Raw genomic sequence first — 144179 nt, 5'->3', positions numbered from 1 at the left:
GAAACAGAAACAGAGAGGAAAAGAACAAGAACAAGAAAAAGAACAAGAACAAGAGAAAGATACAGAAAAAAGAGAAAGAGGAAGAGGAAAAGCATGAAGATGAAGAAGAAATTCAGCTAAAGGGTGGAAGATGCCAATGATAAATTTTGAGTTAATATTTTGACCTTCTTCATGGTACGCTACGAGTTTATTATTTGAAGCAATTTTTGATTTGAACTTCACTGATTTAAGCAGAAGTGAAGATTATAAAATGTTCATAAATAGCCGTAGTGTACAGAGTTTGAAATTCTACGTAAATAGAAATGTAAACATGTTTTGAATTAATTACTTGCAAACTGCCACAAGTAACCATGCAATGCTTGCATTGACTGCATGTTAAATAGTTCTTAACTAATAGCAACTAAGAATGCAGACACGGTCTCAAAATACTTGCAAACTTTTTATCTTTACTTAGCAAGTCTTAAATATTGTTTTTATTGCTAAATTGTAAGTGTTCATTTTGCAATTACAGAGTATGACCTGTGTACGCGTACCCAATTATTGCTATAACAAGTTATTTTATAAATTGAAATGAAAAGGCTATGCATATTTATGAACACTTCATTTTTCATCACTTCTGCGTAGTGATGAATAAGACATGGTTTCTTATCGAATGGTTCAATGAAGTGAAGTGAGAGGGCGACGTAATCAGAAAGTTGAAAGTGAACACTATTATAGATTGACTAATTGTTGGGTGTCGTCAGAAGCGCATGCATTGGCGGCATAATAAATATTTTCTAACAAATATCGATGCAGACAGTCACAAAATAGTTTGAATCATCCGTAGCGAAGTACAACGTTGCCGTAATGCTTGACCAAAATGGAAGAAGCAAAAGTCTTTCGCCCTGAGAAATTGAATGTGCCGTCCCAATCATGAACAATGGTTGTTCGTGTGACGATATGAGAAGTCTTGTTGGTCCATTTCCTTTGACAACAATTATAACACGTTTACGAACAGGGAGTTACAAGTCTAAGTAATAAAAGAAAGTCAATAATTATGATTTTACCTCGGTGGATTTCGGTGGATTTCAATAAGGATAAGAAATATCTATTTGCAGGATCTACGGCGAACTATTATATCAGTCGCTTTTCAGGACGCTACAACACATTATCAAGTTATAAACGGTCACGGTGCGAGTACAATGAGCTAAACCTATCAAAATAACAATATTTTTGATACATTATGCGTTCAGATTGAGACTGAATACGTTGAGTAGTTGATAGTTACTTTATTGACATTAAGATTGTGGTTTACTCTTAAAGTGAATAAGGAGAATAAGGTGTACTGTTGAAGTTGCAGCTATCAATAATCAATCAAAAGACGATTTGAGAGATTTGACATAACACACATTATTAGCAACACGTTGCGTGGTCAACGGTTAACTCTTATGTCAGATTGTGGTTGCACTTTCAAGTTTAACCGCACATTAAGCCACTTCGCTTCTGCTACAATAGAATCTGCAAACGAGGTAAAAACTTTTTCATCATCCATCATCAGTTATTTTATTATAAGAAACCCCTCGTTGAATACGTGGTCAATAATATAAAACTAAATTAGCTTCTTTGTCACGATTTTTTAATATAATCATTTGCATGATTTGCCCGCCATTAGTGAACACATCATTGTGTATTAGATGACACCAAAACACATCAAAATGGTCTGCTCTTCACCTGCAATACATGTCCATCCAGAGGTTACTTCGTGTCGCGAGTCGTATGACATTCACTGTACATTCCTTAAATTGCTGTAACCTCTTATCGTTAATGAGAAAATGACTAACGATTGGTTCATTCCCCTTTGCTTCATAAAATGTAATAACCTTTATGACAAAAGTGTAAATTAATGACATCAGATTGCACCAGAACATTTTAGTACCTTGGTGATGAGGTTATTCCAGCTTGACAGTTTATTAGTTTGACTCGTGTGGCGCGCTCTCTCTTTAAACTTCGGTGCCTGTTGACTCAGAGTGTTTTCAAGTTATTTGGTTATTACTTTTTAAGTTAGTTGACACTGCTGGTGAAATGTTTTACTAAAGAACACGTTGAGTAAACCTAGCTCTTGATGTGATTGTAATGTGTGAATAATGGTGAGCATAGCATGAAGTCACACCGAGTCACATATCGATTGTGGTCTTTTGCAGGATTCATAGCTAGAAATGTAACAGTGTGTGCTATTATGTCTCACAAGATTTTACCTGACCTGGTCCTCCTTTTGTCAACTCACGTATTCACGCAGATTGTAGTCAAGCTCAGTTCTTTATGTAACAAATGTACATTTATTTTTGAGAACTGCACAGTTGGTACGTAACAACGTTAATTAGTAGCCAATGGTAATTATGGCTTTTGTTTATTGCATAAATTTGCTTTATCATATACATACATTGAAGCTCATTGAGTTGCTCTTTACACTTCGCCTCAAAGCGTTGTGTGTGAAATAAGCAATATTTAAACATTTTGAATAACAATATGTTCTATAGATAACTACATCACTGCTCTTCTCCATCTGACTCATTAGCTCAGTTGGTAGAGCATCGGTCCGGTGATCCTCGAAGGTTTCAGATTCAAATCCTGGGTGGTCAGTGAAATTTTTTCACTGGCTGTCATTTATGTATGTGGAGACTTGTGTTAAAAACCTTTCTCAAATATGTTCTGTCTCTTGTCTCTTGTACTTGTAAGCTCATTCGTATGATTTAATATCTTATTCACTTGATATTGCATTAGCGTTTGTACATTGATATCCTCATCATCTTTTTCACCTTTACATACGGCCCATGCTGACAGTGCACAGTGCTCTCTGCGTATTAAAGGTATCAAAATGTGTGACGCAATATGTTGCTTTGCATATTGATTATTTGTTTGCTTGTAGTTAGCGTTTAACAGTTTGGGTCAATCAAGTCGTAACCCAAACTATGCCCGTATGTCCATACATCAAGTGAATCAATTAATCGGATGGATAGGCAATATAACATTACAATCAGTTGATCAATCTAACAACTAATTCCTACCAACTAATTGAGTCGACAATTTCAGGTCACATTGAGCCCTACATATCTTGTTGACAGACTTGTTAAAGGTAAAATAGTAAATAAACACGTTCATAGTGAAAATTAGTATTAACCGCAAAAACACAAAATATTAAAACATCCCTATCACAAGACAATGTTCCTGACCAGTAACTATGGTGTTGAATTAAGAAATAAAGGGTAATGCATGATCCTTTACACGAAAATAATGTGTCCGAGGCAGTAAAAACGTAAATAATGGGTGAGGCGCAGCCGAACCCATTATTTAAACGTATTTACTGCCGAGGACACATTATTTGCGTGTAAAGGATAATGCTGCACCCTTTATTTCTATTCTATTACCACAAAATAGTGTGATTTAAAGAGAAAATATCAAATTTTTTGCTTATATTTTTCAAGTTGTTTACCTCAAGGTGGAGCGCATACGCGTAGCTAAAGCGTATGCACATTCCAATAACACAACCTAACATTCCATTCTCCCCTATAAGCAGGTATGCACATACAATAACACACCCCTGACATTCCATTCTCCCCTACATAAGCAGGTGTGCTGTGCGCTCTGCTGTGAGCTGTGATGATAGAAGAACATAAAGTTCGTTGCCCTTGACACTTTATCGCTAATTAATGGTCTGTCACGTGACGCGTTTCAACAAATCACAGTGCGCGATTTTGAATAATGGGTCGTGGGGGGTAATAGAATAGCTAATACATGTCCGCCAAAAGCACTCTATTGACCTTCGTTTATATTTTTATTTTGAATCACATTACATTTGCCCCATTATTATTAGACCTTTCACCTTTTTTTATTGAAATTCCGTTCTATGATCTCTGGCTGCAAAAGTACTGAATAGTTTTAATGGATTTTATAATGTGGAGAATGAGACGACCTTCACCTTAGCATGGCGTAAGCCAATGCGAGACAAAAATACTGAATATTTTAGTGGATTTTAAAACGCAAAGAATGATACAGCCTTCACCTTAGCAAGGCGTCAGCAAATGCGAGACAAATAATATTTACGAGGATCGGAAATAAACAATGCAATCTCCAAAAATTATGATTTAAATCTTGCACTTGCAAGCCCAAGAAATAATGATTTTTAGTGAGGGTTTTCAAATGACTGAAAAGGTTGGACGTTTAACACCTATATGCCTGAACCTTTACCTAAAATCGCCTTCGCTATGGATTGTATAATAAAACCCAATGACAATATTTTTTGTACAGAGGAAATGGGCAAAATTTGTAGTCATCTAGAAAAGCTCAGATGCGATATCTGTCAATGCACTTTTCCTATTGTTTTTTTGCATTTGGTGACGACAATGATGATTCATTTTAAGCATTGTTTTACTATTATGTATTGTTTATTATACTTCCCCCGCACGTATGCGACCACTTGTTTTTGTAGTCGCATTTGGCAGTTTGGCCAATTCATTGTATACTCCCCTTATTAAGTAGAGAAATTGCTGCATTGTATTCATCATTGTATTTCAATTATGGAGAATCATACCCCGGCGTAACTTAAAACCTTAAACGGTCTCCAATCAAAGTCAGTGATTTGAATAATAGCATTGTTTTAACATTCAAGCAGCCTCTTCATTGAAATGAACATGATAAATAACAATGTGGCCAGTTGAAGTTGAACCAATGCCACACTGGATGCAATGCATTGGAGTCAATGTCTCCTGATCAGCATCTCCGACTGGAATATTTTCCAATTGATGCCAATGTACGCTCTCTGTTACCCTTTATAAGTAGGATAATTACCTTCTAGGTAAAGCATGAGTAGGATTTACATTCTCACCCATCACGATTAGTTCATTTCAGGCGGGTGGAATGGCAGGATTCGTATTTTTTTTCTGGATAAGCCATTTAACTAAAACAACAGCAGTGTACTTATTAATATAATAATTTCATCTCACAGGAAATGAGTCAAGGAAGCCAATAATCACATTTATATGCGGCTCTTGGGTTAAGGCCAATAATATATTACAACGAAAGTTTTGGAAGTTTTACCTCTCTCGAGAATAATCATGCACATGAGGTGGAAATAACACCCCTTATCATGCTTATATCAATTGTAATAGCATCTCATTTACAGAACCCATGCTATTCTTCTTGTGTGTCAGCATTAGTTATCTCAAAATTTGGGTGCAAACATCGATAGGTCATGTTCCCCCATGTCCCACCTTAAGCATTTGTAATACAACCGTGTCAATGAGTAGCAAATGTTTTCGATCATGATGTTTTCAATCATCTTGTTTTTAATGTGCCGGAGAGGAATAAATCTTCTGTCGTTCCTGTAAATGACACCGCGATACACTTGTGAAAATAAAATATAATCTTCCGTGAATGAAGCTTCTTAATTCATCTATGTTTTACATGACATCGTAAATCATTACAGAATATGACAAAAATATATGTCTTTATTAGTGTTGAGTGGAGATATGTCACATGGGTGGATTTCATTTCGGTCGCTGAACTGTTTTGTGAACCAGATTACAAAAGCATAATAACCTTGAACAAAATTGTTATATTACAATCCATCTGGTTCTTAACTAATGCCAATATGAATGCATTTTAAATATACACCGTCACAAAATACTTGCAAACGTTTTATTTTTGGTTAGCAAGTGTTAAATACTTTAAAGTATGTATTTGAAATAAGAGAGGATGACCTTCTATAAGTTTACACAATTATTGTTACAACAGGTTTCTTATCAATTGAAATGAAAAAGATATGGCTAGTTATGAACACTTCATGATTCGTTTTTTCAGCATAGCGACGAATAAGAAATAGTCCCCTAATGAATTGGTCAAAGGAGTGAAGTGACATAGGGTGACGTAATCAGTAATTTTAAAGTGAACACTATTATAGATTGCGGTATTATTGACTAATTGATGGGTGTCGTCAGACCCTGGATCAGAGTGGCGAAAGATTTGAAGCGGAATTTGAAGATTATCTGAGAGGTTTGACGAAACACACATTATCAACCGACAGTTAACTCTTTACCACACAATTTTCATTATCCATGTTTCATTGTGGTTATTAGAAGAAATCCCTAATGGAAGACATGGTCAGTAACCATGGTAGTATTTATAGACACATTGCATTATTTGCCATGTCGTTTTAATATAATCATTTGCATGATTTGCCCGCGCATAGAGAATATATTATTGCGTATTGGATGACAGAAAATACATTGAAAGGCTATTCGCTTTGTGTTTTCTGAATTTGCCACATGAGCGTATACTTATTTGTTATATTGTGATACATAGGAGTGACTTTCTCACTTGCGAAAGAAACGTTTACGGTACCTATGACTAGATTGTTGGCTAATCAGAAGTGAACCACACAACCCCTTCTTTTTGACTAAACCTTTGTCTGGGTGGTTGATCTTCAGAATGTAGATTTTGCGGAAAGTCCTTCTAAGGGTTTTATTGAAATGTGACATCAATAGAAAAGAGATGACGCATGAAGTACGTTTGAGGTTTAGAAACTTTCCTACTTCCAAATATTCTAAATCTATGAGAAAGTTTGCCTATGAGGAACTTAACACCATGGAACTTTAAAAAGTTCATGAAATATGTCAAGCAACAATGTCAGAATGAGTGTTATCGGTATGCAAACGTTGCAAACGTTGATTTGCCATCTAAAGCATAACTATATACATGTATTTATGTGGACATTAACGTTATTGCTAAACGGACCAAAGAGAAAATATGCACATTGCAATATTGGTTCAATTTCTGCGAATTTTTACTTTCTTCGCTTGAAGGGGCGCAGAATCTCATAAAGGTGACTTTGAAATGGTCGGTTCGAAAAAAAAGAACGGCACCCACGGTAAGTGCCCTCCCTTCCCCTTTTTATGTCTGACCTATGGGGTCGAGGTATTCAACGAGACTTGATGAAATCTGATCCTCCTCCTTTAATTCCGCTGCCGAAACATATAATCAATTATACATTCTGCGTTCCATAACATCTCGTACATACCAAAACCATGTTGTGATGAATTCAAGCTGTTCTTCTCATATGTTACCAAATCCGATCTTTTAATATACATGGTGTCCCACAATGATCTATACCGTGTTTGAAAAAAATCTTTAAAATATATAGTCAACAGTGTATCTAATTTTGATGAGTGCAATACAATAACACACATGTCGTCTACTTATTCTGTGATTTTCATGGAAATAGCTTGATGCGTTTTGGCGTGACATTGATATTACTGAAAATGGACGAAAACTACAGTTGTGTGATTTACAGTGCAAAGGCATCATGACACATGGATGCTTTCTCACCACCGTTGTAGAAATCCTACATTCCTTCAAATTTGGCACAGATGTAGAGCGTACAACGCTGAACAATTCTCGATATGGAATTAAGTGAAACATTTCAATATGACTTCAGATATTTAGGTTAAAAAACGTACTTTTTATGTAATTTTTACCACAATTTTTACCCAAAAATGTCATTATTACAGAGAATATAACTTCCGCAAGGATCCCTACAGTCAATTTTAATCTTCCCCATTACGTAGCTGTCGGTTTGCCAATTAACTGTGGATATAAATAAATTCTACGACACTAAGGACAAACATTCTCCATACTTTCATGACAAATCCGTGTTCGCCGGCATTTAAAATGATAAAACTCAGACACTGCATTAATTATCTTCAAAACTGCCAAAGGTCGTACACGTAACAAATCCTTTATTTCATACAAGGATTACTTTGTAACATCATAAATAATAAATAATTCAGGCAATTTAGGACAAAAGTACCTGTATAACATTTTACAATTACATTTTGCTGAACAGTTAGTAATTTTACAGATTTTCAAAATAGGTTGTTTTGTGAAAACCCTAAATTCACCATTTTTACGCAATGTCCTGTAACTTCTATGAGAAACATCCAATTTTAAAAATCTAAAATTTCTAAGAAAGCTAAATATTTGTAAATTTTAGAATGTAAAACAATACTACCATTAATAATGCCCTTCATACCTAGAAAAATTCAACTTTCCCGGTATAGATCATTCTGGGACACCAGTGATCAGTCAACCACATTTTATTACCCGCTTATATAAATAGGAATCAAAAATAAAACGCTTAAGGGCACAGCCTATAGGAATAAAGACCAATCGAACATATTCTTGTTTATGCCATAATATTGTAGTATTTCAACCCTTTCATAACTTCAGCTGTGTAACTTACGAAAATTCCCGCTAAAAAGTGGTTCTTTTAATTTTTGAAAATCTGGATTTTTCGTACTGATCATACTATAATGATCACCAGACAATAATGTTCTAATCACACTATAGACTGTGTTGACATGAGACGTCAATTGCTAGGCAATTTCGGTCATATGCCCACGGATATGTTATGTTCAGTACGGTGTACCATGAGGAACATGCTAACTTAAAATAATTTTTGCAAACTTTGATAATTTTTACAAACTCAAATTATTTTTTCAAACTCGAATAATTATTACAAACTTTAATTTTTGTTGTTGCAAACTTTAATATAATGTATTGTGCATGTAGAGGCCCATTTATTGTCGGATTTCTGTATTTAGATCACGCAGGGGACGCACCATTAGATTCTCAGGGGTGCATGGGAGTTTGGGTCAGGCAGAATTTTTTTTGTATTTTTTTATCGCCTCCAAAGGGAGGATTTATTTTCACCGCCTTTTTTTTTTTTTTTATTTATTTTTCAATTATAATGTATACCTTTATACAAAGTTGGGTGGGAGAAATTTGTTTTACTCACCAGTGAGGCAAACAAAATTTCATCTCACTAGTGGGCGAAGTTGTTTTTTCGTCTCACTAGTGGGCGAAGTTTTTTCAAAAACTCCCATGCCCCTTGAAATCAAATGGTGCGCCTCTTAACGCGGCTGTGTACTCTAGACATTGTGAAATTCGATGAAAGTGCAAAATGTGACCACTTTAAACTTCAACGGCCATTATTTCAATGTTCATTTTCTCGGTAAAATGACGATTTAGGTACACGATAACTCAATAAATACAGCATCTAGGTAAGCAAATATGATCATCGTAAAAAGCACGATTGACTCAAGAAACGATTTTCTCATTTTTTTATATTTTGGTCTATTTCCGATTTTAGGCATCATTTTGTGCAAATAGGCGTTTGTGAATTTTAAAAGTTCAATTTGATGTCTTATATGGTCAATATCTCAAAATATAAGGCCAATTGATATAAAAAAAATATTTAACAAAAAACCGTTTTTGGAATGGAGCCTCAAGTTTGAGCTAAAAACAAAATAAAATATTTTGGAAAGAGTGTTTTTTGTTATGATGTACCTAACAAATATTGCCAAAACTCACCTTTTGTGATTTTCTTCAGAATTGTTGTTTTTACCCCAAATCTGTATTTATATTAAGATTTATTGATGTCTTGCCTTCATAAAAATGTATACTTTTATATGTCTTGTGCGAATAATTACAAAGTTATTGCACTTTTACTACATGCATGTCTGAGAGTACACAGCCGCCTTAACAACAATTGGGCGCTATTAATACACATTAATGTTTTTAAGCAAATAAAATTCCAAAATATGGTACGTTTTCTGCCTTTGCTTGCCACGTGGTAAGCCTATGTTGAGGTTGCGATTATATGTAAAAAAAAATTCAAGATGGATACCAACAAGTCGTGTGGCCGAGCGGTCTAAGACCCTTCTTTAAAAAAAAAATCATATCGCATCGCGCATAGACTCAATCTCGATAGCCTGAGTCTCGCTGGGAGTCTTGCTCTCTCGTGAAAGTCGAAAGTTTGCAAAAAATATTTCAAGAAAAAAAAAATTATTTGAGTTTGTAGAAAGTTATTTGAGATTGTAAAAATTATTAGAGTTTGTAAAAAAATATTTGAGTTTGTAGAAAATCATTTCAGTTTGCAAAAAAATATTTGAGTTTGTGAAAAATTATTTTAAGTTTGCATGACCCTCATGGTACACCGTAGTTCAGGGACCGTGCTTTTAAAAACCCGACCAGATCGCAATCAGGCCATTGACCTGTGTAGTGGTCATACGTTGCTCGCTCAACCATAACATCATGACTGTCCCTAATAGCTACTCATTAATAATGCGTTGCGTCAGGTCATGGACTCTATTCAATAATTTTAATCCTTTCTTTAAGGTCAATAGATGAAAGGGAGACCTTGAAAAACAGATGCATGTTTCTAGATAATATTTTATCATCCAAGCTGGTGATCTAGGATATTTCTAGGAGGCGACACTTATTAATTCATACCGCTCACATCTTTCTTCATCCAATGGACTTTCGGGAACTTCTGAGATAATAAGTGGATGTTACAATCTAATCGGCTACAATCGGCATAGTTGATGATATCTGATTCTAATAATTCACTAGTAGCAGCGAAATTACAGCGCTTTGTATCCTCTGGTGCACTATATAAATCTTATATGGATTCATGTTATTTATTTATTTTATAAATATTTCTTGTAAACACAATCTAATGTGGTGCTCACTACATGTAGAAGGCCTAGTCTGCAAATGTTCAGTGCATAAATCTAGTAAAGATAAAGCTTCATATGTTTAGTGTAATCAAATGAAATACCAAAGCTGGATATTATACAATCGTGATGCATTCATTCTTGTTATGGACGACAAGTATTAACTTTGATATTATTATGGCAATATCCATTCCCTTCTCAATTGATTATGCTTTCTTTTCGAAAAATAAACCATGAGGCCTAGAGGCCATGATATAAACCTATATTCGGTATGCGGAAACCTTCCACGGTTAGGGCGGCGCTTGCACTCGCATATTCGCTAAACTGCCGCCTCCTTCATTTGCCAACCTTTATCGAGGGGCGTGTTTGAGGTTTTATAGTCATACATGTAGGCCTACCATTTTTCACCCTGATGTGGCAGTCAACGTCAACGCGTTGAAGCAGCTGTTTCGCTCGCGCATCTATGTGGCGTATTAAGCGTGTGCATGTGTACACCAGCGCTTTGACCGAACGCTAGTAATTATTTGGCTGTGCCCAATTAAATGCTCACTGTACTGACATCACTGTACTACCACATCAGGATGAAAAATCGCATATCGCAAACCAGCCAAATTTGTCATAGGTTTGAATTGTAATAGGAAAACCGTGAATATATGGTCTCAAACTCTGAAACATCTGAGCAGAAACGTGTCCTTTTACGGTTTAAAGTGAGTCTGTACCTGTCGCCATCTTTGGAATATAATACAACATTCTCTGGCCAAACATCGGGTTAAATGTAAGTAAATAGTTCAAATCGTCTAAATTCAATAATATCAAACAGTCACGGACATTAAGTCAAGGCTACATGAGAAGTTTGGGGTAGGTCACGCATTTCCTTGGTATAAAAAACAGCCAAAAGGATGTCAAAAATTCCCTCTTTTTATCACAACGCGATTTATTACGAAACAGCATTTTCATAGGGCATACGCTGGTTCTTTCAATTCTAATTTAAAATCTGTTCGTCACATGCAGTCTGATTTGGTATCTATGTTTTCATCAAAGTCTTGGGAACTAATGTGGACAGTAGTTTTGAAAAAAAAACGGATACTGTTTAAAATATCAGTATTTACGCGAGCGACATTTTGAGTGTGTAAAATGCATTGAAAATTGTCGGCTAAAGAATGCATAAATTAAAATCGCGAACAGTAATAGCAACAATAACTATCTACATTCCAAGCGGAAACGCTTTTCATAAGCATACCACCTATTTTTGGGCAATCGCTGCAACCGAAATATGAAATTCCAGGCCATCTGTAAAAAAGAGCGTGAGCATATTTTACTATGAACTTGGGACATCAAAACACATGTTTTAATTGGTGTCAGACCTATTTTAATGATACGATAATTATGCCCCCAATAATGGCTTTCATTTGAACTATTATTTGTTAAACTGCTATTTTTTTACTTTTTGAGAAATTCATGAATTTATCGAAAAACTCGACGGAGAGTGTCACCGTAACAGCTACATGCCTTAAGTTTTGTTTTGTTTTTGTATGGTAACACTACAGCGGCTGTATGTTCCCTAGGAAATTATCACTAAATTGAAAATAACAACATAATAAACAAATAAATGCAATTGATATTGAATCACGACATGATTTTATTATCACTAAATTGAAAATAACAACATGAATCACAAAATGACAGCATTATATTGGCAGCATTATATTAATAGTAAGTACTGACTTACAAATGGTGTTTTATTTCATTTTGTAGAAAGCGGAAATCTCGAGGTTTTTGATTTAGCTAATGGTATAGCTTCTCATGTTCTCGTCCAAGTTGTCATTCATACTTTAAAGCATCCGTGTTTAATGTTTTCTCAATGTGACATACACCCAAACAAAGTATGTCATGATTAATGAAATTTACTAAATGAATTATACTCACCCAGCGTTTATTTTGTTTGAAGTAATAAACACTGCGTGATTTCTTTCCAATTTATAAACCTCTTTATGGAGAACGAAAGTAGGTCAATAATGAACACCAGTATTATTAACTGCAAACATTGCCTAAGTTTTCTAGGGCGGTGCATATTATTCTGCTAATATTTATTAATATTTATATATAAAACGTCAGAAAATGTGTCTACATAGCAATAAATCATCATTCATACTATTAGTTACTCTATTATTTTTCTCAATTTTGTGGTTCCGTGTGAAAAGCAACCATGTACTCAATCTGCGTTTTAAATACGAATGTTTTGATATAGATAGCGTACATACTTATCTTAGAATGACTGATCTTGATTTGTTCGTCTTTCCGCAGATTATCAATCAACTAATATAATCGAAGAATCCAAGATACATTGGCGGTATAGGGACAAGAACATTCTCGAACTATATATGGTAATGTTTTTTATGCGTGAGAGCAAGAGAAAAGTGCCGAAATGCGTGAAACTTAGCCCTAAGTGTTTCAGGTTTTGAATGTGGTTCACGTAGTAATAGACAAGTCAAATAATGAATAACATTACCTGTACGACCCATTATTTAAACTCGCCCACTGTGATTTGTCAAAACGCGTCTCGTGAGATCCCGCTATTTGAAATAGTGTGTCCTGGACCCGGGTCCTGGATGCGTCTGGAACGCAGCAAAGCGTGATCTTTACACTCAAATAATGTGTCTTCGGCAATAAAAAAACATTTAAATCATTCATGCATCATCCATTATTTAGGTGTTTGGATGTAAAGAATACCATTTATTTAAGAAATAAAGTGTTACGCAGTTTCTTTCAAGTAACACATGGTGACATTTGTTTGTTTGCTTTATTTCTTCTTTATTAACCTGGAACAATCAATCATCTGTTCTGCCCAGGGACATACATTGTTACAGTTTTGTCAGACTGTCAACCTTGCTTCTTCTTTCCAGAAGTTGCTGCCGTTGGCGGCGCTAGAAGCTGGTCGAAAATATTCGGTAAGAAATAGTTGCCTCATCTCATGGTGTTTTCCCCTCGTTGTCTTTCCCCTGGCCAGCTTCTACATTTTTAGAAAGTTGATAGATTCTAGAGTTGTAGAATTGCCACCGATGAGCAATTCAAGAATTTCAAGGTCAAAAGTTTATACAAGGATAAAAAATATACTAGGTTGAGCTAATTGTGTCTAGTTTGGAGTAATTGTGTCTAGTTTGAGCTAATTGTGTCTAGTTTGTGGTAATTGTGTCTAGTTTGAGCTGATTGTGTCTAGTTTGGAGTGATTGTGTTTAGTTGGAGCTAATTCTGTCCAGTTTGGAGTAATTGTGTCTACCATATCGTTGTTGTTACCAAAAGCCTGATCCTATAGTCTATATACTAGGTGCGTGTACAATGTACACTGTACATACTTTTATGCGCGCAATCAACGTGTCACAAATGTACACGCAAGAAACCACGCTAAGTAAACGCAGCACAAGCTGAACTTCAAAGCTAGTGCCGGTGACTGGAGGTAGATATATTGACAATAGTTCATGTAGTTTCGAGTTGGTACCAAACATTCCCGACCTTTGCCAATTTCCAACTTAAACTTTTCTGACACGACCGTGTCATTGTTCAGCACAACAACAACTTGCTGTCATTGTTCAGCAAAACAACAACTGTTTTTAATCATTCTATTTTTCTACGCCGATATATTCTAATAATCATTTCCTGTACAAGACACCGATATGCACCTGTAAAAACAAGCAATAACAAGTATCATCTTCGTGAAGAATGAGGTTTTTAATACGTCTAAGATTTTATATGACATTATTGGAATCATACCAAAATATATGTCTTTAATGACATCTCGTTGAGTGGAGATCATTGACAAGGGTATAGATTCCATTTCGGTCGATGCACTGTCTATTATACCAGATGTTTATTGTAGAGGAGGAGCAAGAACTGGAACTGAGCAACGGTGATGCGTTGCTACATTGAGCCCCTCCCATTTCAATTTCATCTCATCTTAAGTAATGTATGTGGATTTTTCGTCAGTCTATAAATAACACAATTCTCAGTCCCCTTACATCATTTCAATGATTGACACCAGGATTTCAACCAATACCAATGGAGAATTGTTGGTAATAAAAACTAAATGGTGTATATGCTATATACTAGTATGTGATTCACCTTCAAGTAACTATGTAATGGTATACAAATCTGGAATGTTTATAGTACAATGGTAAGAATATTTCCATTCGATGAATATGGACTGTTGAATGAAACAGCTCATATTTCCCCAAATATTCTTTTCATTAAATGATTAAAAACATTTTGTTTCATATAACTCATATATATATAAATTCCTTTTCTTCTCCTTAATTTTATAAATCACCAGGAAAAAAGTTATATTTATTTCAGAAGCGACACCCATACCTATAATTGGCGAGTCGAGGTGGTTACCGCGTGCGCTATACGCACACGATGTCATTTTTGTCATGTTAGCTACGAGAATATTTGTATGAGTTATAATAACTGGAGTGTGTTACACCATGATATTGAAATTTGGTAATTTTCCATTTCTCCCACACACCAAAGATATTGCCTTTTAATGTTGACAATGTTTGGATGATGTGTTTTGGTGCAAAGCAGAAGGGGCAATAAATTGAATTGCAAGACACGGTTTTTGCTCTCAGAAGAATTTCCCCTATTGAGAACAATCCTATTTTTTTAAAGTTCATCACATATGGTAAAACATCTTAGGTTGTAAAACATCTCATGGTGAGGATTCTATGATGTGGGCTGAAGCCCACATCAACCATTAAATTACATCCCAGATTTACATGACATTCAAAACTAAGAACTACAGAAATTACTAAGATAAATTTGCATCTTACATCACTGACATACAATATATATCAATGATGTAAGATTTCAATAAATTTTTATTGTTAATTATACATGTATAATCCACCGAAAGTCTCAAAACACAGCAGAATATGGTTTCGAATTTAAATGAATATCCGGTCTTGAAGCAGCTCATAAAGAAAAAATCAATTCCTACAACTGTCCGCATTTTTTCTTTCCACTTTGAATTGTAATATTCAAATTTCATATTTCCAAAAATGTCATCTTCGTTTTAGAACGTAAAACAATTTCTACACCCAATTAAAAGCAATACATTATGCATTACACGTTTTATGCATTACACTTTTAACTTAATTGTGGGAAGTATGGAAGATATGCTCTTCATATCTAATCTCCTTGAAGAAGAATAATACAATATAAAAATTGGGCTAAGCTTCTTATAAGACGTGAACCCAAGCGTAAACATGCCATGAACATGACAAGCCTGACACAAATATTCAGGCTAAGAAAGTATCATTATCATGAATATCAAGTGATCAAGCAGGTGTATCCTAATAAGACATGACATACTGTTCTAACAATTGTCTAGTCTCATTACTCACACTCGATTTCCCTTTAAACTGATTTATTGCCTCTTTACATTAAGTCTGTCAGTTTGTATTTCATCCGATGTAGTTAGCTTCAATTGTAAAGACGAGATTTTTGTAATTAAAAAGCAAAAATAATTAATCGTCTCTTAAATCGAATATGAATGCATATAACAAAAGAAGAAGAAGAAAACGAAGGAGAAGAAGAAGAAGAAGAAGAAAGAGGAGGAGGAGGAGGAGGAAGAGGAGGAGGAGGAGAAAAAGAAGAAAAGGAAGAAGAAGAGGAAGTAGTAGTAGAAGAAGAAGATGAAGAAGAAGAAGAAAGAGGAGGAGGAGAAGAAGAACCAGATTACAAGAAGAAGAAAAAGAAGACGAAGAAGAAGAAGGCTAAGAAGAAGAAGAAGAAGAAGAAGAAGAAGAAGGCTAAAAAGAAGAAGAAGAAGAAGGCTAAAAAGAAGAACTAGAAGAAGAAAAAACAAGAAGAAGCAGAAGAAAAAGAAGGAGAAGAAGAAGAAGAAAGAGGAGGAGGAGGAGGAGGAAGAAGAAGAAGAAGATGAAGAAGAAGATGAAGAAGAAGAATAAGAAGAAAAAGAAACAGAAAAAGAAAAAGAAGAAGAAGAAGAAGAAGACGATGTACAGAAGAAGAAAACGAGAAAGAGGGAGAAAAAGAAAACGAGAAACAGAAAGAAAAGAACAAGAACAAGAGAAAGAGAAAAAGGAAAAGCATGAGGATGAGAGAGAAATTGAGGTAAAGGGTGGAAGACGCCAGTGATAAATTTTGAGTGTTGAATGTTTTGACCTTCTTCATAGATAAGTCGTACGCTATGGATTTTATTATTTGAAGCAAGTTGAATTTTGATATGAGCTTCACTGATCTAAGCAGAAGTGAAGATTATAAAATGTTCATAAATAGCCGTAGTGTACAGAGTTTGCAATTCTACGTGAATAGAAATGTAAACATGATATGAATTAATTACTTGCAAACTGCTACAAGTAACCATGCAATGCGTGCATTGGCTGCATGGCAAATAGTTATCAAAATGTGTAACGGAATGCGTTGCTTTGCATATTAATTATTTGTTTGTTTGTAGTTAGCGTTTGACAGTAAAGTAAAGTAGAAGAAAGGGAGAAAGAGAAAGAAAAAGAGAAACAGAAAGAAAAAGAACAAGAACAAGAGAAAGATACAGAGAAAGAGAGGAAAAGAATGAAGATGAAAAAGAAATTCGAGTAAAGGGTGGAAGACGACAATGATAAATTTTGAGTTAATGTTTTGGCCTTCTCCATGGATAAGTCGTACGCTACGAGTTTATTATTGATCTAAGCAGAAGTGAAGATTATGAAATGTTCATATATAGCCGTAGTGTACAGAGTTTGAAATTCTACGTGAACAGAAATTTAAACATGATTTTAATTAATTACTTGCAAACTGCCACAAGTAACCATGCAATGCGTGCATTGGCTGCATGTTAAATAGTTCTTAACTATAACAATTAATAATGCAGACATAGTAACGAAGTACTTGCAAACTTTTTATCTTTACTTAGCAAGTCTTAAATATTGTTTTTATTGCTAAATTGTGAGTGTTCATTTTGCAATTACAGAGTATGACCTGTGTACGCGTACCCAATTATTGCTATAGCAAGTTATTTTATAAATTGAAATGAAAAGGCTCTGCATATTTGTGAACACTTCATTTTTCATCACTTCTGCGTAGCGACGAATAAGAAATGGTTCCTTACAGAATGGTTCAAAAAGTGAAGTGATAGAGGGCGACGTAATCAGAAAGTTGAAAGTGAAAACTCTTGTAGATTGCAGTATTCTTGATGGGTGTCGTCAGAAGCGCGTGCATTAGCGGCATAATAAATATTTTGTACCGGCTATCGATGCAGACACAGTCACAAAATACTTACGTATTTTGTATCTTTCGTTAGCGAAATGTAACGTAGCCGTAATGCTTGACCAGAGGTCTTTCGCCTTAACAATATTAATGTGCACTTCCAGTCATAAACAATACAAAAGCTGTAACGATATGAGAAGCCGTGTTGGTCAATTTTCTTTGACAATAACATATTTATAAATAGGGAGTTACAATTCTATGTAATAAAAGAAAGTCAATAACTATGATTTTACCTCGGTGGATTTCAATAAGATAATAAATAGCTATTTGCAGGATCTGCGGCGAACTAGTCATCCCCTCTATGACTGGCGGTCGCTATACAGGACGTGACAACACAGTTAGAGGGAAACATATCAAGTTATAAACAGTCACGGTACGAGTACAATAAAGCTAAACCTATCAAAATAACAATATTTTGACACATACGTTCAGATTGAGACTGAATACGTTGAGTAGTTGACAGTTACTTATTGACATTAATATTATGGTTTACTCTTCGAGTGAATGAGGAGAATTAGGAGTACTTTTGAAGTATCAGCTATCAATAATCAATTTGAGTTACTTGACATGACATGCATTATTAGCAACACATTACGTGGCCAACGGTTAACTCTTATGTCAGAATGTGGTTGCTCTTTCAAGTTTAACCGCACATCTAACTAGTTCGCTTCGGCTATAAGAGAATCTGCAAACGAGGAAAAATAAACCTTTTTCATCATCCATCATTCATTTCTTTTATTGTAAGAAGCCCTCGTTGAATACGTGGTCAGTAACCACCGTAATATTAAATTAAATTACTTTCTTTGTCATGACGTTTTAATATAATCATTTGCATGATTTGCCCGCCATTAGTGAACACATTATTGTGTATTAGATGATACCAAAATATAATCAAAAGGGTCGGCTCTTCACCTATAATGCATGTCCATCCAGAGGTTACTTCGTGTCGCGAGTCGTATGACATTCATTGTACATTCCTTAAATTGCTGTAACCTCTTATCGTGCATCGACTGGTGCATTCCCCTTTGCTTCATAAAATGTAATAACCTTTATGACAAAAGTGTAAATTAATGACATCAGATATCACCAGAACATTTTAGTACCTTGGTGATGAGGTTATGCCAGCGTGGCAGTTTATTAGTTTGACTTGTGTGGCGCGCTCTCTTTTAACTTCGTTGTCTGTTGACTCCGAGTATTTTCAAGTTATTTGGTTACTTCTTAATAAGTTAGTTGACACTGCTGGTGAAATGTTTTACTAAAGAACACGTTGAATAAACCAAGCTCTTGATGTGATTGTAATGTGTGAATAATGGTGAGCGTAGCATGAAGTCACACCGAGTCACATATCGATTGTGGTCTTTTGCAGTATTCATAGCGAGCAATGTATTAACAGTGTGTGTGCAATTATATCTCACAAGATTTTCCCGGACCCGGTCCTCCTTTTGTCAACTCTCGTGTGCATGCGGTAGTCAAGCTCAGTTCCTTATGTAACACATGAACATGTATTTTTGAGAAATGCACAGTTGATACGTAACAATATTAAGCAAACTCAACCCAGAAAGCATCGAAACGATTATAAATGGTCAGATATATCGGGAACTGAAATATATAGCAAAAAGTTATTTAATGTACATAAAGCGCAGCTTTTTACTACGCATTTTGATACATCTTTTGTTGCTCTACGATATCATTTGGTCGAGTTATAAATGGGCGCTTGAGTGGCTTCAAGTCGGATTTTGAGAGTTGCACTTAGCTCCTATTCAAGCCAAATGCGTTCGTCGTGTATACACACACACACACCCCCACACACAAAATCAAGACAAAGGACACCGATGTGCTGTGTTTACTTAACCATGAACTTTACTTTATTTTACTCCTTCGACTTCCAACTACAATACTTGCTACCCTTTACTTATCTCTGACTTATCTCATGAACTCTTTCTGCTGACATCTCAATACTTGGTGTGCCCACCATCAAGAAATCACTGATCTTTAAACTTGTATAGGGGTGCCTACATGAATAGGAACTAAGTGCAACTTTCAAAATCCGACTTGAAGCTACTCAAGCGCCCATAACTCAACCAAATGATAGTGAGAACCAATCAGAGCCTCCGTTAGTAAATTACTAGCCGTGCATAAATGTTGTACAATTGCACGGGCGGGCACTCCGCGTAGTACGCGCAGTGCTTTCAGACGCGTTCATCTAACAATAATGTCTAGTCCCATTACTCACACTCAATGTCCCTTTAAACTGATTTATTGCCTCTTTACATTAAGTCTGTCAGTTTGTATTTCATCCGATGCAGTTAGTTTCAATTGTAAAGAGGAAGGAGAAGAAGAAGAAGAAGAAGAAGAAGAAGAAGAAGAAGAAGAAGAAGAAGAAGAAGAAGAAGAAGAAGAAGAAGAAGAAGAAGAAGAAGAAGAAGAAGAAGAAGAAGAAGAAGAAGAAGAAGAAGAAGAAGAAGAAGAAGAAGAAGAAGAAGAAGAAGAAGAAGAAGAAGAAGAAGAAGAAGAAGAAGAAGAAGAAGAGGAAGACGTAGACGAAGAAGAAGAAGAAGAAGAAGACGAAAAGTAGAAGAAAGGGAGAAAGAGAAAGAGAAAGAGAAAGAAAAAGAAAAAGAGAAACAGAAAGAAAAAGAACAAGAAAAAGAAAATGAAAAAAAAGAACAAGAACAAAAGAAAGATACAGAGAAGGAGAAAGAGGAAAAGCACGAAGATGAAGAAGAAATTCAGGTCAAGGGTGGAAGACGCCAATGATAAATTCTGAGTTAATCTTTTGGCCTTCTTCATTGACAAGTCGTACGCTACGGATTTTATTATTTGAAGCAAGTTGAATTTTGATATGAGCTTCTCTGATCTAAGCAGCAGTGAAGATTATGAAATGTTCATAAATAGCCGTAGTGTACAGAGTTTGAAATTCTACATAAATAGAAATGTAAACATGTTTTGAATTAATTACTTGCAAACTGCTACAAGTAACCATGCAATGCGTGCATTGGCTGCATGTTAAATAGTTCTTAACTAATAACAATTAAGAATGCAGACACAGTCACGAAATACTTGCAAACTTTTTATCTTTACTTAACAAGTCTTAAATATTGTTTTATTGCTAATTTGTGAGTATTCATTTTGCAATTACACGCGTACCCAATTATTGCTATAGCAAGTTATTTTATAAATTGAAATGAAAAGGCTGTGCATATTTGTGAACACTTCATTTTTCATCACTTCTGCGAAGCGACGAATAAGAAATGGGTCCTTACAGAATGGTTCAAAAAGTGAAGTGATAGAGGGCGACGTAATCAGAAAGTTGATTGCAGTATTATTGACTAATAGATGGGCGTCGTCAGAAGCGCATGCATTGTAGGCATAATAAATATTTTGTATCTTTCGTAGCGAAGTGTCAACGTGACAAAAATGCTTGACCAAAATGGAAAAAGCAAAAGTCTTTCGCCCTAACAATTTGAATGTACCGTCCCAATCATGAACAATGATTGTTCGTGTGACGATATGAGAAGCCATGTTGGTCCATTTCCTTTTACAACAATTATAACACATTTATGAATAGGGAGTTACAAGTCTACGTAATAAAAGAAAGTCAATAATTATGATTTTACCTCGGTGGATTTCAATAAGGTAACAAATAGCTATTTGCAGGATCTACGGCGAACAAGTCATCCCCATCTATGGCAGTCGCTTTACAGGACGCTACAACACAGTTATTGGAAAACATATCAAGTTATAAACGGTCACGGTGCGAGTACAATGAGCTAAACCTATCAAAATGACAATATTTTTGACACATTATACGTTCAGATTGAAACTGAATACGTTGAGTAGTTGACAGTCACTTATTATGGCTTAAACTTCGAGTGAATTAGGAGAATAAGGAGTACTGTTGAAATTGCAGCTATCAATAATCAATCAAGAGACGATTTGAGAGATTTGACATAACACACATTATTAGCAACACGTTGCGTGGTCAACGGTTAACTATTATGTCAGATTATGGTTGTTTAACCGCACATCTAACCAGTTCGCTTCGGCTACCAGAGAATCTGCAAACAAGTAAAAAATTCTAAATAAACCTTTTTCATCATCCATCATTCATCATTTTTTATTATAAGAAGCCTTCGTTGAGTACGTGGTCAATAACCACTGTAATATTAAATTAAATTACTTTCTTTATCATGACGTTTTAATATATATAATCATTTGCATGATTTGCCCGCCATTAGTGAACACAGCATTGTGTATTAGATGACACCAAAATACATCAAAATGGTCTGCTCTTCACCTATAATGCATGTCCATGCAGAGGTTACTTCGTGTCACGAGTCGTATGACATTCATTGTACATTCCTTAAATTGCTGTAACCTCTTATCGTTAATGAGAAAATGACTAACGACTGGTTCATTCCCCTTTGCTTCATAAAATGTAATAACCTTTATGACAAAAGTGTAAATTAATGACATCAGATATCACCAGAACATTTTAGTACCTTGGTGATGAGGTTATGCCATCGTTTATTAGTTTGACTTTTGTGGCGCACTCTCTTTTAACTTCGGTATCTGTTGACTCAGAGTGTTTTCAAGTTATTTGGTTACTACTTATTAAGTTAGTTGACATTGCTGGTGAAATGTTTTACTAAAAGAACACGTTGAGTAAACCAAGCTCTTGATGTGATTGTAATGTGTGAATAATGGTGAGCATAGCATGAAGTCACACCGAGTCACATATCGATTGTGGTCTTTTGCAGTCATAGCTAGCAATGTAACAGCGTGTGTGCAATTATTATATCTCACAAGATTTTCCCTGACCCGGTCCTCCTTTTGTCAACTCACGTGTGCATGCGGTAGTCAAGCTCAGCTCATTTCCTTATGTACTCGTAACAAATGTATAATGTATTTTTGAGAAATGCACAGGTGGTACGTAACAACATTAAGTAGTAGCTAATGGTCATAATGTTTTTTGAATTAATTTGCTTTATCAAATACATACATTGAGCTCATTGATTTGCTCCTTACACTTCGTCTCAAAGCGTCGTATGTGCAAATAGCAATATTTAAACATTTTGATTAACAATATGTTCTGTCTCTTATAATTAAAAATAAATAATAAATGTCGGTGTTTTATATAGAGCCTTTTCCCAGATCTCAATTTTGATGCCATAGTGAATCATCACAATCAGATCGCATCAACTAGGCTGATTGCAGCCGAACTTGGCGCAAACCTATCCGCACTTAGATTTTAACATCCACCAACTTCCATTGGGTGAAGGAAGTTTTTGATAACCAAACAACTAATCACCGATTTTTGAAAGCAGGAGAAAACCGGAGATCCCGGAGAAAACCTGCAGGAACGAGCATCCAATCGGGGATAAACCAAGTGCACACGAGTCCTTGGGCCGCGCCGGGGGATTGAACCCGAGACCTTAGTGGTACAAGGCGAGGGAATAACCGCTGCGCCAACTCACCCTCCCTTATGTATTATAGACAGATACTGGTACAGATTCATTTGTATGATTTAATTTGTTATTCACTTGATATTGCATCAACGTTTGTGCATTGATATCATCACCATCCTCATCATCTTTTTCACCTTTACATACGGACCCAGAGGATGTTTAAAGACATTCCCACAACCCAATGGGGTTTCTGACCTTGTATGTCTGGCTTTTGTACACATGTGGTACAGTTGATCATACCTTGCATTGGGATTGTGTGCAAATATCTGGTGTTTTTATCCTATTATTTAACTTAGGAATAAAATTAATGTAGTAGGACAATATGAATGTTTCCTGTAAGAAAATCAAATATCAGTCATACGTCTCAACTATTAGCTCGTTGGCTGCAGTTCTAAAATTACCATTTTATGTGTGTGGCAATGGGGACTTTGCCTTTAAAATTAGGTTATATTGATCAAATTTCCCAATCATAGTGCATTGTAGGAATGCCATTAAGCCTCCTCTGACACGGACCATGCTGACAGTGCGCAGCGCTCTCTGCGTATTAAAGGTATCAAAATGTGTAACGAGACACGCAAGGACGGAATGTGTTGTTTTGCACAATGACAATATTGCGATATCTGTCAATGCGCTTTTTTTGCATTTGGCGACGACAATGATGACTAATAAATTGTAAACATTGTTTTACTATATGTGACCCCTCGGCACAACTGAGCCCGGATGTCGCCAGTGCCACTCTTGAGATATGCTCCATCGAACTTAACAATAAACAATAGGAAACAAAGGATTTATTGACTGTTTTATTGATTTTGCACTACTTAAATGTCAAGTACTATAGACATGATATACATCATTTTAAAGCTAATTTCAAGCAGAATATTTTGGTTGAATATCTCAAAAATGATGATTGGCGACTTCAGGGCTGAGTTGTGCCGAGGGGTCACATATGTATTGTTTATTATATACTTCCCCCGCACGCATGCGACCTCTCGTTTGTGTCGTCGCACTTGACTGTTTGGCCAATTCATTGTATACTTCCCTTACTTAGTCTAAAATGGTAGATCAAGTAGAGAAATTGCTGCATTGTATTCATCATTGTATTTCAATTTTAGAGAATCCTAACCCAGCATTATTCGTAGTAGCTTATGTGATATTCTGGCGCAATTTGCTTAAAGTTCGAGCTAGATAATATTATGAACATAAAGTCATTGCCTCAAGTTTACCTCAGTTTCTCCAGTTTGGAGTTTTAACTTAAAACCTTAAACGATCTCTAAACAAAGTCCGTGATTCCAACAATAGCATTGTTTTGACATCCAAATAGCCTCTTCATCATGTTCATTGTAATAAACATGATAAATAACAATGTTGCTAGTTGAAATTAAACCAATGCCACACTGGATGCAATGAATTGGAGTCAATGTCTCCTGATCAGTATCTCCGACTGGAATATGTTCCAATTGATGCCAATGTACGCCCTCTGTTACCCTTTATAAGTAGGATAATTACCTTCTAGGGAAAGCATGAGTGGGGTTTACATTTTCACCCATCACGATTAGTTCATTTCAGACGTGTGGAATGGCAGGATTCGTATTTTTTCAGGATAAGCCATTCGACTAGAACAACAGCAGTGTACTTATTAATATAAGAATTGCATCTCACAGGAAATGAGTCAAGGAAGCCAATAATCGCATTTATATGCGGCCCTTGAGTTAAGGACAATAATATATCAAAACGAAGGTTTGGGCGTCTTTACCCTCCCGAGAATAATCATGCACATGAGGCGGAAATAACACCCCTTATTATGCTTATATCAATCTTAATTTGATCGCCTTTGTATAACCCATACTCTTGTTCTTGTGTGTCAGCATTAGTTAACTCAAAATTTGGGTCATGCTCCCCTATGACCCACCTTAAACATTACAACCGCGTCATTGAACAGCAAATGTTTTCGATCATGATGTTTTCAATCATCTTGTTTTTATGCGCCGGCGAGGTAAATCTTCTGTTATCGTACCTGTAAATGACACCGCGATACACTTGTGAAAATAAAATATAATCTTCCGTGAATGAAGTTTTTCAATTCATCTATGTTTTACATGTCATCGTAAATCATTACAGAATAAGACAAAAATATACGTCTTTATCAATGTTGAGTGGAGATGTTTCACATGGGTGGGTTTCATTTCGGTCGCTGAACTGTTTTGAGAACCAGATTACAAGAGCATAAGAAGAAGAAGAAGAAGGAGGAGGAAGAACAAGAAAAAGAAGAAGAAGAAGAAGAAGAGGGAAGAAGAAGAAGGAAGGAAAAGTAGAAGAAGAAGAAGAGGAGTATGAGGAGGAGAAGGAGGAGGAGGAGGAGGAGGAGAAGAAGAAGACGAAGAAGAAGAAGAAGAAGAAATATATATATGCTGCGGTCTAAAAGGACCATGAGGTCCAGCCGTGACCTTGCAATGACCTCTATGACCTCGAAATGACCTTGGACAGTTGTTACAAAAGTTACATACATCGTCACAAAATAGTTGCAGACTTTATCTTTGGTTAGCAAGTGTTAAATACTTTAAAGTATATATTTGAAATTAGAGCGGATGACCTTCTATAAGTTCACACAATTATTGCTACAACCGGTTTCTTATCAATTTGAAATGAAAAGGCTATAGCTAGTGATGAACACTTCATGATTCGTCACTTCAGCATAGCGACGAATGTGAAATGGTCCCCTAATGAATTAGTCAAATGAGTGATGAGTGAAGTGACATAGTAATTTTAAAGTGAATATTATTATAGATTGCGGTATTATTGACTAATTGATGGGTGTGGTCAGACCCTGGATTAGAGTGGCGAAAGATTTGAAGCGGAATTTGAAGATTATCTGAGAGGTTTGACGAAATACACAGTTAACCCTTTACCACAAAGTTTTCATTATCCATGTTTCACTTCTTTTATTGTGTTTATTAGAAGAAATCCCTAATGGAAGACATGGTCAGTAACCATGGTAGTATTTATAGACACATTACATTATTTGCTATGTCGTTTTAATATAATCATTTGCATGATTTGCCCGCCAATAGAGAATATATTATTGCGTATTGGATGACTGAAAATACATTGAAAGGGTCGGCTATTCGCTTAAAAATATTATGCCTGTCCATCCAGAGGTTACTTCGTGTCACCAGTCATATGACATTCATTATATACATTGCTGCAACCTCTTATCGTTAATGAGAAAATGACTAATGACTAGTTCATTCCCCTTGCTTCATAAAATGTATTATACTTTATGATAAAAGTGTTAATTAATGACATAAGTTATCATTGGAATATGATTTAGTACCTTGGTGATGTAGTCAGCCTGATGTAGTAATGCCAAGTGTTAAATCGCCCATAGGAAAAAAAAAATAGCCAATTGCGCGGAGATTGCGCGGAAAAAAAGTTCCGCGCAAATCACTTGTCCCTGGACATGAGCAATACATATACTAGTAGGCGTATGTGACGATACCGGAGGCAATGTTGTTCCATTTTCTTTCACAACAATATTGTAAAATATTTCCGAATAAGGAGTTACAAGTAATAAAGCAAAATCAATATGATTTGATCTCAGTGGATTTCAAAAAGGGCCAAGTACCTATTTCTATGCAGAATCCAAGACAAACTCATCATACTATCAATTTTAATCATAGCACTCACTATACAGGACGCCCCGGGTAGAATGTTATATATCAATAAACGATCACGGTGCGAGAACAAAAACCCATCAAAATAACAATATTTTTGACACATTATACGTTCAGATTCAGACTGAATACGTTGAGTAGTTGTCAGTTACTTATTGACATTAAGATTGTGGTTTACTCTTAAAGTGAATTAGGAGTACTGTTGAAGTTGCAGCTATCAATAATCAATTAGAAGACCATTTGAGAGATTTGACAAGACACATCATAGCAACACATTGCGTGGCCGACGATTAACTCTAAAAATGTCAGATTATGGTTGTTCTATAACGTCTTTCAAGTTTAAGCGCACATCAAGCAAGTTCGCTTCGGATTAAGGAGAATCTGCAAAAGTGGAATAAACTAAAAATACCCTTTTTCATCATCCATCATTCATTTCTTTTATTAAAAGGAGTCCCTAATGGAATACATGGTCAGTAACCACGGTAATATTAACCAAGTTATATTGTTTGCCTGGCGTTTTAATATAATCATTTGCCCGCCATTAGAGAACACATTATTGTGTATTAGATGACACTGGATATGATGACAGCAAATACATCGAAGTGGTCGCTTCTTCGCACCCGTCCTTGCAAAGGTTACTTCGTGTTGCGAGTTTTAACTTGCAGCTACCCCTTATCGTTAACATACTAACGATTGGTTCATTCCCCATGCAGCTCATTGCTTCATAAAATGTAATGGACTTTATGACAAAAGTGTTTATTGATGACATCAGGTGTCACCAGAACATTCTTTAGTACCTTGGTGATGAGGTTATGCCAGTATGACTAAGTTTATTAGTTTGACTTATGTGGCGCGCTCTCTTTTAACTTCATTGCCTGTTGACTCCGAGTGTTTTCAAGTTATTTGGTTACTCCTTATTAAGTTAGTTGACACTGCTGGTGAAATGTTTTACTAAAGAACACGTTGAGTAAACCAAGCTCTTGATGTGATTGTAATGTGTGAATAATTGTGAGCATAGCATGAAGTCACACCGAGTACATATCGATTGAGGTCTTTTGTAGGATTCATAGCGATCAATGTGACAGTGTGTATGTGCAATTATATCTCATAAGGTAGATTTTCCCTGGCCCAGTCCTCTTTTTGTCAACTCATGTAGTGCAAGCAGTTACTACGTATCCATGTTCAGTAATAGCTAATGGTCATATTGCTTAATGGTTTACTGAATGAATTTGCTTTAACATTAAATATATGAATACATTGAATCTCATTGATTTGCTCTGTACACTTTACCTCAAAGCGTCGTATGTACAATAAGCGTTAACTTTCAATGTTTAAACATTTTAAATGACAACAAGTTCCGTCTCTTATGTAGAATAGAGAGATACTTGTAAGTTCATTTGTACGTTATCATACACTTCATATTGCACTGACGTGTGAGCGTTATTATAATCACCATCTTTTTCACCTTTACATTAGGATGATACAAAACTCAAAAGCATTCATTTGACTGATACGCGAGTGGAAGTATAATTTTTCAAATGGTGCTGATTTTGTTTTAATGACAGGCTGACCGTGCTGACAGAGCGCAACGCTCTCTGCGTATTAAAGGTATCAAAATGTGTAACGAGAAACGCAACGACAGAATGTGTTGTTTTGCATATTGATTATTTGTTTATTTGTGGTTAATGTTTGATAGTTTGGGTTAATCAAGTCGTAACCCAAGCTATGCCCAACTACCCATATGTCCATACATCAAGTGAATCGATGAATTGGATGGATAGGTACTATAACATTACAATCAGTTTATCAATTTAACAACCAATACCTACCAATTAATTGAGTCGACAATTTCAGGTCACATTGAGCCCTACATATCATGTTGACAAAAGGTAAAATAGTAAATAAAAACATTCATAATGAAAATAAGTATGAACCGCAATCACAAAGTATTAAAACAACCCTATCCCACGAAAATGTTGAAGAACAGTAACTATGGTGTTGAATAACTAATACATGTCCGCCAACAGCACTGTATTGACCTTCCTTTATTGCAAAAAACAATAGGAAAAGCATTTTAAGCGTTTACTATTTAAATGTTTATTATACTTCCCCGCACGCATGCGACTTCTCGTTTGTGTCGTTGCATTTGACAGTTTGGTCAATTCATTGTATACTCCCCTTATAATTAGTCTAAAATGGTAAATCATTGTATTTAAATTTTGGAGAATCCTAACCCGGCATTTTTCATGTTAGAATATGTTATTTTCGTGCGCCATTTGCATATATTTCGACCTAGATAATACATGTAATCTGCGCAAAAAAAGTTTCTTTATTATTAGGAAATTTACCCACTATTAAAATCTAGCAACCAATTTTGTACGTTTGCTAAATAATCGCATGCGGGAGATTTTCCTGCGCATTTTGACACCTCAATCACTACCCTACGACACTCCTGAGAAAAGATATGAATGTTTAAGTAACACGAAGTCGAAAAATGAAAATTGCAAAGAAGCCTATTCAATGGTTTTAGAGCTGATTCACTGATCCAAGACGGTTTCATTATTCCCGCCTTTTCAATTGTAATTTAAAGCCTTTTAATTGATGCATGTTGGATAATCCTTTGCTTATTGTGCAGATGAATGATCAAAGACAAAGGTGAGTGGGTACTAAGACATTTACGTTTTGAGAGATGGATTTGGAAAAGGGATTCAAAACAGGTCATGATTACCAGCTGCATTCCTGGAAGCAGAAGGAATTGAGACACTTGAGTGGCCCTCCAGAAGCCCTGATCTTAACCCCTGGGAGAACCTTTGGGATCAGCGCAAGAGACGAGTCAACAAGAAGATAAAGGCAGATACAACAGTGGTGGGATTGCGTCGCATCGTTAGCAACGAGTGGAACTGGGTTAAGCAAGGTAACATTCGACGCCTCGTTAGGAGCATGAGACGCCGCGTGGCTGCTGTAAGGGAAGCCAACGGTGGACACACAAAGTATTGAAAGATTGGTAAAGAAAGAGATTAATCTCAAGTGAAGTTGGAAGCGGCAGTATGATGCCTGAAATGTGCTCAGCAATTAAACAAAAATGTTATCTGCATGTTTGTTGTTTTTTGTGTTTTTTATGCTGAAAACTTGAATAGGCCTTTTTGCAATTTTCATTTTTCGACCTCGTGTTACTTAACCTTACTTACCAACGTACAAAATTAATCGCTAGATTTTAATAGTGGGTAAATTTCCTAACCATAAAGAAACTTTTTTGCGTAGTGTATTATCAACATAAAGTCATTGCTTTAAGTTTACCTCAATGTTTGGAGTTTTAACTTAAAATATTAAACGGTCTCCAAACAAAGTCCGTGATTCCAATAATAGCATTGTTTTGACATCCAAATGGCCTCTTCATTGTAATACACATGATAAATAACATCAATGGCAAGTTGAAGTTGAACCAATGCCACACTGGATGCAATGAATTGGAGTCGAGTCAATGTCTCCTGATCAGTATCTCCGACTGGAATATGTTCCAATTGATGCCAATGTACGCTCTCTGTTACCCTTTATAAGTAAGATAATTACCTTCTAGGTAAAGCATCAGTTGGATTTGCATTTCCAACCATCGCGATTAGTTGATTTTAGGCGAGCGGAATGGCGGGATTCGTATTTTTTTCAGGATAAGCCATTTAAAGGAGTATTTTGTAATCCTAGCATCCTCATTTTATGAAATTTTTCAGCAGATATCCAAGAAAAAAGCTTCTTCCAAAAATGTCAGTTGATTCCGATTTTGCGTTTGCGAGTTATGCATGATTATGTATATTACACTGCTCCATAGACAATGTGTTGTAATTTCGTTCTGGTATACCAAATTTCACGATATCTTTGTGAAACGAATTAATCTGCAAGAAATTTGTTTGTACATAAACATTATGTAGTAGCCAGAGGTTTCCAGTGATATAAAAATCTCAACTTTTTTTGGATCGCCTTTATAAAACCCATGCTATTCTTATTGTGTGTCAGCATTAGTTTATCTCAAAATTTGGGTGCAATCATCGATAGGTCATGCTTGCCTTAACCATTTGTATTACAACTGTGTTATTGAGAAGAAAATGTTTTCGATCATGATGTTTTCAATCATCTTGTTTTTATGCGCCGGCGAAGTAAATTTTCTCTTATCGTTACTGTAAATGACACCGCGATACATTTGTGAAAATAAAATATAATCTTCCGTGAATGAAGTTTCTTAATTCATCTATGTTTTACATGTCATTGTAAATCATTACAGAATAAAACAAAAACACATGTCTTTAATAATGTTGAGTGGAGTAATTCACATGGATGGATTTCATTACGGTCGTTGAACTGTTTTGTGAACCAGATTACAGGAGCAGAAGAAGAAGAAGAAGAAGAAAAAGAAGAAGAAGAAGAAGAAGAAGAAGAAGAAGAAGAAGAAGAAGAAGAAGAAGAAGAAGAAGAAGAAGAAGAAGAGGAAGAAGAAGAAGAAAAGCAGAAGAAGAAGAAGAAGAAGAAAAGAAGAAGAAGAAGAAGAAGAAGAAGAAGAGTATGAATAGGAGGCGGAGGAGGAGAAGAAGAACAAGAAGAAGTAGAATAAGAACAAGAAAAGCAAAAAGAAGAACAAGAAGAAGAAGAACAAGTAAAAGAAGACGAAGAACAAGAAGAAATAGATATGCTGCGGCCTAAAAGTACCATGAAGTCCAGCCGTGACCCTGACATGACCTCTAATGACCTCAAAATGACCTAGGACAAAACTATCTTTACGTGAAGTATACATGCACTATGTTTCATTACAATCCATCTGATAACAGAATTTGATCTTTGTTTGACCTCTGGTGATCTTGAAATGAAAACGAAGAAGAAGACAATAATGAAGTATAAATAGCCATAATATTTTGCAACATGTTTTTTTACTAGAGGTCTAAATTCAACGTGAATAAAAAATGTACACATGATTGGAATTAATGACTTGCAAAATGCCAAAAGTAATCATGTAATGTATGCATTGGCTGCATGTGAAAAACTTCTTAACTAATATGAATGTATAAATTTACATACATCGTCACAAAATACTTGCAAATTTATCTTTGGTTAGCAAGTGTTAAATACTTTAAAGTATGTATTTGAAATTAGAGAGGATGACTTTCTATAAGTCCACACAATTATTGCTATAGCAGGTTTCTTATCAATTGAAATGAAAAGGCTATGGCTAGTTATTCGTCACTTCAACATAGCGACGAATGGTCCCCTAATGAATTGGTCAAAGGAGTGAAGTGACATAGGTTGACGTAATCAGTAATTTTGAAGTCAACACTATTATAGATTCCGGTATTATTGAATAATTGATGGGTGTCGTCAGACCCTGGATCAGAGTGGCGAAAGATTTGAAGCAGAATTTGAAGATTATTTGAGAGATTTGACATAACACACATTAACAGCCGACAGTGAACTCTTTCCCGCACAGTTTTCATTGTCCATGATTCACTTCTTTTATTGTGTTTATTAAAAGAAATCCCTAATGGAAGACATGGTCAATAACCATGGTAGTATTAATAGACTACGCTACATTATTTGCTATGGCGTTTTAATATAATCATTTGCATGATTTGCCCGCCAATAGAGAATACATTATTGCGTATTGGATGACAGCAAATACATCGAAAGAATCGGCTATTCACTTTATTCCAATAATATGGCTGTCCATTCAAAGGTTACTTCGTGTCGCGAGTCATGTGACAATCATTGTGTACAATGCTGCAATCTCTCATCGTTAATGATAAAATGACTAATGACTAGTTCATTCCCCTTGCTTCATAAAATGTATTATCCTTTATGACAAAAGTGTTAATTAATGGCATCAGTTATCACTGGAATATGCTTTAGTACCTTGGTGATGTGGTGAATTATTGAGTTTGACTTGTGTTAATTTCGTTGTCTGTTGACTCCGATTGTTTTCAAGTTATTTGGTTACTCCTTATTAACATTAGGATCTCAAACATGACAATTTGTAGGACACTGTTCCTTTACCCTAGTATGGATATGTTGGATGCAAGAACTAATGTTCCACAACCTGAGGTCAAATTTGTCCTTTGCTTATTTGATGGGGGTCATTGAGCTATACCATTGGGTTTGGCCATCTATGGTTTGGCTCATAGTGTAAGTTAGTTGACACTGTTGGTGAAACGTTTTAATAATGAAAACGATGAATAAAACTAGTTCTTGATTAGACTGAGTTGCTCGGCGCCGATCTCGCCGAGTCACATATGCATTGTGGTGTTTTGCAACAATGTAACCATGTGTGTGTACTCAATCTGGTCTCCAAACTAAACTGCCGTATATTGTCAGTTTACAAATGATCTTAAACTGATCATATACGGCAGTTTAAGATATCGTTAAAATAGCGCCCTCTGTTGATACCTAGAGCGGTTCCCGTTCCATAGCTATGGGGTTCAGTATTTTGGTCAATGCTACATTAAGGTTACTCTTGCTTTCTTGCCCTGCGGACCCTTATATTGGGTCTCACTTGGAGTGTTTAGTCATGGGGTCGCATGGGAGACCCGGACCTGCGGCCTTGATGGGTTTTTTGTTGATACTGGGGTCCAGCATATATTATATATTTATTTTTTTACCTTTATTCGATAATTTCCCTCATTCTTCAGTCCTTGCCCTCTATCGTCGGTTATTTTATGGTTTAAGCTGAAATAAAGAGAGCAAGTGAAAAAGGATAATAATAGCAAACAAGAAAAGCGTAGAAAAAGGAGTGCTGGTATAAGGATGGTTAGAAAAAAAAATTAAACGACATTGATCCCTGTAGGGGAAAGAGTATGATTAACTTATGTGATTTAAATATATCGGTACATGGCGGATCACACACTCAACAACACCTCCTCAACTTAGTTCGCCTCAGTGCACTGCACCTGTTATTTTCTTTCTGGTTTCTTCACTTATTATACATAATATTGTAAGTATAATATAATCTCTTTTGGTCTGTTTAAAGTAATTAGTAACCTTATTATTCATGTTATTATCATAATAATTCAATATATATATATATATATTCTATATATTTTTCCTCTATTTATTCAGGCATTTATTTAGAGAAAGTAAACGGAGAGGAAGAAAAGGAACAAAAAGGGACAGAGAGGAAGAAAAAGAGGGAGGACAACAGTGATACCGTTTGCGTTTACATTTTGTTATTAAAAAGGCCTGAGATGACCTTCTTCGTGGATTAGTTATACACTACGATTTGGTAATTTGAACTTGAAGCCCCGTCTTAAAGCAGGTAATTTTGAATTATTTGATTTATCTACGCAGAAGTGAAGACAACATTAAGTGTTTATAAATAGACATAAATAGTCATAGTGTTTTCGCAAAATAGAGTTTGACATTCATCGTGAAGAAGGATGTAGACATAATTTGAATTAATGACTTACAAAATGCCAGAGGTAGCCATGCAATGCGTATATTGGCTGCATGGCAAATAACGAATACCAATAAAAATGAATTTCATACAGACACAGTCACAAAATTGTCCAGAACATATTTTTCCTCACAAATTACACAGACATTACATATTAATCTAAGTGAATGCTTAGCTCCAGACATGAGCAATATAATACTAGTAGGCGTATGTGACGATACGGGAAGCAATGTTGCTCCATTTTCTTTGACAACAATATTATAAAATATTTCCGAATTGGGAGTTACAAGTAATAAAGGAAAATCAATATGATTTGATCTCGGTGGATTTCAAAAAAGAGCCAAATACTTATTTCTATGCAGAATCCAAGACAAACTCACCATACTATCAATTTTAATCATAGCAGTCACTACTAGGACGCCTTGGGTAGAATGTTACGACGCGAAATCATATCAATAAACGATCACGGTGCAATAACAAAAAGGTTAAACCCAACAAAAATTACAACATTTTTGACACTTTATACGTTTAGATTCAGACTGAATACGTTGAGCAGTTGACAGTTACCTTATTGACATTAAGATTGTGGTTTACTCTTCAAGTGAATAAGGAGAATTAGGAGCACTGTTGAAGTTGAAGCTATCAATAATCAATTAGAAGACCATTTGAGAGATTTGACAAGACACATCATAGCAACACATTGCGTAGCTGACGGTTATCTGTTTAAAATGTCAGATTATGGTTGCTCTATAACGTCTTTTAAGTTTAGCCGTACAGCAGACCAGTTCGCTTAGGCTAAAAGAGAATCTGGAAAAGTTATTTAATGACATTAAGATGCGGTTTACTCTTCGGGTGAATCAGAGGGATAAGGAATACTGTTGAAATTACAGGTCACATTGCATACACGTATGCAGGTGTTGTTTGTATGCGGTCAGAGGCAGCCATAGTAGCCTCTGTGGTGCCTGTGAGAATCTTGATGTCGTCAAGCCAGCCCGCTGCAGGTCTGCCTCTCTTGCGTTTTCCCTCAATCATTCCTTGTACAATTGTTTTCTGAAGGCAGTGATGTCTGGTGATGTGGCCAAAGTATGATAACTTTCTAGCAATGATATCACCTCGCAAGATCTTCTGAACTCCAAGCTCTTGAAGAACCCACTCATTTGTTTTCCTCTCAGTTCATGGGATCCTCAGGATTTATCGATAGCACCACAGCTATCAATAATCAATATTATAAGACTATTTAAGAGATTGGACATAACACATCATAGCAACACATTGCGTGGCCGACGATTAACTCTTCAAAATGTCAGATTATGGTTGCTCTGTAACCTCTTTTAAGTTGAAGGGCACATCAAACCAGTTCGGCTAAAGGAGAATCTGCAAGAGTGGAATAAACTCTAAATACCCCTTTTCATAATCCATCATTCATTTCTTTTATTAAAAGGAATCCCTAATGGAATGCATGGTCAGTAACCACGGTAGTATTAACCAAGTTATATTGTTTGCCGTGGCGTTTTAATATAATCATTTGCCCACCATTAGAGAACACATTATTGTGCATTGTATGACGCTGGATATGGTGACAGCAAATACATCGAAGTGGTCGCTTCTTCGCACCCGTCCTTACAAAGGTTACTTTGTGAGTTTTAACTTGCAGCTACCGCTTATCGTTAACATGCTAACGACTGGTTCATTTCCCATGCAGCACATTGCTTCATAAAATGTAATAGACTTTATGACAAAAGTGTTAATTACTACCATAAGGTGTCACCAGAACATTCTTTAGTACCTTGGTGATGAGGTTATGCCAGCATGACTACGTTTATTGAGTTTGACTCATGTGGTGCGCTCTCTTTTATCTTCTTTGTCAATTGACTCCGAGTGTTTTCGAATTATTATTTGGTTACTACTTATTAAGTTAGTTGACAGAGCTAATGAAGCGTTTTACTATTAGAATAAACTAGCTCTTGATGTGATTGTAATGTGTGAAGTCACACCGAGTCATCTATCGATCGTGGTCTTTTGCAGGATTCGTAGCGATCAATGTGGCAGTGTGTGTGTGTGCAATTATATCTCATAAGGTAGATTTTCCCTGACCCAGTCCTCCTTTTGTCAACCCATGTAGTGCAAACAGTTACTATGTATACATGTTCAGTAATAGCTAAAAATGGTCATATTGCGTAATGGTTTATTGAATGAATTTGCTTATCATTAAATATATGAATACATTGAATTTCATTGATTTGCTCCGTACACTTTGCCTCAAAGCGTCGTATGTACAATAAGCGTGGTTAACTTTCAATATTAAACATCTTAAATGGCAATAAGTTCCGTCTCTTATGTAGAATAGAGAGATACTTGTAAGTTCATTTGTATTTTATCATACACTTCATATTGCACTAACGTTTGAACAAAATTATAATCGCCATCTTTTTTACCTTTACATTAGGATGATACAAAACTCAAAAGCATTCATTTGACTGCTGACATGGAGCAGCGCTCTCTGCGTATTAAAGGTATCAAAATGTGTAACAAGAAACACAACGACAGAATGTATTGTTTTTCATATTGATTATTTGTTTATTTGTGGTTAACGTTTGATAGTTTGGGTCAATCAAGTCGTAACCCAAGCTTTGCCCATGTCCATAGATCAAATGAATCTATGAATCGGATGGTTAAGTACTATAACATTACAATCAGTTTATCAATCTGACAACCAATACCTACCAACTAATTGAGTCGACAATTGCAGGTCACATTGAGCCCTACATATCATGTTGACAAAAGGTAAAATAGTAAATAAAAACATTCATAATGAAAATAAGTATGAAACACAATCACAAAGTATTTAAAACAACCCTATCCCACGAAAATGTTCCAGAACAGTAACTATGGTGTTGAATAGTTAATACATGTCCGCCAAAAGCACTGTATTGCATTTCATTTATATATTTATTTTGAATCACATTACGTATGATCCATTATTATAAGTCCTTTCACCTTTTTAATTAAAATTCCATTCTATGGACTCTGGCTGCAATTATTCTGTTTTTTTAAAGTACTGAATATTCTTAATGGATTTTAAAACGTAAAGAATGAGACGGCCTTCACCTTAAAGTTAATCATACTCTTTCCCTGAAAGGGATCAATGCCCTTTAATTATTTTTGTCTCACCATCCTTTTTCTACGCTTTTCTTTTTTAGCCTCTACCCCTCGGCTTTTGCCACAGTCCATTAACCCCAGCCAGGTGTATTTCATACATCCTAGTCTTCTCTATGGGTATTATCCTTTTTCACTTGTTCTCCTTATTTCGGTTTTGATTTAGGACTCCTAGCACAGCTGAAATCCTTACCATTCTGACCCCAGAGTGGTCCAACTCCTTGGAAAGAGGCAACGAAGCGTGTCTGATTGCCCTGGATATCAAAGGACAAGATCTGGCATAAGACGAAACTCACGAAACTCATAGCAAAAGAAGTATCCGGCAAGCTGCTCACCTGGATTAGGAGCTACCTGACAGACCGTTCCATCTTATCTGGTCAATGCATCAGTTCTCCAGGAGTAGTCGAATACATAAGCATAAGAATAAGCATAAGCATAAGCATCTTATTTCATGTGTCTGATGCTTTACTGCCATGGTTTCCGCCATGGTTTTGTTTAAGTCGCCACCAAGGACCTGAAGAATGAGGGAAATTATGGGGTAATGGTAAAAAAATAATATAGTAAATATAATATATACTGACTCCCATTTGACGATCAAACACTCCAAGTGGGACCCCAATATAAGGGCCCGCGGGGCAAGAAAGGAAGAGTAACCTTAATGTAACATTGACCAACAATTGAACCCCATAGGACAGCTATGGTGCGGGAACCGCTCTAGGCATCAACAGAGGGCGCTATTTTTACAGATATCTTAAACTGCCGTATATGATCAGTTTAAGATCAGTTTAACTGACTATATACGGAAGTTTAGTTGGGATACCAGGTTGAGTGCACACACACATTTTTACATTGTTCTCTACGAATCCTGCAAAACATCACAAAGCATATATGACTCGGCGTGACTTTAAAACCATATCAAGACCTAATTTGAACCACCAGTCCTTCAACTGCTACGCACACTCATCGGGTGGCACTTGCAACTGAGAAACGATATAGCCATTTTGTTCTGCCACGTTTATAGATTCGAGATCGGCGCCGAGGGACTCAGGCTAATCAAGAGCTAGTTTTACTCATCGTTTTCATTGTTAAAACGTTTCACCAACAGTGTCAACTAACTTACACTATGATATGAGCCAAACCCAATGATATAGCTCAACCACCCCATCAAATAAGCAAAGTGAAGGAACCGTGTCCTACAGATTGTCGTGTTTGAAATCCTAATGCTAACAAGGAGTAACCAAAATTGAAAACAATCAGAGTCAACAGACAACAAAACTCAATAAACTTAGCCATGCTGGCATTACCACATCACTAAGGTACTAAAGCAGTGATAACTGATGTCATTAATTCCCGGCATTAATTAACACTTGAACTAGTCATTAGTCATTTTATCATTAACGATTGAGAGGTTGCAGCAATGTACACAATAAATCACATGACTCGCGACACGAAGTAACCTTTGAATGGACAGCCATATTATTGAAATAAAGTGAATAGCCGACTCTTTCGATGTATTTGCTGTCATCCAATACGCAATAATGTATTTTCTATTGGCGGGCGAATCATGCAAATGATTATATTAAAACGCCATAGCAAATAATGTAGCGTAGTATATAAATACTACCATGGTTATTGACCATGTCTTCCATTAGTGAAGCTAGCAGGGCGACAGGGCGTAAGCCAATGCGAGACAACAGTACTGAATATTTTTAATGGATTTTAAAACGTAAAGAATGAGACAGCCTTCACCTTAGCAAGGTGTAAACCAATGCAAGACAAATAATATTTACAAGGATCGGAAATAAACAATGCAATCTCAAGAAATTATGATTTAAGTGGCTTGCAAGCCCAAGAAATCATGATGTTTAATGAGGGTTTTCAAAAGACTGAGAAGGTTGAACGTTTAAAACTTTTTTGCCTGAACCTTACCAAAAATTGCCTTCGCTATGAATTGTATAATAAAACACAATGACAATATTTGTTTAACAAAATTGTTAATTAATGACATCAGTTATCACTGGCATAAAATACCTTGGTGATGTGGTAATGCCAGCTTGGCAAAGTTTATTGAGTTTCACTCGTGTTAACTTCGTTGTCTGTTGACTCCGATTGTTTTCAAGTTATTTGGTTATTCCTTATTAAAAAAACACACAAACATGACAATCGATAGGACACTGATCCTTCACCTGAATATGCTTCTACACTCAAAAAGTGATCTTTGGATATGTTGGGTACAAAGCCAAATGTTCCACAACCTGAGGTCAAATTTGTACTTTGAATGTATAATGGGGGTCATTGAGCTATACCATTGGGTTTGGTGAAACGTTTCAATAATGAAAACGATGAGTAAAACTAGCTCTTGATTAGCCCGAGTCGCTCGGCGCCGATCTCGAATCTATAAACGTGTCGGAACAAAAGTGGCCATATCGTTTCTCAGTTACAAGTTCCATCCAATGATCGTACGTAGCAGTTGAAGAACTGGTGGATCAAATTAGCTTGCTATTGCATTGTGATGTTTTGCAGGATTCGTAGAGAACAATGTAACAATGTGTGTGCACTCAACTGGTATCCCAACTAAACTGTCGTATATAGTCAGTTTACAAATGATCATAAACTGATCATATGTGACAGTTTAAGATATCTGTAAGAATAGCGCCCTCTGTTGATAACTAGAGCGGTTCCGGCACCATACCTGTTAGAGGGGTCAGTTGTTGGTCAAGGTTACATTAAGGTTACTCTTGCTTTCTTGCCCCGCGAGGCCCTTATATTGGGGTCCAACTTGGAGTGTTTAATCGTCGCATGGGAGTCGCCGGCCTCGGGCCTGCCGTCTCTGCGGCCTTGATGTTTTTGGTGATATTGGTGTCCAGTATATATTATATACTTCTTCTTTTTTTACCTTTACCCAATAATTTCCCTGATTCTTCAGGCCTTGCCCTCTATCGGCGGCTAGTTTATAGTTTAGGTTTTTTGGTGGCGAACTAAACCAAACCATGGCGGTAACCGAAATAAGGAGAACAGGAGAAAAAAGATAATACCCATAGAGAAGACTAGGATGTATGAAATACACCTCGGGTTAGTGGACTGTGGCAAAAGCCGAGGGGTAGAGGCTTAACAAGAAAAGCGTAGAAAAAGGAACGCTGGTATAATGATGGTTAGATAAAAAATAATTAAACGGCATTGATCCTGTAGGGGAAGAGTATGATTAACTTATGTTATTTAAACATGGCGGCACATGGCGGATTACACACTCAACAACACCCCCACAACTTAGTTCGCCTCAGTGCACTGCACCTGTTATTTTCTCTCTGGTTTCTTCACTTATTATATACATAATATTGTAAGTATAATCAAATCTCTTTTTGTCTATTTAGAGTAATTAGTAACCTTATTATTATCATAATTATTTAATACATTTTCTACCAAATTCTACCATTTACAATCTGACAGACACAGCGCCACTTGTAGAGAAAGTCAGGACTCGTCAACTGAAATTTGTATGGCATATACGCCGCTTGCCTGACGATAAGCCAGTAAAAGAGTATGCATTGTATGTCCTAACTCATGGCAAGAGGAAATCTGAATGGACGGTAACGAACCTTGTTCTAGAAATACATCCAGTGTCTTTAGGGGGATATGGACAGTATGCTGAGTCAAGGTCAACTGTCAGCAATGGCTCAAAACCGATATAGCTGGAGGAACCTTGTAGTCGCCTGCTCCGCAGCCGAAGGATGATGATGATTTTCTATGTATTTTTTCTCTGTTTATTCAGGCATTTATTTAGAGAAAGTAAACGGAGAGGAAGAAAAAGAAGAAAAAGTGAAGGAGATAACGAAAAAGAGGGATGACAACAGTGATACCGTTTGCGTTTGAGTTTTGTTATTAAAAGGCCTGAGATGACCTTCTTCGTGGTTTAGTCATACACTACGATTTGGTAATTTGAACTTGAAGCCCCGGCTTAAAGCATGTTTAATTTTGAATTATTTGATTCATCTACGCAGAAGTGAAGACAACATGAAGTGTTTATAAATAGCCATAAATAGTCATAGTGTTGTCGCAAAATGTTTTTAGTATAGAGTTTGATATTCATCGTGAAGAAGAATGTAGACATGATTTGAATTAATGACTTACAAAATGCCAGAGGTATTGGCTGCATGGCAAATAACGAATACCAATAAAAATTAATTTTATACCGACAAAGTCACAAAATTATTTCACGCGTTGCATCGTTTATTTGTAAAATTATATATTCGTAGAATCGATGACAAAATGAAATGTTTATAAATAGCCTTTAATACATTGCCATAGTGTTTTCGCAAAATGATTTTTAGCATAGAGTTTCATCATAAAGCAAAATGTAAGCATGCAATGCGTGCATTAATGTCAATTATTTCCTAACGGAAATTTCGAAACGGAAAACACTTTGCTCGACTCGTGCGAAATTGTTTAAAGATTTATTTTGGTGAAAATGGTTGTAAACTGTTCACCCACCACAATGGAAGAAGCACAGGTTCTTCACCAACAATCCTGCCCAGAACATATTTTTCCTCACAAATTCCATAGACATTTTTATATTAATTTAAGTGAATGCTTAGCTCCAGACATGAGTAATACATATACTAGTAAGTGTATGTTGGCCCATTTTCTTTGACAGCAATATTATAAAATATTTCCGAATAGGAAGTTACAAGTAATAAAGGAAAATCAATATAATGTGATCTCGGAGGATTTCAAAAAGGGGTAACTACCTATTTCTATGCAGAATCTAAGGCCAACTAGCCATCCTATTAATTTTACTCATAGCAGTCACTATACAAGACGCCCGGGTAGAATGTTACGACACAAAAGTATATCAATAAACGATCACGGTCCGAGAACAAAAAGGTTAAACCCGTCACAATAACAATATTTTGACACATCATACGTTCAGATTGAGACTGAATACGTTGAGTAGTTGACAGTTACTTATTGACATTAAGATTATGGTTTACTCTTTGAGTGAATGGGGAGAATCAGGAGTACTTTTGAAGTTGCAGCTATCAATAATCAATTAGATTTGACATAACACATCATAGCAACACATTGCGTAGCCGACGGTTAACTCTGTAAACTGTTAGATTATGGTTACTCTAGACGTCTTTCAAGTTTATAGCCGCACATCAGACCAGTTCACTTCGGCTAAAAGAGAATCTGCAAAAATGGAATACACCCAAAATACCCTTTTTCATCATACATCATTCATTTCTTTTATTAAAAGGAATCCCTAATGGAATATGGTCAGTAACCACGGTAATATTAACCAAGTTATATTGTTTGCCCGCCATTAGAGAACACATTATTGTGTATTGGATGACGCTGGATATGATGACAGCAAATACAGTGGTCGCTTCTTCGCACTCGCCCTTGCAAAGGTTACTTCATGTTGCGAGTTTTAACTTGCAGCTACCGCTTATCGTTAACATGCTAACGACTGGTTCATTCCCCATGCAGCTCATTGCTTCATAAAATGTAATAGACTTTATGATTTAAGTGTTAATTAATACCATCAGGTGCCACCAGAACATTCTTTAGTACCTTGGTGATGAGGTTATGCCAGCATCACTAAGTTTATTGAGTTTGACTCATGTGGCGCGCTCTCTTTTAACTTCTTTGTCAGTTGACTCCGAGTGTTTTTAAGTTATTTGGGTACTCCTTATTAGGTTAGTTGACACAGCTGATGAAGCGTTTTATTAAAGAAAAACTTGCCCTTGGTGTGATTCTAATGTGTGAATAATGGTGAGCATATCATAAGTCACACCGAGTCACATATCGATTGAGGTCTTTGGTAGGATTCATAGCGATCAATGTGACAGTGTGTGTGTGTGTGCAATTATATCTCATAAGGTAGATTTTCCCTGACCCGGCCCTCCTTTTGTCAACTCATGTAGTGCAAGCAGTTACTATGTATACATGTTCAGTAATAGCTAATGGTCATATTGCTTAATGGTTTATTGAATGAATTTGCTTTAACATTAAATATATACATTGAATTTCATTGATTTGCTCCGTACACTTTGCCTCAAAGCGTCGTATGTACAATAAGCGTGGTAAACTTTCAATATTTAAACATTTTAAATGGCAATAAGTTCCGTCTCTTATGTAGAATAGAGAAATACTTGTAAGTTCGTTTGTATTTTATTATACACTTCATATTGCACTAACGTTTGAGCGTTATTATAATCACCATCTTTTTCACCTTTACATTAGGATGATGCAAAACTCAAAAGCATTCATTTGACTGATACGCGAGTGGAAGTACAATTTTTCAACTGGTGCTGGATTTTTTAATGACAGGCTGACCATGCTGACAGAGCGCAGCGCTCACTGTGTATTAAAGGTATCAAAATGTGTAACAAGAAACGCAAGGACAGAATGTGTTGTTTTTCATATTGATTATTTGTTTATATGTCCATACATCAAGTGAATCGATGAAGCGGATGGATAGGTACTATAACATTGCAATCAGTTTATCAATCTAACAACTAATTCCTACCAACTAATTGAGTCGACAATTTCAGGTCACATTGAGCCCTATAATCATGTTGACAAAAGGTAAAATAATAAATAAAAATATTCATAATGAAAAGTAGTATGAAACACAATCACAGAATATTAAAACATCCCTATCACAAGAAAATGTTCCAGAACAGTAACTATGGTGTTGAATAGCTAAAACATGTCCGCCAAAAGCACTGTATTGAATTTCATTTATATATTTATTTTGAATCACATTACGTATGATCCATTATTATTAGTCCTTTCACCTTTTTAATTAAAATTCCATTCTATGGACTCCGGCTGCAATTATTCTGTTTTTAAAAGTACTGAATATTCTTAATGGATTTTAAAACGTAAAGAATGAGACGGCCTTCACCTTAAAGTGAATCATACTCTCTCCCTGAAAGGGATCAATGCCGTTTAATTATTTTTGTCTCGTCTTTTGCCACAGTCCATTAACCCCAGCCAGGTGTATTTCATACATCCTAGTCTTCTCTTTGGGTATTAACCTTTTTCACTTGTTCTCCTAATTTCGGTTTTGATTTAGGACTCCTAGCACAGCTGAAATCCTTACCATTCTGACCCCAGAGTGGTCCAACTCCTCGGAAAGAGGCAACGAAGCGCGTCTGATTGCCCTGGATATCAAAGGACAAGATCTGGCATAAGACAAAACTCACAAAACTCATAACTAAAGAAATATCCGGCAAGCTGCTCACCTAGATTAGGAGCTACCCGACAGACCGTTCCATCAAAGCTGTCTTATCTGGTCAATGCATCAGTTCCCCAGGAGTAGTCGAAGACCATAAGCATAAGAATAAACATAAGCATCTTATTTCATGTGTCTGATGCTTTACTGCCACGGTTTCCGCCATGGTTTTGTTTAGGTCGCCACCAAAAAACTTAAACTATAAATTAGCTGCCGATAGAAGGCAGGGCCTGAAGAATGAGGGAAATTATGGGGTAATGGTAAAAAAATAATATAGTAAATATAATATATACTGACTCCCATTTGATGATCAAACACTCCAAGTGGGACCCAATATAAGGGCCCGCGGGGCAAGAAAGCAAGAGTAACCTTAATGTAACATTGACCAACAATTGAACCCCATAGGACAGCTATGGTGCGGGAACCGCTCTAGGCATCAACAGAGGGCGCTATATTTAGATATCTTAAACTGCCGTATATGACCAGTTTAAGATGATTTGTAAACTGACTATATACGGAATACCAGGATACCAGGTTGAGTGCACACACATTGTTACAATGTTCTCTACGAATCCTACAAAACATCACAAAGCATATATGACTCGGCGTGACTTTAAAACCATGTCAAGACCTAATTTGAACCACCAGTCCTTCAACTGATACGCACACTCATAGGGTGGAACTTGCAACTGAGAAACGATATAGCCATTTTGTTCTGCCACGTTTATAGATTCGAGATCGGCGCCGAGGGACTCAGGCTAATCAAGAGCTAGTTTTACTCATCGTTTTCATTGTTAAAACGTTTCACCAACAGTGTCAACTAACTTACACTATGAGCCAAACCCAATGATATAGCTCAACGAACCCCATCAAATAAGCAAAGTGAAGGAACCGTGTCCTACAGATTGTCGTGTTTGAGATCCTAATGCTAACAAGGAGTAACCAAAACTTGAAAACAATCAGAGTCAACAGACAACAAAGTTAACACGAGTCAAACTCAATAATCATAGCCATGCTGGCATTACCACATCACCCAGGTACTAAAGCAGTGATAACTGATGTCATTAATTAACACTTTTGTCATCAAGTATAATACATTTTATAAAGTAAGGAGAATGAACTAGTCATTAGTCATTTTATCATTAACGATAAGAGGTTGCAGCAATGTACACAATAAATCACATGACTTGCGACACGAAGTAACCTTTGAATGGACAGCCATATTATTGGAATAAAGTGGATAGCCGACTCTTTCGATGTATCTGCTGTCATCCAATACGCAATAATGTATTTTCTATTGGCGGGCAAATTATGCAAATGATTATACAGGGTGTATCAAAATGATTGGTACCGGGCTATGTGACATTTTCAAAAATATATGAAAAATATAAAATTGCTAATTAATATAGTTTTTGTACTATAAATAGAAAGGGGCTTATGTTAACTTGTTGATCTATTAATCTGAAGTTGATAGGTTGATGCATCTGGGAGCTATTGTCATTTAAACGAAGATCGACGTAATCATGGTTTCACCACAACACAAGATGAATAGGTTCACTGCTTGAACCATTTATTGCATACATACTCTTCAATATCTCGACTCAGTATACATAACATAAAATTGCTTTACACATACTTTTAGAAAGATAGTTCCTGAAGAAACTCTGGCAGTGTGAGGTGAAGCCCCATCTTGAAAGAACTGCATTGCAAGTTATAGCATGTTTGCATGGGATACGCCTTGCTCTTAGAGAATGTCTCCTAAATCTTCTCTGCACTTCTCCATAGCTTCGTGTCGACCAGTAATTCTTAACTATGAATGCACACTGAAGTGTGGAATACTGTGGAGCCATTCCAATAACTTTTACCAGGTCTATACTAACCTACACTGTCTACAGTCTATAGTTATTCGGCCACACCATCTACTTAGTAATCTCAATAATACAATTTAAATTACCGCCCTGGATGGTGTTGATACACAAACTTCTTTCACCCCACCTAAATTATTTAAGTCAATAATATTACTCTCAAGCAATAAATATTGATTATAACATTTATATATATTATGAATGAAGAAATAGGCAAGGAAAATCTTAAACATTACCATGATTTTCAACATATCATCCTCACAAGGTATTTGCAGTAAAATAGAGCTTTGAAAATATTTAAGCAATTAACCCCAAACTGGCACCAAAAATAGTTTTAAAAAATCGGCAAAAAATGAAAAGTCTTCGGTACCAATCATTTTGATACACCCTGTATTAAAACGCCATAGCAAATAATGTAGCGTAGTCTATAAATACTACCATGGTTACTGACCATGTCTTCCATTAGGGATTTCTTTTACTAGACACAATAAAAGAAGTGAATCATGGATAATGAAAACTGTGCGGTAAAGAGTTAACTGTACGCTACTAATGTGTGTTATGTCAAATCTCTCAAATAATCTTCAAATTCCGCTTCACCAACTCGTAGTGTACCGCCACTCTGATCCAGGGTCTGACGACACCCATCAATTAGTCAATAATACCGTAATCTAAAATAGTGTTTACTTTAAAATTACTGATTACGTCGCCCTATGTCACTTCACTTCTTTGACCATATTCATTAGGGGACCATTTCGTATTCGTCGCTATGATGAAGTGACGAATCACGAAGTGTTCATAACTATATAGCCACGGCCTTTTCATTTCAATTAATAAGAAACCTGCTATAGCAATAATTTTGTACACTTATAGAAGGTCATCCTCTCTAATTTCAAATACATACTTTAAAGTATTTAACATTTGCTAACCAAAGATAAAGTTTGCAAGTATTTTGTTACGATGTATGTAAATTTATAAAATGCAGCCAATGCATGCATTACATGATTACGTCTGGCATTTTGCAAGTCATTGATTCCAATCATGTCTACATTTGTATTCACGTTGAATTGAATCTAGTAAAAACATTTTCCAAAAACACTATGGTTATTTATTAATACTTCATTATTGTCTTTTTCTTCGTTTTCATTTCAAGGTCACCAGAGGTCAAACAAAGATCAAATTCTGTTATCAGATGGATTGTAATGAAACTTAGTGCATGCATACTTCACTTAAAGACAATTCTGTCCAAGGTCATTTTGATTTCATTTCAAGGTCACGGCTGGACGTCATGGTCCTTTTACACTTCTTCTTCGTCTCTTCTTCTTCTTCTTCTTCTTCTTCTTCTTCTTCTTCTTCTTCTACTTCTTCTTCTTCTTATGCTCTTGTAATCTGGTTCATAAAACAGTTCAGCGACCGAAAAGAAATCCACCCATGTGAAATATCTCCACTCAACATTATTAAAGACATGTATTTTCGTTTTATTTGTAATGATTTACGATGACATGTAAAACATAGATGAATTAAGAAACTTCATTCACGGAAGATTATATTTTATTTTCACAAGTGTATCGCGGTGTCATTTACATGAACGATAACAGAAGATTTACCTCGCCGGCGCATAAAAACAAGATGATTGAAAACATCATGATCGAAAACATTTGCTGCTCAACGACACTGTTGTAATACAAAATGCTTAAAGGCGACCCATAGGGGAGCATGACCTATCGATGTTTGCACTCTAAGTTTGAGATAACTAATACTGACACACAAGAAGAATAGTATGGGTCTATGAAGGAGATCCAATTAAGATTGATATAAGCATGATATTAAGGGGTGCTATTTTCACCTCATGTGCATGATTATTCTCGGGTGGGTAAAGACGCCCAAAACTTTCGTTGTGATATCTTATTGGCCTTAACTCAAGAGCCGCATATAAATGCGATTATCCTTATCCTGAAAAGAATACGGATCCTGCCATTCCACCCGCCTGAAATGAACCAATCGTGATGGGTGAAAATGTAAATCCTACTCATGCTTTACCTAGAAGGTAATTATCCTACTTATAAAGGGTAACAGAGGGCGTACATTGGCATCAATTGGAACATATTCCAGTCAGAGATGCTGATCAGGAGACATTGACTCCAATTCATTGCATCCAGGGTGGCATTGGTTTAACTGTAAATGGCCACATTGTTATTTATCATGTACATTTCAATGAACATGCTGTTTGGATGTCAAAACAATGCTATTATTGAAATCACTGACTTTGTTTGGAGACCGTTTAAGTTTTTAAGTTATAACTCCAAACTTGAGGTGAACTTGAGGCAATGACTTTATGTTCATAATATGAGTTAGCTCGAACTATAAGCAAATTGTGCATGAACATCATATAATCTTCCTAAAATAATGCCGGGTGAAGATTTTCCAAAATTGAAATACAATGATGAATAGAATGCAGCAATTTTTCTACTTGATTTACCATTTTAGACTTAATAAGGGGAGTATACAATGAATTGTCCAAACTGTCAAATGCGATTACACAAACGAGAGGTCGCATGCGTGCGGGGGACGTATAATAAACAATACATTATAGCAAAACAATGCTTCAAATGAGTTATCATTGTCGTCGCCAAATGCAAAAAACAATAGGAAAAGTGCATTGACAGATATCGCATCTGAGCTTTTGTAGATGTTTTTATAATAATTTGCCCATATCCTCTGTACAAAACAAATATTGTCATTGTGTTTTATTATACAATTCATAGCGAAGGCAATTTTTGGTAAGGTTCAGGCAAAAGAGTTTTAAACGTTCAACCTTCTCAGTCTTTTGAAAACACTCATTAAACATCATGATTTCTTGGGCTGGGCTTGCAAGCCATTTAAATCATAATTTCTTGAGATTGCATTGTTTATTTCCGATCCTTGTAAATATTGTTTGTCTCGCATTGGCTTATGCCCTGCTAAGGTGAAGGCTGTCTCATTCTTTACGTTTTAAAATCCATTAAAAATATTCAGTACTTTTGTCTCGCATTGGCTTACGCCCTGTCGCCCTGCTAGCTTCACTAATGGAAGATATGGTCAGTAACCATGGTAGTATTTATAGGCTACGCTACATTATTTGCTATGGCGTTTTAATATAATCATTTGCATGATTTTCCCGCCAATAGAAAATACATTATTGCGTATTGGATGACAGCAAATACATTGAAAGTAATAACCATAATATGGTTGTCCATCCAAAGGTTACTTCGTGTCGCGAGTCATGTGACATTCATTGTGTACATTGCTGCAACCTCTTATCGTTAATGAGAAAATGACTAATGACTAGTTCATTCCCCTTGCTTCATAAAATGTATTATACTTTATGACAAAATTGTTAATTAATGGCATCAGTTATCACTGGAATATGCTTTAGTACCTTGGTGATGTGGTAATGCCAGCATGGCTATGATTATTGAGTTTGACTCGTGTTAACTTCGTTGTCTGTTGACTCTGATCTGGTGGCAGAAACATTGCAACTTAGAGGGAAACAGGCATATTTTTTTCTGATTTTACTAGGACATTTGCACGCGATTTTTTTCCTTCAATTTCAGACAATTTTAGCCCAAAATTAAGGTGAATTTTGCTATGTGAAGGACAATTTTGCAATTTTACCAAATTTTGGTCCAAAACGTGGTGTTTTTGGGCTAAAAAGGAACATGCAAAGGGCAATTTTGGGGGCCCATCTGTCCCGATGGTAAAACCGGCCCTGCTAAAAGGGCCCCGCACTGTTTCTTGTCCATTGGCCCCCGAGAATCTTCCTACCCCCTGAAACGGAGAGCAAGAAAAAGAACCAACGGACGGAGAAGAAGAAAAAGAGGGAGGACAACGATGATACCGCTTGCGTTTGAGTTTTGTTATTAAAAAGGCATGAGATGGCCTCCTTCGCGGATTAGTCATACACGACGATTTGGTAATTTGAACTTGAAGCCCCGGCTTAAAGCAGGTAATTTTGAATTATTTGATTCATCTACACAGAAGTGAAGACAACATGAAGTGTTTATAAATAGCCATAAATAGCCACAGTGTTTTCGCAAAATGTTTTAGTATAGAGTTTGAAATTCATGGTGAAGAGGAATGTAGACATGATTTGAATTAATGACTTACAAAGTGCCAGAGGTAGCCATGCAATGCGTGTATTGGCTGCACGGCAAATAACGAATACCAATAAAAATTAATTTCATATAGACACAATCACAAAATTCTTTCACGCTTTGCATCTTTTATTAGTAAGAGTGAAATTCCATAGCCGTGGAGTGGCTGCTTCCTGGCTTGATCTGCAATCGACGTTTTTAAGGACGTATACAGATGAAGCAAGTTGTTGTTTGCTGTATCAAGCCCATGTAAACATATTATAAATCCTGTTCCATCAATCTGACATTCTGCTGCACTGCCCCCGACTTGGGACGGGCGGTGGTGGGTTGAGCGCTTTGTTCCCGGGAACCCTCCCTCTCCAGTGCAGCAACTGTTGACATCAGGGAATCACATTACAGTAGTGGCTACTCCCTTCTTTCAGACCAGGAACTGTCGGTATACGGTGTTGAAACCAACGTGCCAAGCCACAACCCCTTAGTATACCAAGCAAACCCTTTGTCATGTATCTGCAGGGCAGGACTTGCACTGCTGAAATATCTTGATGTGTGCAAGTTCCATTATAGGTTAGGCTGGTCACAGGATCCTTGTCCTATGTAGGGAAATAAAGCTTGGTCATTTATTCAACTTCAGGTAGGTCGAGTGGCGGCATATACGGACGATTCACCAATTCCCAGTTTCCAAAGTGTCTGTTGTTGTGTGTAAGCCATAGGGTGTATGTTGCTCTTAATGCTGTTCTCGCCACAGTATCCAGTGCCTTTTTGGTTTCTTTGTTTGTGAGGCCAAATGACTTGAAGCAGGTTCGAAGTGTGTTGTTTATGAATCCTCTTGATCCCACTACTACTGGGAAGTATTTCAGTTCCCATCCTGCTGCTTATCCTTCCTGGATTAGATCTTCATACTTCATTTTCTTTCTGAGCTTGGCCTGTGCTAAGTTCTCCTCAGCAGGTACTGTGAGTTCAATTATGATGCCTTGCTTGTCTGATGGTGCGTAGACAGTTATATCTGGCCTTTTCGATGTTGTCACTATCTCTGGAGGGAACATAGCTGGGCGATTGTCTTCATCCCACACTACTTGCCAGTCCTCACAGCTTTGGATGATGTTGTTTTCTGGGTTCCGTGCCATGCTACATTTCTGTACTTTGTTCCAGTCTCAGTTCTGAATGAAATGCCGGTGACTTTCTGTTGATCTCCGTCGCCTACTGTCCCACATCTAGCTTTCAAAACAGCAGGAACTAGTTGGTGGATTATCTCTCGGAGTACCATGTCATGTCTCCAGTTGTAACGGCCTGTTCTAAGATAATGCTGGCAGCAGTTGAATATGTGCAGCATTGTGCAGCAGTTGTAGCCACAGAGAGTACACTGACCTAGTGGGTGTTTGTTCTTCAAGTTGGCAAGTTGGTGAGGGTAGTGTGTCTTGGATTGAGTTGAGGTAAAATTTCAGCATCTCAGGTGACCAGGAGTAGAGGAGACTATTCCATATTGTGTCCATGTGCATGGCTGTTTCCCTTCCGAGGAAGCGCCCTTGTTTTGCCATTCTATATAAGGAGACAAGTAGGTGCTCTTCAGAGACATCTTTGGTAATGGATGATAGCGTGCTCCTATGCTCTTGCTTAGACATCTGCTCTTGGCGTTTCGGACCCTTGATGAAGCCCAGGCCCTGGCGACCATGTTGCCCTCTGCATAGCTCGTTGATAAAAAGATGTATTTCTCTTTCATGCAGCTCTTTCACACCATTCCACTGTTTCTTTCCTCTCTGTCTCTGCTCTATGTGACCATACATGAACTGTGTCTCCTCGTCCACAGAGTATTTCATGATGTGGTACTTCACCAACTGCATACATTTGAAATGCATTGTTAAAGCTTTCAGTTGAAGGCCCTTGTTATCTCTCTTTCTGTAGAGAATAGAGGTGTTGGCGCTATTCGGCAGGCCTGCCCATCTCTTGAGGTAGCGTGTGGCCACAGCTTGAAGAATTTGGGCGAATGACACTGGGAAGCAGTAGATGATGAATTCCCAAGATATCCTGCTCACAATGTGGTTTTCATATATCCACATCTTAGCGATACTGTTGACTTGGTCATTGTTTACTCTCTCTAGGAGAGTCTTCAGTTTGGACTCGACACCATATCGGACTTCTTTGTCGTTCAGATCCTTGAATATCCCTTGACCGAGAAATCGCATGGATGATTGGTGGATAAACGGGATGTCCTTCCCGCTGATGTGAAGTTGTGGGTCATATGGTGCATAGGTTGTTGTCCTTCCATTTGTCCTGACAGTGTTTGACTTCTTCATGGCCAGACTTCTACATTTAGTAGGTTTAGCTTCCATCGTTCTGGTCCACTTCAGGAAGGTTTCGACCAGGGTGAGAAATTCTCTACATCCATCAACACTTCCTGCTATAATTGTCAGGTCATCTGCGTATATAGCCATAGTGTTTTCGCAAAATAAATAGCCATAAATAGCCATAGTGTTTTCGCAAAATGTTTTTAGTATAGAGTTTGACTTTCATCATGAAGCAAAATATAACCATGCAATGCGTGCATTAATGTCAAATATTTCCTAACGGAAATTTCGAAACGGAAAACACTTGGTTCGACTCATGCGAAGACATCTTGACATGCGAAGACATCAAGACATATTTTGGTGAAAATGGTTGTAAATTGTTCGCCGACCACAATGGAAGAAGCACACGTTCTTCGCCTACAATCCTGCACAGAACATATTTTTCCTCACAAATTACACAGACATTTTTATTATAATCTAAGTGAATGCTTAGCTCCAGACATGAATAATACGTTATACTAGTAAGCGTATGTGACGATACGGGAAGCAGTGTTTTCTTTGACAACAATATTATAAAATATTTCCGAAAAAGGGAGTTACAAGTAATAAAGGAAAATCAATATTAGATATGATTTGATCTCGGTGGATTTCAAAAAAGTGGTAAATACCTATTTCTATGCAGAATCCAACGCAAACTAGTCATATTGTCAATTTTACTCGTAGCAGTCACTATACCGGACGCCCCGGGTAGAATGTTACGACACAAAATCATATCAAGTTATAAACGATCACGGTGCGAGAACAAAAAGGTTAAACCCATCAAAATAACAATATTTTTGCCACATTCAGATTGAGACTGAATACGTTGAGTAGTTGACAGTCAGTTATTGACATTAAGATTGTGGTTTACTCTTCGAGTGAATTAGGAGAATAAGGAGTACTGTTGAAGTTGCAGCTATCAATAATCAATTAGAAGACCATTTGAGAGATTTGACATGACACATCATAGCAACACATTGCGTGGCCGACGGTTAACTCTTTAGAATGTCTGATTATGGTTGCTCTATAACATATTTCAAGGTAAATCACACATCAAACCAGTTCGTTGCGGCTAAAAGAGGAATACTCTCAAAACACCCTTTTGCTTCATCCATCATTCATTTCTTTTATTAAAATGAATCCCTAATGGAATGCATGGTCAGTAACCACGGTAATATTAATCAAGTTATATTGTTTGCCGTCAGTGTTTTAATATATCCATTTGTTCGCCATTAGAGAACACATTATTGTGTATTGGATGACGCTGGATATGATGACAGCAAATACATCGAAGTGGTCGCTTCTTCGCACCCGTCCTTACAAAGGTTACTCCGTGTTGCGAGTTTTTTAACTTGCAGCTACCGCTTATCATTATTATCATTAACATACTAACGACTGGTTCATTCCCCATGCAGCTCATTGCTTCATAAAATGTAATGGACTTTATGACAAAAGTGTTAACTAATGACATTAGATGTCGCCAGAACATTCTTAAGTACCTTGGCGATGAGGTTATGCCAGCATGACTAAGTTTATTGAGTTTGACTCGTGTGGCGCGCTCTCTTTTAACTTGATATCCGCTGACTCCGAGTGTTTTCAAGTTATTTGGTTACTCCTTATTAAGTTAGTTGACACTGCTGGCGAAATGTTTTACTAAAGAAAACTAAGTAAACCTACCTCTTGATGTGATTGTAATGTGTGAATAATGGTGAACATAGCATGAAGTCACACCGAGTCACATATCGATTGATTGTGGTCTTTTGTAGGATTCATTGCGAGCAATGTGACAGTGTGTGTGTACTATATATCTCATAAGGTAGATTTTCCCGACCCAGTGCTCCTTTTGTCAACTCATAATGCAAGCGGCCGGTGCAAGCGGTTACTACGTATTGCATGTGGCGTATCATCCCGTAAATATGGCGGACTACTCGAATGCATTCAACAAAAGCATGATTGCAATCTACCGTGACAGTTCGTCTCATACACATACCCCTGCACTACGATCAAATAGGTTGATGACAACATTTGATTGAATGGACTGCACTCTGCCATAACTACGGTGAAGGACACCGGCTCAAATCCTTTGTTTGGAGCCAATCGATAATTTCATGCAGGGCCTCTATACATATTCAGTGATAGCTAATGGTCATATTGCTTAATGGTTTATTGAATGAATTTGCTTAAACATGAAATGTATACAGTTAAAGTGCTTACATTCATCCTTTACTCCAGCTATGGGTTAAATAGTCATCAGCGGTCAACAGCACTGATGTATGTGTGGCGGGCGGAAGAACCAGAAAATGGTCAGCAGCAAAACACAGTGATACAAAGCTAGGTACCTGGTATCCAGGGAAATGATTTGTGTAAAGATGTGGATACTACGGTCATGTTCAGATATTGCTCACTAGTGTTGGTACGGAAGGACCAGGCCAACCACCGTATCTAAATGGCCTTGAATGTTATCATGAGAGTATAAGGCTAAGGAAAACGAAGGTATCGGATGGTGCAACCCTCAGGCCAGAAGATACGTCAACTGTTACTGAGGAAGAGAGGGAGATGCTGCTCAAAGCACAGACTTTCCAATATCTGTGCTCAAAGTAAACCTGCCAGTGATGACGGAACAAGATCAACGCATATTGCAGGAAGTTCTGTTCTTGACTGTCTCGGAAAGGAAGGGAACAATACCCATTTGTGGAAACCAATGTATGTTGCTACGTGGAATGTGCGTAGCATGGCAGAAATGAAGGTGAAAATAGTAGAGAAAGTGCTTAAGTTATTAAAATGTTTAGCAAGAAACACGATAACAGAATGCGCCTTTTTCGTATTGATTATTTGTTTGTTTGTGGTCAACGTTTGACGGTTTAGACAATTAGTTCGAAACCAAACCTATTCATCCATTCACCCACCCACTCATATGTCCAAGTAAATCGATGAATTGGATGGATATGTAAGTTCAATCATCAATCAAACAAGAAACTCCAACCAACTGCTTGACTCGACAATTTAAGGTCACATAGAGCCCTACATATCTTTTTGATAGACTTTATACAATACATATACATACACTATATGCATTAGATGAAACCAAAATTAAAGTATATGTTACGAGAAATATATAATAATAATAATACTATAATATATTCGAGCCTCGCACAGCAACTATATTGATGAGTAAATAATAATTGCGCACCAGAAACTATTATTGACTTTGCTTTAGTTGCATTTGAACTAAAAGCACATTACCACATGGGCCAATCAGTAGCTCATGCGGCCGCTCTCACAGCAGCGTAGACGACAAGAGTGAAGTACAGGGTGTCCTAAAAAAAAGAGGCCCCTCATTGCGCCCTCTTTTTCTCCTATTTCTGAAAAGTTGATCAAATATATTTTGGTATTTCAAGAAACCTTGAGTCGTTAGCTTTAATAAACCAAAAAAATTATATCAATCGGCTCACAACTTTTGAAGATATGCTCTTTTAAAGAAATGTACCCGTTTTTCACTCTGTCCACGGAGAAGGTTTGGTTACTTCAAAGATTGAAAATGAGTACACATACCATGCATGAATATCAAACATTCCTCAATGATAACTTTATAAAATAACTTTATTTATGGAATGGGCTTTACCGGTGGGTTTATGGGCAATGGATTTGTTAATAGTGTCATTAATTTGTGGGTAAAATATGGATGCCGAATGGGACTTCTTTTGCTTTACTTGCAATTACTTATTTTTTCTTGGTTATATATGCCTTTTTGTTTTATTATGTTTCTTACTTTGTTGTTTCTTGCTTTTTTTATTTTTTATTTACAACACAAGTCATTTCTCTTTTTAGGATAAAAGGTAGCCTGTTTGGTTTGTCTTTGGTTCTTCTGAAGTGAGTTTACTGTGCTGCTCTGCCCTGGACCTGGTTGCCTCCGTGGCGAATACAGGTTTCAGCCCTGGTCCTCATTGCACCAATTGCGTTGCGTACCATCCTTGTGCGCCGGATACTTGCGAATGCATTCGGTAATACGTTTGCGAAGATCTTGGATTTTGCCACAAAGGAAAAAAATTAAGTGGTGTGAGGTCTGATGATCGTGCAGGCCACTCCACAGCATGAGCCATCCCAACCACTCAGTTTGCTATCCGTGGACAGAGTGAAAAACGGGTACTTTTATTCAAAAGGGCATATCTTCAAAAGTTGTGAACCGAGTGAAATAATTGTTTTGGTTTATTAAAGCTAACGATTGAAGGTTTCATTACATACCAAAATATACAGATACATGAAATAAGATGCTTATGCTTATTCTTATGCTTATGTCTTCGACTACTCCATCTGGTAAGCTATTCCAAACGAGAACTGCAGCCAGTAACGACCTCATCGTTGTCTCTAGATGTAATCTCACAAAACAAGGCGGAATCATCTGCGTAGAGGTAGATTTGGTTTTTACACTTCATCACCCAGGTCATCAATGAAGACAGAGAACAAAAGAGGGCCCAATATTGACCCCTGTGGAACTGATGCATTGACGGTCCTGACAGGTAGCTCCTAATCCAGGTGAGCAGCTTGCCGGATACTCTTTTTGCCGTGGGTTTCGTCTTATACCAGATCTTGTCCTATGATATCCAGGGCAATCAGGCGGGATTAGTTGGACCACTCTGGGGTCAGAATGGTAAGGATTTCAGCTGTGCTGAGAAGCCTAAATAAAACTGTCTACTTAGTATCTGATTTCAGTTAAGGAGGTACTTCTGATTTAGTTTCTGTACAACAGCATCCGTGTCCTTTTTAATGATGCAGAGCAGAGAGATGGGCGATACATAGATGGGTTAGACTTCGAATCTCTCTTGTGAATGGGGGTGTCAGATGCAGTCCTCCCTTGGCATGGGAAAACTACCTCTGAGAAGCAAAGCTCAAACAGCAGACTGAGTAGTCTTGCAGTGAAATCATCAGGACCAGTAGCATTATCTGCTCGCAGATTCCTGAAAAGCTTCCTATCATCTTTGACCTTTAAGACTATCTTTTTCATTGAGCATGTTGCTGAATGCTGAACTTTAGCAGCAGATTCTTTTGCGCTGGCAAGCTGACATTTAGCGGCAACGGTCTGAGAAAATTGTTCAGCTTTGTCTTTTGATGTAGTGTATCCTTCAACACTCTTATATAAATTCTGGTGAACTTACCAGACAATGTGCTAACAGTGTTTCTTGCTAATAAGGCTACATTCTTATCCATATTGGTGTTGTTCTTTTTCAGCTTCCTGTATAGGCGGCGCTTCTTGGTTGCTGCTCGTTTGCAGTGGTCATCATACCATACCTTGTAAATAAGCTTTGCTGATATGAAAATCTCAATTGCATCACTAAATGATAGTGGTGATGTTGTTGCAAGCGTGGAGTGCAAGAGACCAGTCTGCAGATGCAAGAAAACCTCTCATCCCGCTGTAGTCTACCTTATCTAGTTAATCCGAAATTCCATCCTACGTCGTAAAGGTTTAGGGGGTTAAAAATGCTGTTAAACATTGCCTGAAGCTTTATTCAACTAAAGTAAATTCACCGTGGGTCTGATTACAGTAAATCACAAGACAAACAGTATAGAGAGGAAATGGGCAAATGATGAAGTCATCTAGAAAAGCTAAATGCGATACATAGCAATGCACTTTTCCTATTGTTTCCTGCACTTGGCGACGGCATTGGATAACTAATATTAAGCATTTTTTTTAAACGACTAAACATGGGACAACAAAATTGACAAATGGAGACGAAAATTTGGCTTTGCCCCTTCACACTAAAATGGATCCGGGAAATAGAAACTATTAACCAAAACATCAATTTATTAATAAAAAAAAGCAATAATAGTGTTGAAAAGGATTTTAAAGCGCCAAATGCCATTTATTTTGACTACCCCGGGAAACAACTGCTACCGGTTAAAAAACTGTAAAAAGGTTATACCTATTAATATTTATAAACAATATTTTTGACACTTTATGCGTTCAGATAGAGACTGGATACGTTGAGTAGTTGACAGTTATATTATTGACATTAAGATTGCGGTTTACTCTTCGAGTGAATAAGGAGAACTGTTGAAGTTACAGCTATCAATAATCAATTAGAAGACCATTTGAGAGATTTGACATAACACATGAAAAACACATTGCGTTGTCGACGGTTAACTCTTGAAATGACAGATTATGGTTGCGTTAAATGTCTTTCAAGTGGAACCGCACATCACACCAGTTCGCTTTGGCTGCAAGAGAATCTGCAAACCAGGAATAAACTGAAAACTTAAAATACCCTTTACCGTCATCCATCATTCATTTATTTTATTAAAAGGAATTCCTAATGGGATACATGGTCAGTAACCACGGTAATATTAACCAAGTCACATTGTTTGTCGTGGTGTTTTAATATAATCATTTGTCCGACATTATTGTGTATTGGATGAAGCTGGATGACAGCAAATTCTTCACGCCCGTCCATCCAGATGTTACTACGGGTTGTCAGGCTTAACTGGCTGCTACCGCTTATTATATCGTTAAGGGAGAAATGACTAACGACTAGTTCGTTCCCCATGTAGTTCCTTGCTTCATACCTTGGTGACGAGGTTAATATGTCAGCATGATTTAGTTTATTCGGTTTAACTTGTGTGACGCGTTCTTTTAACTTCAATAACTTGAAGTTATTTGGTTGCTACTAACCAGGATCTGTGTACTAACTTACTTGACACTGCTCAGAAAACGTACAGTGAAATTAGCTCTTGATGTGATTGTAATATGTGAATAATGGTGAACATAGCATAAAGTCACACCGAGTCACATATCGATTGTGTACTTTTGCAAGTTTCATAGCGAGCAATGTAACAGTGTGTGTGTGTATCTCATAAGGTAGATTTTCCCTGACCCGGTCTTCCTTTTGCCAACTCATGTAGCGCAAGCGATTACTACGTAGCCACGTGCAGTATTAGCTAATGGTCATTATGGTTTATTGAATGAATTTCCTTGAACATTAAAGGTATACATACATTTAGGGTGCCTTACTCTCAGCCAAAAGCGCTGTATGTGCAATAAACATGATTAAATTTTAATAATTTAACATTTTGTTGAATATAGTAATACGTTTAGTTCGCATAATATTTGGATAGGCTGTTTTCACTTACTATTACATTTGTATTTTTAAATTATTATTATTATTATTATTATTATTATTATTATTATTATTATTATTATTATTATTATTATTATTATTAATAATATTATTATTATCCTCATATATTCATCATAATACACCTTTTACCTTTGGATGATACCAACAAATCCAAACATCAAACAAGAACAAGTTCTTTTTTTTTTTTTTTTGAATTGGAATTGGTGCTGGTGTTTTTTTGTGTGGGGGTTTTTCTTCTTTCTTTTCATATTGATCGTTTGTTTGTGTGTGGTCAATGTTTGAATTGGATGGATAGACGTTCAATCATCAATTAAACAAGAAACTCCAGGCAACTGGTTGACTCGACAATTTAGGTCACATATTGCCCTACATATCTTCTTGATAGATTTTATACAATATTTTGTGTATTATGATGAAATACAATATGCATTAGATGAAATCAAAATTAAAGTATCTGTTACAAGAAACAACACAGCAACTGTTGATGAGTAGATAATACTCGCGCACACGAAACTCTGTATTGATTCTGTTTAAGTTGAAGTTGAATCAAATAAATATAATCCATTATTGAACCTTATATCTAGTTAATCCGAAATTCTATCCTATGTCGTAAGGGTTTAGGGGGTTTAAAAAGACTGTTAAACTTTGAACGTTTGACACGTATTTGCCCGAAGCTTTATCGAACTAAAGTTGAATTCAGCATGTGTCTGATTATAGTAAAACACAAGAAAAACAGTGTAGAGAGGAAATGGGCAAATGATGAAGTCATCTAGAAAAGCTAAATGCGATACCCAGCAATGCACTTTTCCTATTGTTTCCTGCACTTGGCGACGTCATTGGATGACTAATTTTAAGCATTTTTTATTTTACTAGTATGTATTATATACTTCCCCCACACGCATGCGACCACTCGATTGCGCGTTCTCATATACCCTAATTTAATCCAAAATGGTGAGTCAAGTAGCAACATTTCTGCATTGTATTCATCATTGTATTTCAATTTTGGAGAATCTGAACCATTATTCACGGTAGAAACTGCATCTATGGGATATTCAAGCGCCTGAAGCTGGGTGAACATATCGGGCTTTAATGGCATTGGTTCGTGTACAGGTGCAAAGATTGGTTGTAACATGACTCCAGAAAACTTGACTACCCGATGCCGTACTTAATACGTATTTTTGAAAGTTTATCGGTATGCCTACCACAGTCATACCAAAGGCAATAAATAGCTTTAAAAAGTTTGATACATACGATGTGAGCAGCACGAGCTGCTAATTTAGCATAATATGAAATTCTGTGTGTCGTCTCCATTAGTATAGCCTAGTATGTATAATCTACAGGTTGTAACAAAAAAATTATACAATTTAAAACATAGTATCAGGAAAACATATCATTTATTGAATTTTACTTGGTTGTCATGGTAATTTCTTAAGCTATTACATAAGCTTTGTTTCAATAAAATCGGTGGTCTACAAGCAATAATATGACCAATTGTAGTCCTAAAACAGATTGGGCCACTTTCGTGTCTTGTGTAGCAAAAGTGACTGAATTGAGTTGAATCATGAACCATCTGGTCAGTAATGGTCTGATGGGTAATTTTAAACAATGGGGCATTTGAAGTGGTATTTTAATTTATGATTTTGAAATAAAGTGAAAGAAAAAATGAAACACCTTTGTTTTTGTTCTGAAATCTTCGACGTTGAAGCATGAGAGTTCATTTTACGCGGTACAAACTTGATGTGCGAAATTGGCATAAAATGGCCCAACTCGGGCGATTAAGTAAAATCGTGCATAACATTTGAACCTGAACTAGGAAAATACACCAAGTAAAGTTTTTCTGTTAGCCAAGATATTACACTCTACTGCATCTCACATGTACGCCATGACCCCTGTAATTGTTTTCTGAAAAGCAAAAACGCAACGCAAGCTTGATATGCGCGAAAATGTCAAAAGTGGCCCTATTCGTTTTCTGGACGATTTATTTAATTGAGCATAGCGTTTAAGACGTCTGTCCAATCGTCTGTCTGAAGATCATATGCCTGTAGTCTGGAATCCGGTAACTGAAATAAATATTATACCTCAAGCAATCAAACAGTATTATACCACTATGAACATCTCATTATAAACGACCTATTATTGACCACACGTGCTTAGACAGCGGATACACAATGATATATTCAGGCAAAGATGAGAGGAAGCGGGAGTTCGGAGATGGTTTTATCTTGGACAGGAATACAGCTACATCCTTCCTGGCCTTGAACCCAATCAGCAACAGAATCATCTCTATCAGATTGCATCGTCACCCTTTCAACATCTCAATTGTCCTGGTTTATACACCAACATCCACTGCACCTGACGAAGTTATGCAAAGCTTTTATGGTCAAGTCCAAGATGTCATGGATAAGATCCCAAGCAAAATAATGCTTATCATCTTGGGAGACTGGAATGCAAAAGTTGCAAGTCTATCAAATCAAGGTCAATTGGAAAGCTGCATTGGGAGAAAGAAATGATCATGGAGACAGTTTGAAAGATTTTTGTCCGGTAAACGATCTGATTGTTGGAAACACCTTCTTCCTGTAAAGTGTGCTGAGGCTTGTGGATCAACGTCTAGGCGTTGTGCCTGTGCGTAGCGCACTATAAATCACTGCGCTTTTTTTTCCAGCAGCACAGCACGCTCCCAGATTGTGGACTTAGAGGAGTCCTGGCGGCAATGTGAGAAACCAGATTGACTACGGTATGTTTTGCTGAAAAGAAGATAGCGCTCTTCATTGCTCAGTATACGGAACAGACCAGTGAGATTTGATGTAGACGAAATCCCAGAGTTGTGAATTGTGGGAAGAAATGAAGGTAGCGGTGTTAAGTACAGCAGAGGAAAGCATCGCAAAGAAGAAGAAATCCCGATAAGATAAGGAAATATAAAAGAGTGCTCAACCCACCGAACCATCAGCCTGATCAGCCACGCCAGCAAGTTTCTCCTCGGGATAATCAATAATAGAATGAGACATAGGCTCGAAACTGAGATAGCAGACGAAAAGGCCGGTTTCAGAGTAAAGAGGCACCAGGGATTAAATTGTCAATATTCGAAACATCATTGAAAATACAGAGGACATTTTATTCCACTCTACCTTTGTTTCATCGATTACAACAAGGCATTTGACTGTGATACCAGGATCGGGAATCTTCAGTCAGGTCGAGTAGAAGTGACTCAGAGTGGTTCCAAATTGGCAGAGGTTTCAGACAAGGGTGCATTTTGTCTCCCCAGCTATTCAACATCTATGCTAAGAGTATCATGTGAGGTGTTCTGGAAGACTTCCGAGGAGGTGTTACCATAGGTGGTCAGCGGATCACAAATCTCAGATATGCAGACGACACAACCTTGGTTTGCAGTAGCAGAGAGGAATTGATGGATCTATCGGAAGCAATAAAATCAGCGAGTAGGCCTAAACGGGGCAACACAAAGAAGACCACGGTCCAATTAATAAAATCCAAACTATGCATTTACGAACCGCGAAAGACGGGTGATCTATCTAAATCACCATCAAACTTTGAACTATCAACCATCAACTTTGACATTTAAAACTATTTGACAATGCTTTATTTTACCTTCAGGCCACCCTCAAATTCTCAAGGAAATAAGTGTTTTATTATTTTGTTTGTTTGTTTGTTTGTTTTAGTATATGAAGCTGGGATGAAAAGCCGTCCATCATATGAAATTTTGACCTTTCATATTGAAAGTGTTAGATTGTCGTAATCCGACCGACCCTAAAATTAGGCCCGACGCGACCCTGATTTTTTTGCCCAAATTTTTTTTTAATGATAATAATAATAAAAAATTAAATGAAATTAAAAAAAAATAAGAAGAAGAAGAAAATATTTTTTATGTTACGCCAATCAAACAATATTTTTAGGCCTTATTATTATTATTTAATTATTATTATTATTATTATTATTATTTTGTTTTATCTTTCGACAGCCATAGTGTTACTGTCTATGATTTATTAACAAATAATACAATACTAAAGATGGCTGATTTTATGATATAAATTTTTTAAACATTATTATTATTATTATTATTATTATTATTATTATTATTATTATTATTATTATTATTATTATTATTATTATTATTATTATGCTTATTATTATTATTATTATTATTGTTATTATTATTATTATTATTATTATTATTAGTGTTATCATTATTATTATTATTATTATTATTATTATTATTATTATTATTATTATTATTATTATTATTATTATTATTATTATTGTTATTATTATTATTATTATTATTTATTAATTTTGTATTAATTATGAATCTGTAATTTATATACTGACAGTACATATAAGTTAACGTTAGCTACATAATCAATGGGGCTTCAACTTCAAGTTTGTCAATATTTTTTTTTTTTTTTGCCCAATTTTTTCACTTCAGAAATACCCAAAGACAATTTTAACGAATGTTATCCTTGAACAATTTAAACAGGTTTAATGTATTTATGTCATCGGATCAGTTTGTCATGCATGATTTACAAGCAAGTGCACAAAGTCTCTGCGTTCTCGTTCACATCGCCCCTATTCTCCAAAAGTATCGACGAAGTTCTTCTCTATAGTGTACTCTCTGTACTGGAGTAACGTGACTGTTGCACACTGGTATCGATATTCCACCTGCCTGATTTGAAAGATAATGAATTGACTGACGTCACCGCGTAAACAATTGACAGGATCGCCAAGCAACTTGGCAAATATGGCCGCTACACAAAATTAGTGCATGAAGTATTCGGACGATTTATATAAGTAGACGTGATTTAAATGCAAGAATAATCATGCAAACATACGGAAGAGAGTTATAAGAATTGATTCACTCGAAAGCTGGACAGGTAAGAAACACTAGATCTGAAAAATAAGCCATGTTTACCATCGATTTAGTAACAGGGGTCGAATTCTGCAGCCCTGCACTGCAGTGCCTGTGTAATATATATGCAACCATGATAGTACAGGAACATTTTTGTTCATATGGGTGGAATCAACGTATAGAAGATTTACGTTGAAGATATATATAAGTCAATGCCCTGCGCATATTGAATAGAGAGTTAACTTTTAAACACATTAATAATTGCTTGTTGAATTTGTTTGTCGTAATGTAGTGCCGTAATATTACTTCTTCTTCCAATATAGCTCGTTCACGTAGCGTTTTCGTTGTCCCACTGGCCTAATAACGTAGATTGCCTGGCGATCGGAGTGTTATCGTCAGAGCACCTCGGACTACTTCCAATAGGCCGTGTAAAATTAATAATTTGGTTCTCGCCCCTCCCTCCTCAATTTCTGGGATTTGTCAGATTTTTTTTTTTTTATAGATTTTTTTTTTAAGACTTTGGAATGATTTATGAAATCTTCATACATATAAATAAGTTTATTAGAGAACAAGCATCACTTCCAAGTCTTTTTGTGGTACTCTAGGGGTTTATCCTCAGAATCTCACATTTGAAAAAAAAAAAAAAAAAGGGCCTCATCGTTTCCTCGAGCACTGTTGGAGAAGACTGAAAACTACTGACAATGCTAATTTTACATTGAAAAAAAAAAAAAAAAAAAAAAACACCTCCCTCCCTCATCAATTCATGAAAATCCTCTGGGACGAGAACCAAAACATTAATTTTCTACGGCCATATAGTACAGTCCGCACATAGCGTATATTCGTACTTTTTGCATGGTGGGTGCAGGAAATTTACAGTGCTGACTACATCTAAGGTGCGATAAAAACTGGAAGTCGTCTAGCGGAGCTGGACGGACTGCACCTGCCCTCTGAAGCATTCCAGGGAGGTGCTGTCAACAAGCTGCTGGGGAAGTGCATTCCAGAGCCTGATTCCATCTGGGAAGAATGAATGTTGGTAAACATTTGTCCTGGCAAATGGCACATGATATTTCATTGAGTGCCCACGTAGCATCACAGTTGGAACAAGGTAGGACTGTGGAATATCAACAAGTCCGTAAGCAATGCGGTACATCATTTCCACTTTAGCCTGGGCACGCCTTTCCTGTAGGGTTGGCCATTGCAGTTGGTAAAGCATGGCTGAGACACTACTGGTAGTTCTGTAGTCGTGGAAGACGAAGCGGGCGTATCTACGTTGTACCATTTCCAGTTTCCTGATGTAAGTAGTGGAGTGCGAATCCCAGACAACACCGGCATATTCCATTACAGGGCGCAGAAGTGTCTTGTAGCAGAGGACTTTGGTCTCCCTAGGGCACTGATTGATGTTTCTTTGCAGGAATGCACGGGTAGAGTTGGCTTTTGAAGCAACTTTCTGAATGTGGGGATTCAGGTGAGATTTTGGTGGATATTGATGCCCAAGTATTTAGCAGAGTCTGCCTCTTCAAGTGTATGGCCATGAATGTTATATGGTATCTTGTAGATCTTCTTTTGTTGGTGACGTGGAGCACTTGACATTTTTGGGGATGAAACTCCATCAACCAATCTTGCTCCCACTTCTGCAGTTGATCGAGATCATGCTGAAGACCAGCTGCATCTTCCTCCTTCTGGATTCTGCGGTAGAGGATGCAGTCATCTGCAAATAACTTGACCGTGGATTGAGGTGATATAACATCAGGCAAGTCATTGATGAAGAGGAGAAAGAGCAATGGCCCAAGCACGCTGCCTTGTGGGACCCCGGAGTGGACAGGAGATGATCTAGATGTGGCTCCATCCAGGATCACTTGCTGAGAGCGATGGTTCAGGAAATCAGCAATCCAGGCATATGTGCTGTTCTCAATGCCATAAAACTTAAGTTTGTGAAGAAGTCTCAAATGTGGAACTCGATCAAATGCTTTCGAGAAATCGAGCAGGATGACGCCCACTTGGTCTCGACTCTCGATGCTCTTTGCCAGATCTTGGATGGTTTGTATAAGCTGTGTCGCACATGATCGTCTTTTGCGAAAGCCATGCTGGGCATCGTTGAGAATGTTATGCTTATCGAGGTGACACATGATACTGCTGCAGATGACATGTTCTAGAAGTTTACATGTGACAGATGTCAGCGATATGGGACGGTAGTTTTCAGCTTTGTTCCTGTCACCTTTTTTGAAAACTGGCACAACATTGGCTTTCTTCCAATCTTCTGGGATGATCCCTTGGTTGAGAGAAGCTTGGAAGAACAAAGAGATGACGGGAGTAAGCTCGTCTGCCAGCACCTTCAACAGTCTAGTAGGGATCTCGTCTGGTCCACACGCTTTATGGATTTGGAGACCAGTGAGCAGTTTATGGATACCATCAGGATGGATGATGATTGGATCCATGACTGAGTGAGGACTAGATCCTTTGTCTTTTATGGTGGTTTCATCCTCATTCATGTTAAATACAGACAAGAACTGATCATTCAAAATATTTGCCTTGGTTGTACTATCAGAGTAGCTGATACCGTTGGAAGCTTTCAATGGGGAAACTCCGGCATTGTCACATTTTTTACTGTTAATAAAGCTCCAAAAACGCTTGGGATTTGAGGAAGATTCTGGAGAGATGATATTAGTCACATAATCATTGTATGCTTTCTTACAAGCTGATCTGCATGTAGTCTTAAGAACCTTGTATCTCTCAAAATCTTTTGGTTTCTTAGAGTGCCGAGCTTTATTAAAGCTACGCTTCTTCTGCCGGGTGAGTCTTTTAACCTGCTTTGTGATCCAAGGTTGATTGTATCTTGTAGTGGCAACTTTGGAAGGTACACCTCTATCAAGGATGTTGAGAAAACATGTTTTGATGTCTGCCCACATCGGCTGGATGGGACTACTGGTAGTGTACTTGGTAGTAAACTGATTTTGAAAGACAAGGCATTCTTCTTTCATATTGTCAATATTAGCATTTTTCCACAGAAAAATCTTGTGTGGCACCGGCTTTCTTCTCTTAGGAGTAACGCTCGATTCCACTAACACTAGCTCATGATCACCCAGTGCTGGTAACGCAGTACATCTGCTAACAAGGGATGGGCGGTTGGTAGAAAATAGGTCAAGCGTATTATCTCTCCTTGTAGGAAATAAAACCATTTGTTCCAGGCCGATGTCAGAGTGCAGGTCCAAGAAACGCTGGTTTAGACTGAGGGGGTACTGATGTCCGTCGATTGTCAGAGTAGTCCAGTTGATGTCCGGGAGATTCAGATCACCACTGATCCATACAACAGCATTGCGAAATTTGGTGGCAATTTCTTCAATCTGGGAGCACATTTTTTCCAAGTACTCGAGATTGTTGTTTGGTGGGCGATATAGTGAACCCACAATGAGAGCAGTGTTTTTGTCAAGGGTGAGTTTCACAACAATTGACTCAACATCTTCAACAGTTTCTATACGGTCAAAGACATAATCTTTTCGGATGGCAAGTAAAACACCTCCATATCCATCCTTACGATCTTTACGGATGACTTCATACGATGGTGGAAATATCTCGGAACTATAGACGCTACTGTTAAGCCAGGTCTCTGTGCCAATGATGATACTTGGGTCTACAGAGTCAATTAAGTTGCCAAGTTCCTCTTTCTTATTTTTGACACTTTGAAAATTGATGTTGAGAATTTTCATTGGTGTGGATGGCTTGGGCTTGGTCTTTCCCTTATTACTGTGAACAGTAGGAGAGGATGATGACAAAGGTAAACCAGGGCTGTTAACAGAGCTAATACTACTCCGCTCACTGCTACAGGTGCTACTTGTGTCCAAACTAGAGAAAAAATTACTGGTTTCTATTATCGTAGTTGTATCAAACAGGCTCGAGGAGAAGTTAGGCATGCCACAGTTGACACAATGCCAGGACACATTTTGAAGGCATTCAAAAACTCCTGTTTCCATATGCATGCATTCCACATGATACCATTTCTCACAATCATCACATGCAACTCCACGTTGTTTCCAGGAAACAGCACGGTGACAGATTTGGCATGGATATTTCGGAGATCTAGGGCCTGGATTCAGTTCAATGTCAGATGAGTTTGCAATTAGAAGAAGACTCAGGTATAGAAGGGATTGATTTCTGGAATGTTTTTCATTCACCAGAGGTTTATACTTCATGTTTAGAATGTTTACGTGAACTCCATCACATAGATTGTCATTACGTATCTAGCTGTAAATGCAAGAAATAAATTGCCATCCTGCCTGTGAGGATATATGTATACCATAACACGGAAAATAGTGGCATGATCGACAGGAATTATTATATAAATAAAGATCATTTTTTTACCAGTTCGCCTATTATTTGCGATGGCGAACCTTTTTACCAGTTCACAGCAGCAATTTTGGCACACATTCATGGGGCGCCTTTTAAATAAAATGCTTTAAAAAGGCTCAGAAAAACAGTATGGAAACACTAAATATGCAAATTTTTGCAACATATATCGAGACCATTTAAGGTTTCCAAATTGGGACCCCCCTGGGCTCATAATTATTGCACCGCCCCTAATTAATTTATTTCCTTGAGAATTTGAGGGTGGCCAGAAGGTAAAAAAAAATTCCGCCAATACGTTTTAACTTACAGCATTTGTGTTATACTGTGGATTGCGCTATATTTTCCTTTAAAATTTCGAGAAAAGGTTTGGGAAGCCCTGATTTAGAATGAACATTATTTGAACCAAACATGTTGTCTGGCTGTACCAGAAAAAAGAAATTGCAGAAAGCCAGTAAAGAAATATTATAATTTTGCTTTATATTTATGTTATAAATTATTTAATAAAATACATACGTAGGCCTACCGTATTCCACCTAATTAGGATAATTTAGCATTCCATGTACTTAAGGTTAGCAACTATTTTAAACTGTTGCGATTTGGTAGTTTACAGCAAACTTGATCAATTCATAGGGCGCGTGTAGAAGAATTCAAATATCACAGATATACTTTTGTAGGTCCTGTGGTTCTTGACTTGAGTTATGTTGTAAAGAGAGCTGAAACAACATTACCATCCTGAAATTTGATGTATTTCCAGAGAAATCTTGAAAAAACAGGCCAATTATGGTATACCACTTTTACCACCTTCGACATTCTGGGTAGGAAAAGATGAATCCGTGAATAAGAGCCGTTTTACCTCATACCAATTTGCACAAACTGAAATAGGTCCAAATAATAGAGGGCGCTATGATGATAATACGCTTAAAACAAAAATAAAGAAATACATAAGGGGCGAAATAAATAAAAAACAAGACCTTATCTTGTCAAGGATGATATGAGGAACATGAAAAAAAAAATATAAGAAAAATGCCCCCTACTACAAAATTAAAAATTAAATTTAAAAAAAAAATCATTTTTTTCATGAAAACAAATCATAAAAGAAAAGAAAAGTGTGAAATGTACATGATGATAATACAAAAAATTAAAAGGAAATATATCAAGGTCGATTTAAAATTTAAAAAATGAAATATTTTGTCACAAAAACGATGGGCGTAGTGGTATGGCGAAGCACTCGAAGGGAGTGTTGTTTCTGGATGCCGGACCATAATGCAATTCATGCGTATCGACATATTGGGTTGCTAATTGTGCTAATTATTCACTTTTACGCTAAACATGTTCTCGTTTTCTCACATAGATGCATAAAGGGGACGATATTTGAAATTGTATGCAAGTTTGAAGACAATTCATATCCTAAACCGATAGGGTTACCCCCCCTTCAACAACAATAAATCAAGCACGTTTTCAAAGTAGATTTAAATAATGAAAATAAATTTTTTGGTTGCTTCGACCAACAATACGTTGTGTACCCTTAAGTCAGTCATTTTAGGGGGTGCCTATTAAAGTGATGATATACCCCGATAATCACAGTAAATGTTATTTTACAAATGGGACTTCTGAAGTCAGAAACATCATGTAGTCGTACACTGTATGGTTTTTAATTTCATTTAGACATTTGATGGAATTTAATTGTCTTGTGCATTGACAAGTGGGCGCTTAGATATTTCATATAATTTGTCACTAAAAATATTCTGTAGGGCACTTATTTGGGGAGGGCACATATTAAGTAGAATATGGTGTATATAAATAGCACAATATGATACATACCTCTATAGCAAAGCCTGAGGAACCACTAATCTTCAAGTGGACATGCATATACAGAGAGAGAGAGGGAGATGGTAAAAATCGCTTTCTACATGACGTGTCAAAATGATTTGCTTTTCCAGCTCTAGGGAAGTGCTTTCAGTTAATTCACACCTGTTGTTTAAATTATTTTCCATACAACCGCAGAGCAATAATCAAGGGACCATGACAGTTCTTTCAAAAATATAATTCAATCACAGAAAATACTATTGAATCTGGCTAAGATCATGTCAGAATGTCGTCAAAATGGGTTTACAATGCTCTGAACATTGTGGACCCATCATATTTGACCTAATTAACATATTTCCCCTAAATAGTGTCCCACCTGTACTTCCATCTGCTTTAGGACTCCACTTTTTTTTCAAATGTTTCATAATGGTATTTGTTAGGTGCCCCTTCAGATATTACTGATTGTATTTCATCAAATAATAACAACATACATACAAGATTAACATCCTGGATTAACAATAACATTCTTAAAAATGCAAGTTTACAATGTTATTCTATACCCAATTGCCAATTTGCCATGCTTAAGTTTGGCACTTGGCATTAACAATGTTTTATATATATGCTCTCAGCTTATCATAATTATGCGCTGTTAGAATTTCAGTTTACGTCTCATTTGTAATAACATGCCATTTATAGATCTTGCATTTTAAAAACAATTTTCTTAATTGTTGTTGTTGCTATTGTTTTTTCACTTTGTCTTTAGGTCGCAAAGTACAATGGCTACAGCACAAAAGGTAAAGGCTAAGAAAGGGAAGAAGGTGGTTCCAGCAACAGACAAAGAAATGGAAGACCTGGAGAGACCATCGTCAGTTATGTCACACAACTGTAAGAATTTCTCTGAACACATCTCAATATTATTTATATTCAAGATCTTTGAACTTTAATTTCCATAAACATATAAATACATCAACATACATCCAAAGCAAACAACAAGTAATGGAGGATATGGTGAGAATGCAAATGGCCATCCACTTTATTTCAATACAAACAAGCACCAAATGTCCACAAAGACCACAAGGAAGAAACAAGTCAGGAAAATAAATAATTCTAATCAATCATATGTAGAAATTAATTTCAACTTAATCTTTCCAATTTTTTAAAACAGTTTTAAAGGGAATTAAAAAAATTAAATTGTTCCAAAGGATAGGACTGGTTGTTCTTATACGTAGCTTTATCAGAAAACATAAGCAATATATGTGATGCGATCAAGCAAAATCAGTCGGAACTCGAAAATATTAATTTTCAGTTTCTTATAGGACAGTAAAAAAGCATTTGCAAAGCTGCATTTTGCAGAAAACCCCATTAAAATTGAACAACCAGTTCCAAAGATATGAGCTATTAAAGAGTTTCCAAAACAATAGGAAACAAAAGGAAATATTTCCTTTGCTCGGCTATATCTCAAAATCAATATTTCCGAGTTCCGACTGATTTTGCTTGATCGCATCACATATGTCTACATGGGATATTGTTTCCATAAAAACTTTACAAGTACCAATGGGAAGCAAGTAGTTGAATTCTCTTTTTACACACCTATCATGGTATCATGCATTGCAACATTGTTCTATTTTCACAGGGTTTTTGTTTGTTCTGATAGTATAGCAAGTAATCATTGATCAATTCAATTTACATACTAATGCTATGCTCTGTTTTGATGTTTGGGTTATATTAGTTCATGAACAAACACAGAGAAATAATTACAAAAAGTTCATTTAATATGCATATTGTCGGTCTTGCAAATCAGCTTTGAGTTCCCGATATTCTCAATTCATACATAAAGAAGTAGATACCAGTATCAGGCTTGTAACGTCCTTTTCCATCTAGATCAAAGGAAATCCCACGTTAAAACAAATATCATCAAATATACATTGAAAAAGAAAAATCAATTTGAACAGATTTTTTAAAACAAATATACCATATAGCCAATACCACTATTGCCACTAGCAAAGAAATCATTTTGCATTTTGGATGTTGAAAGTTCCAAGAATGATTATTACTAGTAAATTTGTTTGAGAATACTGGAATTGGTAATCAAATTTATTCATATTGTCTTGATACTTCTGATTGTTATGGTAAGCTTCAAGTTATGTTTTTGTTGTTTTATGTATGAATTTGCTTTTGTAAATTCTTTGAGTCCGAAAAGTAAAACATGATTGTTATTGTAGAATTCTAAAAGAATTCACTATCCCAAATCCTTTCTGGTTCCCGAGAAATGTATATCAAAATATGGAGAAAAATATTGTTTTGACATATTCTGTCGGTCGGACATCCGGGCTATCTCTAGTCTCGGGCCCAAACTGCATGTGGCTCACGGTTTGTTGTGAACAACAGAAACCGGCTGTGAAGGAGGCTACATAGCGATGTTGCTGGAGTGACATTCAATTTCGGAAAAACGACACTCGACCATGGAATTTAATTGAAGTTTGTCAGTATATAGACGGTAAATCAAGTAAGTTTCTTTCACTCTGAAGACTTAGAAACGGTTGTTTGATTCCACTGACTATTTGTGATCGAAATTTACATTACACCAATGACAGAAATCATCAACAAAAATAGAATCAGGGACTTGTTTTCACTCGAACATCATCAACCGGAAGTGACGTGACACGGACCGACAGAATAAGCCTTAACTCATCCATCACAAGCCCTACAGAGCTGTATGTGAGTGCAATACAGGCCTTGCTCGCCTCTGCTCTCCCAAACTCAATTTCTAGTGAGCCATTTTCCACTTGCCATAGACATAAAATATCTCTTGATGCGAATCACTCAAAATTGAATCCAATTTAGGAGCTTTCAGGTCGACATGCAAATTTCAGCAATAACAAAGTATTCGTAATATGTGACCCCTCGGCACAACTGAGCCTGGATGTCGCCAGTGCCACTATTGAGATATGCTCCATCGAACTTAACAAACAAAGGATTTATTGACTGTTTTATTGATTTTTCACTACTTAAATGTCAAGTACTATAGACATGATATACATCATTTTAAAGCTAATTTTAAGCAGAATATTTTGGTTGAATATCTCAAAAATGATGATTGGCGACTTCAGGGCTCAGTTGTGCCGAGGGGTCACATATTGTTAATAAAGTAGCCTTATTCCCTGGAAACGAAAGAGAAGGTGTCAACAGTATGTAAGTGTTTCATATTGCTATGTATGATCTTTCATACCTACATAGATGTAGATCCTGGGGGGATGGGGGATGAATCCCCCCCCCATATTTTGATAGGGGATGGTCTATACAAATATCCCCCCATTTCTTGCTTCATACGAATTTATTTCACTTCTACGCCATATTTCACCAGTGTAGCTTCAATATGCTAATCTTTGTCTCGCGCTTCGCTCACATTTGTGTCATTACTACATTATATCACCTAAAGGTGCTGCATGATTTTTAGGTACTTCAAGAAAGTTTTTCCAATACCACCCCATGCAAAATAGGAAATCTATGCCACTGCATACCTAGAGTGATTCGACCACAACATACTAGAAAGAGATTTGACCACTCACCTAGCATCATGCTAGCGAGTGATTGGCCACTCGCCTTTAAAACCTAGATGGCAAGGCCTGAAATACATTAATTAGGCTTGCGAACATGACATACGAACAAATTTCATCATCTGCCATGACAATACCTGTATCATATGTACATATGTACAAGCTGTATCAAAATGATTGGTACCCATCAGTTTTCAGTGATATGGACATAACTGCCACATCAACAATCAACATGCAACATAGGATCCACATAATTTGTTGATTAATTATGTATGAATTGAGAATATCGGGAACTCAAGCTGATTTGCAAGACCGACAATATGCATATTAAATGAACTTTTTGTAATTATTTCTAGAGTTTGTTTATTAACTAATATAACACGGGCAAGAAGCAATGAAATTGATTGAAAAACAACAACTGTTTAAGAATGATAATTACACCCTGAATAATTTGCCCGGGATAATTTGACTTTCAGCTTGGGTAGAAGATTTAGATTTAGACAAGCCTTCAGCATCAGAGGTACCAGGTACTCCATCAACACCAGCTCCTGCTGAAATCACTGCTGTTGTAGAATTACCCCGAAGCCCCTCGCCTCTTAAAGGAAGTGTGCTCTCTGTCAGAGAAGCAATAGAAGATGATAGAGTCAGTCACATATCAGAAGTAAGTGTTGCAAATACACTACTCTTACTATTTTTTAAACTTGTGAAAAGTCTAAAAATCTATTTGAGGTATGTACATGTATTTCCCTTCATAATCTTCATGTATACTCAAATTTCAGTTTATGACTCTATTTTTCTGAGTTGAAATTCTCCTTGATTACATTTTTAAACAACTCTACTAAATCCAAGACTGTATCAGTGCATATTCATTAATTTTGGACGTATAAAGCTAGTTGACATACATGCTTTGCTAGATTTGCATACATTATAATATTTTAAACTTGTTGCTGATTATATTAATTAAGCTACAGATGAGATAAGCTTTCCTTCTGATCTCAGCTTAGCATAACAAGCAGTGTCAGACCTTATTATAAGGGACCAAATGGATTTGAAAATGTTGGCATATTTCCAACACTGCCTATTGATAAGGGTAAGATATACATGTATGCTAAATTTGATTAAATTTTATTTCAGGCAAGTAAATCGATCATAGCCCATAGAATTTCAGTCCTGATTGGCCCTTTAAATTTGGACTTATTTCTAACACTGGTAACAAGTTTATATAAAGCATTATAGTGTTATCGGAAAAAAGTGTAAAACAAAACTATTATAAACTCTATTTTTCAGGATGAAAATATCATTCCTCCACCGGCGGAGGCAACAAGACCGGAGAGTCTTGCTGGTTCCAGACCGGTCACTCCTGTAAGCGTTCACAGTAGACCCCATACACCAGTCACTCCTGTAGGCATTCACAGTAGACCCCATACACCCACCACCGTCATGGAAAGAAGTCGAAATTTGTCACCAACACCTGCAGGAGCTCGTAGTCGTAGCGTATCACCCCTCGCTGCTAGACGAAGGGCAAAGGTCATGCCAACGGATGATACATTGCCACCTGAAGGGGATAATAAACCAGCTGATGTGGAGCGAATTGAAGGTATGTGAAAATTTGACTAAATACAAGGTGTTCCCATAAAAAAAAAAAAGAGCTTGTCCACAACCACATGTGTCTCATTTTTACTTGTGTGATACAATTATAATTACTTTGACAAGTTTGACATTTAATAGCAACAATGAGTTGTACCATCAACAAGCCATTATTTACCACAACAATGCAGACTATTGTTCTCATTTGAGAACCAAAGGCCTCACACAGTATTGTTACTGTGCATCCATCACAGAATTAAAAGCAGAGAACCAGGACTCGACCGCCATCTTGATACAGGCATGGGGCAAAAATTGGGGTATTCGGTTTCCATCGGAATGCGTCGAGGCATTCGTTGTCATGCAAGCGCGACATGGATGATGGGCGCGTTTAAGAGACGCACTTGATGTGACCAGCACGCGCAGTACGACAACGCTTCAGATGAGACGCAGAATTGTTTTCGTTCGTCTCCGCGCACCGTCAGGAAGGACCCGAATACCCATAATTTTCTCCCCATAGCTGACGGTGCAATTGTACGTGGCGGTATAGGGAGTCCTGGTTCTCCTTCTCTAATTCTGTGGCATCCATCCACTGTTTGCTTTGTAATGGTGCATCCAACTGAAATTACTATACCTATAGCATCACAACCCATTGCAATCACACACAGGTAAATCAGAAACATGTGTTTGTGGACTTCACATGGTTTGGAAACAAGCTATTCATTTGACAATAATATTTTGTATGCATTGGAAAAAAATTGTCATGTTTTATTACAAATGTTGTAAAACAGAGCCCAAGTATTGTTATTACAATATTTGTAACAGTGGGCATCTGTGAATTGCATTCAACACATAGTTGTGTTTGCTGAGTCTATTAATTTACTGGAACGGGAGAAGTAGTCCTTTGAGTACTTATTTTTAAAAAAAAGAATGAAAAAACTTTGTTATTATTTCTTCTTTTCAGCAGCCACAGCTAACAAGCGTGACATTTACATGTCGGTTTATGTAACTTGAGCCATATATGGTTTGAAAGAAATTGACATATTTGTTGGACCAGCTTTTTATTGTAAAGTGTTTGGAGATTTAAAGTGCACTTCAGTGGATGGTACCAGCATATTTGAACATTTAATGCCACTGCCCTTAAGATGCTACATATTGATTTTATTTCAATGAGAAGTACAGTGGCATGGTGAGAGATGGAAGAGGGATATTGCAATCCCTGAGGGCTAGGTTTAAGGTTAAGAATTCAGGTTACTAATTAGGATAGGGTTAAGAGTTTGAAATAGGATTTGGGCTGGGGGTACTCTGTGCAAATGACCATATGGGGATGTGCTGAAAATATGGGTCACAATTTTGGCCATTTGGTATATCAATGACCCCCTTTTCTAGTTCAATTTTGGTATATGGATGGGTCATATTTTTTTCAAATGTTCTCAATTTTTTCTGAAACAGCCCAATTTTGCCTAACAGTTGCCAACATTTTCTAAATTTGATAAAAAAAATTAAGAAAAGTTGTAAAACCTTTGGCAATTTGCAATAAATTTGGCTAAAAAATGTGTTTTTCAGAAAATTGGTATATGGACAGGTCCATTTTCAAATTTCCAGTAGCACACCCCTACCCAAACCAAACTTGAGTACCCCTGGACTTGGGTAAGGATAAGCAGAAGGATTAGAGTTTGAATATTTTAAGTGTGAACTAGACATTGAGATTGTCTTTAAGCTCCCATGTAGGTTGCACCTCCCTGTTGTAACTAAGTAGAGTTAGCCAATTGAAATAAATCACTTGGTCTTAAAGAAAGTACCACAGCTTTGCTGTAGCTCTCATTAAAGCTATGGCACCAATGCCCCAAGTCAAGTATCAATACCTAGAAGTGACCAGCTGAGAGAGAGCAGTTTGTTCTAACATTTTGCTAACAATGTACATTGTGATTAATAAAAACTACTTAAAACAAACATTTACGCTCGTACAACACTATAATTTTCTCTTCAGCATGGAGTGAAACATCTAGTGCAGTTGACCTTGGTGCAGTCACCACAGACAATACCAGACCCCAATCAAGATCCCACGACACATCCCGTCCTGCATCAGGCCGCACACGGTCACCAGGGGAAGGGATGCATGCTGGCAGTGCTCCCAGTATGCATTCTCTTATCAGTGTGCAAGAAGCTAAGGAAGGAAATAAGATTGATGCAACGACTACTGAAGGAGAGAAGAGTTCATCGATTGCATCTAGGAGTAAGAGTGTTGCTAGTTTGAGAAGTCAGGTCAACCAAGATGGTAAGCTACTGATGAGCATAGGCACAGATCCTGGGGGATGAGGGATAAATCCCTCCCAATATTTTGCCAGGGGGACGGTCCCTACAATCCGCCCCCCCCCCCCCAATGTTGATGCCTGTATGTAGGTTTCTGACCAAATTAACATCATATTTGGCCATTTATCCCTAAAAGTGCCAATTTTTGCGTGCATCACGCATATTTATTTCACTTTTGCACCACTAATTTCACCAGTTTAGCTTCAATATGGCAACATTTTTTGCATGTTTCACGCACATATGTACCATAAACTTAGTCTGGTGCTGGATTCACTATACTTCAAGATATTAATCCCAACCCCATCCACCCCAATGTCAAAAAGATATCTACGCCACTGTTGATGAGTACACTATATATTTATTGAAAGTTGTTCACATGGCACATTTGAGTGATTTTACTCTTTGAAAATTGAAGTGCATGAACAGAACTGATTCTTGCAAGGGAAAATTAAGTATTTTATTTGTAACTTGGATGCAAAAAGTACTATTTTCCAAGCATTCTTGTGGTCGACATGATGTCACTCATGCTAGTTCAAAAAGCCTGTACAAACAACCGGGATTTCACAAGTGCCCCCTTTGACAGAATTGTGAAATGGGTAGTGTGATATTTGGAATTACCCAATTGAGAGAATTGTGAGTAATAGCACTTTTACAGTCAGTGCATTCAAAATATTGGTGTTTTGTGGTCTCATGTTGATAGCACTATCAAGGAGCCCTAACAGCCAACACTATTATGCATAATTTTCATTTGACTTCTGGGGCAGACTGTTGAGATGATGGGGATGCTTGCTTGATGTTCTGCTGTAAATGCAATTTACCCTGCAGTCTCATGCATTAGTATATTTCCAGATCACTTTGAGGGATAGTCGTCCCATTACCCTCATAAGCAGTTTGCTGATTGGCAAAATGAATATTGTGACCAATTTTGAACCAATCAAAGAGGGTATTATTAAGATCATCTGCAAATGCAAGTTTGACCATAAATAGTTTAAAGTCATGTCATTAATTGAAATGAGCATTTCCAAAGTTATCAACCAATCAGAAATGCTGTTAGATGACCAGTAGTGTTCAGGGGGTTAATATACATATACAACAGAAGTACAAGTATGCAATGCATTGAAATATACTTTGACATTTATTTATTATAAGAAAATAATAGAAAATCATGAGATTTTGTATATATTATTTAGGAGAAATTTAAAATTCAGCACCTTTCGAGCTAATAGGACTTCGATCGATGGCACCATAGAGGAAGGTCGTGAAAAAACCCGCTCCAGCCGAGTGTAAATTCTAGTACAATGGCCCCGAAAAACAAGCAGCGAGGTCAATCAACTCGTAGTGCAGCGGAATGACCGCTGGGCAAAACTGTGAATATGTACCATCGGTTCTGCGTCGGGATCTGATGAAGATGGAGATGGCGGTTTTGAACAATTTGTTAGAAAGAAACTAATGGAAATATGTGTTGGTCAGAAGAAGCTGGAAGCAGACCTTGAAAGATCTATTGAGTTTAATAGCTCAAGAATTTTGGAGATGGAAACATTCAAAAAATCGCAAACAGACACCGTTAACAAGCTACAACAAGAAGTTGACTCCTTGAAAGAGAAAGTCAACAAACAAGAAAGATTCTCACGGAGGAACAATTTTAGGATTGTAGCAGTTGACAGCCGTGAGGGTGAGAACTGTGTTAGAATTGTTAAAGGTATGCTGACAAATAAGTTCGGATGGAAAAGTACTCCGAATGTTGAGAGAGCACACAGAGATGGACGAGAACAAGATGGCCGACCACCTCATATCTTGGTCAAAATGCTCTCTTACCAGGACAAACTACTCATAATGAAGAAGTCCAGAGAATGTCTGAAAGATTCAGCGTGGTTTATTGTTGATGATCTAACTCTGGATGATCTGCAGGAAAAACGCAAGTGGAAAGACGAGGTGAAACAACTGTACGATAGCGGTACAAAACTGAGATTTATCGCCGGAAAATGGCGGAGGAGTGTCGGCCAGATTTACAACTTTGATGCAGAACAAACCCGGGAATGAATTTTCCTAGGAACTTTTCTACGGAATATCATTGGCTTCAATGTGTTTTTGTTTCTGTGACTTTTGCCGCCGGGAGACTGAATGAAGACAGTACCGGTACTATGGAACATAAATATGGAATAATTATAACTTTTCGCGATGTGACTGTAAATTATCCACTTTCGTTATCTGTACAGCCCAGCGGACTGTACTTGATTTGACGAGAACTTTTCCTGTAAAAGAAGACCTTTTAAAATGGATTCTTAAACGGATTTATACTACTTTCTTCGTTAACAAGTCGCGGTAAGACTATGTTGTTGTGTTCCAGTTTAAATTCATATTTATGTTGTCAATGATGCGAGTAAATCTTCGGACTTTTATACCAAGAGACAGTGTTAGAAATTTTTTCTAACCTTTGCTACACTGATTATAAATTGACTTTTGATATATCATGTATTGAGAGAAATACTTTTCTAATTATAATATGTAATGTCTTGAACATATTTCTTTTGCCATTAAAATATTGGGTTGCTTGGTTTTACCATATAATGCACTGGGTGAGAATTTTTAATATGGCTGTGGTTTGCCACGGTTTTTGTTGGGTTTTTTCCCCGGTTGTCGCCAGTGCAGCGTGTTTTGGCTACACCTGCACGCACGGTCGGTATACAGTCAAGGGGTGCGGGCTGGGCCCTTGGCTTGGCCATGCCCATGTTGCTGCCATCTCACCGAGTGCAATACTTTATGGAATTTCCATACTTTATTTGATGCTTTATATTTATGCTGTTGTTTTTATTTTTTGATATGATTTGAGCGGGTTTTGTTTGTTTTTCCTTCCTCAAGTTTCAGATCGACAAGTTAAATGCCGCATTATCTGATTTTTCTAAAATACCTTTTTTATTATTATTATTTTTTTTGGTCTGCTTATTTTTGTCAATCAGGTCTATACATTTTTAGCTAATCTTTTTTACTGCTTTCGTTCTCGTAATACCATGAATCATGTATTCGCAATTTTTCACCTGTGCATGTACATTGTGCATAACTGTGATCCCTGTGTGCCCTTTCGGTATGCTTCTTCCCATGTTCAGTCTCTTTTGTTTAGAAGTGATGATCAACGTCCCTGGGGCTGCTTGGGATTCACAGTTGTGGTTTTCTTTTTGTGTGATGAGTATCATAGCCACGATAACAGGTGCGTTGTCTTCTGCATAAATTACATGAATAACAGGTGGGAGGTTGTTGATCTGGGCCGTGGTTGCGAGACTCAGTGCTTTCAGATTTACATAAACGATTTTAGCAATTATCCTTCATTATTTTTTTTAGATCCGATTGGCAAGTGTAGTGATCGATCGCATGAAATTACCAGCTTTTTTGGGTATAACCAGTCTGTTCCATCATATCTGGTTTATAGGCCAAGGCCTATTTTGAGTAACTTTGGCATATTTGCCTTTCAGAAGTATTATGGTTGCATAAATGTGTGTATAAACAATATGAATTCTTTAAATGATATCTATAAACATGGTAACACTTATAAACATGATAATGTTTCAATATTATATCAACAATATTATAATTATGTCAAATACGTGTATGTTATGCTGTACAATAGAGTTCCCTTTCATGAACCAATTATATATGCATGTATTGGTGTGGTATTCACAAGTTTGACTCTTCTGCCGGTCTGGTGAAATACAATCTTTTTCCCTTTAATGTGCACTATTCCTTCAAACGTACTTTGTGTTTTGATGTTTGCAAACAATTTTTTTTTAAAATGAGTAATCCACGTGGGGTTAGTTTTTATTCAATGAATGTTAGAGGTTTGGGGGATCGTGTCAAACGTGTTCAAGTTTTTTCTTGGCTTAAAAATAGACCTGCTGAAATATTTTTGCTTCAGGAAACTCACTCTAGTTTTAATTTTGAGCAGGAATGGAAAGATGATTGGGGTAATGCAAATGTTTTATTCTCTCATGGCACCTCCAATAGTAGAGGAGTTTGTATTCTTTTTAAAAACTCTTGCAATTTTGATTTGGTTAAAACTTACCATGATGAGGATGGTAGATTTATTATTTTGGATATTACTTTAAATAACCAAAAGATTACTGTTATTAATGTTTATGGTCCAAACAAAGATGATCCTCTTTTCTTTGAAAGTATCCATAGAAAGATGAATGACTTTGATTGTGAGTCAATTGTTTGGGGTGGGGATTTCAACTGTGTTCTTGATGTTATGATGGATAAAAAAGGGGGAAGGGCGCAAACACATTGTAATTCACATAAATATATTAATGATATTATTACTGCATATGATTTAGTTGATATTTGGAGAAGGAAAAATCCTAATGTGTATAAGTATACTTGGCACTCTAATAGTAATCCTCCTGTATATTGTCGTCTAGACTTTTTCCTTGTATCGTTTAATTTATTGTCTCAGATTGATAACTGTAGTATTTCTACTGGTTTTAAAAATGACCACTCATCAGTTGATATTAACATTGTAACATCTAATGCAGCTCGTGGACGTGGGTTCTGGAAGTTTAATACTTCACTTTTGCATGACATAAATTATGTCAATTCTGTGAAACGCTGGATTGATGACATTGTCAAAATGATGATAATAAAGATCTGAATCGAATTTGCTTTGGGATTATTTAAAATGTCATATTAGATCAATGACAATGAAATATTCTGCAAAACTTTCCAGGGAGCGCAAAACTCTCGAAGCTAGATTGGTCAATAAGATCAATAATCTTGAAGAAAAATATAGTTCTGACCCATGTGATAATCTTTTAAATACTATTAATGAGTGTAAATCTGAACTTGAAGACATGTATAAGATTAAAGCTGAGGGTTCAATTATTAGATCAAGAGCAAACTGGATTGAGCATGGCGAGAGAAATTCAAAATATTTCATTAATTTAGAAAGGAGGAATCAAAGACAGAAAACAATCTCAAAATTGTATAGCAGTGACTCCAATCAACCAATTACAGATCCCAAGGGAATTTTAGATGAAGAAAAGAAATATTATCAGAATCTCTATAGTTCATGTAACCCTCCTGATTTTAATTATGATGATCTTTTGATAATAATGATAATATTCCCAAGTTGAATGATGACATGCAAAAACAATGTGAGGGTCAGGTGACCAGAAAGGAATGTCTTGATGCTTTAAAAACAATGCCTAATAACAAAACACCTGGTACAGATGGTTTTCCCCTGAGTTTTATAAATTGTTTTTAATGATCTAGGTGACATTTTAATTAAAAGTTATAATTATTCTTTTCAGAATGGAAACCTTTCTGTTGATCAGTGCAGAGGCATTATTAATTTAATACCTAAGAAAGACAAAGACCCATCTTTTTTAAAAATTGGCGCCAATTTCTCTTTTAAACACAGACTACAAAATCATCACAAAAATTATTGCTCTTCGTTTGAAACAGGTTCTTCCCAATATCATTCATAATGATCAAACAGGTTTTCTAAAAGGACGCTATATTGGTGAAAATATTGGGCTTGCTCTTGATACAATTGAGTATCTGAATGATAATAACTTGCCAGGGCTAATGTTTTTAATTGATTTGAAAAAGCGTTCGATAAATTAGAATGGTCTTTCCTGTTTAAAACTCTTAAATTTTTTAATTTCGGTCAAGATCTTATAAGATGGGTCCAAGTTTTCTATTCAAATATTTCGTCTTGTGTAACAAATAATGGTCATGGATCCACCTTTTTTCCATTATTATGCGGTCTTCGTCAGGGATGCCCGCTTAGCCCTCTCTTATATATTATTTGTAGTGAAATCCTGAACTGTATGATCAGGAATGATAATATTGTGAAAGGTATTAAAATTGTTGATAAGGATATTCTTGTAAGTGCATATGCTGATGACACTACGATTTTTATTAGGGATGTTGATTCATTAAAACAGATTATTTGTATCCTCAAGAAATTTCAATCATTTTCAGGTCTTAAAATTAATTTTGATAAATCTGAGCTTTTGGCTCTTGGCTCTTTTCAGTAGAAACCCTCCCAATGTTAGTGATATTGATCTGTCATACACCATTCAGCCTGTTAGACTTTTAGGAGTACTTTTTGATTCTAATCTAAATAATACTTTTGAGTTAAACTTTGCGACAAAATTAAAAAAACTCAAAGAGATTCTTAGAATTTGGTCTATGAGAGATCTCACTCCAATTGGCAAAATTACCATTCTTAAATCTCTTGCTCTCTCACAGCTTATTTTCCTTTTTCGGTTCTCCCAAATCCGCCTGATGCATTTGTTAAGGAATTGAATTCTATTATTTTCAAATTTGTTTGGTCAAACAAACCTGATAAAATTAGAAGAAGTACTATTATTGGGAACTATGAGCAAGGCGGTCTTAAGATGATTCATGTTCCATCCATTATTAACGGTCTCAAAATTGCTTGGGTGAAACGTCTTCTGGATACGAATGATAGTAGTTGGAAGTATTTTTATAGACACCATTTACAGAATTTAGGTGGTAATCTCATTTGGGAGTGTAATGTAAAACCTTCTGCTAGATGTATTAATCGTATTAAAAGTAATTTTATTAAAGATGTTGTAAATGCATGGTGTTTACGACTTATGATCCTCCTGCATATAATTTTAGACATCAAATTCTCTGGAATAATTCTTCTATTATTATTAATGGTAGCACTATTTATAGGCATGTATGGTGCAGTAAAGGGATTAAGTTTTTGGAAGATATTTTAGATGATGATGGGGAATTTTAGCCTTGTCACGTTTAAAAGATAAGTTTAATTTGAAGTGTAACTTTTGGACTACTATTCACTTATTTATGCCATTCCAAATAAATGGCAAAGAAGTGTCAAGAGGGGGCAGGACAATGATAATATTAATTCATCTCAGGAGGAGATGCTAGCCAGAATTACGAAGACTGTTAAAGTGTGTAAAACCATTAGTGATATCTGTATTAGTAAGCTCTTCAAACCACCAATCGCTGAGGAGAAATGGTCGTATATCTTTGATAATATTGATTTGAATTGGTGTGATATTTATCAAATTCCATTGTCCTCCTCCCGATCGATTCAACTTAGATATTTTCAATTTAAAATTCTTCATAGGTACCTTGGTACCAATAATAATATGTTTAAATTTGGTTATGTTGATTCCAATTTGTGTTATTTTTGTAAACATGAAGTTGAGACTATACAGCATCTCTTTTGGGAATGTAATGTTGTAAGAAATTTCTGGAATGATGTTCAAAATCAAATCATAAAAAACAGGTTTACCTGGACATGAAGAGTGTTTTGTTAGGTATTCTTGACCCAGATGTGTCCAAATTCAACTTCCTTGTTCTTCATGGGAAAAAATTCATTTATGATGTGAAGTATAAACAAGGTTCTCTAAATATTTCTTATTTTATTAGAAGGCTTAAGAAGACTGCTAAGGTAGAAAAAAGCATGTCATGTACTGGCAAAAGGTTAAATGAATGGCATAAACGTTGGAACTCCATTTTGTAAAATAATTATAATTGTATACCGTATCATGTTTATTGAGTACAAATGCATTGTTGTTTATACATATCACATATCATAATGTTTTCTATGATTATATTATTCATGCTACGTTGTATGTAACCTGCTGATAAAATAAAAGCACGGTGTACCTGGTGTATACTGTGGAAAGATAAAAAAAAAACCTTTCGAGCTAAATATTAAGTTCATTTTCGATGCTATCCAAAATTCATGTTTAAACCATTACCATCTGCAAATACCACAAATCTCAAAACAAGCATCCTCGTTTATTCAATGCCATTGTTGTTACATTAAACAGAAAATAATCAATTTTGTCTCTGAAGATAGTCTGGGAAAAAAAAATATATGACATGATCAAGGGGAATGAGTCGCATGTCGACCCTGGTCCAAAATGAGTTTTACATATGTTCTCAAAGAGGACATTTAGAGCTTTCAGAAACTGAAAACCCCATGTTGATACAACTTTTCGTTGCGAAGTTACATCAATTTATCAATCACTGAAAACAATATAAAACAAAAGAATTTGAACACTTTCTTTGCCAATATCTCAAAATCAATATTAGCGACATCCGACTCATTTTCCTTGATCGTGTCACAATTATAAATCTGATAAGAAAAGTGGCTCAAAAGAGCAATAAAAAAAATTTCATGATTTTTTTGTGTGTTTAATTTCCTTACAAGACAAAAAATCTTTTAACCCATATCTCTACTCCTCAACAACATAATCTTATTATTTTCCCCCAATAGATACTAAGAGCATAGTGTCCAGGACTTCCGGCAGATTAAAACCACCTGTCATCGAGAATGAGCAGCAGGCATATGTACCATTCATGTATGCTAGGGACTGCCTAGCTAAGGTTATGGATGATATGAAGAAAATGAAAAACAATCATATCAGAATTGTTGGTCTCATTGAGGATGCATACAAGAAAATTGAAGATGAAACGCAGGTAGGTCACTTCAGGTTTCTACATGTATGTTCACAAGATTACTTTATGCTATCAGCAATACCCGTGATTTGGTAGCGCAATTTGGTTGTTTTCAACTATTGTCCTAGTTCCAGAAAATGGTCACTGCACTTTTGTGCGAATTTAGAGCTTGAGCTGTGAACCTTTTCAGCCATTTTTGTTGCAAAACCAATTGTGCTTTTTTTTTTTTTTGTGGGGAGGGGTATTGAGTCACTGGAAATTGACTAAGGGATGAAATCAAAACTTGACCGGCGGTTTAGCCTGGTTCTGTCCGATTACCACTGTTTAGAACGATAGCAACCGGATGGAACAGCCAGTCAACCACCGGTCGAGTTTTGATTTAGTCCCTAAAGTGGATGCAAAATCCCCTCTATATTGATTTCTGTCATGTTAAATTGTTGATTTGCACTACTTGTGAAGGGTGGAGCCTGTGATAACTTTTGACAACTTACGACTAACACTGCCTATTGTTTAATGCCCTACATACTGTTCTCACTTTCAACTAAACATGTCTCTTAAATCCATGGGGTTTTGAGAGTAGGGATAAACACTTTTAAGAGATTTAAATTCAATGCTTTGAATAAGTTTTTAAAAACATCCTCCATGATAAACAATTCTTGTCTGTATCAACCCAAGAGACTTTATTGTCCATTAACAGATGGGATGTATGATCTCCACACAGGATGTGTATGCAATAAATCAAAGGACACTGCCCATTATGGATTGATTGTTTAAAAAGCAATGTTGTTTATTTATATACATCAATAACATTTAGATTTCTAAAAAAACAATTGTGAATACCATCTCCGGTGCATTTCAATATATCATGTGATGCAGTTAAGGAAGGCATTAAGTCAACAGCTGGAATTTGTAATCAAGAGATGAAAGATGAATGTCTGTGGGATGCGCTCATGTGACATCAGGTGGAGCGTTGTTCAAATTGATTTCACAAGTATGAGAATTTTTTTTGTTGTCCAAATTTCCTCACTTTTAATTTCAGCCGGATTTTGGCTTTTTTTTAGCCCAGTTTCACCATTCAGGTTTTTGATGGATGCTCATTCTCATGCTTGGTTTTTGATAGGGGTTTGAACACATATAACCCATATGATTGATATAATGTGAAAAGGAAAAATGAAAAAAAAATGATTTAGCGAGGTAAAAATCACATTTTTGCTTTGTGAAGAACTGTATAGACTAATAAGTGCTTTATGAAAACTCTTTCTAACTTCTTTAAACAAATTTATTGATTATAGATACCAGTTTTTCCACTTCTGCCTGAATTCCTTATGTATGATATTCATGAGTTAGACTAGTGTAAAGACTCCATTGAGGAATTTATCAGCTTATGGAATAAACCTGTATAATAGGTTTGTGCTAGGCTAATTCCATGCTCTTAGACAAGGATATAACTTTTGTTTATTTTCAGCGTGTTTTGAGACTTTTACCCAAATATGTGCGCTATTTCAGCCTTTTTTTCCCTACACGTTTCAGACTTTTTAAGTGGTACTAAGTGGTTTCTCTAATTGATGATGTAAATAGTTGATCTAATTTCTAACCATTGTTGTTCCTCTAGGCTCAGTTTAATGTATTTGTGATAGGCATGAGAGACCAATACAAAGGCAAAGTGAAGACATTCCGGCAAGTCATCCACATCCATCAGGAAGACTTTGGCAATCACAAGACCTACTGGCAGGAAGCACTTAATGTGAGTATTGATGACAATAATCATATCCCATCATGTACTGCAGGCCTTACTGCACCAAACTTCACAAAGATATTTTACTTGCTAACAATAACATAATTTACTCTGCTTTAGCTTAATAGGATATAGTGCAAATTTGAAATTTCCATCAAAACAATATTTTACGAAACCTGGTATGTGCTCCCTCCATCAATCCGGCTTTTTTCTTTCTGTAAAACATTTTATAGTGCCTTGACACTAACACATTAACATAAAGTGTTTGGCTGCCGCTGATAGCAATTGATAGGCAAATGTGGTGCATGCTGGGAATGAAAAGGGCTCAAATTGGCCATCGCTGGTGATGAATTCTATAACTTTTCAGCCCTTTTCATTCCCAGCATGCATCATGTTTGCCTATTGATTGCTATCAGCAATATGCATTTATTGAACAGTTGTAATTCAGCTTGGAATTTCCCTTAACAGGGAGTACCCCCCCAAAAAAAAGTCTTCACTTAGTGGCATAGCCAGGGGGCCACATGTGAGAAGTCTTGTCTCCTGTGGTATGCTGGCCACCCTGATATTTAAGATTATACTTTTAGTCCATTTTGATCATTTTTGTCAGATTTTGACGGTATCCCCTCGAAACCTTCCTTGCCCCCCCCCCCCCTGATAAAGTCATGGCTATGCCTCGGGTCCAGTTGTCCAAAATATTATAGTGACAAGTCCAGAATGTTGTCTGTTCATTACACTAACCCAACAGCAAAATTATTCAGACACTTGTTTGGGCAGGTGAGGAAGCCCAGACTAAAAGCTGTAGAATTTTGTGTGCCTAAATAAACCATTATTGATTTCTTCACTCTGCATGGTACGTTATTTCATCAATAATTCAAAAAACAAGGCCAATATCCAAGATGTGAAAAATAAGTAGATTTTAGTCAAATGCAGGCAAACATGTGTTTTCTTCAACATGATGGTTTTTACTTCAACAACTCTTCCTGATTATATTTAGATTCTATGACTCTTTTCCATTTAAAAATACTTTTAAAAATATTGATTGAATAATTAAGAAGTTATTGCACTTTAATTTGATGCATTTCTAAGATTTGGCAGTCTCCTTAAGTCCCAGTTTATATTAAGTCTCAATTTGATTTTGAGTTCAAATTTGATTGAGACAGAGCAATTGTAAACCGTAAATTAATATGGTCTGTATTGGTTCTATTTTGTTTATTATGATTTTGCCTCATGCGTGATGTATTTTGTAAAGGTACTGTAACAATTATCAGGCTTTAACTTTTTCTTGCTCCTCCTCCCTCAAGTTTTATTATGCCTATTTCCTAGTCGTTTACTAGTTGATAGAATTTAAAATAAATGATCTAATCTTAATATGTTATCAGTGGGTGTGTGTGTACACTTTCAAAAGGTTGAAATAGTCTCCGGGGAAAATTGAAATTGACTTAAAATGTGTATTCAGTGAAACACTCATGAAAAACACAAATTCAATTTAACTGACTCTTTATACTCTTGCAAAAAAATACAATTGAATAGCGACTAAATCTAATTAAATTTGAATAAATGATACCATAAGCAGCATTCAATTGCAAATTTGGAAGTCGTTTATCGAATAGCGATTTTCGCTATTCTTGATAATGAATTAGTCAAAAATCAAATAGCAACCTTTTTCTAGTGTAATTTTTTTTTAAAGTAGGAATACATTAACACAAATATATCTTATTACACGGTGCTTGCATTGCAAAACTTGATGCCTATATACTGTTTGGTTAAGATAAAATTTCCAGTAATCAAGAATTAATTTGCCCATATTGTTTTCATGTAGACTAACATTGTCTCTTGTTTGAAATAAACATCTTAAATTTTCCATATCATCGTGACTCGGTGCAGCATCAGTATGCAATATCAAGAAAATACTGAACTTTGATGATCTTGTAGTTATACAACATACACATTACTTGTAACTTTGCACTGAATTAGAGGCCTAGAACAAGGCAAAGAATGTGACAGGATGTAAAAACAATGTATAACGTGATGCGATAAAACAAAAATGAGGCGTACAGAGAGTAAAATTGATTTTCATATTTTTCATAACAATTTCTTATACGTTTTTATTTCCTACAATTTGATAAGGACTCAATCAAAAATAGATTAGTGTTTTCTGTGATATGATGCTTTTAATGCATGTGAAAATGATAAAAACGCTAGACAAATCAATATGATATTTTTAGCTGTATCTCAAAATTAAGTCCCCCGCACAAATTTACTTGATCACAGTGTTCTTTGAAGTGTTTGTCGAATGACTTGAGTTTGAATAATTTTTTTCTCCATCACAATTTATGATTGAGCTATATCCGATACTATTTTGAATGATCGCTCTCAGTAATTGTTGTAGAAATTCTAGCTCGGCAAACTTGTGCAAATATTTGAAAACACGCAAGTCTGGGGATATTAACTTTTAACTTTCCTTGGTAATATAATGCTATTTGAATATGTATTCTACCGCACTTTGATTTTTTCATCATGGTATTAAAACAAAAAGATGGGGATATTTTGTTTGAAATCTTCTAATATATGATGATGATAGAAAATGGATATTATAGTGATCATAGCTTGTGAGGCATTAAAATTCATTATATCTCTTCCCGGGGATTGGAAAGTCAATATAAAGTATAAAAGCATGGATTCTGTAACTTTTCATGATCAATAAATAAGCGAGTATTTGAGAGATTGTACGAGTAAGTGCATAACACGCTGAACAACAAACAAGATTTGACACACTCTTAAAAAGATCCAGGAATAGATATGTATGGTCTTAGATATTTTAAAATCAATGGCTTTATTTTCTAGTGGTAATGAGGGTAGCCTAAAGGTACATTCAGTGGATATGCGGAATGAAATTTTGCTCAAACGCATCAAGTCAGATTTTGACAATCTCAGAAGAAAGATATGTTTAAATACCCAAATAATTGACAATCCCCAATCAAAACGTAATTACACTTTAAACTTAGAATTAATAATTAAAAGTAGAATAATTAGTATATGCATGCAAACTTTTATTCTTAATTACAATCGTGGAAAAATGGAAGATTCACATTGTGATTTTCTTGGGCTAGACAAAGTATGGTATAGGAAAGTTATTTAACCCTAACCCAACCCACGTTTTTTTTTGTTATTGGAATGGAAAGAAGAAATGAAAACGAAGAGAAGATGAACAAGGAAGTCAATTGGTACTCCCGGGATTCGAACCTCTGACCCCTGGCATGCCACGCATAAGATCATGGACCTGTAGCTACTGGGGTTATGCTGGCACAGCCAGTGATTCCCTGGGTATATATGACTTAGACTGATTGCGCATCACATGGAATGCATGCATGTGCAGTGGTTTCAATAGTGAGCTTTAGTGAGACTCGGTTGGGTTAGGGTTAAACCAATTTAAATACCATATCCAGTTTGATATGGATGACAGCTAAAACAATGATGTTTTGATACTTTGGCGTGTTAACTTTCATAGTGGCATGCCTGGACTTTTTATGGGGCAGGCAAAGAAAACATTTTGCCCAGTGAGTATTATTTCTGCCCAGTTTTATGCACACAAACAGTTTCAGTTTCATACTAAAAGTTGATACACGTTGGGTTCATATCGCGCAAAGTGCATGCAAATTGGCTATTTTACATATTTCATACCCAAATCAAGGTGCTTACTGAATGTGTGTGTATTTAAAGAGAACACAAGGAATATATCTTTTTTGTTTTTCTTTTTTTCAATTAAGATAAACAACTATTTGAGACTATTTTGCAGGAGTATTAACTGGAATATAACAGTTTCTAATAATACAGAATATCAAATTTGTTGAAAGAAAGGTATCATTGCCCCTTAAATGACAAAGCTCAATTTACAAAGTGCGCTTTTGTTGTTGAAATTTTGTGTTATAAAATTGTTAAAAGGTACCCACTTTTGCCATTTTTAGTAGGTCATTTTGATTACTTTAAATAAAAGAAAATGCCATGAATTTTGTAGCAAAGTTATCTACTCCACTATAGCAACAGAGTTTTAGTTGTGAATTCAGCTTCCTGTCTGCCAGCTCATATTTCAAGAATATAGCATTACATCAACAGTCCACTTGAGAAGAAGAGGAGGCACTCACACAAGAATGACTGTTTTTGAAATCCAAGGATATATGTCTGTAAAAAGAGACATGGTGATTTAAGCTTTCATTTTTTTTTGCTTCTGTTAATTGACATTTATTGAAGTAGCATGGAGGATTTTACTGAGAAACGTGTTCGGCAATGTAAATGACTTACAAGAGCTGTGATTTGCATACATATATGTATAAATCGCTGTGTGTTAGCTACCCATGTTACTATGAAAGAAAACCTCGGATTGATCAGTTGTCTGTTATCTTTAGTCTAACAAGTGCCCCAGGCCAGTATGAAATAGTACAACCCCATACAATCCACCACTACCACCAACCGCTGCCAGACCCCGCACCACAACCTAGTCCATGCCACAGTCATCATAATTACCACCACCACCACCACCACCACCACCACCCAACCTCCATGTCAGCAGTGCTTTTATAACTGCATTATCGCTTTGTCCTTTATCATTTCATCTGCATGCCACTTGTATATAGTTGATCGTTATCAATTAAGGTTAGAATTAGTATTTAGTTAGCCTCTCAGCCACGCGCAATTGGGAAATAGTGTTCACTTTATGTTTGAAGTCGATTCTAGACCAAAATTTTCCGAGGAACACGATCCCGGTGGGCCCTTTTTGAAAAAATGTGCCCAAAGTGCTCTTTTCCGGGGGTGCTCCCATTTTTGGGGTCAAAATTTGTTTTTAAGTATTCTCTGGCCAAATATGGTATATTTGGTGTCTATTTATATGTTTTTGAGCATGGAAAATCTATTCTGATAGTTTTCAAAATCTAAAATAGCTGCCTTATGCTCAAAAATCCAAAATGGCGCCCAAAATACCTTTTTCCGGGAGTGCTCCCATTTTGGGGGTCAAAATTTGTTTTTAAGCATACTCTGGCCAAATATGGTATATTTGGTGTCTATTTATATGTTTTCGAGCATGGAAAATCTGTTCTGATAGTTTTTAAAATAGCTGCCTTATGCTCAAAAATCCAAAATGGCGCCCAAAATGCCCTTTTCCGGTAGTGCTCCCATTTTGGGGGTCAAAATTTGTTTTTAAGCATTCTCTGGCCAAATATGGTACATTTGGTGTCTCTTTATATGTTTTCGAGCATGACAAATCTATTCTGATAGTTTTTAAAATCAAAAATAGCTGCCCTATGCTCAAAAATCCATAATGGCGCCTAAAATGCAATAATTGTCCAAATTGAAATATTTCCCCATGTAGGAACATTTTTAAAATGATTTTAGTACTTATTTGCATTGTGTGGGGTACAATCAATCTATTTTCAAAATTCAAAATGGCTGCTGCATACCCAAAACTCAAATTGGCGGCCAAAACGATGTAGTAATGTGGCCAAAAGAAAACAATGTTCCACAACTTTAGTGTCGAAATTTAAGCGTTAGTCTAAATATAATCATGTAGAAATGTGTTGGCAGCAGTTTATGAAAGCTCAAAATGGTTGCTATTGGCTTGAAATCATACTAGTAATGTCCGTCACATAGCTCATAATGACTGTTTGTACTAGTATATTATAATGTTCTTAGGTTCAATTTGCATTTTCTCCTCTTCCACCATCTGTCTCACCTCATCTTCATTTGGAAGTGCCGAACCACGGTACCAAACGGGCTTAAGAACATCATTATCATCAAGTTCCCAGCCGTAGTATAGAGGATTCTGTTGTTTGAACATACCAACCAGGCAATTAACCATACAGTTTACTACAAAGTTTGCACGTTGGATGTGGCATTTCATTGATTTACCGTCAGTGGGAAGCCTCTGAGACGGGGTTACCTTCCGCTTCTTTCCCTTTCCACACATTCTCATTGCATAGCGACTATCCCCTGCCGTCCTTTCCTTCCTTGGCCTGTTGTAAACTATGTGAAGTATGAAGTCTGTAACTTCATTAATATTGGCTGCAGTTCCTTCAAGGCTAGATAGAAGTTCTAGGCTTTCTGGATTCTGTTGCATCTTGGTAAAGGCTCTCATTTTAGACCGGCCATAGAAAGGTTGCGTGAAGTCGCTGCCTGTTACTACATGAAAAGCAGGTAGGCTCTTGCAGATATCTCTTCCAAGGTGATTTGCAAGAGACCCAATATCATGGTACGTTATGCCTGCCCTTGACAGCCTGGTCCCTTGTCTGAAATACAGATTCTTAGTAGCATTTTCTGCTACAAATAGCAACAGAATAAATACAGCTGTGTCATCAGCTACCACACAAGTATTATGTGTTGCAGTAGAATACACTGCGTGGAAAGCCAGGCGAGGGTCAGCTTCTCTTTGATAGGAGAACAGCTCTGGGATTTCTCGTATTACTGACTCTGGTTCTGACGGAAGGCAAAAATACACATGACCCTTTGTGACAAAAACATCTCTTCCTTGAGTAGATTCAACGGATAAGATGAAATCAGCTAGAAGTTGCGTTAGCTGCAGTTTATTGTATTGAAAGTCATTCCATTCACCAAGCTCTGGTAACTGTTGGTTAATGTGAGTTAATGTTCTTTCTCTTCCTTTGTCTGGACGACCCTTAGACAGATACAGTGTTGAATTATCGGGTCGACGATTGTCGTCGAACACTATATGAAGAATTCTACCTGGAAGCAACTTGAGGTGGTCGATGACTATTTTCACCCACGATCTAAAGATAAATGGCTTGAGACCATTTATTGTCATCATACTGACGATACGTATGGCATCGACGACACAACACTCGATGTTAATTAGTGCTGAGCAATTCGGCGCTGCAGGTGACAGGAGTTATAAGCTATTTCTGAACAATGACTTTGGATTTGATCTACTTTTCACCTGTATTCACCTGTATTCGCCTGTCTTCCCGGGCTCCTGGTAAGACTATAGTCTTATTTTTGCCCACCCACACTTATCACAAAAACCACACTGCATGGTCCTTACAAATTTGCCGAGGACCTATGGCCTTTTAAGATCACAAACACTCTTGGTGCCAAACTTCACTTCACTACCAAGTATCCCTTGCACTGTCAGATTGATGAAAGTATACTATTTTGCAACACAAACTTCATGGATGGCCATCATTCCCATTACTGCGTACACAACTGTTGGTTGACTACCACCACTCACATCACCGCTATGCCTGCATGTCGTCAATTCGATGATTCAACACTGTACCTGTCTAAGGATCGTCCAGACAAAGGAAGAGAAAGAAGATTAACTCACCTTGACCAACAGTTACCACAGCTTGGTGAATGGAATGACTTCCTTACAAATGAATCCAACAAACTGCATCTAACGCAACTTCTAGCTGATTTCATCTTATCTGATGAATCTACTCCAGGAAGAGATGTTTTTGTCACAAAGGGTCATGTGTGTTTTTGCCTTCCGTCAGAACCAGAGTCAGTATAAATACGAGAAATCCCAGAGCTGTTTTCCTATCAAAGAGAAGCTGACCCTCGCCTGGCTTTCCACGTAGTGTATTCTACTGCAACACATAATACTTGTGTTGAAGCTGATGACACAGATGTATTTATTCTGTTGCTATTTGTAGCAGAAAATGCTACTAAGAACCTGTATTTCAGACAAGGGACCAGGCTGCCAAGAGCAGGCATAACGTACCATGATATCAAGTCTCTTGCAAATCACCTTGGAAGAGATATTTGCAAGAGCCTACCTGCTTTTCATGTAGTAACAGGCAGCGACTTCACGCAACAACCTTTCTATGGCCGGTCTAAAATGAGAGCCTTTACCAGGATACAACAGAATCCAGAAAGCCTAGAACTTCTATCTAGCCTTGAAGGAACTGCAGCCAATGTTAATGAAGTTACAGTCTTCATACTTCACATAGTTTACAACAGGCCAAGGAGGGAAGAGACGACAGGGGATAGTCGCTATGCAATGAGAATGTGTGGAAAGGGAAAGAAGCGGAAGGTAACCCCGTCTCAGAGGCTTCCCCCTGACGGTAAATCAATGAAATGACACATCCAATGTGTAAACGTTGTAGTAAACTGTATGGTTAATTGCCTGGTTGGTATGTTCAAACAACAGAATCCTCTATACTACGGCTGGGAACTTGATGATGATGATGTTCTTAAGCCCGTTTGGTACCATGGTTCGGCACTTCCAAATGAAGATGAGGTGACGTGAGATAGATGGTGGAAGAGGAGGAAGGGGATGAACCTCCAGAAGCAGTCATGCCGACTCCAGAAATCCCAACAGAACTAAGTTGAGTGAAGAGAGTTCAGAAGGGGACTCGTAAAAATGACAAGTAATAACTATATGAAATAGGAAAATACGAAATAAACTTTATCGGCCATCTTGAATGTAACGGTAATTAAGGTAATTGGTGTTCAAAATGGCGATCAAAATGACCTGCGAACAGCAAATCACTATTAGGTGGTGTTTTAGTTCTTGCAGCTATTTTAGATTTTGAAGGGAGCTGTAATATAAGTTTAAATCAAGAAAATGCAAATTGAACCTAAGATCATTATCATATACTAGTAAAACAGTCATTATGAGCTATGTGACGGACATTACTAGTATAATTTCAAGCCAATAGCAATGAGCTTTCATAAACTGCTACCAACACATTTCTACATATATAATTATATTTAAACTAACACTTAATTTTCAACACTAAAGTTGTGGAACATTGTTTTCTTTTGGCCACATTACTACATCGTTTTGGAGGCCATTTTGAGTTTTCGGTATGCAGCAGCCATTTTGAATGTTAAAAATAGATTGATTGTGATCTTTGTACCCCACACATTATGCAAATAGGTACTAAAATCATTTTAAAATGTTCATACATGGGGAAATATTTCAATTTGGACAAATATTGCATTTTAGGCGCCATTTTGGATTTTTGAGCATAAGGCAGCTGTTTTTTATTTTAAAAACTATCAGAATAGATTTATCATGCTCGAAAACATATAAAGAGACACCAAATATACCATATTTGGTCAGAGAATACTTAAAAACAAATTTTGACCCCCAAAATGGGAGCACCCCGGAAAAAAAGGCATTTTGGGCGCCATTCTGGATTTTTGAGCATAAGGCAGCTATTTTAAAAACTATCAGAATAAATTTTCCATGCTCGAAAACATATAAATAGACACCAAATATACCTTATTTGGCCAGAGTATGCTTAAAAACAAATTTTGACCCCCAAAATGGGAGCACTACCGGAAAAGGGCATTTTGGGCGCCATTTTGGATTTTTGAGCAGAAGGCAGCTATTTTTTATTTTAAAAACTATCAGAATAGATTTTCCATGCTCGAAAACATATAAATAGACACCAAATATACCATATTTGGCCAGAGAATACTTAAAAACAAATTTTGACCCCCAAAATGGGAGCACCCCCGGAAAAGGGCACTTTGGGCACATTTTTTCAAAAAAGGCCCACTGGGATCGTGTTCCTCGGAAAATTTTGGTCTAGAATCGACTTCAAACATAAAGTGAACACCATTTCCCAATTGCGCGTGGCTGAGAGGCTAACTAATTATGATATAGATTAGGGCTACTGTACAGCAGGACATTTTTAGCAGTATTAATTTTTCAAGATTTGAAACTGTTTGCGGTTTCTTTAATTTGTGGTTTCAAGCAGAAAATGAACCACAAAAAGTACAAAAGTAACAACATTGTGAACATTTCCCACTATTGCTTACTTACTTGCTTATGTCGACTTGTCTAGTTGGATTCCGCTGATGCCTCTCCACACAACTCTGTTCTGCAGTACCTCAAATTGAGAATAATGCCATGTTGGATTTTGCCGGGGCAGATTTGAATCAAACATTGTGTTGCCCTCAACTTGAGACGAAACAAGACTATATACAATAAATGTGATCAGTGCCAAAATGTGCTAGGGGAGGATGTATGGATAAAATGATACATGGACAAAATGGGCAAAAGCAAAGTGGCTATGGACTCATTTGACATTATGATGCTGGATCTGGATGTGTGGTCAAACAGCAAATTATTCTCGCAAGCATTCATTTCATCTAATCCTGTTCACTATATTATATCTTTAATGTCTTGTTACTTGTTTTTGTTTAATATTTACAGAGTCTAAACAGCAGAAATAAAGAGTTAATGAAGGATAAGAAGAGGCTATTAGTCATTAACAAAGTAGAGATTGAACGACTAGAAAAGGAAAAGGTAAAGAAATGATCACATCACATATGTGACCATCCAGCACAACTGAGCCCTGAAGTCGCCAATCATCATTTTTGAGATATTCAACCAAAATATTCTGCTTGAAATTAGCTTTTAAATGATGTATATCATGTCTATAGTACTTGACATTTAAGTAGTGAAAAATCAATAAAACAGTTAATAAATCCTTTGCTTCCTATTGTTTATTGTTAAGTTCAATGGAGCATATCTCAATAGTGGCACTGGCGACATCCAGGCTCAGTTGTGGAGGATGGTCACATATGTTTTGTCTGTTTGTTGGTCTATTTGTTTGTTTGTTTGTTTGTTTGTTTTTCCTAAGTGCAGTCACTGACATGTTGCCATTTTTTAGATATTTCTTAGTGGTCCTGCAAAGGAGGACAAATATTAATATCTTTTTCGGAATGGCTTAAAAAAGAGTTTCCCATGTGGGGAAAAATGTTAAAAACAAGAAAACGGCAATGTTGTTGAATATGAAACTCCATTCAATTGTGTTTCACATTGACTAAAATGTGACCTTTGGGCTCAGTCTTATCATTTACAAGTTATGTTAGCACATGTATGCGTTTTAAAAAATGTAAAGGTTTTCATTTCAGTTGTGTTAGATTTTCTGATTAAGCGAATCACCGATAGTGCCTTTCTCCAATTTCAATTTTCTGTACTAATTTGCTATCCAGTGCAATATGGGTCAATAGTGACAAAAAGTATGTCAATAACCTATCGTTTTTCCTCGAATAAACGCCCCCACGTTTATTAGAGGTCATTTTTAGAATGATAATACCCATTAAAATCATTAGGTAAACTTAAAACTCACACTGAAATGAAAAACTATGAACTAGAAACACTGACTTCTGGTTCACTTCCGGGTTTCCCACAAGATTTTCGCGGATTATTGACGCTATTATCAAGCAACTTGGTAAGCTTACTACACAAGATAGCATGGAAATATCGGCATTTTTGAAACATTGTGGTTGAAAAAAGTGGTGGGGGCGTTTATTTGAGGAGGTTACTATTCAAGGAAATACAGTATGTTTGGCCAGTCTATTCTTAACATGAAAACAAAGGGAACCTGTGCAAAATATTAGGAGTATTATTTTCTGTAATGAGGTGATGCGTCATGTTGCAAAGGATTCTGGGAAGGGTAGGATATCTTCTCTGTTTGGATTCCATCTACAAAACAAACATGCAATGTTTTATAACATTATCAAAACTATAAAAACAGTTATTATACAGCTTTGTGCAATTCTTAAGACGAGAAATTGCTTCAAAACAAATACGTGCCAGTCTGGTGTTATTACCCGGTTACTATCTAGAACTATTTCCTGAGTGACAGAAGAGAAGTCCCATTGGAAACAGTGTGAGTTTGAGTTTTTCAGTAATACAAACCATGAAATGTGTCAACAACTTGGTCTGTTTCAAAACTGTAAGAAAAAAAGGTCATAAAACTTGTTTTTATACAAAGTAGTATTGATGTGCAGGCAATTGTGGATACTTGAGGGAGTTCTCCAGCCTTGTATTACCGGATACGTAGAGTCCCATGCACAAAGTAATATGTGGGAATTTGCAATAAATGCTTTATAAGATGAGAATTAATCTGTTTTTACAGACAATGTGATTTAGATAGCACGTCTTCAGGGCTTTCATTTCAGCTTGGTTTCAAACTTGAGTGACAAAGCTGGAAAACAGACGTATTAATGGTAATCTCTATAGGAACTGTAACACAATTTGTGTCAAGGTTTTAGAAATCTATTGATATTTAAAAGTTTTACGAAATTGTCTAGAAGCTGGGCTAGTGACAATTCAACATTGCTTTGATTTCATATTTATGGCAATAGTTTACATTAAAAGATTCTTAGGGCAAATTTCTCGACAGGTGGCTTAGCAATTGGCTTGTCTAGCCTCAAGGCTTAAGAGCTCGTAAGACCAGGCTTAACTGAAAACGTATTTCCCGAAGCACGGCTACCATAGCCTCGAGGCTTTGTTAGCCCGTGGGCCAGGCTTGTAGGATTAGACCCAGGCTTCAGTAAAATTTGCATTTCTCGAAATCAGTCTTCTGTGGCCGTAGCCTACGCAAGCCTGTTAGACCAGGCTTAGAGCAGCTTTTCTTGGCCCTGCCTCAGAGCAGGTCTTAGGTCGTAAGCCTTGGTCTATTTCAATTTACAAATTATTTAAATTGTAGCATAAAGTTTATCTTTCATATTTTGACGGTCTTTCAATTAACATGAGCAAGCAGTCACAGTAACTAGGGGGAGCGGGAGCTCTTTGCCCCCCATGAAAAAAGGTAAATTAGGCCTACTTCTGAGAGTTATTAATTAACCTCATTATTTGGTCATTTTAACCTTAAAAACTCAATTTTTAAGGTTAAATAAACAGCATGAACGATGCCTGCCCCTCATTTATTATGTTTGCCCCTGCTTTCCCCCACCCCACCCCAAATGAAAATGTCTAGTTACGCCACTTTGTATAAGTAATTGTTCGATTTAGTTGAACATTTCAGCATTTTATTTTAGTGTTCATTTGAGTTAGTTGAATTTTTTTAAGTAACTGTTGCTATCATCAGAAGACCTACTCATTTTGAATGATTTTATTAACAACGAATATAATTCTTTCATCATGATCATGATCATCATCATCATGATCATCATGATCATGATCATCATCATGATCATCATCATGATCATCATCATGAAGACCTATATGATACCACCTGTCCCTATCCAAGCCTTAATAAGTAGGCCTATTACAATATTATTTTGGAGTGCCTATATTATACCAGGTTGGACATCAATTTAATACAATAGAAGGACAAAATTGGTAAAGATATAGTAAATATTTGACACGAAACAATAATGCATGCAGTATTAAAACTGAATTTACGGATAAGATGCATATAATATTGCTATATCTTCTACTTATATATAATAATAATTATAAATATTGTTCCAAAAGATAACTTCATGTGAGATCTGAGAAGACTACTGATATCAGCAGTAGATGGCACGTTGGTTGCTTTCCTTTTTAGGGGAATCACAGTTTTTTGGGTGGTTGTCTGATGGCAAAGTTCTTATATGGCATTAAGTTGTGTGTCAGTCAGTATGTAGCTAGAAGGAAAAGCCGGACATCATATGAATTCGTATTGAAGATATATATTTTTTTCCCAAAACACCTTAAAATTTGAGGTCTTTTGGGGAAAAAATGTAAAATTTTACTTTGAGGACTGTTTTAACAGTCCTCACTCCTCAAAGTAAAATTTAAAAGTGTCAAAAATATCAGTTTTTAATAATTTGTCATAAATTTTGTATTACCATTCTGAATTTCAAAAAATCCCAAATTATTTGATATCAGAAGGATATACCTTGTATTCAAAATGCAGTTTGGTGTGCTCCCAGGTCCCATAAAAATACTGTGCAACAGGGACTGTCGGCTTTTTGAATTTGCAGGAAATCAAAAGCATTAAATAACTCTTCTGGAGCCTTATTTTATTTTTTAAGAGAATCCTCAATGAATGCCTATTTTGAGAATTTGCAAACCAATGACCATTTTTTAATAAATTTCTACCCAATGTTCCCCGTTGTCGACATTTACTACCAAAAGGCCTTACATCCAGATGCTGGTAGGCACATAACAGTCATGTCTGAAGTGAATGCCCTCCCCTGTGATATCACATATCATGATCAAAATGCAAGCAGAATTCAAGAACTTTGTCAGTGATTTTGTATGCCAAATGTCATTGTATCCGGTACTTACAACATTTGTGCATTTTCACGACAACATACATCTGTAAATATTGGCTTTAGTCGAGTCGTGTTGTTATAACATTATGATTCATGTATCTTCTCACACACTTGTATTGTGTACATATCAGTATTGTGAGGGGAAATCCCTGTATGGCAACTTGTTTGGAACAAGTCCCTATAGGTGTCAAAATCATACAATATCAGAAAGGGAAATCCCCCGCAACACTTCAAAAAGGGTGTTTAAGATAAGTCCCTGTTTACGTAAGTCCCTGAAGTTTGAAGAAGCGAGTGATTTAAAGAAGTTTCAAGTAATTTGGATCATGATAAATCTCATTCATGTGTACATAAGATAAAAATAGGATGTAATATGGCAAAATAAATACTAGATTGGTTCAAGATATGTTAGTTTTAGACCCCAGTTGTGTGCAGTTTGTTAACATTGGGTATGCTATTAAAAAGAGGATGTTTGTTGCTCTATAGCTGCTCTATCATTTGTGCCCTGAGGGAGGGATGCAAATTTGATGATCATTTCCTTTCGTGATTTCAATTTCAAAGGTAAATACATGCATGAATAGGTTACATATGAAGTTACTGTGAAATAGTTTTAATTGGAGAATAAGGGTATTGTTTTTTACCGTTGTCATGCATCAATGCTTGTCATTGGCTGATACCACCATGCCGCTTCTTGCTGCGGCAAGCGGCATGATGGGGGCATGATAAGATAGCTAACTTAGCTTGTACTTTTCAAGGGGTGTCACAGTTTGTGAACAGGGCTATTTCTAACCTTACTGTGTACTTGTAGAGATGTAATTTAATACCATCCCTCACATTATGGCAGGAATTTGTTTCTGTTGGGTGTGGCATCTAGCTTTGTGTTATTATCTTTGGAAAGTAGACATAACCACAACTTTTGAGATCCTGAACCCATTTTAAGTTGAAACTCAAGAGGATAAGAACCCATTGAGAAAGTCAAATAAGACCAAGATTGTTGTTACCATGGATCGTCAGCCTGCTACGCTAATTGCCTAAGTCATTTTTACATGTTTCTCATTTGCAATTTTGATTTTCTGAGTAATAAACCCATGATTAATCAAATTTCCAGCCGTATTTTTCATTAACTTATGGAATACATCTCTTTTGATATAACACTTAACCCCATGGACACTACTGGTCATCTAACAGCATTTCTGATTGGATTGATAACTTAAGGTTGGTCTGAACCCTGGAATTATGAAAACTTTTGGGCCTCATAACTGCTAAATTATTAGTCTAAAGAATATAAAAGTATACATTTTTAGAATGGAAATGACTTGATGAATTCATCTGTGAGGGCCAAGTTGGGTCAAAATGCGCATGTTTGGAGAAAATGACAAAAAACGTAATAAAAAAATTGTTTGGTCAAAAAAAATTTTTTATTAATTTTTAAAAACTAGATAAAAATATCTAGGGACCGTTTTTTTATTTTTTTGAATTTTGACCAACTTCACCAAAAATATTTGAAATTTGGGCGAAAATCAGGCTTTTTTATGATTTTTTTGAAAATTTTGCATTTTTTGACCATTTTTGGTGCAAATTTCTCATAGTTGGATGAATTCAGCAAGTCATTTCCAATCTAAAAATGTATACTTTTATATTCTTTAGACTAATAATTTAGCAGTTATGAAGCCCGAAAGTTTCCATAATTCAAGGATTAAGACCACCCTTAATTGAAATGCTCATTTCAATTGCCAATTATGACTAGGCTTTAAACTATTTATGGTCAAACTTGCATTTGCAGATGATCTTATTATATACCCTCCTTGATTGGTTCAAAATTGGACACAATATTAATTTTGACCAATCAGCAGGTAGTTCTCATGGGGTTTACACTAAGCAGCTATCGTCCTACTACTTGTCTACATTTGTACAACACAAGATATGCAGGTTTTTTATCTGAAAGATGATATCGATTTGTATATGATCAGTAACTCTGACCCACTTATTGTGCTCTATCAGTGCCGTAGCTATGAATCTACTGATCATATCTTACTTTGTTGGAAAAGTGTAGCTTAACAGTAAATATTTGTAGTGCTTGATACTATTATAGGGATGTGACTTCAGGCTGGTATGAAGGAATAATTGCACAACTCTTGATTCCGGAAAAATATAGTACTAATGTTTTTGGATTAAAAAAATATCCTGTTTTGTCAATGAAACATAGTTAAATTATTATCATTTAATTAGTTGTAACTGGTAATAAAAGTTCTATTTTAATATGTTGGCCAATTTTTGGAAATAAGGGCCAAAAACATGCATTTTTAGAGCATTTATTATATATGCTGTGACATAAGACTAAGACTAGTTTCGGGTTATGCTTTTTAAGTTTTGGAAAACACATTATTTTTTAATATCTTTTATAACCAATTATCAAAATCAACATAAATGATAAAAATATGAGCAAACTCATATATAAAGGCTTTTACAAAGCAAACTCTAAATTTTGAATGCTTAGACTTGTACCAAGTCTTTGAATTTTGTAAAATTGCATGTTTTTGGCCCATATTCCCTCAAATTGAAAAACTATTTAAATTTTACTTTTATTGCCAGTTCTTAATATAGAATTAGCTATGTTTTATTGGCAAAACATAATAATATTTTGTAATAAAAAAAATTGTTCTGCTTTTTTCTGGAATAGGGAGTAGTACTTGATACTATAGTGATGTTACTCCAGGCTGCTAAGAGGGTATAATTACACTAATCCTGTATTAGATTGTATCCTGTGTGGATCACACTAAAAAGTTAATGCATGGGAAGGTAATTTACTCTGGGGCTAATGTATAAAACAAGGGCACACGCTGTCTGGATGACAGTACACCCAAATGACCAATGCACTACATTGCTTTGTTTGTATTGAAACACATCAATAAATCAACGTGCCCTCTGATGTGATTGACACACTTCTGGGAGATGACTTCAATATTTTCCTCATGCCATTCCAGAAATATTTTGTAATCAACAACATTGGGCTATTTCAGGTGAAATCCCCTATGGTAGACATGACCTGAATCTCCAACTAGGTTGTAGATTTTAAATGGAGTCACCCATTCAGGTAATCCTTTTAAGATTCACACTCCCTGTGTGGAAGACAGAGGTCATGTCATACATAGGGGTGTATGGATTTCAACTGGAATAACCCATTGCTAGTGAACTGATCGAGTTTTCTCTACACTTCACTAGGATCCACAACATGCTCATCTATCAAGGCACAGTTCTTCAACCCCAATACATTTGTACATTCATTGAATGACCTTTGGAAATTAGGGTACAAAAACTCATACTCTGCAACTTGAGGTCAAATTGTACACTATTATTGTTTAATTTAGGTTATTGAACTATGCTAGGGATGATTGTGGTCCATAGTGCTTGGACAATATTTTTCTGACAATCATATTGCACGGAAAAAGTTCGGTTAAGAGTTGGTGGTAAAAACATGTAGGCTATACATTAACTGATGCAAATATTTAGAGATTTATAGGCAATCATAAATGAACTGCTCTTTGTATGATTGATCTAACTGTGGCTTTCAGGGGAGGGGTACTCAAATTTGGTTCGGGTAGGGGTGTGCTGCTGAAAAAAATTGAAAATGGACCCATCCTTATTCCATATACCAATTTTCAAGAAATTTGGACCCAATGCTATAACAAAAGTTTGTGGTCTTAAACATTAGAACTTAATTAGTTAGATCTTTCGATCACCCATTGATGCTTAGTCAGTCCTGATTATGATATGTAATAATATTAACCAATACAAATTTAACATTACTTCTGATTAATTAGTTGATAGTTAGGTAATTGAAGCTGATATATCCCAATATTTCAGATTCCCTAACCACATGTACTCTGATTATTTTCTTTGGTATAAATAGGAACAATTGATGACAGAGCTGAGCCAGAAGATAGATCATGAGCATCAAGAGTATTCAAAGACTAACAAACAACTTGAGGAATCATCGCAGGAAATGAAGGTACACATTTAGGGGTTTAGTTGTATGTGTGGATGTGGGGTGGGGTGTGTGAAGATTGATCATGAGCATCAAGAGTATTCTAAGACTAACAAACAACTTGAGGAGTCATCACAGGAAATGAAGGTACACATTTGGGGGTTTAGTTGTATGTGTGGGTGTGGGGTGGGGTGTGTGAAGATTGATCATGAGCATCAAGAGTATTCAAAGACTAACAAACAACTTGAGGAGTCATCGCAGGAAATGAAGGTACACATTTGGGGTTAAGTTGTATGTGTGGATGTGGGGTAGGGTGTGTGAAGATTGATCATGAGCATCAAGAGTATTCTAAGACTAACAAACAACTTGAGGAGTCATCGCAGGAAATGAAGGTATACATTTGGGGGTTTAGTTGTATGTGTGGGTGTGGGGTGGGGTGTGTGAAGATTGATCATGAGCATCAAGAGTATTCAAAGACTAACTAACAAACAACTTGAGGAGTCATCACAGGAATTGAAGGTACACATTTGGGGTTTAGTTGTATGTGTGTATGTGGGGTGGGGTGTGTGAAGATTGATCATGAGCATCAAGAGTATTCAAAGACTAACAAACAACTTGAGGAGTCATCACAGGAAATGAAGGTACACATTTGGGGGTTTAGTTGTATGTGTGGGTGTGGGGTGGGGTGTGTGAAGATTGACCATGAGCATCAAGAGTATTCAAAGACTAACAAATAACTTGAGGAGTCATCACAGGAAATGAAGGTACACATTTGGGGGTTTAGTTGTATGTGTGTATGTGGGGTGGGGTGTGTGAAGATTGATCATGAGCATCAAGAGTATTCAAAGACTAACAAACAACTTGAGGAGTCATCACAGGAAATGAAGGTACACATTTGGGGGGTTTAGTTGTATGTGGGGTGGGGTGTGTGAAGATTGATCATGAGCATCAAGAGTATTCTAAGACTAACAAACAACTTGAGGAGTCATCACAGGAAATGAAGGTACACATTTGGGGGTTTAGTTGTATGTGTGAGTGTGGGGTGGGGTGTGTGAAGATTGATCATGAGCATCAAGAGTATTCAAAGACTAACAAACAACTTGAGGAGTCATCACAGGAAATGAAGGTACACATTTGGGGGTTTAGTTGTATGTGTGGGTGTGGGGTGGGGTGTGTGAAGATTGATCATGAGCATCAAGAGTATTCTAAGACTAACAAACAACTTGAGGAGTCATCACAGGAAATGAAGGTACACATTTGGGGGTTTAGTTGTATGTGTGGATGTGGGGTGGGGTGTGTGAAGATTGATCATGAGCATCAAGAGTATTCTAAGACTAACAAACAACTTGAGGAGTCATCACAGGAAATGAAGGTACACATTTGGGGGTTTAGTTGTATGTGTGGGTGTGGGGTGGGGTGTGTGAAGATTGATCATGAGCATCAAGAGTATTCAAAGACTAACAAACAACTTGAGGAGTCATCACAGGAAATGAAGGTACACATTTAGGGGTTTAGTTGTATGTGTGGATGTGGGGTGGGGTGTGTGAAGATTGATCATGAGCATCAAGAGTATTCTAAGACTAACAAACAACTTGAGGAGTCATCACAGGAAATGAAGGTACACATTTGGGGGTTTAGTTGTATGTGGGGGTGGGGTGTGTGAAGATTGATCATGAGCATCAAGAGTATTCAAAGACTAACAAACAACTTGAGGAGTCATCACAGGAAATGAAGGTACACATTTGGGGGGTTTAGTTGTATGTGTGGATGTGGGGTAGGGTGTGTGAAGATTGATCATGAGCATCAAGAGTATTCAAAGACTAACAAACAACTTGAGGAGTCATCACAGGAAATGAAGGTACACATTTGGGGGTTTAGTTGTATGTGGGGGTGGGTGTGTGAAGATTGATCATGAGCATCAAGAGTATTCTAAGACTAACAAACAACTTGAGGAGTCATCACAGGAAATGAAGGTACACATGTGGGGGTTTAGTTGTATGTGTGGGGTGGGGTGTGTGAAGATTGATCATGAGCATCAAGAGTATTCAAAGACTAACAAACAACTTGAGGAGTCATCACAGGAAATGAAGGTACACATGTGGGGGTTTAGTTGTAGGCCTATGTGTAGGGGTGGGTGTGGGGTGGGTGTGTGAAGATTGATCATGAGCATCAAGAGTATTCTAAGACTAACAAACAACTTGAGGAGTCATCACAGGAAATGAAGGTACACATTTGGGAGTTTAGTTGTATGTGTGGATGTGGGGTGGGGTGGGGTGTGTAATGTGTATATGTTTGAGAGGGTATGAGTGTATATCATTATGAATTGGGCAGATGGCTGAATCCGGATATTGCTTTTGGTAAATGCAATGCATATTTTTGAATTAGAAAACAAGGGATCAATGCTTTACCTATAGAGGGCAGCTTACTAATATTTTAACGGTTAGCATCGTTGACTGTACTGCGATGCACTGTTAGCTAACCCTGTATGCCGACCTCTTTTTATTACTTACTAGGCTGTTATCATCTGATCTCGGTTAAAAAAATTGATATGCTGCCCTCTTTTATGTACAGCATGGATCCCTTGTTCTCTTATTCAAAAATAATGCATGTGTAAAATGAATTTACCAGAATCCGGATTCAACCATCTGCCGTACTATGTCTTTGTATATGTCTTCATGATTGTTTGAGTCTGTTTTTACCTATAAAAATCACATTATTCAAAAATTGCCCTTTTCATTTCCAGTATCTGTCATTGTAGACTTTTTTAAATCCTGTAAGACTCTCAAAAAATAATTATAGTATACCAGTTCAGGTGTGTTCAAGTTTTTCCACAGATTGAAAATTACATAATGTAAAGGTAAATTTGGTAAATCAATTCGTCAACAAGTAAACTTGCAATATTTCATGACTTGAGACTCAACCAAATGAAATGACTCAATTTCCATTTTCCTCATAAAGATTATACAGTGACTCGAGTCTTTGGATTTCTTTTGGAATACCCTACCACTGTAGATTTTCAATGGCATCTTTAATGAATGACCCATACGCATAAACTGTGAATGTAAAAAACGGTAGGGTATTCTAAAAGATAGCCGAGATTTTGACTTGACTCAACTCAAGAAATTGCTAGAAATAACTTGACTGGACCATGAAATGATATGACTCATTACAACTCTGCAAATTACCATGTCTGTTGAGTTGACCCTTTAGGAGTAGTGGCCAACCTATCTTAGGCCTAATTTGCTGGCGTAGTGCATGTTAGTAACCATTGGTTACTGGTTCAAGCCTAGGGTCATAAACCTGTTTCCAATTATGATATGCCATAGGCTTTGTGTTGTGATCATTTTGGTCAGTGGTTCGTAACAAGCATGAGCCAGTTGACCTAACAGCGTTCATATTCTAATGTGCACTAAGCAGGCGAATTTATCAGCAATAAATAATTTTTTGTATTTCATGCCCAAAAGACGAGCTTTTATTTATATCATTTTCGTTGCAAATAAAACAATACAACAATAATACAAGCACAAGAAAAAAAGCAATAAATAATGATACAATGCAAAATTTTGTTTTTTGTAATAGATACTTCAAGACCAATTGACATCAGAAAAGGATGAGAATGAGCAACTCAAGACACAGATAGAGAAGCTCAAGACATCTGGAGGTACCGGTAGCATCTCTGTTGTCGCATCATCAGGAGATGCAGCAACATCATCTTTGGTGGAAGAAAACCAATATCTCAAAGAGGAGATTGAGCAGTTGAGAGCATCTGTAGATGGAGGAGGAGGAGGAGATGTTGGTATATCAGCATCAGTTGGGGTTGATGCTACTGTGGTTGCTGCTACAGCTGCCGCATCAGAGGAGGAGAGGAAGAGGCTAAAGGATGACAGAAATAAGATGCAGGAAGAAAAGATACAAGCTCAAAAGGTATACATACTAGTCCTGTCTGGTTTTCAAAAATCACTCTTGTCAAGAAACTCAGATGTTTCGTATACACAAACCATTTATGTGTATGAGAAAAAAATGTCCAAAAAAGATACCCTTTATCAAGATGTCTTGTATAGAAAGGTTAATCAATTTTGCAAGTTGGGAGTAATATGCAGTAGTACTAGAGTTTTGTCATTCTTGACTGACATAAAATAGAAAAGGAATGTAAGAGAAAAAAAAGTGCACAAATACAGCATCCCTTTATGTAGATTTTTGGATTTAAAGGCTTCTTGAATTTTACAAGTTGGGAGTAGTAATAAATATAAGTCATTCTTTGTAATTATAAAACGTCACCCTCATAACAAAACTGCAAAGTCATTCTTACATGTTTCTCATTTGCAATTTTGATTTTCTGAGTAATAAACCCATAATTAATCATATTTCAGAAACATGTAAGAATGACTCCGGCAGTTTTGCTATGAGGGTGACGAAAATATAAAAAGCTATGTAAGAGAAGAGTAGCGCAGACAAGGAACCCCATTATCCATATGTCTGGCTATAAATGCTTCTTGAATTTTACAAGGTGGAGCTAATAATACCAGTAAGCTAGATTTAGTCATTCTTGATCATTGTTCAGATTTAAAAAGCAGCGAGAAACAGATGTAAAGACTAGTAATCCGTATCATGATGCATGGCTTTAAAATGATTTTTCCTAAATTTGTAAGGTGAGAGTAGTCCTTGTCTTAAGACCCTGATAATGCATGCAATACCTAATCATTAAATGCTGTAAAAGTGGAAATTTTCGGGCTATTAATTTTTTTGTGCTATGCCAATTTCGAACTGTTTCCCTTGTTTTTAAATTTGCGATTCTAAGTTTCCTTACATCGACCTACACACTAAAGGAATATATTCGAGCTATGTTATTTTCGCGGTAGCAGCTTGGAATGGGAAAAGTGCGAAAATAAATGTAGCGTGAAAATGTCCACTTTTCCAGTAGCTGATCTTGTAAATCTGCAGCATTTTCTGGGATTCAATTCTTTTGCATCAGGTCAACAATGTAAATTTATATCTCTTCAACCTTGAGAATGCATAAATTGGGCTATTCCATTTGAAATCCACACTCCCCCTGTGGAAGATTTTAGAAATATCTTCCACAGGGGAAGTATGAATTTCAAATGGAATGAGCACATTAGGCAGACCCATTTAAAACTCACCCTCCCTCTGTGGAAGATTCAAGTTGAATCTTTCTCAGAGGATGTATGAAATTCAAATGGAGCTGCCTAATGTGTTAATTCCATTTGAAATTCATACTCCCCTGTAGAAGATATTTCCAAAATCTTCCACAGGGGGAGTGTGGATTTCAACTGGAATAGCCCATTGGACTATCAATCAACTTGTTTTATAACTTTATTTTCACCTTTACCTTAGCTGATCCATTCTTTGTACTGTACAAGTTATAGTGGGTGTTTCTACGGGGGAAAGGTTGCAGCGTAATGCAGTTTGGTTTGGAGTGATACCGGTCAATGTGTAGAAACAGATTGGTTCAGAACGATGCGGTGTAGCTACCTGGCAAACATTAACCATGATGAGGTACATCATGTGGTGTGATATCGGTCATTTTCCACAGAAGAAACACAGTGGAACTTTTTGAAATGTCGAGGTACCCTACTGGTTTCCAAAGGATTTTTCTACTTCTGGTACACCAAAAAGTAATATCACTACTAAAATTGGCACACAATAGAAACCTTCTGATTGCTAGTGAAATTATAGTGGGTGTTTCTACTGGGGAAAATTTGCTAGATAATGTAGTTTTGTTTGGAGTGATACTGGTTAATGTGGCCACATTGCAGGTGGCAATGGTTGCTGTGTGGCCACATTGCAGGTGGCCACACAGCAACCATTGGCCATATCATGAGGTTAGCTCATTGTGCTATTTACAGTTATGTGACCATTTTAGTCATCCTATTGATCACAGAAGCATTATTCTTTATCCTTTTTGTTCCACCAGGAATTGGCCACTATGAGAGCTAAATATGATGCACTGCACACACAATACACAATGATCGCAGCTGCTGCAGTATCGGATGACAACAAAGACAAAATGCAGGAACAGATAGACTCCGTCCAAAAAGATAATGAGATCATGCATGAGGAAGGAGATCAGTTAAAAGAGGAAATAGAGCAATGGAAGGTGGATTTCAAAGAACGGACTGGGAAAGAGCCTACTGATGAAGACAAGTAAATACTATACAAGTTTCTTGCAATTTTTCTAGTTTTCAGAATCTTTCAAAATCAACCGTTTTATTTTGTGGTATAGCTTCGCTTGATTTGCCTGCTCATGGTTATTGGTGTATATCTTTAATGTTCAGAAATAAATTAAATTGGATTCAATTTTCAAACAATGCTATCATTTTATACCTGTTCTATGTTGTACCCCCCTCCCATCTTTCTTTTCATGAGTTGTGAGATGAGGATATTTAGAATTGTTTGATTTGTAACCATTGCGCTGTATGCTGTACACGCTTCATGGATTAATGGAATGTTCAAAAACTTTAAGCTACAAATCTTTATAACCTAACTAAATAATCATTGACAATTCTCGCTATTCACAATAAGGGCGCCGCCAGCGGTTTGCGATGTAATCGTGATGTATTATGGGAAAAGGTCGACATCCAAGTCCGCGCAATACGAATATTACCATGCTATTACATAGGAACATGTGACAATATTTTTTTTTTTTTTATATAACGGTATTACACGCAAATCGATAGAGAAAAAATTAATTGTGCACATTTCAAATCACATTATTAAGTATTATTGAGTATTGATTCGCGTGTAACACCTTTATTTTGACAAACTAAAAAAATATTGTCACGTGCATGGTAATAGCATGGTAATATTCGTATTGCGCGGACTTGGATGTCGACCTTTTCCCATGATACATCACGATTACATCGCAAACCGCTGGCGGCGCCCTTATTGTGAATAGCGAGAATTCTTTGACAATGATTATTTGAAACTTTTTAATAAAGTAGTTTATTTCAACAAGTTGAACAATGTCTGTATTGGGAGTGTATAAAGGAACACAAAGACAAAATTAAGGTAGAGTGCACTCCAAAAGTTCATTGCACTGAAAGTATTTTTTTCAATGTGCAGCAGAAATATTGTACCATGTGTACATTGTAAGAAACCAATTTCACATGACTTTACATTAAGCAGAACATGGTGTTTGCCGATGTCTGGACAAATAGCAATTCCGTGTTTAGTATTTCATAACATTGCGCTGCACTAAAAAGCTCCCACATTTTGTAACTTGACACCATATCATCACATTTCAGATTGCAACATCAGAGTTTCAATGTTTAAATGCAAACATTCAATTTCTAAGATGATTCAATGAGTATTCAAGATTGCCGACAACTTAAACTGGTTATTCCTTATCTCTCTGGTTAGGTCTGAGAGTGTGAAAGAGTTAGAGACGCAATTAGCAGAAGTGGAGAACAAACAAGTTGAGCTAGATGCCAAATGTACTTTCATGAAAGCGTTGAAGGAAGGTCATGTGCCGGAGGTACAGCAACCAGAAGTAGATGAACCTATCATCAAAACAGTAGAGGTAGGAAAAATACTATATTTATTGTCAAACATAATCATGATAATGGCGGAAGTATGCAGAGATACATTTGTAATGGTTTGAGTGCAAAGTACTTTAAAGTGCTTTGTACAAATCCATATATGTGATGCGATCAAGCAAAATCAGTCGGAACTCGGAAATATTGATTTTGAGATATAGCCAAACATAGGAAATATTTCCTTTTGTTTTCTCTTGTTTTGGAAACTCTTTAATTGCTCATGTCTTTTGAACTGGTTGTTCAATTTCAATGGGGTTTTCTGCAAAATGCAGCTTTGTAATGCTTGAAAATATAATATTCCCGAGTTCAGACTGATTGTGCTTGATCGCATCATATTTAAGTCCATATACTTAAAAGTATATGGATTTCTTTCTGTCAATTCAAATCAAATTTAATGCAGCAAGCAAACATATCTGTGTGCGAATATTGTTGTGTCATTAATTAAAAAAGAATGGAAGCATGGAGGAAAGGACAGAAAGAAAGAATGATTGGAAAATGAAAAAAACGAAGGAAGGATGAAAGCAAATCAGAATCTGTGATCTATAGAATAAGAACCATGAATAAGAACCACAAAAATGAAGACAAATAGTTCAACTTTTGCATAGAAAATAGAGGTTCTTAAGACCATAATAGAAGAAGCAACACATTTGTGCACCTATTTGCCATTGATCAAAGGAAAGATGAACTTTTTCGTTCACATGTAATACTAAATCATCATGTTAACCCCATGAGAACTACCTGCCGATTGGCCAAAAAGAAAGTTTTTATTATCAATTGGCCCAATCAGCAACATTGTTTGAATAATTTCACCACACAAAAAAATTGGGGTGAATTATTTGCAAAGCTCCATTCTGATTGGTGATTTAGTGAAGATATCATGTAATTGACCAATCAGAGACAATATTGGATCGGCAGATAGTGCTCAGTGGGTTAAGCCATTTTCCTATTTCACCAAGCTATATACTGACCCAATGATTTTGAAATCCTCAGGTGACAGTCGCAGACCCTACCACTGTAGCTGCATTAGAAGCATCACAGCAAAAATGCAGAGAATTGCAGACCAAAATAACCTCCATGGAGAGGACCATCAAAGACAAAGATAAGACTATCAAGCAGATGGGAAAAAATAAACCAGCAACAACAACAACAACAATAGTGAAAGGATCGTCCAGTAATGATAAGGATCTGAAATTGTTACTTAAGACTCTTGTAGATTTGGTAAGTTAGAAGAAAGTAAATTCATGCTAGAGCAATGCTCACAGGCTGAAATGCCTGTCTCCTGTTTTCTCAGTGCTGAGATCAATCTCCTTGGGTTAACCTACTTCAGGTGTTTCACCACTCTTTTTATGCAACAAGTCTGTTGTACAGGGCCAATCACATTTTTGTTCCTAAAATGGGGGTTATAGCGCCCTCAACGGGCACTCTCTCCATAGGGCTACATGTAAAGACCAGTTATAGAAAAATGGCCGTAAAATAAAGCTGACTCGTTCATTTTTCCTCAAATTTTACATATGAATGTAGATTTAACATTTGGATGTAATGTAAGTGGTGCCGTTGCTGCTCTTCTAAATTCATTTATAAAATGTCCACCCCAGGTGAGGAAGCGTGCTATGGAAATTAAAGATACGCCCTGGTATGTGAATGAAGTTTTAATAAATGCTTACTTGAAATAGCCCTCCTGTGTTAACTTTGAGCCATTTGCTTTTGGATCCCTTTTAAGGGCTGGCTATACCATTTTTCACCCTGATAAGGTAGTAATGTCAGTGCACATTGAGCACAGTTTCAAATCGCTAGCATACACCTGCACACGCTGAAAGATGTTGCATATATGCGTGCACGCAACGGCTACCACAATGCATTTGCATCACTGCGACATCAGGGTGAAAAATGATAGTCTGCATTTTCCCCCATTCCTCTATTTACTATCCCACCCTATACCAGTACCAATTCGTACACTTGGGTACAGAGAGACAATAGAGGTTAAAAGCTTTCCATTCATAGCATGCATAGCTTCAAACCTGCAACTTTACAGTTAATAGTTGAAGCATATACTGTTACACTAGTATATCGTGAGTTTGAATAGATTAGAACAAACACAATAGTGATAATATTATTAAATTTGATGTTAGTAAAAGAATATTAACAGAAATCAGCATTATAATGAATGGTGGGTAATTCAGACAAGTGTACTTCAATACTCTTATCATATTCATTATGGTAATATTTGTATAAAACTATAATTAAACTTACAAATGTTTATCCACATGTCATTCTCTTTGCTTCGTAGTATTTGCAGACAAATATTACCATATTGCATTTGCTTTGCAAGTGTTTTTGTGCAGCCTTGGATGTGATTTTTAGTATTTGTTGATTATTCTAGAGTGAAAAGTAAATATTTAGTTTTTTGTGGCAATCACGTTTTCACAGGCACGGTCACTTATTCTTGAAGTGCGTAACGATGCCGAGGATATATTCAAGGATAGACTAACATCTGCAGAAGAGGTTGGGCAAACACACAAGGATAACTTGAGTAAGGCCAAGGAAGCTGTTGAATCATGGGAAGAAGAGTACACTAGTGAACATGGTAATTCACCTGATGAATCAGATAGGTAAGTTTATAGGAAGTGTATATGTGGCATGATCAAGGGGAATGGGTCACACGTCTGCAATTTTCAATTCAAAGTTTTTTACATCATTTTCTGGCAGTTTACGGATGCTACATTTTTTATGCTAACCCCATCAAAATCGGAAAATTGGTTACTTGAGTTATGAGCAATTTATGAATGGCTGAAAACAGTATGAAACAAATGAATTTGAAATTCTGTTTTTGCAAGTATCTCAAAAACAATATTAGTGACATCCGACTCATTCCCCTTGATTATGTCACATACTTTATCCTTATACACCTTTTGAGGAGAACCTAAGTTACAAAAAACACTGACCATGCATGACCATCAAAACATATCAACCAATCAATTTCTGGTTATTTTAATGCGTAGGTAAGAGCCACATGGTTCATGATTGGTGTGAATAATCATACCATGCCTCGCGCTCATCAAACATACTGTCATAGGTGTGGATCTGTTGTGGTAGTTTTTTTTACCGCACAAGACATCTTTGTAAGCTAATTTCCGAAGATTTCTGCTTAGTTGCTGGAAAAGCCTATTGGACAACACTATGCCTAGAATAAACCAGACATCGAATTGTTGAATCAACACTTGCAATTTTTAACATTTTTTATGAATCAAAATGCTTAATAATATTGAGAGAAAATAATTAGATTCATCCTTCTTTTCATTTTACAGAGATGGGAATGCCCAAGCATTATATGCTACCATGGAAGACCATCAGCAGCAAGTCTATCAGAATAAGTTAGATGTTACAGCATGGAATATGCTTAATACAGGGGAAATACCTGAGGACTTCAAAGCACCTGTAATGGGACAAGGAGCTCATACAGGTAAGGACACGGTCCTTTAATGTTTGATGTGAAGATTCTACAAAATATGAACACAAAGCCATCAGAGGTCATATCTTAAAATCCTGTGCATCAAAATGAACCAAAATTACACACATGATAACTTCAATACTCTACTTTAAACACATGTCAGTAACCAAGCAGTTGTCCAATTGACACAAAATGCACTGACATGGAACACAGCTTCCTGGACCACATTCGCAGCACAATAAATGCACAGGATTTTAAGATATGACCTGATGAAAAATTATAAGTCTCTTTTTTGGCTTAGTGTATATATAACAAGTAAGGTCACACTTCAGGGTGTTCAGTTTCAGCAAGGTTTTTTTTACAATATATTTAATTTAATATATGCCAGTGTCAAAGGAAATTCGTGAACTGCCTATATAATTCAAACAAAATTCAAATGGTCACCAGGTTTTGTCAAAACAGGCTTCCTACAGATTAGTATATGGATCAATGACATCATAAACAAACTGACATAGAGATTATATCTTATTATGGATTGTAAGTTTATGTGTGTTTATTTAGATACATGTGTAAATCATCTCTTGTATACATCTGTTGTATACATCTAGTCCTCTAGGGAGACCAGTATTAACACATGTATTGATAGAGTCATCCCGTGTAAAGAAAGATTAAATAAATAAATAAATCCAAAGAGTAACGCCATGGTAGTATGGCCATATTGGTTTGTCACGCATGAACACCAAAATAGTGCATCTTCAGCATTTATTGGCAAAGCCCGATGTCAAACAATGATTTACGCCTTGAGCATTGCATGCTAGGGCATGTTATTAGCACTACTCACACAAAAACACTTCAAATCAAAGTATACCAGGTGTATGGCTAATCTCTTTTTGATATTGTACATTGTATTAGTACAGTTGAAACTCTTTAATACGAAATTTGTGGGGCCACACAATTTAGTTAATCTTATCAGGATTTTGTCTTATCCATCACATATTACATAGGGATTCAGTGCCAGGGACCTGAAAATCAAGCTTGTCTTAGCAGGTTTTTTGTATTATCAGAGCTTGTATTAACAAGTTTCCACTGTATATTTACAAGGTATCCCACCTATATAGCAAATGTACAAATTTGAAGCATTGCCATTTCATGTTGTGCCAGTTTACCTTCATCCCATTGTATCTGTTTCACAATCATTTGATATGATCTAGGGTTTGGTATTTGTTTTTAGGGAAAGAAAACTATTTTTAGAGTAATGGTGATGCAAACAAGGGAAGAGCCTTACGCATGGTACACTGGAACAAAGAAACATTCAAACATTGAAAACTAGCGCACTAGATCAAATTAATGATGCTTAATCATAATTCTTAACATATCAATATAGAGGGTAAAGAAGAATCATGCATCATACACTAGCACAGTTAAAGATGAAATTACAATGGAAACATGACATGCATAGGCAAGTTGAACACGGCCCTGCATTTCTTATATCGCCTTGATAAGAGTTCGAAGCCCTGTCATCAACAGAGGGCGGTAATCCCACAATAAAGAATGTCCCAATGTCTGATGAACTGCGCTAATGAGCTGGTCAGTAACCATAGAAAAAGCTTGTTTCCGGCAAAAATTGACAAGTAACTATCATAAATTTCTAGATACAGTTACTAGAAGGTTGTGCGATGAAATCCAACCATTTGGTTAATTGAGGGAGCAATAATTATTCCTCATGAATATTAATGTCATGTTGATGACATCATAATTACTTGAATTTTGTTGATTTTGACATTTTGAAACATTTAAAGCTCAAAAGACACATAAAATCAATCAGATATATTTTTCTTCATTTCACATGAGTTTCCATGCCGAAAGTCTAGCATCAGAGTAATCTCCTTTTCAAGATACAGCTTTTATAAGTGTCATATGTCACTTCTATATAATTCGTAAATTTGTATTATGCATACAAATAGTGATGCCCGTTTGTGCTGTATTTATGATAGTTTTTCATATCTGATTTTAACGATAAAACACATTCCCTACAGAGAAAACAAAATACCAAAACATACAACAGTTTGTAACATTCTCTATGAACTTGAACATCTATGTTTGGATTGTAATGTAATTAACGAGTGTAATGAGATTTTCTCTTTCTGAATCTGACTGGTAAAATATTATTTTTCATCACGATATCGCATCAAATTCATACATTTCTGGGTCAAAAGACATAATAAAACATTTAGAAATATTGAAATATGGTTTATAAATAACGCTAATAAAATAATTTATGATCAAGTAAATGCTTTTTATGATTTTCAAGGCAATATGCATAAATGATGATTCTGCATGTACATAATTATTCACTAAAGACATGGAATAAATATGAAACGATGAACTGGCTGCATACCCCAATTCAAGTGGAATGAGTTGAGATACTTTGACGAATTGAAGTATTATAAAAAAGTGTTACAAGCACAAGCTCATATTATATTGTACATTAAAATTCACAATTTCTTGCATTGTTTTAGGTGGTGGAGCAAACAGCGAGGAAGTGTCAAACCTGGAAGAGCGTATTGAAGAGCTGGAGGAAGAGAAGAGTCATCTGGAATCTGTAGTGGAGCAATTGGAGGATAAGATCAGAGATCTGGAAAGCTCTGCTGAGTCTCCTAGGAAGATGGACTTCTCTCTCTTGGATGAGGATATTGATGAAGATGATGTGGAGGTAATTACTTGCTATAATGAAAGACAGAGATAAAAAGACTAGTTTGCGTCTGACGTCATCTGTCAATCAAACTCGAGCACGGTTTGTTTACAAGTGTCGTGATGATATGAGTTGCTGAACAGCGGCGGTAAAACCGGCGCCTTATTGTTAATTTTGCACCTTCAAACATACAAACCATCTCAAAAGTTAGGTCTTTATCGTAGGAAGCATTCTTTACGAAGGCACCATGTCAACAATGCCTAGAAAAGTTGCTTTTTGCCTTGTAGAAATACATAATTTTTCACCATTTTCTGCTATTCCTTTTCTCCGATCGACACCAGATAAATCAACCTTCCTTTTACGCGCAATAAACCAATCAAGGATCGTAGGGAATTTGATTGACAGTGACGTCAGACGCAAACTAGTCTTTTTATCTCTGTCTTCAATTATATACCATTTTTCTCCCTAATGTGGCAGTGACGTCAGTGCGCACGCTGTTGGACGCAGCTCCAAATTGCTAGCATTCGCTTAAAGCGCTGACATACACACTCTTAATTATGCCACATAGATGTGTGTGCGAAACAGCAGCTGTAACATGTTGGTGTTACTGCCACATCAGGGTAAAAGATTGAATAGGCTTCTTGTATGCTCTAGGAAGGGTATTTAGGGGTGTATGCACTACCACAGTGCCCAAACACAAGACATCTGTCTTTCATAATCATAACTTTAAGTTAATAACTTTGGCACTTTTTTGCCAATTAAGTAGGAACTGTAGTATTAGGGACGTAGGTTTTCCTTTTTTCAGTGGATTTCAGATTTTTTCAATGTAACCAAGTATTCTAGATTTTATTTTCCAGTAATATTTTTATAGAATTTTATTTCAATCTGCAAAATGCATCTTCCACTACTTGGGCCAATTATTGTCAAGCAGATCGAACTGCAAAGAAATAGCAGCTTGTTGTTTTCACAGTCATAGCGGTAACACTGTAGAACTGTTTTGATCTATTGATATGATGAACTTGCAATTCAAGCCTACCAAATTCTTCATTTACAGACTTTCCAGGTTTTTTTCTGGGCCACTTACACCCAGTAGACCTCTATTCAGTATCAATGCAGTAAATTGATGCTGTTGCTTTTGCCTAGATGAAAAACATGAAATTGTGGATCCAATTGAGCTAGTTTTTCCAGATCAAATAACTGGTTGCCAACATATTACCCTACATTTGCAACCTGAAGTGGAGCACACTCACTCAATTCAAAGACTATTACACCTCACACACACATTGTATGCTTTGTAGAGCCACTGTGTATAAGTGTTCAAGACTTCCATTTATACCTTTAACTAATGTGGTTCAGTCAAATGTTGGCAATGAATCTTTCAGGTCATGCCAAGTCATAATTTGAGGACAGTTATTGTTGTATGTGACACGATCTGGTCCATGGGGGCCAAAGGAAAATTGAGTTACTGTAATTATTATATAATACAATAGGCTATCATTTACTGAAAACACCAAAGGTCTAGTATACTTGGTTCTAAAGTTATGAAGTTTTTTGATGTCTATTTTCTTATGATTTTATTGTTTTTTTACTCCATATTTTTACCTTTATCTCAGTTTCAAATTTGCCTTTGGCCCCATGGACCAGATCGTGTCACATATTGTGGGGGTCTATTCTTTAGTAGTAAATCAAGTACCATAACTATTTGTACTCCATCACTGAGTCACAAGCAATTGGTATTTGACTAATAAGGTAGTGCACTCTTCCCAACACAACAAAAAGCGCTCTACCTCATTGGCTAAAATCCAATCCCTATCGCTCAGCGATGTAGTATAAATTCAGCTTAATAAAAAGAATCACCCCCTGCTAGCAGCAGCATAACATTTTAAATCGTTTTTAACAGGGATTCAGCACACAGTTAGCATCCATCAGAGCCCAAGTAGATGAAGCTGAAAAGAAACTTTCAGAAGAACAGGAACAACATGAAAAGACCAAAGCTGAGCTAGAAGTACTGAGACAACAGTATGACAAGCTAATGGAAGAGAATGAGTCAGCAGATGAAGACACACAGAGGAAGGTGAACTCAGCAACAGTAGCCCTCAAAGCGGAATTGGAAATGAAAGAGAAGGTATGTACAGGGAATTTAATAGGATTAGTTTATGATACTTTAGAATGATGGAGATAAAAGCTGAACTTTTTATAGTCCTGAGAGCTGAATCAGTCAATCAATCAATCAATCAATCAATCATTCAATCAATCAAAAATGAAACCAAGATATAACAAACAAGGTACTGTGTGGTACCACAAAATATACAACATGTATCTTTTTTTTTAAATATTTTATCTTGTCGGAGACTTTCTGGTCGGGTATCTCCGTGTCCTAGATTTTACACTGCCAGTTTGTTTTACTTTATATGTATTTTATTGTTATATTTATTTTATTCGTGTATCATTATTTTTTGTCTTTCTATATGTAATTAATAAGATTAAACTGGCTGATTTAATAAATAACCTAGAAGAGGAAAGGAAGAAATAATGTCAAAAAGAACTGAACTGCAGAAGGTAAGTTAAATATTCAATATTGTCAGTATACCAGTTGACTTTATTTGTCTTTTCTTTTGTTTTCAACAGGCTCTTAAGGAGAATAAGAAGCATATTGATGAGTTGGAGAAAGAAAAGCTTAAAGGTGTACCAGTTGATACAGCTAAAGAAATTGAGAAACTCAGAGAGAGATTGGTAAGATTGAATATCAAGTTTACTTAAGTTAATTTGATTTTAGCTTTTTTTGCATGTACATATCGCTCATTCTACAAAATCCGGTGCCAATAGCCCTTTTTCCATTCTTTGGTCCACAAATACTTTGTCGAGCATTTAGGGCATCAAATATGTTGTTTTTCTGGTAGAACTAAACGAGATCTACACGGACATATATAGTTGTCCATACTTTAAATGCTTTCTTCAGCCTGATTAACCCTTGCAAAGGCTCGAAAATCGCTAAAATTGCGTTTCCACTGCTCAAGTGTCAAATCTGATCCTTAATATTTTCTTTGAATAAATGCGATATCTTTACATATTTGTTGTTTTTTAATTAGATAAGGCGTCATCATATTGCATATCAACATTATTTTTAGTGATTAAAACGTCTTTGTGTAATTCTAAAATAAATTGCACTTTCCACGAAAACTCTGTGAGCTACGTTACCCCTTTTTAACACACGTTATTGGAAAGACGTAAAACAGAGGTATCAACGTAGTTTACGGTTATTGAAAGGAAACACTCACAGGTTTTTAAAAATAACAGTAAAAATCGTGATGCTGTAGCATTTTGGCATAGAAATGTTGTAAACATTGAAATTTCGACCGACCATGTTAAGATTGGTGAGCTACGTTACCAGAATTCCATAGTATGCACTTGTATAACAAGTACTTCCTAATAATATGTGATAGGTACCAGTGATCGAACCCCATTTATATTAGAATTAACCGACATAACATTCTAACGTTCGCAAATCACATCAAAAACATTAAAACCCCGTGAACTACGTTACTGTGAGCTACGTTACGCACTCATTTATGCATCTTCAAAACTTCTATGAAATGGTGAAATCGGTGTTACATTTCACTCAAGTGATCTTTCGTTTGCTTTTTATGACCTTGGATTAAGTAAAACCAGTCCATTTTGTAGCCGCTCCCGTAGCTCACATTACATTGAGTTTTAGTGTTAAAAACATCATGAAGTCCTGAAAGAAAAATATACAAGTGGTGTTGACAATCTTTTACATCTGAAAGTAGTGATACATTTGCTCTTAAAAACACAAAAAGCAGGTCTTTTTGAACAACTTTATTTTTTTCAATTTTTACAGTGGATTGGCACCGGATTTTGTAGAATGAGCGATATGCGCCACTTTGATCACACACATAAAAGTATGCACACATACTAAGTATAAGTAACACAAAACTTTCTAAGCTAGTGCCGCTGATTGGAGATAGTGAAATAGAGTACAGGAAGACATGTAAAATTTCACTCCAACATAGCAACATTCCCCATACTTTCTTATTTATTTCTTTAATGGGCAAGCAAATTCCAAAATTCCAATTTAATGAGATTCCTGGATTCTTCATTTTTTCCAGACTTTTTGTTAAGTCTGGGAAACCATGATTCTAGCAACTTATAACTCAAAACAATGGTTACAGGTGTGCTACATTGCACCATATGATGATATCACAATATAATGTTCAATATCGCGATGCAGTATTTTTTATGCTTTCAACAATATTTCCATATTCCTGAGATTATCTCCCAGTACTGCATTGTGCGACCCCGGAAGTGACACATTGAACATACAACATACATATATACTACTATGACTGACCACAAATTTTGAAGCAAAAATATAACTTATTTGAGCGATTCTCTAAGGTCAAATTTTGGGTATCAAGTTATTTCGATACAGCTGATATCGTGATATTTTGTATTTGTCTCAAATTGCAATGTGGAAAACACTGGTGATGCCCAAGCCTTCTAATGGTTGGGTTAGGATTAAGTTTAATGCTAATTGTTAACCAGCATATTCAGGTTGATGTATGAATAAAAAACTTTTTATTTCAGCGCATTATTACCATTGAAAAAGAGGGCATGCAGAAAGAGCGCATTGGTGGCAGCACAGAGCTGGAGAAATTGAGAGCTGATAATGTAGCACTTACAGATAAACTGAAGAAGGAGCAAAATAATAGCATGAAGAGTCAGGTAAGCCAAGGATTGATATTATCCTGATAAGCAAGTTCATCACCCAGAAAAAAAACCCAGATGACTTGCTCAAAGGTAGGTGAAGACTGTGATCTTCTAACTTGAATAATGATGAAATAGTTAAGAATCACCCAGATTTGTTCAAAGTGAGTATATTCCACTTCAACATCAACAAATGTTTTAATTTCATTGGCAATACATGTATCTACATATGTGACCCAATCTGATCAACTGAGGCCAAAGTCAGAAATTTTGAAAATTGAGTTACTACCATTACTAACTTGCTCAGTACCTACAATTACTGATGTTGAATCCCTAGGTCTCTTGAATACTTTGTTGCAAAGTTATGAACCTTTTATATAGTCTATTTTCTTTTTTTTATTGGTTTGTTTTCTCCTCACTTTTGCTTATATCTCAGTATCATTATTACAAACTCAAGCCTGATTGGATCAGATCTGGTCACATATTAACTAGTGCTTCTGAAGTTCATAGTGGTTACATTTTTACAACTCAAGCATATTTTAAACATATCAGTTATTTTAAATCTAGTTGCCCACCAGGCTGACATAACAGTGTTCTTGGTTGCCCAGCATCAAATTTTGGTTATCCTGGGATGCCAAGCAGGGGATTCTGTGAGACCTGCTGAGAAGCACTAGCATGTATATAATATCAATTGTTTTGTCACATCAAATCTAATAATTTGTTGAACCAATTCACTGACTTGTTGCAGGATGCATTTTCCAAGAAGTTATCAGAGAAAGACAAGAAAGCCAAAGAACAGGTGGCTGCAGTAGAGAAGAAATACCAGCAGCGTGAAGGGGATACCAAGAAACAAATCCAGTCCCTGGAGAAGAAGATTAAAGAACTTAATGCTAGTGGTGGTGGGGGAGGTGCTAAAGCTGCTGGAGGGGGCAAAGGAAAGGTGAGGTTTGATGCCATCATAGATGATTCATTAGGCCAAAAAAAAAGATGTTTCCTTGCCCTCAACCGACGGACCCTAACTTTGGAAATCAGAAAAAAAGGTTTTTCTTTTTCTATTTACTGTACAAAAGAATACCGACCCTATTTTTGGAAATTCCTGAAAAAGTTTTTTCTTTTCAAATTTTTGCACTCTGAAGATGTAAAAATAGTATTTTAGAGCTTGTGTTCAACATTTTAGTTGTTTTGTAATGTTAGTTGATTCATTTTGACACCAAAATTGTCTGATTTGTCAAATTTTGAGCCTTAATTAATACAAACAGTAGAGTTTGCAAGTAATTAAAAAAAAAAAGGGGGGAAGAAAAAAAAAAGAAATCCCGACCGACCAACCCAATTGTTAAAATTCATTTGAGGGCAAGCAAATAATATTTTTTCTTGGCCTTGGCTCTTGAGTTTTGAGTCACCACTTTTGCATTAAAAAAGCTATGTACTGACTCCTGATGACGAAGTAATTCCAGATGTTCCTAAATATTCCTAAAGTTTATGAAAATTTCAAGCAAATTTGGCATGGGAGCCATGTTCAAAATAGGTATTTTTCCACTGAATTGTCCATACTTTGAACAAGCAAGGTCACATCACATGACCCTTCTCACTTACATGAAAATCAAATGGTGGCTACAGTAAAATTAAGTATTTCTTGGCCAAACTGGAACACTATAAACGCTAGTGGCTCCGCGATAAACACACACGAATATAGCGTGGTACAGAAGAAAGCATACATGCACCTTACATTGCGTACACGCTTAGTACGCTGTATGGACGCAAAGCGCATGTTCCAGTTATTATTATTATTATTATAACGGCATTTATAAAGCGCCTTTACAAATTGGCCAAAGCGCTGTACAAAACAAAAACAACCTTAAGAATACAAAAAACATTTTTAAAACAATCAAAACCTTGTTTGGCCAAGAAATACTTAATTTTATTATAGAATGGTGATGTTGACCCTGGAGGTCAAAAATTGGACTGGCAAGAGCAACCGCTGACATTGCATTGTGTTGTGAATCATAAGAATAGAGTTCACCGCATTTGCTTTTCCACAGAGAAGAAAGAGGCTGAACACAGTCTTGCATTATTTAGTTTTGATTTAAATATGTTTGTTTTTTCTTATTTTAAAGCCTGATGCCAAAACAGAGAAAAAACTTCAGCTGTATCAAGAACAAGTTGCCAGTTTGAAAAAACAAATCCAAGAAGAACAGAACAAGACCAAAGCTGCTAAAGATGAACTGAAAGAATCGAGATCAGGAGGCGCTGCTGATGTAAGATTTTTAATTGGAAATATTTTTATATATCTTAATTGAAGTTGTTATGGACAAAAAATTTATTCATGCGGAGTTCACCACAAATTGCTGTTTATGCTGTAGACACGCATTACACAGTAAATAAATATCAGAAAGATCTCAGAAAAAATATGTGCTGAACCTCAAATTGTTGAGTACTAATGTGGACAGATCCTGGAACCTAGGATTTGAAGGTTGTGCTGTTACCCGACTTGGGATGATCCTTTTTTTTTTTCAAGAGTCTGTGACCTGTAATCTGAGACCAATTGCTTAATGTGACTTCCAAACCATGATGCCCTACATGTTTACTTCAATCTGCATGTCTGAAGGAGGCTATGGAAAAATCAGAATATATCTATCTTGATTTGATCAACAAACACACATATATTTTGTTTTTTGACTTTATAGGCACCTTTTGAAGGAACAATTTTTGTGAAAGTTTGCAACCAGGTGGGCTTAAAACCACACACCCTTTTTTGATAATTAACGCCTCCAATCTAGCAACGATAGATTACAGTGCTTTAGACCGCTCGACCACCTCACTACCTAACTTGTTCCTCTAATTAGATACAGTATATACAATTCTCAATATATTTCAACCAATGTGAATGAAAGAGTTGATCAATTTATGTGATACACCTTTCTTATGTCGTCACAATTTTGTCTATTTGACTGTGTAACCTAAGGTGTCTTATGGGAATGGGGATTGGTGGACCTTCCTTTTAAATTGTGATTAAATAAATATGTCAACAAGAAAAACTCACTTTTTGGTTACATGTTATCACCGATGTTGCGGACAAAACCTTTGGCCTTCAAGTTGGTGGATGACTTGGGTTTGTCCAAGGTCAATTGATTTCTTTTAAGCTTCCTTCTTATCTCCTCCAGTCTACATGTTATCTTGCTTATTGTTGTGATTTGGAAAATGAAGTTGATTAGATTTGATTTGATTTGATTTGGTTTGATTTGATTTGATAGAAACAAGCTGGTAAGAAGATGGAGAAACAAATGAAAGATTTAGAAAAGAAGTATGAGAATGAGCAGAAGAAATTTAACAGGGAAAACAAGAAAGCTACTGAAATGGAAGCAGAATTGAAAACTACAAATAAGGTGAGTTTCAATATAATTTACTTGTGAAATATATGTTTTATGGTCAATTTTGAAAAGCTTAACCCATAATATTGTAAAAAAATATTCATAAAGATGTCACTCAATTTGACATTATGGTGGTTTTCATGCAGTAAAGTTCATAGCATGTGAGATTCATAGTTTTTAACTCCGTTGTAAAATGTTATTGCAATTAGTAAGATGCTTGACTCTGACAGAAGATGATTTATGGTTACCCCCCATCCCAAAAAAAAGTTTGTTGTCAGTTTGCTTCATGAAAATTTGAGCCATCTTGAATATTTATTGTTGTCATCCATGCACTGGATTTTGAAACCGACCCTGTGAATCATCAGTAATCACTAGATGCTGGAAATAATTGTGTGAATATGTAGTTGAAACTTTTAATTAAATAAAATGTTGCTTTTGTAGGAACTTGATTCAGCCAAGGATGAGAACAAAAAGCTTCAACTTCAGATTAATTCTCTAGGCGTGGCAGCCCAGGAAGCCTTGGAATTAAAAGAGAAAGCTGATGAAATGAAATCAGAGCTAAAGACATTGACAGCTGACAACAAGGCTCTTACAGAGAATTATAACAGTGAAAGGGTGAGTAACTATGGTGACCTTATGTTGTATTGTTTATTTTAATGAGCACTGATAGAAAACGGAACTACAATCCAAATCCAAATCACACTTTTTGGCCAAAAAAGCATACTTTTCCATAAATTATTTTGATTTGATTTTGGAAATCTAAATTGTGACATTCATGTTCCCATCATGAGCATCTTTGACCAATTTCTTTCATTAGATATCATTCTGTGCAAGCTTGGTAATTTTGAATTGACATGAGTTGATTATTCTTGTCCTCTAACTGAGTGTTGAGTGTAGGCTTGGTGACAGCTATAGCTTTGCCAATAGTTGAAACCTATCTGGGAGTTTGCATTTTCCCTAGAAATCTTGCAAACCAGCTAGAGAATTATTCAAAAACGCAATAATATTTTGTTGAAGGAATTATGTTTTCCTATTCAGGGCCAATTTCATAAAGCCTTAATTACGATTGATTTACCATTTACATAAGCCCCTATTAAATCAATCATGAGATGATTCATAAGTCTTTGTGAAACAGGGTGCTGAAATTATAACTTTACCTGAGTGTGTGCATGCTTACTCTGAAAACTATAAGGCCTCATAACTTTCCACAAAAACCAGGAAAAATGTTATCTCCAAAACAATGAGATCGCAAGTTTAATTTCCTATTTCAACAAGTTGTTAAAATTTTCTTTTACTCAATATGAATTTGTTCTTATTCTAAACTGTTTTATCATCTATCAAGGTTTTGAGAAAGAAGTACTACAACCAGATAGAAGATATGAAAGGCAAGATCCGTGTGTACTGCCGTGGTAGACCACTAAGTGGCTCTGAGAAAGAAAGGGTGAGTTGTCTCATGCAAATTTGACTATGATTGCGTAAAGGATAAAAGGGTATGTGTAAAATATTAATGCCATACTATTCATATATAAGTAGTTTTAATCAAAACATGCAAGTAAACCACAGGTTTTTGTTATCAGCATCTGTAATATAATGTATAACGATTTGACTTAAACTTCATTGTTGTTCAGCAACCTAAAAATAACTGCATAACTTAAGGTCATATATGAAAAGAAATCATTGGTGATTTTTGATTTCTTAAAGAACAAAAGTGAAATAATATATATGGATATATGCAATGTTTACACCAAATTGTGCCTTTAAATTGATACATTATTTTATCTTCATTTAATGAAAAAATGTTTTGTCAGGTCAAATAATTTCTTGTGGATTTTACAAATGAAAACATGAAATAAGTAAAACTGATCCGAACAATATAATGCATGCACTCTTACAGGAAACATACTTTTTTAAGGCTGACATCATGTTTTAAGATACATTTTGGATACCATATGACAATCTGGTATTGGTTTTGTTTTGTAGGGTAACTTTGAGGTAGTCAAAGCCCCAGATGAGTACACCATTCAGATAGAGAGTAATCGTGGTAACAAGGAATTCCAGTTTGATCATATCTTCTTAGCAGGAAGTACGCAAGAAGAAATCTTTGAAGATACAAATGTAAGTATATGGCTAACATAGGCACTGGCAGATTTAAGATTTACACCAGGACTGAAAATAATTAGGCAAGGGAGCATTTCTTTTCAGTAATCAAAATATTTTATCCACACTTTGGTTTCTAAGCATCAGTTGTGACTTTTGTCACCAGTTCAACAGTTTACATTTCATTTTTCTTTTTTAATAAAGAATGATATAATTCTATATGTGACACGATCTGGTCCATGGGGGCCAAAGGAGGCATTTTTGACAATTGAGTTACTGTAATTATTACATTGTACATGCAATAGGCTATCATTTACTGAAAACACCAAACGTCTAGCATACTTGGTTCTAAAGTTATGAAGTTTTTTGATGTCTATTTTCCTATGCATTTTATTGTTTTTTACTCCATATTTTTACCTTTATCTCAGTTTCAAATTACCTGCCTTTGGCCCCATGGACCAGATCATGTCACATAATTTTGGAATTCTTGAAGTTATGTACTTGGTCTTGACAGTGCAATTACTATTAAAAATGGTTCAAATGTTTATATACATTTCATACTCAAGGATGCAAGTTTTTAGGCATTTGCCTGATTTTAGGCATTAAATTGCTACTCCAAATTTTCAATTTTTTATTTATTTATTTTCAGCCTGTTTGAGGCTTTATAGCCCAAATTTATGCAGTTTTCCCTGCATTTTCTTATAAAATCTCTCTGCATAATAACACATGGTGTCTATTTGTTTCAGAATCTGATTCAGTCAGCTGTGGACGGCTACAACGTCTGCATCTTCGCCTATGGTCAGACTGGATCAGGGAAAACATTCACAATGATTGGTGACAAGGAGCAGAAATTCCCTGGAATCGCACCCAGAGCCTTTAATCGTATATTTGATGTGATGGAGGAAAGCAAGTGAGTACCGTGCTGACAGGCTTTGCTAATTGGCGGGATTAAATCATTGTATGTGTACAATGGCTCTTGTACCCATGACATTCAATTTCATTCAGGGGTCACACATTGATATGTGACATCAAGTGTACAAGTGCAGCATACACAGACAAAAATGGAATCATTTTCATTGTTTAACCCTAACGCCCCAGTTGCTTTTTGGTGAGGGGGAAGGAAAGAAGGAGGAAGAAAGAAGAAGAAGAGAAATCTTTTTTCTTGGGTGCGGTTTTGAGCCCCCGACCCTTCGGGTGCCACACCCATGCACGGGCCTACCTTGCCATGGGGGTGTGGCTTGCCCGGCCAAGCTTTCTGTTGCCATATGACTGTTCGCATGATGACGCAAAAGCATCACATGGGATACCTGCTTGTGCCTACGCTTTCTGAATTGAGGTTTTTTTATGTTTGGTACGGTTAGGGTTAATGTAAACATATAGGAGGAAAATTAAGGTGTTATTAGCCCTAACGACCCAGTTGCTTTTTAGTGAGTGGGAAGGAAAGGAGTAAAGAAAGAAAGAAGAAGAAGAGAAAACTTTTTTTCTCGGGTGCGGTTTTGAACCCCGACCCTTCGGGTGCCATGCCTGTGCACAGGCCTACCTTGCCATGGGGGTGTAGCTTGCCCGGCCAAGCTTTCCGTCGCCATATGACTGTTCGCATGATGATGCAATAGCATCACGTGGGATACCTGCTTGTGCCTACGCTTTCTGAATTGAGGTTTTTTGATGTTTGGTACAGTTAGGGTTAATAGATAACATATCATAATAACATAAAGAGAAAAGAAAATCTTATGCATGTTTAAAAGTTTTATACTAGAGTGTTTTTTGTCTAGTGCAAACGAGGGAGCTATTTGGCATGCACCTCATTGTGGCGTCTTTAAACACACACACATGTATGATAGCACTTTGAGTGAAGGCTCATGTTTCAAGCTGTGGACAATAAAATTTCCTCTGACATCATTAACTTCAAAAAAAAAAAAAAAAGTTATGATCAATGTTGCTTGCAAAGGCTAAGTTGTTTCATCAAAAGTTGATTGCAGTTTAATTAGAATATTAATCCTGGTTACAATTAGAATATTAATCCTGGCTACCAATTGTATATTATTGCTTACATTGTATTTCTTAGCTTAAAGTTGATCAACATTCCTTATTTAGTTGTGTTTGTGGTGATTTATTCTTATTTTTAAACATTATTGTTTACCATTTTCGTGGTGATATTTCAGATCCAAGTTTTCCTTCAAAGTGTCCACCTACATGCTGGAGTTGTACAACGAGAAGTTGATAGATTTGTATGCACCACATGGCAAAGAGGTAAGAAAGTGGACTGCTTGAGTCTTCATATTTCAAAACTGACCAAAACATGTAATTTTGATGCCAGTATTATCAGTGAGCCACTGACTTTCTCAAAACTGGTATTGTTATGATGAAAAAAACACCAATTGGTTGGAAGCTTACGTACGTACATGCGTATTTTGCTCGCCACAGTATTGAATCGTGCGCGTAAAGATAAACACGCTGAGTGTATACGCACGCATACAGGGGTGGTTTATCGGCACGCTTGCGGCGCAACCACGAAAAGGCATTGACGTCACTACCAAACTTGAGGTGCACCAAATTATAGTTGCAGGCTCAAATAGTTTGTTTCAAATTGTTTGTTCAAATAGTTTATTTGTTTATTTATTCGTTTGTTTGTTCATTCCTCCATTTATATTTTTAAAACATGTACAGTCTATACAATGTGTGCAATAGTGGATCATGATGATGTGCAATAAATTAGTAAAACCTTATGTTTGTAAATGGGGGAGGGGGAAATAGCAGGCAGGAGAATGTAAAAGTTGTGCTTTTGACATGTCATACAACACCTATTTTCCTTTATGCTTGTATACCGTATATCCTCGAATAGTCGCTCCTGGGGCGTTGCATTTTCCAAAACGGGGGCATTTATTAGAGGTCATTTTTAGAATGATAATTTCCATTAAAATCACCAGGTAAGCTTAAAACTCACGCTGAAATGACGAACTATGAACTTCGGAACGATGACTTCCGATTCACTTCCGGGTTTACGATCAGACTTTTGCTAAAATTAACGATCGGAGATACAGTAATTCCAGTAAAGATTTTTGTTGAACAAATCCAAAATGTTATAATTACGTTTCTCAGATGGTTTACAAACTCACGATTCTAAACAAGACTTGAAAACAGTTTTGTTTATAAAGTACATTGTGGGCCCCTTAACAAGCAAATGGAACACAAACAGTGCGACACAAGCACATCATTGAATTTTTCAAGTGTCATAACTTTATTTTTGTTATTGTATTTTAGCCTGCCAAATTAGACATCAAGAAGGATCAAAAAGGTCTGGTGTTCATCAATGGCTCTGTGGTACAAGAGGCAACCAGCGCTAAAGAACTCTATGGCTTGTTTGATTCTGGCTCTCTCAATCGCCATGTTGCCTCAACAAGTAAGTATATCATTTAATCCCCTGAGCACTACCTGCTGATCTAACATTGCCTCTGATTGGTCAATTACATGATATCTTCACTTTAATCACCAATCAGAATGGAACTTTGCAAATAATTCACCCCAATTTTTTTTTGTGGTGAAATTATTCTAACAATGTTGCTGATTGGGCCAATTGATAATGAAAACTTCTTTTTGCCCAATGTAAAATGATTGATACTTATACTGTGTTTCGGAGAAGAACAGCAGTTCCTTGCTCGGCTTGACGCGAGTGCCCTGTTAATGAGTGCCGCGCCGACCAACTATTTGACACCCAATTGGCCAATCAGATCATGTGTCTGTTGCTATGACTGTCAGACGATTGATTCAGCCAATCAGAACCCCACTTCCGTATATTTACGCTCTGCCGCTCTCAAAATGTAAACAAGTGCCGTTCTTCTCTTCTTTGACAAAAACTATAAAAAAACTAAAGAATTTCCTTTGCACCCTAACAATAAAACTATCATTGTCCCTAACCCTAAATTATAACTCGAAATCACAATCATAATCCTAAATGTGAAGCATATTCTGTAGCTATGTAGAAATGTAAGAATTGGCATACAATTTACCCCATGTTTAAAACCTATTCTATATAACCCAATCCCATGAAAGATTATCATGCTGCATTTCTTCCCATACAAGCATCAATGTAAGACCATTATATAAGGCATAACATCTTTTTGAAAGAGGAAACCAATATTTTTATGTGATTCATCATTTCCTCACTATGTTATGATAATAAAATCATATTCCAAAGTCATCATCTGGACTATCCTTGTGGGCCTTACCTGTGATGGGTGTTTTTGATTATATAAAGCATAGAGCTTCATGTCAAAAAAATTTACCCAACTAGACACAGATCTTGAAATCATAGCAAGTCATGTGTTCAGCAACGTTTGCAAAAACGAATATCAAGATGGTCCAGGTTAGCACAAAGTGGATGAGTAGTCACAAGTAGATAATAGAAAACCACTGTAGGCCTAAATATTGTTCATAAAGTAGTCTATTTGGCAACAAGCAGCTTTAAGTTAAGAAACATCCAATTACACTTTGTTCAACCTATAAATGATGAGACTCATGACATGGTAGATTGATATAGAATGACGCAGCACCTAAGCTAAGGGCAATATGCATAAAGTGTAACTGGCATGCACTTTTGTGAATTTATGTGAGCGTAAGTTGGGATTTTATTGATTAGCGAAGTAACAAAAAAACTAAGAATTTTCACCACTTGCCGGTTAATCAAAGTATAGATTCTCCAACAAGGAAAATGATGTGGGTGCTGTGTCATTCTACATAAATCCAAAATTTATTTATTTATTATTATTTTATTACATGTACTATGTCACCATTAGTACTATATTGACCAGAGATTTGGGATAATAAAGATGTGTTTGGTTATTCGTTAAAAGCCAAATGATGAAAAACACATGTTCCCGTTATTGCTGTCCATCATGAACAGTATTTGATTACCTGTGGTTTGTCACTACATCTTAGTCATTTTGAAAGTATTTACACTTTTGTTTCCTGCCAACAGAGATGAACTCAGAGAGTAGTCGTTCTCATTTAGTTATTGGTATCATCATTGAGAGCACTAACTTGTCAACAGGAACAGTAGTGAAAGGCAAACTAAGTCTGGTAGATTTGGCGGGTAGTGAGAGGGCTGCCAAGACAGGTGCTACAGCTGAACAACTAAAGGTAACTTAATAAATCCATTTAAAATCCTCAATTAAACTGAAGTCATTGGTATTGTTGAAGACCCAAATGAATTATTAACTTTATCAATAAGTAGTAAAGTTGTGCTTGAGCAATGCTCACAGACCAAAGTGCCCGTCTCGTTTTACTCAGCATTTAGGTCAGACATCCCTGGATTTGTTGTGGGGGTTGCCACTCCTGCCACACAACAAGTCTGTTTTACTTTCCCACCACTACCCGTCCCAGCACTATATATGCCGGTAAAAAAAATCGGATCTTAATTTGTATTATGCCGTAAAATTTGAAATTTGCAAGATGGCCGGGAAATTTGCAAGATGGCCGGGAATTACTTTGTAGAAATGGTCATACCGGCACATACCACAAAATAATATTGGTCTCAATTTCGGGTGTCTAGTATAACAATAGTCCCTTTTTAGGTAAATTTCTGTATTTTTTTTTAAAAGTACCACAAATGTGATTAAGGGTAGACAAGGTATTGTTGGTCGAAGCAACCAAAAAACCAATTTTCATTATCAAGATCCATATATTATTGAAAAATAACACATTGATGTTTTGCAAAACTTCATTCTACAAATCCTATACCTTGAAAACTTGCTTAATGTATTGTTGTTAATGAGTTATGTACGTTTTACAGCCATGTTTACAACACATATATCTGTGATATTTGAATTCTTCTACACGTTCGCTATGAAATGAGCAATGCAATTTTTGCCAAAGCTCACTACCATTCGCAAGATGCTGTGAACGACCAAATCGCAACAGTTTAAAATAGTTAATAACCTTAACTGAAGCCCAAATTTCTAAATAAATTTTGAAATTTTGTAAAAAGTTTTGTGAAATTAGTACACAAATCTTGGCCTCAGGTACAAAAATGGGTCAAATTTTCTTGAAAATTAGTATAGATGTTGGGTTCACTTTCAGATTCTTAAAGGCACATCCCTACCCAAGCTTGAGTACTCCTTCCCAGATCATGAGTGCAAATAACCTTTTTTTAATTTTTTTAATAAAATGTTTTTTGAACAACTCATTTTGTCATTTTAGGAAGCCAACTCTATAAACAAATCTCTGAGTGCGTTGGGTGATGTCATCTCAGCGTTATCCAGTGAGCAGTCTTTCATCCCATATCGTAACAACAAACTAACCATGCTGATGCAGGATTCATTGGGAGGAAATGCTAAGACCCTTATGTTTGTCAACATCTCACCAGCTGATTATAATGCTGAAGAAACCATCATATCTTTAACGTAAGTCATCAAGTTTTATGAACAATTTACTTTCAAAATGGCGTCTTCAGTGTACCATCAATTAAAATTGTAATTTTTAGGGGAAAGGGGATTCTAAAATTAATGTCTGGCAAAAAACTGGAAGCAAACAAAAAAAGGAAGCAAATCAAAGAATATGTTGAGGTTACTGACTGCGCATTAGATGTTTTGAAGGCATTGTAAAAAATCTTAATATTTTGCTTTTTGAACAGATGTTCTAAGGCCCAAGCAAAATGTATAGATTTTTCACAGTACCCAAGAAATAAGTTATGCAAAGTCCATTTATACCATCTGTTCTGGATAATATTATCATCAAGGCTCCTGTTAGCCTTCAAAATCGCTGCGTCCAATCGGACGCACAACTGTAAAACCTGGTCGGGAAATGCGCATCCCACATAAGTTTTGTGCGTCCGTACATATTAATGTGTTTGGCAAACGGGGAATACAATTTTACAAAGCCTGCAGGTATTGCATCGCATTACATCGCAGTTTTATGCAAATATTTGACTATTTCCTTCCATTTTCCTGATGAGATTTTAAAGATTTATGTAAATATTATTGTCAGTAACAAATTACGTGAATGCAAACTTGCTGACACTGTACGATAGTTTAGAAAGTTATATTTTTGCTCTTGTGTTTGAGCGAAAGCTTATAGTTGTTCACACATTGTTTTGTTTGTAATTTTATGATAGATATGCATCTAGAGTGAAGCTGATTACTAATGATGCCTCCAAGAATGCTGATAACAAAGAAATTGCCAGGCTGAAAAAGGTATGGATGTTTGTTTGATATCGACTGGTTTATATATATCACCAAAGCATGACATGCCCAATGTTTCAGTGTCACATGTATCAACTTTACTCCACACATATTGTTTCTGTTTAATTAAAAGCATCTATACTCTGATCAGCTCGTAATAGGCGGGACTCATAACATCGTGGATTGATATAGAAAGGCGTATACACAGCTGGGGGCAGCACCTACGCGAACTGCGCTTTGCATATTGCATGAATGATGCACGCTTTAATGAATTTACGCGAGCGTAAGTTTGGACTTTATTGACTCGTGCAGTAACAAAAACCGAATAATTCCCGCCTATAACGAGCTGATCATAGTATATTAAGTTTAGAGATCTTCTGTTCAAAATAGCAATTAGCAAAATTTGACATAAAAGATGTAGGGCTATGAATTTAGTAAATGAAATTTTTTTGTTACTTATAGTGTGTTTTTGTTTTGTTTTTGCAAAGTTGGCAATTTGTTGAGGAGTAGCCTTGTGTACACAAAATATCCATCCATGTCTTTGATCCCCCATGTAATGTGCAATAAAATAGTTTGAATAACACACCCAAATGCTATCAAATATCCAGAGATTATATTAATGATGAATCATGTACAGTGCAAAAATACAACATGTATTTAACTTGCCAAATCAATTATATGCAAGATGTATAAAAGAATAGAGAGATTGCAATTTCCAAACGTATGTATCGAACGTTCATGGAATCTATTCAAAACAACTCTCCTGTGACAGAATTTGGAATAGATTCCACATACGTTCGATGCTATGTTTATAAATCTCAATCTCTCTATTAGCTCATAAAAACATGACTTGCAAAAGGTATTACTGTGAAAGCAAAACATTTAGTAAGTACAAATTTGGGTGTGAACTTTCTTTCATTAATCAGCAAGGTGTTTAGGGATATCTTCAAATCCTAACTACCGGCACTCTGGTAGAAGCGATGGTTTAACCCTGTTCTAAACAATGGAAACCAGAGCCAATCGTCAGTTCTGCCAGTCAACAAGTGATTGGCTTTTGATGCCATCCTGTACCAATCAAGCACCTTATAAAACCAAGTAACCAAACTATGAAGTGTCTGACCAGGGGCATTAATTACATTGATCCATTTTGAAACATGCAGTAAAAGTTTTAAAAAGTTTCCAGCTTGTTCTAGGTGCAAGTGAAAACAGAAAAATAAATGTTACCTGCTCTCACGAAATGGACATACACATAAAGTCGCAAGTTGGTTGATTTGAGACCTGGCTGCTAAATTGATGTTCTTTGTTTACTGCGCACCTGTACCAACTAATAGTAGGCTACAAAGGATATAATGAATACTGGCTTGATGAATGCATGCCACAGAGGACATACTATAAACTTGTGCAGGTGTGCATCAAATAAAGAATATCAACTCAGCAGCAGCCAAGAGGTATCCTAACTCCAAAATTTAGGCTCATTTCGTGGGAGCAGGTCACAACTGTCCTGCTGAAGCTATACACCCCTTTTAAAGCACCTGTCTTACACTGGCCAGCCCAAGTTAACATGGTGGTTTTTTTAATAACTGTTTTGACCTTTCGTCTTTTATTTACAGGTAATTCAGAAGCTGAAGGCCGGAGAAGAAGTGGATGAAGATGCAGCCGAGTAAATACATTTGCTTGTTTGCAAGAAGTATATTGTGCTTACAATAGCAAGCAATAGATAAACCCCCTGTTACATTTGCTTGTTTGCAATAAGTGTATTGTGCTTACAATAGCAAGCAATAGATGAACCCCCTGTTACATTTGCTTGTTTGCAATAAGTGTATTGTGCTTACAATAGCAAGCAATAGATGAACCCCCTGTTACATTTGCTTGTTTGCAATAAGTGTATTGTGCTTACAATAGCAAGCAATAGATAAACCCCCTGGATGCACTATGATTGTTATGCTAGCTTCTGTGCTAATTAGGCATAGGTGTCACTGCTTCGCTTAGGGATGAAATCAAAACTCGACCAGCGGTTGACTGGCGGTTCCACTCGGTTGCCATTGTTTAGAACAATAGCAACCAGATGGAACCGGCGATCAACCGCCTGTCGAGTTTTGATTTCATCCCTTACACCCCAGTGTAAATGGCAACTCAGTGAAGTTTGTAATTGTTTAGAATTTGACCAGAGAAGGCAGACTCCTAGACTGACGCCCCTCAGTCGTTAATGTTCTGTGTTGGCAACAGACTGAGAAAATTATATGTTAAGTTTGGGAAAATTACATGTTAATTTTGTGTCAGACTTAACCCCCAGAACTAGGGAAGAGTACATCGGCACACAATACTGTCACAATGGCATGCAAAGACACAGGTGTCTCAGAAGCCACACTGTGGTTCGTACATGAATATTTTGTCAAGTTGGGAACTTTTTGTGCGCTATGTTTTCAGTCATCACTAACAGCCATAACACAAATAGCATGTGCAGATGATGGATTCAGTCTAGACAGATTCCACAATGTTTGCATGTTTATCTTTGCAAGGATAATTATAGCTGGGTAATTTTGCCTGCACTTGGCAAACTTGATTTTTGAGGGACGTTTTGGTGCCCCGATGTGATAATCAAATGTTGGGATTTGTCACAGCTTGTAGTTTAGTCCACCTCCTCCAGTCCAGTTCTATGATTTGCATTATATTGTATTGCTTGTTCTGTAGTATGTCTAGCTTGAAGTTCAAAGTATGTCACAATTATACCATTTTTCACCCTGATGTGGCAGTGACGTCAACGCGTTGTGAGCAGCTGTTTCGTTGTGCATCTATGCGGCGTCTTTAAACGCATGCGTGTGTGCACCAGCACTTTGAACGAATGCTAGCGATTTGAGGCTGCACCCAATGAAAAGAGCACTGACGTCAGGGCAAAAATGGTATAGATATTGTACATGCTCAGTGATTGCTTACAGATTATAGTTTAATAAATGTGACCACATGTTGGGAGTGAAATTTGGCCAAAATAATGCACACATACTGAGATGCTGATGCATCCAATGCATGACCCCAACAGGGAGGAGTGAATTAGATGCATGCATCAGCATCTCAGTACAAATGCATTATTTTGTATATTTCTCAAGCAACTAGTGATACGCATAAATTTATTTCATACATGAGAATAAAGTGTTGGCAAATGTGAGCAAATTATTAATGCATCAACCCGCAAAAAAAAAAATGAATGTGTCTGAAAGCACTGCACATATAATGCGGAATGCATGCCCGTTTTGCTCTAATTGGTTCTTGCTATCTAAGAGTGTATGAATGCATGTTTAATAGGTACTTTTGAACATGGGTGTACTTGAACAACAGAAGCCGAGGAACCAATGGCTGTAACTTTGCAGCCAGTTTGGTACAATTGCAAGACTGGCTTGTAGCTATGTAGCCTGCAGAGTGAGACACCAGAATGCTAAGTTAAGTATATGCTCTTATAGGGCTGATAACTTACTTAACGTTACTATGGCTATACCGAAAATATTAATTTCTTGATCCTGGAAGTATGAACGTACTGCGTGTACTGCGTAATGTCGCAAGTTTAGTGGAATGACACAAAAGAGCGATTGATTGTGCACGCACAGGAAATGCAGCGATACCCAAAGCGTGTGTGGTAGGCGTTGTATGCTTGACGCAATTGTCATTGCATGCCGATTGAGCTCTCAGGATCAAGAAACTATTATTTTAGCTATATTATAAAAAAGCAAATATTTAATGTGCATTTGTATACAGCATGCATTGTGCTTATAACCAAAGAGATAGGGAAATAAATGGCATGCAACTTCCAAGTAACGAATCACAAGCTAGCAAACTCATGTTGATGGACTTGCAGAGGGCATGTTTTGAGAAAAATACTTAATAAATTATACTACAAAATCTATTCTCAGGGTTTTTTATCACAACTGGCATACCATTGAATTCCGTCTGCAAGCATATATGCCTCTAAATGGGTTTTTGTTTGACGAAAGAGACGACAGGCAGACACCATCATTATTTGAAGTTAGAGCAACTATATTACTGATACAGCTGTACAAACACATTATTGAAAGACCAATCTATTGCGATGTTTTTGTGTAGAGTGTCTGCCTTTTGTCAAAAAAACCTTGTTTAGAAGCATATATGCTTGCAGACGGACTTCTTTGTATGTATGTTGGTCGCATCACATACTGATTTATTTGACGCAACACAATATTTTCACATACAGAGCTAAGTTTAATACCATGTGAAACAGCATCACTCAAATGATTACTCAATTGAAAGTTTTAATTTTGGTGAAAAATTTACATGTCAATCTTTCAAGTAACATTGTTGAACATGGTATTAAACTTCTAGCTCTGTATGTGAGGCAATTGTGCATATTTATAGCTCTGTAAATTATGAGACCAACAAATATTGATAAGTTAGTGTTAAGTTTTGGGTGTCAAAATTAAATTGATGTATGTCCCTCTAATAAGTAATCTTATGTTGATTATAAGTGGCGCAAGTTGTAGTTGCTTGACCAGTATCAGTGTGTGGAAAGTGATATATAGCTATCATATGTATGCAGGTATGTGTATGTATTTTGTTATCAAGTTTATAATACTGTGAAATCATGATGTGTAATCACTATGCTTGTGTCTTTATATTTTGCTTACATGTATATAATAATTTTTACCCTGATGTGACAGTGGCATAAACATGTTGAGGCAGCTGTTTCTCACGCACATCTATGCGGCGTGTTTAAGCGTGTGCGTGCGTGTGCACGCCAACACTTTGGGCGTCCACTAGCCACTTGAAGCTGCGCCTAATGACATGCGCACTGACATCACTGCCACGTCAGGGTGAAAAATGGTATAGTTGCAAGCGTCTTATTTGTAGCAATTTTCAGGGTATTATATTATAAATTCTATTACCCCCACGACCCATTATTCAAAATCGCGTACTGTGATTTGTTGAAACGCGTCACGTGACAGACCATTAATTAGCGATAAAGTGTCAAGGGCAACGAACTTTATGTTTTTCTATCATCACAGCGCACAGCAGAGCGCACAGCACACCTGCTTATGTAGGGGAGAATGGAATGTCAGGGGTGTGTTATTGTATGTGCATACCTGCTTATAGGGGGAATTGAATATTAGGTTGTGTTATTGGAATGTGCATACGCTTTGGCTACTCGTATGCGATCCACCTTGAGGTAAACAACTTGAAATATTTGGGCAAAAAATTTGATATTTTCTCTTTAAATCACACTATTTTGTGGTAACAGAATAGAAATAAAGGGTGCAGCATTATCCTTTACGCAAATAATGTGTCCTCGGCAGTAAAACGTTTAAATAATGGGTTCGGCCGCGCCTCACCCATTATTTACGTTTTTACTGCCTCAGACACATTATTTTCGTGTAAAGGATCATGCATTACCCTTTATTTCTTAATGAGAAATACTTTCAATAATGAACAAGGATATATGAGTGTTAAAAAACACAAGTTGTCAACAGGTTCTCCAAATTTGATTAACCTCAAGTTTGGTAGTGACGTAGGTGCATTTTCACTGGTCAGTATCGAATCGTGCATATAAAGATAATTGCGCAGAGGATACACACACATACAAGGGCAGTTTGCAGCAAAGTTTTGACGTCACTACTGTAATTGAGGTAAACCAAAGTATAGTAATGTTTCAAATTGCAAACAACTTACACTGCATCACTTATTGTTTTTCTGATTTGTATATATTTTTCTGCCCAAAGTCTGCTCAGTTTGGATAGCTTCTACTCATTTGGAGGTGAAGCATGTGAACAGTATGATGTAAGTAGTCCTAATTGGTTTGGGACTACCTATAACAGGTAATTAATTGTGGTACATAAATTGCCACCCTAATACAACTTTCTATTGCCATGTGGATGTACACCACTGAGGTAGAGTCAAAGAGTACCGACTACGCCATGTTGGAATGTCGTTCATGGAGGCAAATTAATGTACCTCTGGATTATTTTGCTATGCATCTGGCAAACTTCAATTCAAATGTTCTGTGTGTAATACGTTGTGCCAAAACATGTGCTAAACCCTTCAAACCTTGGTAACGCTCAAGCTTACAGATGTAAATTATCTCACCAATAAATGCCGGAGTTGCATTATCTGCCCTCCATTGAGTGACTAACCAAAATGCAAGATGGTGCATTTACCATAATGAAAGACAGAGATAAAGACTAAATCACGTCTGATATCATCTGTCAATCAAATTCTCTACAATCCTTG

General features: G+C 36.4%; 2 protein-coding genes across 2 annotated transcripts; one reads left to right on the top strand and one right to left on the bottom strand.

Moving 5' to 3' along the window:
- Positions 1-52070: 52070 nt before the first annotated feature.
- Positions 52071-53207, bottom strand: LOC140159497 (uncharacterized). The gene has a single exon (XM_072182985.1). The coding sequence runs from the start codon at positions 53205-53207 to the stop codon at positions 52071-52073; it is 1137 nt and encodes a 378-aa protein (XP_072039086.1).
- An 11736-nt stretch (positions 53208-64943) lies between these two features.
- On the top strand, positions 64944-143234 carry LOC140159495 (uncharacterized). Its single transcript, XM_072182984.1, has 33 exons — positions 64944-65112; positions 71998-72119; positions 75268-75452; positions 76079-76388; positions 78366-78653; positions 86964-87166; positions 88758-88889; positions 99052-99144; positions 106801-106899; positions 109031-109099; positions 110455-110799; positions 112808-113037; positions 114253-114412; positions 115419-115646; positions 116856-117037; positions 117734-117888; positions 120396-120589; positions 122469-122693; positions 123197-123301; positions 125174-125311; positions 126042-126233; positions 127408-127548; positions 128545-128676; positions 129103-129276; positions 130004-130102; positions 130642-130776; positions 131505-131668; positions 132921-133008; positions 134020-134158; positions 135734-135894; positions 136954-137156; positions 137867-137945; positions 139544-143234. Exons 2-33 carry the CDS (start codon positions 72011-72013, stop codon positions 139595-139597), a joined length of 5211 nt encoding a protein of 1736 aa, XP_072039085.1. The 5' UTR covers positions 64944-65112; positions 71998-72010; the 3' UTR covers positions 139598-143234.
- Positions 143235-144179: the final 945 nt, after the last annotated feature.

The sequence above is a fragment of the Amphiura filiformis genome, chromosome 8, assembly GCF_039555335.1.
Source record: "Amphiura filiformis chromosome 8, Afil_fr2py, whole genome shotgun sequence".
NCBI lineage: Eukaryota > Metazoa > Echinodermata > Ophiuroidea > Amphilepidida > Amphiuridae > Amphiura > Amphiura filiformis.
Note: the sequence above shows the minus strand (reverse complement) of the source record. Positions and strands in the feature narration are given on the sequence as shown.

Bases quoted from the DNA above. Each gene is read 5' to 3' on its own strand.
- LOC140159497 (XM_072182985.1), bottom strand. From the start codon at position 53,207: ATGGCTATATACGCAGATGACCTGACAATTATAGCAGGAAGTGTTGAT.
- LOC140159495 (XM_072182984.1), top strand. From the start codon at position 72,011: ATGGCTACAGCACAAAAGGTAAAGGCTAAGAAAGGGAAGAAGGTGGTT. The intron at 114,413-115,418 runs GTAGGAAAAATA...TGAAATCCTCAG, and splicing joins CTATCATCAAAACAGTAGAG to GTGACAGTCGCAGACCCTAC. The intron at 137,157-137,866 runs GTAAGTCATCAA...ATTTTATGATAG, and splicing joins GAAACCATCATATCTTTAAC to ATATGCATCTAGAGTGAAGC.